This window comes from Anastrepha obliqua, chromosome 1 (assembly GCF_027943255.1).
Source record: "Anastrepha obliqua isolate idAnaObli1 chromosome 1, idAnaObli1_1.0, whole genome shotgun sequence".
NCBI lineage: Eukaryota > Metazoa > Arthropoda > Insecta > Diptera > Tephritidae > Anastrepha > Anastrepha obliqua.
The window spans coordinates 1,609,792-1,740,696 of record NC_072892.1 but is presented as its reverse complement, the minus strand read 5'-3'; the positions used below and the strand labels follow the sequence as shown (position 1 = coordinate 1,740,696).

The 130,905-nt window shown below is 38.3% G+C and overlaps 3 protein-coding genes and 1 pseudogene across 3 annotated transcripts; 2 read left to right on the top strand and 2 right to left on the bottom strand.

The window, feature by feature from the left end:
- Window positions 1-43,747: 43,747 nt before the first annotated feature.
- LOC129235391 (uncharacterized) lies at window positions 43,748-62,194 on the top strand (annotated as a pseudogene).
- A 1,242-nt stretch (window positions 62,195-63,436) lies between these two features.
- LOC129235384 (synaptotagmin-4-like) lies at window positions 63,437-69,318 on the top strand. The gene is given in 6 exon segments (XM_054869198.1): window positions 63,437-63,494; window positions 63,663-63,770; window positions 65,830-66,282; window positions 66,285-67,039; window positions 68,687-68,761; window positions 68,849-69,318. Coding segments are annotated over 6 exon segments (1,569 nt in total). The 3' UTR covers window positions 68,969-69,318.
- Window positions 69,319-74,157: 4,839 nt separating this feature from the next.
- Window positions 74,158-102,986, bottom strand: LOC129235381 (very low-density lipoprotein receptor-like). The gene is made up of 6 exons (XM_054869195.1): window positions 102,798-102,986; window positions 84,848-85,127; window positions 84,742-84,771; window positions 79,397-79,890; window positions 74,843-74,951; window positions 74,158-74,656 (listed from the first exon to the last, which is right to left on the bottom strand). Exons 1-6 carry the CDS (start codon window positions 102,856-102,858, stop codon window positions 74,158-74,160), a joined length of 1,473 nt encoding a protein of 490 aa, XP_054725170.1. The 5' UTR covers window positions 102,859-102,986.
- A 1,323-nt stretch (window positions 102,987-104,309) lies between these two features.
- On the bottom strand, window positions 104,310-128,747 carry LOC129253102 (modular serine protease-like). Its single transcript, XM_054891349.1, has 7 exons — window positions 128,517-128,747; window positions 116,215-116,473; window positions 115,667-116,151; window positions 113,205-113,355; window positions 111,321-111,514; window positions 106,812-106,944; window positions 104,310-105,223 (listed from the first exon to the last, which is right to left on the bottom strand). The coding sequence occupies exons 1-7, from the start codon at window positions 128,584-128,586 to the stop codon at window positions 104,782-104,784; spliced, it is 1,734 nt and encodes a 577-aa protein (XP_054747324.1). The 5' UTR covers window positions 128,587-128,747; the 3' UTR covers window positions 104,310-104,781.
- Between the last annotated feature and the right edge of the window lie 2,158 nt (window positions 128,748-130,905).

The window sequence follows — 130,905 nt, the reverse complement described above, 5'->3', positions numbered from 1 at the left end:
AGCTTATTGCAAACTAAACCATGAAAAGAAGAAAAATAGCAAACGTGCACGCAGACAAGTGAAACGGATAACGGGACTCAAAAAAAAAGAAGGAGAAACATGTGTATTCCTTTTCGAGATTGCTCTGTATTATAAAGTGGCGAGTACATTTAAAAATTTGTAAGCGTTGGCTTTTGACGTCGTTTCGAAAAAGACGCTTTTTCTGTACTCAAGCGAGTACAATGGGATCAAATGGGTTAAACAATTTTGGTTAAATAACAAATATATCAATTATTTTTTTGATGCAGAACGAAAGTAAATATTTCAAAGTTAAACTTCAAGAAAGTTTCATTTTAATTGGTTGATTCGTTTATGATTTATGGCCGTGAAAACAAAAAAATTATGTTTTTTTGCCACATTTTGACCGATTGCCACACCCTTTTTATATATTTCTTCACATTATATTGATACAAACCTTCCTATTCAATCAATCTATCTTTAAAAAAAAACCGCATCAAAATCCGTTGCGTAGTTTTAAAGATTTAAACATTCAAGGTGACATAGGGACAGAAAAAGCGACTTAGTTTTATAATATGTAGTGATGTACACATTTCTATAATAATGAAAAAAACAAAACCGGAACATTTTTTAGTACTAATTTCGGTCCGATAAACTCAATTATGAGTCGTTTATTTATCGTGTTAACCGGTGTCGGTTGGAAACACCAAATCCTTCTCTTACGTGGAAGCTCAAGTCTCTACTTACGCCTTGTATGAATGCAAGGATGCTATTAACAAACCTTTCGCCTAGAGTTGTATTTCATCTCTATATTACCATTATAAAGCCAATTTTGTTGCATGGTGTCATAGTTTGGTGGAACTCACTAAAGAGGACGACATTGGTGAAGAAGCTGGAGAGAGTTCAAAGGACTGCACTCATTGGAATCAGTGGGGCGCTCCGAACTACTCCTATTCTAGCGCTTAACGCAATGTTAAATGTAGGCGGTTCTTCATCAAGGTAGGAGTAGTAGCTACATTTGGATACAGGGCCTAGAGAATCTGTTCACGGATGGATCGAAGTTGGAAGGAAAGTTGGTAGAGGCATACTCTGCGCGACGCTCCCCATTATACTCCAATTTTGGTTACCGAACCACTGCATTGTGTTTTCCTTGACAGCCAGCGGTCTGCTCCTCCTTCGCACCGACTCAGCGAGCACTGGGCATGTACACAAACTTGTAAAACCGCAAAATCCTTCTGACCACGTGTGGATCGGAAGCGTTTGAGCGATATCCTGAGATTGACAAAATCTCAGCTTTCAAACTTCGTGGGTGTTTTCACAAAACACTATCCGCGAGGTGTACATGATGTGAAACTTGGAGATACCTCGAGTCCATCTCCTTAGCTGTCCTACTCTCACGGGGCTAAGATTTTGGCATCTCACCTCCTACTGATACTAAAAATCTGCTGAACTTCATCAGCACCATAAAACGGTTAACGCAAACGTAACACAATCATCGTTCATGATCCACATCTGCTATTCCCATCATAGTCCCCGTAAAGCTCAACCAGCTCATTGTTCCATCGTCTATGTTACTCGCCGTCACCAAAGCGCAAAAGTCCAAAAATCTTCCGAAGAATCATCGGATGTTTTCATCGTCGAAGTTTCTGCGCCATGCGTTGGAACGGACATGATGAGAGCCTCATAATGTGTTCGTTTTGTTCGCCCAGAGAGGACTTTAGTACTCAATTGCCTACTTAGTCCAAAGTATCACTTATTAGCAAGAGAGATTCTCCGTTAGATTTCAAAGCTGGCATTATTAGCGGTGTTAATGCTGGTTCCTAAATAAACGAAGTATTTTGCAGCCTCGAAATCATAAATCTTAACAGAGATGTGGGTGCCGATACGCGAGTGCGCCGATTTTTTGTTTAATGACTGGAGGTACTTCGTTTTGTCCTTTTTCACCATCCGACCTATTCGATTTGCTTCTTTAATCAGTTTGAAAAAGGCAGAACTAAAAGCGCAGTTGTTAAGTTGTTGAGGACTATGAAAATATTGTCGGCATACGCCAACAATTGTACGCAGTACAATTGACAGTATTAGGTTTGTGGGGATATCAAATTTGTAAAATTATCTACCAGACTATAATAAAACATTTCATTCCTACAATATTACTGTTTCGTGTTATGATTTCAAGTTCTCAGTCTCTTAAAAAACACCTGATATTTTTTATTAATGCCGTTAAAACCTACCATTTCTGGAAATTTATAAAAATTCATTTTTTGATGTGCCAAACTAATTTTGTTCCAAATTTATACTCTTGCAGTTCTCTAAATTTGTTTCTGTGTGAAAAATGTGACTGTTATATTTGCTAACTTTAGCGGTGTCCTGGTGGCACATATTTCCTTATAGTGAAACTTCGGATGATTTTTTTTTAATTGACAAATTTTACAAATTTTTACAACAATAACAAAGATTCACATTGCAGACAACATTTTTTCGAATTTTGCCCACTGAGGCTGTACTCTGCACGGGTTCGTTCCACTAATAAAACCCAGTGGGATTTTCTACTCATCAACGCGCCGCGGAATTCTCCTTTGAAAGCGCTGTAGTGGCGGATGTGTTAGATGCATTCCTAAAAACTTATTTTTATTTTGCCCCATATCGTTTCACAAAATATCTTTTTCTCTGCAATGCGTAAATGCGGAAGGTCGATGAGGGGCAGGCGTTTGCTTTCTCCAAGTAGTGGATTTGTATGGTTAAATCTGCATGCATGTCCTTTTTTCGCTATAAAATAAAATAAAAGTGTATAAATTTTGAAATTTGCATAGGCATCACGAATTCCACTTGATTATTTTGTAGCTGTATCGGGAAGAATTTAGCAGAACGAGAACTCAGTAAGACTGTAAATGCACAGGACTTAACTTTATGATTCATTACCCTTTCGAATTCCTTAACTCATTTAAAGCTTCGGGAATGACACACATAATTTTAAACTCTTACACCAACATTCTTTCTACATATACATATATATTATATATACATATAATTGGCGCGTGCACCCTTTTTGGGAGTTTGGCTTTTTGTGCTGTGCATCTTGATGTTTTCCACAAACACAGACCTGCAGTTTTAAACCGACTCCAACGGCAGATATTTTTTATGAGAAGCTTTTTCATGACAGAAATACACTCGGAGGTTTGGCATTGGCTGCCGAAGGGCGACCGCTATTTGAAAAAACCTTTTTCTATAATTTTGGTGTTTGAGGCAGGGATATTCGAACCTGTGAAGCTACTCAGCCATATTTTTGCCTAACGGTAACCTAAGTGGTTACTGAAAAATCGAAAATCACCGCAACAGTTTAATTAAAAAAAAACAGAGATTAGCAGTAATTCGCGGACAAAGTGCCAAATATTTGGCCAGGAAATGCATCGAATTCGGCGCGTTCAATCACACAAGACTCAATGATTTGCCAATAGATTTGAGTACGGGCTTTGAACGGTTTTAGTGACACTACAAAAAAGGTCCCAGTTACAGATAAATCTGTTGTCCTTCCGAAAATATGTTTTTTCACTGCTGCGATCCTGTTGGTATTTTATGGGCGGAGATTCAAACCTGTAGTCACTAACTAGCCCATTCGGGCGCGATGGTACTCAATACTTACGTTTTTATTGCTACGCAAAGTTAAAATTTGTATGTGCCATATACATACATATATACGTATACGAATAACAATATGATGTTTTGTTTTTGTTAGTTTTTTATTTTTTATTTACTCATTTATATTTATATGTATATGTATGTATGTGTGTAGTATTTGGATTAACCACCTATTACCCCTGGATTAATATCCATTTACTACTTCTCCTTTAATTTAAATTTTCATGCATTAAATGTGTATGCATGTATGTACGTTGCATAAATGCTATAGTATGTTGCATAAATGCTGCCACATACAATATATTCAGTTTTTAGTTTTATTTAGTTTTGTTTTGTTTGGAATGCATTTATGTTCTTATATTTTGATTTTGTTATTCATTTTTTATATATTTGGAGTTTACTCCTTAACCGTCCGTTGTGTGATGTGGCCTACGCAGGCCATTCCGAATTTTAGAGGGGTATATCTTTTTGTTTCGTTAAGTTTTCAAAAAACGGCGAAAATATACCATACAGGTCTGTTAGATGAATCTTCTGAAAATTTTATAACCATTTCCAGCGAAGTGATTATGAAAAAAAATACATTTTACACAAAAACTTCATATGTTAGAGTAAATGGCCTGCACAGGCCACCACTGCAATTTTAGTATAGTCATGCACCGTACTTGGTCTAATTAGAGTACAAGAAAGAGTGAATACGGTTCTCTCTCACTCAGACGTTGAAACTTAGTCGCTCTCTCGCTCTCACCGCATTTTCGACAGTTTTCCTAGTTTTAGTAAAAAACAAAACACGAGAACAGGCGCCAGATATATGCCGTTAGAATTGAATTTGTTTCCATTTATTACAGGTGCACATTTTATTGTGTATGATTGATTTTGCTTTTTGCAATCATTTTTGTTTGAGTGGAGAAAAGTAAGTATTTATTAACAATTGAAATAGTGATCTGTATTATTGTGTTTGTTTTGTGCAAATGTCATTTTCAAACGAAGTAGATAGGGCTCTATTAGCTATCGGTAGAAGAAGTAATCGTCTATCAAGTGAGCAAATGCGCCATCACGAGGAAGTGTTGAGCAAATTTATTGCAGCGGAGGATGAGGAAGATTATCTGTTTGTGACCGACGACGATAATGATATTGAGAATGAGTTTGAGGTTGAAGAAGAATTGCCTGAAAACGAAGAAATTTATGAAGTTGAATGGGATGAAGTAATCGAACCAGAGCCTAGTGTCTCAAATCTTGCCAGTGGAGTGAATCGATTACTAGGTGAAAAAGAGCAATGCTACGAGTGCAAGATTGACAATATGTTTTGGAAAAAGGAACCGCCAGCACCTAGAGCACGCCAGTGGAACCGATTTACCAGTACCAGCACCAGACCAGTGGGACCTGCTCATCGATTTCTGCCAAATCCAGTGTCTATTTTTCGTGACATAATGTCACCTGAAATAGTAGTCGATATAATTGTTCGTCAGACGAATCGGAAAGCAGGAGAAATGATCAAGGCCTGGAACGAGGCTGATCCAACATGTAAACCAAAAGAGTGGAAGCCCACAGACGAAATGGAAATGTATGCTTGGTTTGGATTGCTGTTATTTCCCGGTGTGTTCCACTGTAATAATATGCAAGCAAAGGATCTAAGGCATTCTCGGCATTTTGATATTTATAATGCAACAATGTAAGTATCCATACAAACATCCGAATTCGTACTGAAATATATAATTAATTTAAATAATGTATCTCTCACAGGATCCACCATCAACTTCGACGGCCCCAGCACAAAAAACTGCATCAAAGCGCGTAAGCTCACAGTACCGGCCATTGTGCAAGCTATGTACCAAACCGGATAAGTTTAAAAGAAAAACCCGATTTACTTGCCACATTTGCAGAGATGCAATGTGCTTAACTCACGGTTTAGAAACCAAAACCTACACTTGCAGCATATGTCTAGCTGCAGTAATTACGTCAACTTCATAAGCAACTTTTAAAATTTTATATTTTTATTTATTTATTTATAAATTGAATTTTTCAAATAATTAAAAAAAAAAGTAAGAAGGATGAACCTTGATAAATAAATTTCTTTTAACACTAATCAATCTGTTTTTTTATTAATCGGTATTACACTTAAATTGATTACAGACATAATTTTCGTACCAGCCTATAAATAAAGCACGTGTTCTCATAGGTGGCTTGGCCAGGCCATTTTAAACAACGAAAGAATATAAAACTTTCACACAACGGACGGTTAAGAAACGATATATGTATAAGGTCCATGGTATGAAAAAATATGGGTAGTAAAATCGTGTGAATCACCGGAAGTGTACACTGACGGAAGTGACGCGTTGCCCTTTCTCTATGCCCCTTTTCTCTTTTGGTTTGTGTTTTTAATGGTTTATTTAGTTGGTAAGTGTTTATTTTTAATTTTTCCAACGAAGACACAAACCACCACTTTAAATATTTGAATATTATCTGCGCAGCGCAATAGTGCAACAACAAACCATACAGCAGCTACTCAGTGTTTTTGCTACTACATTTCACCTCAAACTGTGCATGTGTAATTGTGCCTGCGAATGTTTTGTTACAATGGAGAAACTACTCAGAGTGTTTCGCTGCTACATTTGACATCAAACTGTGGCTCATCATCATAAATGTGTGGCTTACAAAGTATATTCACTAATTTTGCTAATAGCAAAATTGCATAGCTGGAAACATAAAACGCCTCTGTTAGCTATCCTACATAAAAGTAAATTTTGGTAACTGTGCATGTTAATTATTAATTGCGCAGTTACCGTGTAAAGCAAATTAAACTTTAGAACAGCCATTTTTCATACGCCGCCGGCTAAGGCATCCACACCAGAGCAGCAATAGAACCTTGGTTAAGAATTTGCGCTAGCTACGCTACGAACCATTTCTGGTACCATTTTGCAAGGACGCTACTACAGTGCACATCAAACAGTAGACGAGTAGGTAGCAGCACAACGTACCGGAAATTTTACCCAATGCACGTTTTAAATGAGTTGCTGCAGAGAATGTTAATTAACATGCAAGAGAATTCTGCGTTCTGTTGCATATAATTAACATTACCTGCTGCTACAGACCTTTCAAATCTCAATTTTACTAAAAATAGTTAACAGTAACATTTGCGTCTTCTCATCTCATTAAGGGGGAACACCACTGTGATTTTTCAAAAAAAAAGAGGTTGTCTGTAAAGTCGGTTTACTGACGATAGTTTAACGTGACAACGTCATAAGAAAATATTGATGGAATGGTTGCAATTTTCAAAACAAAATTTTAATTTTATTTGTTTGATAGATATTTTGTATGGATATAGAGGAGGAGGTAAATGGAATTGCAATGGAATAGGTCAAGTTACATTTACACAAACGTGAAAAATGACGAAACATTTATCAAATTCATGAAAGATATCTTCAATTTCGATTGTGCATCAGACGTTAATAAGTCAACAACACTAAGAGACACCATCATCGATTTGCCTTTTTCAAGACAATTTAAACTCGAAACACTCCCTTTCATTTCCTACTTTTTCTATCATCGTCCTATTCTCAACAGAGAAATGGTTCATTACCATGCACACAGGAAGAAGGCATATGCAAATAAAAGTATGTGAATTTATATACAAATGCGCATATACATATATATACATACATATATGTATATGCTCACTCAAGTAGGACAGAACCAGATGTCGAACGTTGCCGAACGCGGGGGCCGATTGTGCTCTTTGTCGTTCGTTCCGCGCTCTCGTTTGCAGTTCAAGCACATTAGCTTACATTTGCTTGCATACGGAATAGATTCGTATATTTGATATGTCCATATGATTTGTATGCATCTTTACATATAGATTTGTTCGTTTTGAAAATTGCGCGAAATTGTATATGTATATGCATGTTTATATACATATATTAGTATACAACATATCTTATAAGGTATATGGTAAATATTACCATACATTTTTTCCTTCATATATAATAAAAAAATTAATAATAATAACATTAAAACAACAGGTATTATTAACAAACTTGGTTTTATTTTAAATTCTTCAAGTAAATCAAATTAATAATAATCAATAAGAAGGCATATGCAAGTACAAATACGTGAATTTATATATGTGCATATGCGCATATACATACATATATACGCTCACTTAAGTAGGAGAGAGCAAGATGTCGTTCGTTTGCTTTGTTCGTTCCGCGCTTTCGCTTGCAGTTCATTCAAAGTATCGGCAATGAGCAAGGTAACGACAAATGAGCAAGGTAACACTAATGAGCAAGGTAACGACACATTTTTTCGTACGTGCAGCCGGCTAAATCGAATTATAAGACGTTATCACGTCAAAAAAGAGGTGTGTGTGTCAGCTCCGACACGCGACTGGAGTTTACTCCTTAAGAACGATTACCGTGATATTTAAAAATAAAGGTTCCAGAGAGCTTAAAATACGTTCACATATGCATTAATTACCAATAGATCAAGAAAATTAATATACCCGTTCACATATGGCAGATACCTGCAAAATTGACAATCAGCTATCAATACTGTTGTGAAAGTTTTTTCTTCATAGAAATTATTTTGGTGGAATATTTCGGTGTTTTTGCTTTGTTTAATTATTTTCATCTTAACGATATGATGAAAAGACAAGAAGAAGGATTAGCTAATTTAATTGCGCAATTCGCTGCTAATAAATCTTTATATATATATTTCTTATGTTCGTGTGTTTGTCACTGAACTCCTCCTAAACGACTGAACCGATTTTGATGAAATTTTTTGTGTGTGTTCAATGGGATTCGAGAATGGTTTAGATTCACAATTTGGTCTCCTGGAAAATGTCTAGGGTCTCGAGATAGAGACCAAAACGTGGAGCCTAGAATGTGTATGTACAATATGGGTATCAAATGGAAGCTGTTGGTGAATGCTTTAGTTCAGAGTATTTTTCACGCCGCTCCGTGACTAGGGTCTCGAGATAGAGACCAAAACGTGGAGCCTAGAATGTGTATGTACAATATGGGTATCAAATGGAAGCTGTTGATGAATGCTTTAGTTCAGAGTAGTTTTCATGCCGCTCCGTGACTAGGGTCTCGAGATAGAGACCAAAACGTGGAGCCTAGAATGTGTTTGTACAATATGGATATCAGATGGAAGCTGTTGGTGAATGCTTTAGTTCAGAGTATTTTTCATGCCGCTCCGTGACTAGGGTGTCGAGATAGAGACCAAAACGTGGAGCCTAGAATGTGTATGTACAATATGGGTATCAAATGGAAGATGTTGATGAATGCTTTAGTTCAGAGTATTTTTCATGCCGCTCCGTGACTAGGGTCTCGAGATAGAGACCAAAACGTGGAGCCTAGAATGTGTATGTACAATATGGATATCAGATGGAAGCTGTTGGTGAATGCTTTAGTTCAGAGTATTTTTCATGCCGCTCCGTGACTAGGGTCTCGAGATAGAGACCAAAACGTGGAGCCTAGAATGTGTATGTACAATATGGGTATCAAATGGAAGCTGTTGGTGAATGCTTTAGTTCTGAGTATTTTTCATGCCGCTCCGTGACTGGGATCTCGAGATATAGGTCAAAACGTGGACGCAGGTAACCTTTGGTTGTGTATGTACAATATGGGCATCAAATGAAGACGTTCTAATACCGAGAATTCCAATGATTCCACCTGAATTGCCATTTGAATTCAAGCGTTTGCAACTACCCATTCGCTTAACATTTGCAATAACTATCAATAAATCACAAGGGCGAACTTTAGAAACATGCGGGATGAATTTAGAAGAACCAGTATTCACCCATGGTCAACTATACGTTGGCTGTTCACGTGTTGGGAAGCCAACAGCATTATATATTTACTCAAAAACAAATAGAAAAACAAAAAATATTGTGTATGTCAAAGCGCTGGAATAAAGAATAAAGAAATAAATAATATGAAAACCATATCTTTTCTGTTCTAAACCATATCTATTCTATTTTAGTGTGCCCAGCGAAGCGGGCGGGGTTTGCTAGTAAATTTATATTTTTCCAGTAGGGGAGATCGGGGGGTTATGAGACGGGTTTTGTTTTTTGACCATAAACATAATATAACCTATCCATTTTTCTGCACATTAAAATTTTTTAATTGTGATTAAGTATAACAACACTTTGACAAAAGATTAATTTCTTAAAATTATAGAAAAATCTCTAAGTTTTGCCTGCCTGCTCAAAAATCATTTTTTTCGGATTTTCGCATGTTCGGGGGGTTGTGAGACACAAATTTCATCAGAAAGAAAACGGCCTGATTTTATAAAAATTTTTTATTTCAATCGTTAAAAAGGCATATATTGGCTTCTACAATATAATTGATATGAACAATATGAATAATATACCTAATCAATCAAGTCAATGAATATCCGAAAAAGAAAATATTAGATTAATCAGATTCACAATGGATGCAGGTGTAATAGCCGGCTGTTAAATTTGCACATTTCAAGTGAACAGGTCTATCGCAAGTATTACAGTGAATCGAATTGTTTCGGTTTAATTTTTTGGGCATTACACCTTTGCAGATAATACAAAAGTCTTCATCTTCAGAGTAGAATACTATTAAATGTTCCTAGATTACGGAAATAGCATGTCTCATGACCCCCCGAATACGCTGTCTCACGACCCCCCAATTGCTTTATTTTCAATGTGGCCACTGTTTTATGGATGCATTTAATATTTACGCAAAACTCTTGTTGTGGGTCAAAAGGCTACTCACCAAGGAAGGTTTTGATGCATGCACTTTTATAATTAGCTTGTTCAACAAAGTGTAAGAAACAACAAAAACGATTATCAGCAAAACTTTCAATCACACAAGTGGAGTCGCGGTATGAGGACACACAAATAACCTGCATGAACAAAATATTTGTCATGTAAATATTATGATTGAAAGCTAGCAAGAAGTTACGCAGATACCAGACAGATGCCGCGCTCTTCAGTTCAGGGCTGTGAGCGTGTCTCATGACCCCCCGTGTCTCACGACCCCCCGATCTCCCCTAATATAGAAAAGGTCTTCATTTGAATTTGAATTAGAAAAGGTCGAGCCAAGGAGCACCAGGAGATTTGGTGGCTCCTAAAACACTCAGACTAAAAAGCCCATTGTATTTAAAGCTCTGGAAAGGGGGTAGATAGTCAAGGAGGGAGGGAGAAAAGTATCATAGAAAGAGATAGGAAAGAATAGAGACAGAGATAGAGATAGTTAGTCCTGTGAGAATTTTCCAGATTCTTTGGCAAATCTGTAAATATCCTCCAGTTTTAGAGAACGAATATTACTCATTCTCATGACATCGGAAACTCGTAGTCGCGCTCTAGCAAAGGCAGGACACTCACAGAGAAAGTGCTCAGTGCTATCCGCCCCCTCCAAGTATGACAGGCATACCGGATCCTCGATGATTCCAATGGTGGTCATATTCTGACCCCATGGGTTGTGTCCTGTAATGATGCCGACCATCAACCGAATGTCTTTCCTTCTAAGTTTTAGTAGAAAGTTTGACAGTTTTCTGTTCGGACTTGTCACAAAACACTTTGCAGTTCTGCAGCGTTCTAGACCGGACCATCGCTCTTTATGTAGATTGCCTACATAATCGTTGATCCAGTTCTTGATTCCTGCGGGACTGATTCCGATTATTGGCTCTGGCCCTTGTGGGGGCACCGCTGATCCACGGTTGGCCAATTCGTCGGCAATTTCGTTTCCTTGAACACCGGAGTGTCCCAGAACCCATATAAGTACAAGCCTGTTTGGTCTTGCGACAGAATTAAGCTTCTTCTTACATTCTTGAACAATCTTTGAGGTTTGCTTAGCGTTCTCCAGGGCCATCAATGCAGCCTGACTGTCACTGAAGACTCCAATCTGTTTCCCGCTCCATCTCCTCTCGATTATCCATTCGGCTACTTTTAGGATGGCAAAAACTTCTGTTTGGAAAACAGTTGCCATTCCCCCCATAGCGTAGTGATACTTATTACTGTCGTTTAAGTACCATCCGGCTTCAGACTCTATTTCAGTCTTGGACCCATCGGTAAAGAAAATATCCGTCAAACCTCCCTGCATGCCTCCTGGATTGCTCCATTGCTCACGCAATGGAAATCTGACATCAAATTTCCTTCCGAATGAAACTGTGGGTATCAGGTCATCTTTACGTGCCAAAAACAGTGGATACTGCTCCGACAGCAACTTAAAGATTTCTCTGTGTCCCAAAGTTCCATCTTCGTGCCAGAAACCATATTTATGGAGTCTACACATTGCTTTTATTGCTTCCTGTGGTATCTTAAGATCCAGGGGGAGCAAATCAAGCATAGTATTTAGGGCATCTCCAGAGGTTGTACTCATGGCACCCGTGATGCATAAACATACACTTCTTTGCAGCCTGTATAGTTCCCGGATTGTGGACTTAACCATGCTCCGTCGCCACCAGGCCACAGAAGCGTAAGTGATGATTGGTCTGATAAGTGCCGTGTATATCCATAGGACCACAGCAGGTTTCAGACCCCAAGGCTCTACGGCATTGCTGAAAAATCTTCAATGCACGATTCACCTTCAGTGAAACGTGTGTCTCCCAAGTCAGCTTCTTATCCAAAATTACTCCTAGATATTTAACTTCGTTGGAAAGACCAAGTGTCACATCTTTCAGTGTTGGAAGACTGAGTCCATCCAATTTCCGTTTTCTTGTTAACAAGACTATAGTTGTTTTGTTCGGATTAACGGAAAGACCTTGTCTCATGCACCAATCATCGATTTTGTCAAGAATCCTCTGCACTTTCGTGCAAAACCTCATTAAGGATTTATCCGATGTTAGCGCACAGACGTCGTCCGCATATGCTTGGACGTGAAAGCCGAGTTCCTGCATCTCCACTAATAGGGAGTCAACGACGAAGCACCACAGCAGCGGAGAAAGAACACCCCCTTGCGGACATCCTTGCTTGGCCCTGACTGTGATTTGCTCGTCATCGCTCCCACCAGCGGTTAACAGCCTCTCAGAGAGCATGGAGTATATACATTTTATAATGGCTTTATTAACTCCGTGTCGTTCGGCAGAAGAACATATCGAGCCGAAAGTGGCATTATCAAATGCCCCCTCAATGTCCACGAACACGCCCATTGTGTATTCGTTAGCTTCCAGCCCAGCTTCAATCTTGCTAACAAGATCGTGTAAGGCTGATTCACATGATTTTCCACTCTGGTAAGCGTGTTGATTTCTACTAAGTGGACTTCTCGGCAATACCCCCACTCGAATATGTTTTTCCACCACTCGTTCCAGACTTTTCAACATGAACGATGGCAAACTGATTGGTCTAAAACTTTTTGCTAGGGAATAGTCATCTTTTCCTGGTTTCGGAATAAATACTACTCTTACGCGTCGCCATTGGAATGGTATATAACCAAATGCAAGACAGGCTGTGAAGATCCTTTTCAGGGCCTCAATCAGCCTGTCTCCTCCTTTTTTAAGCATTGCTGGATATATTCCGTCGGGTCCAGGGGGCTTAAAGTTCTCAAAGGAAGATAAGGAAAACCTTATCGATTCCCTTGTCACTATCCGACTAGCAATATACCAGCTGTACCTAGAGGTTCCACCGTTGCCACCGTTGTTGTTCATGCCACTCTCAACTTCAGAGAGAGTTCTACTACCTGGAAAGTGGGTTTCGAGTAGAGCATTAAACGTTTCCGATTTGGAAATGATGTATGAACCATCAGGTTTTCGAATGGAATCCAGCCCTACTGAGCGGTCTAAATGAAGGACCTTACAAAGTCTCGCTGTTTCCCTCATTTCTTCGACGTTACTACAGAAATTTCTATAGGATTCAAGTTTGGCTTGCCGTACTTTTTTCTTATATTCTCTCTGTGTAAGTCGATGATTGGCCCAGTCCTCTTCTGTTTTGGTCTTCAAGGCCTTATTAAGAAGTTTCCTGGACCGTACACGAAGCTTCGACAGTTCAGGGTTCCACCAAGGAACCGCTTTCCCCTGTCTGCTTTGCCTGAGTGAACACAGTTCCTCAAAGCAATTGATTAAAGTACCTTCTAATTTCTTAGTCGCATCTTCAATCATTTCTGCTGATTTGAGTTTTTTCAGGTTTGGTAATCGCTCTGTTACAAGCTCACCATACCTGTCCCAGTCCACATTTCGAGGATTCCTACCGGAAGGTATTGATATTGTGTCAATTCCCAGTCGGAATTCGATAAGACGATGATCAGAAAGAGAGTCCTCTTCCAAAACTCGCCATCGGTTGATTTGATTTCCAACTAACCTATTGGTAAGTGTTAAATCAATCACCTCTTGTCTCCTTCTGGTCACAAAAGTTGGTTTGTTACCAGTGTTTTGAATGACCAAATCGGATGACAGGATAAAATCCAGTAACTTGAGACCTCTGGGGTTGCATTTGCTGCTTCCCCACACAATGTTCTGTGAGTTTGCATCACAGCCCACTATTAGCCCCAGATTATTGGATTCTGCGTACTTGACCACTTCTCTTAGCTCCCTCGAAGGAGGTGGCTGTAAAGAGTCGTAGGGTAGGTAGGCCGAAACTATAATAGCTTCGACACTGTTCCCACTTTTCAAGTACTTTATTTTTGCAGCAACGATATCTCCGGAGCATAGCTCTTTTAACATCGTGTGTTCGATCAACCTCGGCATGATAATACATGCTCGCGGTCTCACATTCCCTTCACAATGAAGTATTTGTCCCCACGACATAGCACTTAGACCACAGATACGCTTGTGACATACCCATGGTTCTTGTATAAGTATTATGTGTGGGTTTGTTTGCAGTTTTGCATGCCTACGGCACAAGAGAGCCGTACGCTTTGCTATGCTGCAGATTTATCTGTGTAAATATTACTTCAGTCATGAGACTGAGTATATTTACGCTTTGTCCTCCACCTTATCCTGGACACGGAACTGGATCCGCCCCAGATGTAGGTGGGGACGGCACCCGTACTTCGACTTAAGAACCTTGAGGGACCCAAGATCGATACCCAGTACCAGATGGGAGCCCGCCTCCGAAGTGGTAGCGGATTTCTGCCTGGTGCACGAGTATACTCTCCAGAGAGTCGTGTCAAGATCCTTATTCTGAACACGGATGCGTTTGAGGAGTTCTGCTGAATTACAGGAAGGACCGGGAATCCAGACACTCGCTCGTACCAGTCTTTCTTTGCTACTCTCAACAAGAATAAACTTGCTGTTTTCGCAGGCTGGAATCTTTGCTATAGCTTTTTCTAGCCATTCTCGGGAAAAAGCATTGGAACAGTGCACCTTTACGATGCCGTCCACCACGCTTTTCCCCTCGAACGTCGGCGCGTCTTTCGACTCACCGATAGCTTTCCAAAGATAGCTGTCAAGATAGTCTTGTTGCCCTTTGGACAGTAGACCATCTTGTTTGTCGGTATGTATTTGCTGCAATTCTCGCGAATGATTCGCCAGACGTTGACGGAAGAGTGTCATTCGACATTTGAGGTCCCTTAGCCTCTGCCTTGTCAGGCAAAGGTTTTATTAATGTTAAATAGATCTTAATGTTAAGTAGAAAAGGATTTCGATAAAAGTCTATACCAAGAATACTTTCCACCAAAAGCGCAATTTATAAATGTACTCTTCATGACAAATGTCTTTTGGAAAAGTTTCATTAAATTGAAGAACTTAAGCATTACTTACTATTCAGCCATTCTTTGTTACCAACCCATGCATCTATGTAATCGTTGTAGAAAAAAAAGTACATTTCTAGGCGACAAAAGGCTGCATTTTCTGCTATCCTTACAGTGAGGCTGTCTCTTGCAGACTACCACCCAAACGTTGCTGGATGTAGAATAGAAAGAAACCTGATATGTTTTTGTTTTGTTAAGTTATGGTTTTTTAATTTTTTGGTAGTATACTGTATATAATTTCAAACATAATGAATACAAAATAATGTAAGTACACCTACATTCATATAACTATAAGTAAATTAATCACATATATGCCAACGCCTGCTGTTAACTAATTAGAAACGACTAGTATGTAACCCCCGAAAATCGGGTGGGCTTTTTTCCCACGGAAAGTAAACAGCATATGTGACACTTTTATATTATATACAATATAATATTAAATCAGTAATTTGTTTTTTTTTAAATTACTTCATTATAAACTACATTCAACGTCAAGTTTTCGTTATTGCCCATTTGAACTCGTATATTTTCCCAGGATCTAACCCGGATTAATGCAACATAAAGTTGGCCGTGAGCAAAGCAATCCTCCTTTAAATGAAGCCCCACCCTTGATAATATTTGCCCCTGGACCTTATTTATTGTTATGGCGAAGGCTATTTAATGGGAAAATGGCGGCGCTTCAACGTAAAAGGAAGTGTGGTTTCGCTCGGCTGCAAATTTATACGAGGCAATACAAATCGCCTTCCCTGAGCCTCTCCGCATAACACTTCCGCGTGCAAACATTCGGATGCATTTGTGTTATGATAAGTCGTGTGCCATTCACCAATCCTTCTGCTGGGCTTAAATTGCGAATCAACATTATCACTGTTCCAATTTTCAATTGAAGCTTATGCGGCGGAAGTCCACTAAAATTGAGGGAGTGTAAAAATTCCTCTGGGAATCTTACCTGATCTTGTGAAACAATCGTATCAACGCTGAGATATGTGCCCTCTTGACCAGGTAGCATATCGACTATACTCGAGTTTATGTTGGCACATTGATAATTTTTTGGACATAATATGGCTCGGTCTTTTAAATTATCGATTTCTATTATTCCATTATTTGGTTGGAAAACCCAGTCAATGAGGTTTCCGTTTTTTAAAAGAATTTGATCAGGAATTTTTACTGTTGCATTGATGCATTGTCTTGCCCTTCGCCGTGCCCTATTCGCAAAAGAAAATTACAATAGTCGGGTTCTTGACTACGCATATTGATTGTGGGCTTAAATGATTTAAAAAATTTCCACAAAAAGCAAAGCTTTAAACAATTACCAACTATGCCAGTTCGCGTGACGTTTCAAACATTTATCACTTACTTACCTGCTCTATTCCTCCACTTAAAGTAGGAACTCTTCTACGAATTCTATTTTGCGTCTGTCCAAAACTCTTTCTAATTTGCACTGTTACCGTTGTTTTAAGTGAATTGACAAATTTCAAGTCAATTGTCAATTCATACCAATTATTGCCATCACAACAAAATTTTGAAAAAAATTCGCAGCACCCGTTGGGACTATGTTCATGAAAACATATTTATTAGTAAAGAGAACAAAACAAAACAATTAATGAGAATCAAAGTGTATACAATGCTGTGCTCATTAGAAAGAGAGCTAAACAAAGCAAACGTACTCATATATGTACCAACATATATGCGTATATTTGTGTGTCATCCCGCTTTGTATAGACATCGCTGTTATCCATATGAAAATTTTGATAACTTTACACGCAAATATTTCATGAACAAATTAACCAATTTTAATTTTTATAATTTTCCGGAAATTTGCTCATCAAAACCTTTCTTTTGATATATATTTCATATCTGTACATATTGTAGTTTAGTCAGAATAAGCGCCATGTTTTAAAATAATACTATAGATGACAAAAGGAAAACCAAAAAATATAATTTTTTTGTTTGCAGTTGTGAACCACTCTTTCATTATTAGTTGGACAAAGTTACATCCAACATATAACCTATTTGACATGTTTAATGCAAAAAATAAAAAACCTGCTTAGTGTTTGAATTGCAGTTTATTGGTGTATGTTCAAGTCAACGCACTCTTGAAAATCACATTTTCTTATAACTAAATAAGTATACATGTACCTTGGAACTATTAAGTTTGCAGGCACCAGTCTTGAAAATCGTATTACCTTAAAATGTGCATTTTTGTTTTAAAGTACCTAATTTCTTTGAATGTTTCAAAAAAATATGTCAGCCTCCCAATTTGAGTTATACAATTATTCCACTCATATCCCCAAAACAAATTGTGCACCTCATCAGAATTTTGAGAATATTTGACCTTGCGTCAACAGGTATGAGTGAGAGAGTAAGCCAAACAGATCGAGACTGTTAATAAGTATACTCGTACAGTCTTTCACATACACACTTGTTTTCGAAGTAGTAGTTCATTAGCGCCTCATTTAATACGCTTGTGCAGCAAAATGGTAATTTGCATTTATGTAAGTTTACCGTTTTATGTTGGCAATTACTGTTAATTGCCGTACTGATGTAAAACATCACTGAACTTTTTTTTTATTCATTTGCATAAAATATAATAAATAATTTAATTATTAAAAAGCAGCAATTAGCAGCAAAAATTAGTATAGCGCTCGAATAAATTTTGAATAAGTAAATGTAATTGAAATGAATATTGGCGACGCAATTTTAGATATTCATAATTGACTGGGAAACCAAAGCGCATTCCTTAAAGGTGGTGGCACTAGACCAACAACAATGTTTTGTACATTTGATTGTCAAAGTATTGGCAAAGTAGAAAACAAAATTCGCCTTCATTCATTCGCCTTGTTTCATTCTGGGCTGACAGCCACATGGACATGGTGAAAGGAGAAAAAAAAACAAATCAGTTGATTTACGGATACCACCTTTAACAGATTAGTCTTGTGGGAAACGTAGCTGAAAAGCAGCGTTTTGTGACCAGCATTTTCTCTAAATCATGAGGCGGTTAGCACTTTTTCGAGACTGTATCTTGAATCGACATGTAGTCTCTTTTCTTCTAGTAATTTCTTCTCAATTTACATGGTGCCAAGTTTAAAAGTTACTCTTTGGTGGTAAAGACCAAGTATGATAGATTAGAAGGTACGAATCAAAATTGTTAGAACAACTTTGTATGGGACGTCAAAGAGAATTTAACAAAAAAAAAGAGTGTGGCAAATGAAATGTAAGCAAAATATGTAAAGTGACGTTATGAGTTGAATACAATTAGTCTTCCAATCAGTCGATCACACGCCATTAATTGGCTTGCGTATATTACCAACGCCATCTCAGTTTTTGCCGATCTCTGTTATAAGAAAGCCCCTTCTATGTACCCTGTTACGGCAGCAAATCAGCTGGTCCCTTCAAAATCGCTGAGAGCCGGTTAACGGTCTGATGTTGGCCACACTTACTGTATTCTCTCTACTGTGGTGGATCAATTGATCAAATCTGCTTTATGAGAAAATGTGACATTGGTTTTGCTTTGGGGAGTCATAGTAAGTTGAAAACTCCAAAGCCGGTTTCTGCGATATCTTTTTTACGTTCCTCCAACGAAAGTGCAATATGTAATAAAATTTTATCAAGTAGCCTACTAGTCTAAAATAACAATGTAATGAAAAAATCTATCAAAGTCGTCAGAGAGATAAACTCAATAGTCCAACTCGGGTGCTGCTTTAGTTAACTTCACTTTGCGTTGATTTCTATATCAGTAACGGTTAAATTTTCTCTTTTTCGAAATTTTTAAATTGGTATACAACTCTACAGATGCGTTCTAGTTCCGAACTAGTCGAAAATTCCACAAATTACTGGTATTTTAACCTTCTTAGTTAGCCGTCCATTGTGGCTATAATGTCTATGTGGCGCTACGATCTATCTATTGAAGCTCCGTTACAATGGTTTCCTGAATGCGTTGCTGATTTGAGCCTGAAAAGTAGCGTTGTAAGGAGTAAGGAGTGAATGATTATATGAAGATTTTTAAGGCCTTTAAGGCCTATGTGCAAATCTCTATTCATCGGTGTAATGTGCACTTATTAAAATAATTGAAACCTGCTGAAGAAAAATTTAGTAAACATATCAGTTGATCGTACACATCGTTTCTAATTAGCTGACTATAGCTGTACTTGTATACCAGCACAAGTAACTTTTCAGCTCTCTCAATCCAATAAAAGCTTCGCGCGTCATTTAAGGTTAAATTAGAGATGCCATACAGCAATGCCATAAACTTAGCGGCAGTCTTAACCACAGCCACGAGCAGCTGATATTTACGCTCATATTTTATCTTTTATATTATTTGTTCATTTCGAAAGTGCAGAAACTAAAGAAAAGGCAGCAACATGAGCAGTGACACGGAAGCAGTCATTTATTCACGAATCTCTTGCGCTGGAAAGACCTGCAACGCATGTCGACTTGTAATCTGCTCTAGACTAGATACGACGTGCAATGTACGCCTGCTGAATTAACTGTAAAAAAGCAAGTTGTTTATTTCGAAAAGCAAAGCAAATTCCAAATTCTAGGAAATATTCATTTTCAAAAATTCGGCTGGACATTGCAGTAGAAATTCTAGAAAATGTTAATATTCCTGAATTCCTAATACACGGAACGACTTAGATAACACACCATTGGGTTTGCAGGCAAAACAGTGGGGACATTTCCCAAGAAAAATTCCTTCTACACGCAGTAGGCGAAATCTCAACGAAGATGTCAGGTATGCGTGAAACGGAATAAGCACAGCGAAACTGTAAGGGAATGTGAGAAATATCTTGATACACTGCACATTCTCGGTAGATGGCTGTAGTGATCGATACGAGCTTTAAAGTACCCATCAAGCAATTTCAAGTTTATGCTCGTTGTCAAAGGTGACATTTTACGCTAAAAATATTATTTTACTGTTTTTTGTTTGTTGCATTCAGATGTGAATTAAAATAATTCTTTAATATACTATTAATTTAAATATTGTGCGTATACGCATTTTTAATAGAAATTATTCCAAGCAAGAGCTCGTTAAGGTTGCTCAGGAATGCCTGGGAACTCTAAATGATATTATCACCGTCTTCACGGTCAGCCTTCTATGGGTTCCGGGATATAGAGATATTGAAGGAAATTGCACAGCCGATGAGCTAGCCAGAAAGGGTACTAATCTTCCACTGCTTGAAAACAGAAGCAAATTAAGGATGCAAAATAATATTCTCCAGAAGGACAATAGGCCATAGAGAGACGAAAACAGGCTAGATAAGAAAATGTCAGGAGAATTGCTCAACCTCTCAAGAAAGAAGGTTGTTAGGAAAATACACTTTTGTCTCCATTACGGAACTATCCGATATTGGGGTAAAACCTATCCAAAGCTTCATAAGAGCATGTGAATAGTTCCATGATGAATATGTAAACATTGAAGTTTCCGTGTTACAGATTGGTACCACAACGGAGGTACATGGTCCAAGTTAGTTGGCTATTTATAAAACCGACTGACACGAAAATATATCCTAACCTAAGAGCTCGTTATAAGTCGACGGCTTTTGACAATTAATTTCCAGCGCAAGAGCTCGGCTTTATAATGCAGCAAATCGACAATCAGCTGTTTATGATAACGGCGAAATACCCAAATTCAAGTGGTCTGTACGATTACGCTTATGATTGTCCCAGGCTGATTATGTCATGTCACCGCTAATCGATTACAGTGTTGCGCATAGGTTGGTGCGATCATTGGTGATGACATTTCTAATTCAACCTTTAACGAACTTTTTCGCTCGATCTTTGCCCAGTACGCCGTTTGCTTTTAGTAAAATATGAAAGCTCTCTATGCCAGCGATTTTTAAATGGAAAAAAATCCGCAAATAAGCATACTATATGCTTGTACAAATACACACACAAATAAACGCATAAAAATAATTGTATTTAGAGAGAACTTTATTTAGAGCCTTAAAATTTAATTTAAAATAAAAAGAGAAACAATTCATGCTTGACGAAAAATGTGAGAAACTCTCTGTGATTCAGAGAGATAAAGAGCGGAGCTGCAAGAAATAAAGTTACTTCAAGGAAGGGTCTTAAACTAAGCATATGGAAAAAATAGGCGTTTGCTTCGAATAAAATAAAAAAAATTGATACATACAAATATATTTAGAAGCATACAATGGAGAATAAATAGCGAAAGATGTCACAAAAGGATTAGGCAAAAGACGACGCGTCATGGTCGTCGTTTGTTTCTATCTCAACTGTTAGATGTAAATAATGAAAAGCTATTTACGCGGCTGGCAGATGTGTGTTTGTATGTATGTAAACCTATCAAAGCATCCAAAAATGTGCTCATTGCTATATACAACCGCTTGTACTTAATAAGTATAGCCATTATGAGTAAATTAATTTAAACTTCATTTAAGCAAAATAACAAAAAAAAAAATATAAAAAATGAATAACAAAATCAAAAAATAAGAACATACCAGGTGTATAAGCTTAAATCCGCTGATTGCTCGTAGATGGCGTTAGTGAGCATATCAAGTTACCATAGAAATTCCATATTTTTTTTTGCATGGGTTTCGACACCTGTTTACATCAATCACTGCACATCATCAGTGATTTCATACAGCAACACACTTTTTTCCTTGCGTAATCATGTCTAATCTTGTGCCAAAAAAAGAGCATATGCGGGAAGCTCTACTTTTTTGCTTTAATTTGAAGAAATCGGCTGCCGAATCGCATCGAATGCTTGTGGAGGCCTATGGTGACAGTGCATTATCGGAAACAACTTGCAGAGACTGGTTTCGTCGGTTCAAAGACGGCCATTTTGACTTGAGTGACAAGAAGCGTGAAAATCGGCCCAGAAAAGTTGAGGACCATGAATTGCAGGCTCTTTTGGATGGGGACGATACCCAATCGCAAAAAATGCTTGCCGAGCAGTTAGGTCACTCAACCAGCCATTTCCATGCGTTTACGTGCCATGGGAAAGGTCCAAAAAGTCGGAAAATGGGTACCCCATGAATTGAACGATAGACAGATGGAGCGACGCCAAAACACATGCGAAATCTTGCTGGCTAGGCATAAAAGAAAGTCGTTCCTGCATCTTGTGGTGACTAGCGATGAAAAGTGGATATACTTTGAGAATCCTAAACGTACATACATGCATACACATTTAATGCATGAAAATTTAAATTAAAGGAGAAGTAGTAAATGGATATTAATCCAGGGGTAATAGGTGGTTTATCCAAATACTACACACATACATACATATACAAATAAATATAAATGAGTAAATAAAAAATAAAAAACTAACAAAAACAAAACATCATATTGTTATTTGTATACGTATATACATATGTATATGGTACATACAAATTTTAACTTTGCGTAGCAATAAAAACGTAAGTATTGAGTACCATCGTGGCCGAATGGGCTAGTTAGTGACTACAGGTTTGAATCTCCGCCCATAAAATACCAACAGGATCGCAGCAGTGAAAAAACATATTTTCGGAAGGACAACAGATTTATCTGTAACTGGGACCTTTTTTGTAGTGTCACTAAAACCGTTCAAAGCGCTTATCAAATCTCTTGGCAAATCATTGAGTCTTGTGTGATTGAACGCGCCGAATTCGATGCATTTCCTGGCTAAATATTTGGCACTTTGTCAGCGAATTACTGCTAATCTCTGTTTTTTTTAATTAAACTGTTGCGGTGATTTTCGATTTTTCAGTAACCACTTTAATTCCATTAGCAAAACTATGGCTGAGTAGCTTCACAGGTTCGAATATCCCTGCATCAAACACCAAAATTATAGAAAAAGTTTTTTCTAATAGCGGTCGCCCTCCGGCAGCCAATGCCAAACCTCCGAGTGTATTTCTGTCATGAAAAAGCTTCTCATAAAAAATATCTGCCGTTGGAGTCGGTTTAAAACTGCAGGTCTGTGTTTGTGGAAAACATCAAGATGCACAGCACAAAAAGCCAAACTCCCAAAAAGGGTGTACGCGCCAATTATATGTATATATATATGTATATGTAGAAAGAATGTTGGTGTAAGAGTTTAAAATTATGTGTGTCATTCCCGAAGCTTTAAATGAGTTAAGGAATTCGAAAGGGTAATGAATCATAAAGTTAAGTCCTGTGCATTTACAGTCTTACTGAGTTCTCGTTCTGCTAAATTCTTCCCGATACAGCTACAAAATAATCAAGTGGAATTCGTGATGCCTATGCAAATTGCAAAATTTATACACTTTTATTCTATTTTATAGCGAAAAAAGGACATGCATGCAGATTTAACCATACAAATCCACTGCTTGGAGAAATCAAACGCCTGCCCCTCATCGACCATTGCAGAGAAAAAGATATTTTGTGAAATGCTATGGGGCAAAGTAAAAATAAGTTTTTAGGAATGCATGTAACACCTCCGCCACTACAGCGCTTTCAAAGGAGAATTCCGCGGCGCGTTGATGAGTAGAAAATCCCACTGGGTTTTATTAGTGGAACGAACCCGTGCAGAGTACAGCCTCAGTGGGCAAAATTCGAAAAAATGTTGTCTGCAATGTGAATCTTTGTTATTGTTGTAAAAATTTGTAAAATTTGTCAATTAAAAAAAAATCATCCGAAGTTTCACTATAAGAAAATATGTGCCACCAGGACACCGCTAAAGTTAGCAAACGTAACAGTCACATTTTTCACACAGAAACAAATTTAGAGAACTGCAAGAATATAAATTTGGAACAAAATTAGTTTGGCACATCAAAAAATGAATTTTTATAAATTTCCAGAAATGGTAGGTTTTAACGACATTAATAAAAAATATCAGGTGTTTTTTAAGAGCTTGAGAACTTGAAATCATAACACAAAACAGTAATATTGTAGGAATGAATTGTTTTATTATAGTCTGGTAGATAACTTTACAAATTTGGTATCCCCACAAACCTAATACTGTCAATTGTACTGCGTACAATTGTTGGCGTATGCCGACAATATTTTCATAGTCCTTAACAACTTAACAACTGCGCTTTTAGTTCTGCCTTTTTCAAACTGATTAAAGAAGCAAATCGAATAGGTCGGATGGTGAAAAAGGACAAAACGAAGTACCTCCAGTCATTAAACAAAAAATCGGCGCACTCGCGTATCGGCACCCACATCTCTGTTAAGATTTATGATTTCGAGGCTGCAAAATACTTCGTTTATTTAGGAACCAGCATTAACACCGCTAATAATGCCAGCTTTGAAATCTCTCTCGGAGAATCTTTCTTGCTAATAAGTGATACTTTGGACTAAGTAGGCAATTGAGTACTAAAGTCCTCTCTGGACGAACAAAACGAACACATTGTGAAGCTCTCATCATGTCCGTTCCAAGGCATGGCGCAGAAGCTTCGACGATGAAAACATCCGATGAGGCGTCCCTTGGAGTGTTTGAGAGCAAGATTCTTCGGAAGATTTTTGGACTTTTGCACTTTGGTGACGGCGAGTAACGTAGACGATGGAACAATGAGCTGGATGAGCTTTACGGGGATTATGATGGGAATAGCAGATGTGGATCATGAACGATGATTGTGTTACGTTTGCGTTAACCGTTTTATGGTGCTGATGAAGTTCAGCAGATTTTTAGTATCAGTAGGAGGTGAGATGCCAAAATCTTAGCCCCGTGAGAGTAGGACAGCTAAGGAGATGGACTCGAGGTATTTCCAAGTTTCACATCATGTACACCTCGCGGATAGTGTTTTGTGAAAACACCCACGAAGTTTGAAAGCTGAGATTTCGTCAATCTCAGGATATCGCTCAAACGCTTCCGATCCACACGTGGTCAGAAGGATTTTGCGGCTTTACAAGTTTGTGTACATGCCCAGTGCTCGATGAGTCGGTGCGAAGTCCATCTTTCCAGGAGCAGACCGCTGGCTGTCAAGGAAAACACAATGCAGTGGTTCGGTAACCAAAATTGGAGTATAATGGGGAGCGTCTCGCAGAGTATGCCTCTACCAACTTTCCTTCCAACTTCGATCCATCCGTGAACAGATTCACTAGGTATCCAAATGTAGCTACTACTCCTACCTTGATGAAGAACCGCCTACATTTAACATTGCATTAAGCGCTAGAATAGGAGTAGTTCGGAGCGCTCCACTGATTCCAATGAGTGCAGTCCTTTGAACTCTCTCCAGCTTCTTCACCAATGTCGTCCTCTTTAGTGAGTTCCACCAAACTATGACACCATACAACAAAATTGGCTTTATAATGGTAATATAGAGCCGAAATGCAACTCTAGGCGAAAGGTTTGCTAATAGCGTCCTTGCATTCATACAAGGCGTAAGTAGAGACTTGAGCTTCCACGTAAGAGAAGGACTTGGTGTTTCCAACCGACACCGGTTAACACGATAAATAAACGACTCATAATTGAGTTTATCGGACCGAAATTAGTACTAAAAAATGTTCCGGTTTTTTATTCATTATTATAGAAATGTGTACATACCATATAAATTGTATGATCGCCTATATTCGGAATTGAATTGGCAAATAAAGAAGAAGAAGTACATACCATATGCGGCATAGCCACGAGTTCAGTGTTTTAATCGCGGGAGGAAATGTAACTCAGTTTATAAAGTCCCAAAGATTACGGCGGTAGAGACACGTTTTTATAATGAGCAGCGATAGAACGACCAAAAAAGTATTTGAAGCAAATCCTGAAGGAGCAAGAAGAAGACGCCGGCCAAGGAGACGATGGTTGCAAGGCGTAGACGACGATATACGAAAGGTGAGAATTTCACAAAATAGAGCTAAAGCGGGCTGTCGAGAAGAATGGAACCGTATTGTAGAGGAGGCAATGTCCATCCCGGACTATAATGCCAAGATGACAGAAATGTGTGTTAGGGGGTTAATGTATGCAGCAAAATTTGCGCAGCGCTGTCCATGAAATAGTTTATAATTCATCAAGCCAAACTAGTCTGAAAATGAGTTATACTCATATGGACCGATTAGCCTCCCGATCGAGATCGATCGAGATCGAGATGATCATGGGCAAGTGGTCTGATGTAAGCGATAACATAGGTCACCAGGTTCTGCTATTTATCAGACCTGCGCTAGCACTTGTTATGTCAGACGAGTGTCGAATCGTGCTGTAAGTGTCGAATCGTCTATCTGCTCTGCCAATTGATGTCCCCTACGATTGTTTGGTAGGCTTGAATGCCAAAGATCGTGATATGCATTGAAGTCACCTACTACCAATCGGTTTTCACCTCTGATGAGCGCACCTCTATCAGGGTGATATCTTGCTGGGCAGCAGGTGACAGGGTATATATACAAAAACTCGTAAAATGTACTGGCTGCTTGAGCATAAAATTCTTTTTTACAAGATTATGTTAAAACCGGTTTGGTCGTACGGTATTCAAATCGAGCGTAGCGGTGCTCCAAAGGTATCAGTCAAAAACACAACGACTAATAGCGAATGCTTCCTGGTATATTAAAAGAAGCACATACACAAAGACTTAAATATAGCAGTTATGATAGATGAAATAAAAAAATAAAGCACAAGATATATAAATAGATTACACTGTTATCCTAACGCTCTCGCCATCAACTTGCTAGACAACAGCGAAGAAACACGACGACTACAAAGATGACATCCCTTGGATTTGCCGTTTAGACCTTACGTCTAATTTAGCAATGTTAATACCTATTTTTAGAAATCTTTTGACAAATTCTTTAAAGGGCAAATTGCAAATGATGGACCAACTTTACTTATATGTATTATTACCATTTACCTATTGTCTTACGACAGATTGTAAATAAAGCTAACGAGAAATAAAAAATTTATTATGAACGGTTTTCCAATAACAGGTGTTATTGAAATTATTAAAATTCACTATAAAAATGGTAAAAATTTGGCAGAGACGGTTCGTACAACTCGAACGTTTTTGGGTCATCGTGAAGCACCATGTCGGACCGCAATACAGATCTCGGTGAACAAATTTGAGCTGTTGGGACAAGTTAGTGAACAGCCGAAAATCTTGCTGCTGTAGCCGAAAGTGTAGTCCAGGTTTGTCCATTCCTCGTCGTTATTTGAAATTAGGCATTTTACAAACGTCATTACATCGTATTTTGCATAAAAATTTGGGTCTTAATGCTTATAAAGTCCAGTTAACAATGTCGTGTCTTTGCTGATTGGGTCGTTGAAATGCATGAAAATGATCCGGCCAAGAGGTGTCAACATCAGTTTTTTGGAATGCGAAAGAAAGGAATTTTCTTTACTTGCAAACTGGTAAAACAAGAAATTCTGAATATTATTGAACCTTTTAGACAAACTGAAGGAGAAAATTGTGAAAAAATAGTCAGTTTGCGAAAGAAAAAAAAATGTTTCATCAGGACTATGTACCGTTTAACAAGAGCATTTTGACAATTGAAGCATCCACCGGTCTCACTAGATTTGGATTCTAGCGACTTCTATCTGTTTCCAGGCCTAAGAAATTTCATGCGTGGAAAGCTTTTATCATCAAATGATGAGGTCATAACAGCTGTGGAATCATATTCAGCACACTTCCAGATGCTCTCTTCGGGGATAGAATTCATAAATTGAAATCCTGTTGGTGCAAGTGTACTGATGCTTATGGCCTTAGACAGCCCTCCAACCACATCAGGGGTAGTCAAGTCCTGTAAATCCAGGCTGAACTATGTCGGTAGACATAATAGCCTGATGCTAACATGGGTCCCGGGACACGTGGGTATCGCGGATAGCGAGACCTCTGACTCCTTAGCTAAGATGGGCTATTAGCCCAACTTCTTTTGCCCAGAGCCCGTTTTGCCACTCCCTTCTGCGGCCATCACAGCCACGGTTAGCAAATGGGTAACTACGACCCACAAGCCAGCTTGGCAGGCTCAGAGAGACTGCATATGGACTAAACTGATGTTATCTGCCAAGTTCGATCGACTGTTGCAAACCCTTCTGCCATTAAGCAGAGGGGAGTGCAGACGGCTGGCTGAACTGGTGACGTGCCACTTTCTGTGGGCGAAGCACATGGACAGTGTACCCTGCCCAGCTTGTGAAGAAGAGGATGAGACGGCGGGGGGGGACTATACTGAATAATATAGTGCGTTTCAATACATAAAATTGTGTTTTTCTTATCGAACCCCAAAACTTATTGAACAACCTACTTCTTATCATTTCCCTATCAATTTTGGTGGGAAAAGTCTAAAAACATCACACTGTGCCTAACATTGAACAATAAAATTTGTAAACTTATACATACATACATGTTTCTTCCCGGTTAAACTGAAAATTCGAAAAAATCTGTACAAAGAAATATATACATACATATGTACCAATAAATGTATGCGATTTTATTTTGTAAGAGAATCTTAAAAATAATTTTTAGTGTTATCAAGAAAGTCGAGAGTGTATTTGTATACATATACATATAGACATCTATTATTGGCACGAGCACCATTTGTCGGTTATTTTTGGCCGAGCTCTACCTCCAATATGTGGTAGCCGTCTTGATGTTGTTCCTCAAATATAGAGATCTAGAGATTTACGCCGCCTCCAATGGCAGTTGATTTTTAATGAGCGAGGATTCGAACTGGATCCCTACTGAATGCTAGTCACGTACAACGGTCATGGCAGCCAAATGTCCAAGTATGTATGCATACACATTTACCCTTAAACGGCAATACAACATCGTCACGCAGCAACTAAAAAAAGAAAAATGTTGAAGAAACTATTTCAATAATGATTCTAAGTGTGATGTTCTACGGTATTCGATGTCAAGACTCGGGTAAAAAAAATGTTGTTAACAAAAATGTGGTCAAAGTAAAAACTACTATCTATAAAATATTAACTAAACTCATAAAAAGTTTGCCATAACCAATTAAGTAGAAGGTGATAATCAGTATCGTAGTCTTGCATTGCTTTTTGGGAATGTCCCAACTTTCCAGCTGCTTAACAAACATTACGATGGAGACTGCAGTAGTGCGGCATTCTATACTGTTTTATGTAAAAGCCATTCATTTTATTCTTAACTAATTGAGTGTTTTAATGCTTAGTGTCTTTTTTCTCATCGAGTTAATAAAGCTCAGGTTTGATAAATAAAAATTTGGTGGCTTCAAAACTATGGCAAGACTACAGTAAGAATGTACTTTTTGTTCAACTATTTTCAAGGCAGGTAATACCAGTGTGAGGAAAAGTTGCATACAACACTTAAATTTATGTACAAATCCTAACTACACCAACAAACCTTTAGGGAGGGAGATATAAATATATTTTCCGATAGTCAAGCTGCGATTAAGGGCCTGTCGTCGCCATGTTGCAGCTCTCTACTGGACCACTCCTGTAAGGTGAAGTTGTAACGTCTCAAACGTGAAGGAAACATTTCTGTTATTTTTGTTCTAGGACATGGTAGCATAGAGGGAAATAAATTTGCAGATGAGCTTGCCAGCAAGGCGCTGATAGAACCGGTTTCTGCTGTCCCGATCTCAGAGATTGGTGTCCTTGACCGTTGTTGAAGGGACTATTTAGGAAATAGTATTGAGCCACACAATAAAAAATCAGCAGATATCGGATTTCTATAGCAGCATGAATTTTTCATCTTTGCTTTGCTCAGAATTTGATAGCCTAATTATTATGCTTGCACGAAACACCAAAATGATGGAAAGGATTTTTTCTAATAGCGGTCGGTACCCCTCGGCAGGTAATGGCAAATCTCCGAAAGTATTTGGGCCATGAAAAAACTTCATGTAAAAACTCAACTGCCGTTTGGAGGTTGTATAAAAGTGTTGTGCACACCACAAATCGGAGGATTAGCTCCGCCAAATACCCAGCATGTAAGCACCAATTATATACATATAGGGTGTTTTTTAAGAGCTTGAGAACTTCAAATGACAATACAAAACATAAATATTGTTGAAATGCATGTTTTTATTATAATCAGGTAGGTAATTTCATGGCTTTATTTTTTGAAGATGATATCCGGCATATGGCCCCCGCGGCTACCAGTTATATGGTCCATTTAATCAGCCCAATTTTTGACTGCTTTTTCTAATAAATCTGGAGCAGATTTAAAAAACTTATCAGAAAAAAATATTTTCCCCTAATATTTCAAATTGACGAAAATTATCATACGTACATTCCCAAGCCATTTGAACAGTTCTTCAAATTCATGTTCATAAAGGAGATCTCCCATGTTTCGCAAAGTCAAGTGATGGTATGCGAAAAATGCACTACAAGACTTAGTACAATTTTTAATTAGGATGACATGGGAACCGCGAGCCACTACCGGTAGAATTTGGAGCAAATCACTGCACATTAAAATTGTCCAAATATTAATTTTTGTCTTGCACAGCACTCAGTATGAGCGAACAAATTTACTACTGCAATCTTATTAAAAAAATAAGTCGCTCATCAAATCAGCATCTCATCTAACATTTGATTTTCCGCGCATTTTTTGTGTTAGCGTCGAAAATGTAAAGTTGCGCTTAGTGCGTCAGAAATTTGATATGGTGGGTTTCACCTAAAACTGCCTCGCCCAATTTAGCTTCTGAACTCACCTTGGCTAAATATGAATGATATGGCCAGGTATTTTCAAAATAGTTTTTCGACCTGTTTTTAATTGAGGTATTTGAAGAGGAAAGACCACAAAAAGCTCTTTAAAAAAATTGTGTGTGTTAGTGGTGGCAAATTAACTTTGCCATTGTGGCAATAATACGGCAATATATGTCTGCAATTTCTCTGGTGAATATTTAAATAAATTATTTAAATCGTCACTTACATTATTCCATATATTTCTTATTTTATTTCTTGAAATTCTTTTCTGATTTTTATTTTGCAGTTTCTCAACCACACCAGTAATGGTGTCACGATACATTTCTATTTTTTTTATTTACCTAAAAAATTCACTAACAAAATCTACGTACAATTTGAATGCAGTTTTGATGAATAAAATTTTCCAAAAAGCGTTACTACCGTCAGCTGTGAAGATATTTAGAAGACTAGCCAACCATGAATTTTACAGGAGGACAACGATCCCAAGCATCGAAGCCAAATGGATCCCGAGTGGGCACAAGAAAATGGGATTAAAATATTGAATTCACTTCTACAGTCGTCCGATGTCTATCCAATTGAAAAAATTTTAAGTAAAAGTTAAGCAGAAACTCAAAGGAAAACAAATGTCGAAATGAGCCGTTAGAGAGATGGTAGAGGATTGGAATCTTGCTTATGAATCCATTTGAGATATTTTAGTAAATGATTTGGGCTTGCGACGTTTTGCTGCAAAGTTGGTTCCAAAGCACTCAATTTCACTTGACTGGACTTGGACTTGAATTTTATATCAAAAAAGGGCCCGCGTTATTAACGCCAAAGACATGATTTTCAAGGTTGAATCCGGCCCAACATTCATTAAACGCATCATTACTGGATACGAGCCTTGGGTTTATGAGTACAACACGCAATCGAGACATCAGGCGAGTGGGTGGAGAGCTCCGAATGAACTAAGACCAAAACAATCAAGTCGTTTTCAGTCAAAAAAGGAGGCGATGCTCAAGGATTTTATTGATTACAACGGCATTGTACACTACAATTTTCGCCAGAAGCTCCGACTGTTAACAAAGGCTATTATGAGACATTAACGTGAAGCAATTTGCCAACAAAAAAGGAATCGGTGGGAAAACAACTTGTGGATTTTGCACCACGATGACGCACCGTCGCAGAGTGCCATCATCATGAATTTAGTCAGTGGATTTTTGACCAGAAACGAAACGAATACCATCCAACAAGCATTGAATTCACCCGCTATGGCTTCATGCGATTATTTTCTCTTTGAACGAGTGAACAGATGTCAACAGCTGAAAGGAAATAATCGAAAAATCGAACGCGGCTCTGATGCTTACACCGAAAATAAAGTTACAGAAATGTTTCGAGAGCTGCATCAAAGGCTAACTTCAATGCGTTGTAGCTGATGAGGACTAGTTTGAAGGCGATAATATAACTTTTTAGGAATAAACTTGTGTCTTGAATTTTTTTAATATATTCCAGGAAGTTTTTGCTTAATGTGGCTACGTATTTATGATCAACTTAATGAGCTGAACGTCATATTCTCCAATCACGCTGCCAGTTGGAAATTTTATTTTATTTTTAGCAAATAATCAGGCACATTCTTTGACTGTTATCACTGCTATGCGCATTTCTGTATAAGTCACATTTCTCGTAAAATGCTGCAGATAACGCTTGAGCTTGAAAAGCCATTGTTAAGCTTCACGAGAAATCATTGGCAAATAAAAATAATAACAATTTAAATTTCATAGCGACAAATAAAATTAATATAATATAAAGGACTTTACAAAAAATGTTTTATGAAACTGTCGAAATGTTAGTCAACTTTGTTGTGCCGCCAAAAGAAAGTTACTTTGCTTCTTAGGGTTGCCCAATATTTTCTTTTACCCTCTTTTTGCCTCTGCTACACTAAGGTCATCTGTTTAATTTTCTCATATTTCTTAGTAGGACAAAATAAAATTAGAGAATAAACAAGTGGCCAAAGCAACAGTTACGTGCACCACGAGGCCATTCAGTGACTGTCAATTGTTTTATTCATTAAGTGTGTAGTTCGCGCCTTTTTTGAGATTTGAATTTGTGTGATAGGGCAGATAATTATATGAGGGTTACTATTTATATATCCGACCTTGGGCATTTTCTTAGTTTTTTCAGGCGCCATCTGACGTTCCTATTGAAGAGTTTGATATGTGTAACTATAAACACAACCAGAACGTTTTGTTGTGTGCCATTTTAGTGTTGATTACAGTGGCTCTTAAAATACCGATCCCAAGTCCGCTAGACATCGATAACGCGTTCTGGTAAGAGCACAACAGTGGTAGAAGAGGTTCAACGCTCTTCATCTCCTCCTCATTCCCGAATAAACTTAGCTGCAGCTGCAGCACTTCTGAGTGGATGCCGCTCCCGAACTAATTTCTTAGTTTTACGACATCAATCACTAAGTTTATTGATTTCCTTCAATTCTTTTTGCATAGTATGCTGAGAATTTCTTTCGTTTGCAAATAACAAACTTATTTTTTATATCTATTATTATTTAAAATAATCGCAAAATGACGTCACAAAGCAAATCGTATGTAATTTTTTACTATTGCAATAGAAGAAGTACTGCGTGTAATTTTTGAAGTGAAACTTCTTAGGCGTCGATGGGCGAGTGAGAATGGAGAGTAAAATTTTAAGGCCATGCAACGTTTTAGGAATTTTCGTTCCGCGAGAGAGAAAAAAGATATAACGTAGAGGAAAAGGAGAGAGAGAGAGCTATGCCTTATATATATAGGGTTTTTCAGTAAGAGCGGTTCAGCTTTTGAACTTTTTTGAATAAAACACAAACGGTTTGACTTTTTTAACTAATTTTTTTTTTTATTATCGAATTTGAACATATACATTTAAGTATAAAATTCGATTTCTTTTGCATGACCACCGCGTGCACGTTTTACGAAGTCCAATCGTTGAACCCAATTTTCGACCACTCTTTTGCATAAATCGGCCGAAATTCCAGCAATTTCGCGTTCAATATTGGCTCTGAGCTCACAAATCGTCGCCGGCTTGTTACTGTAGACCAATGACTTTACATAACCCCAAAACGGGACGGCTTGTTAAATGGACCGTAAAATGGCCGTAATGCTCTTAAAGTAACTAGAAGCAACAGAACGATTATTTTCATAAAAAATTTGCACGATTTGCAATCGTTGCTCAAGTGTGTACCGTTCCATGATGAAATGAATACTAATGAAATTTACAAATGACAAGCGAAAAATAAAAAATATTTGCGTCGTTCGCCCTCCCCATCGGAAAAAATTTGAAGCGCACCTATTGAATAACCCTATATTTTATGATGAGTTTTTGTTATAAAGTACAATAGTTCAAACTGTTCGGCGCCACCGCGACTATTTCAGACTGTTCAGCACTAGAATGATTCTTGTACTCGTTAAGCATAGAATTTTAGCTTTGGACGACATACGCATTTAGAGGAATAAAGTGAGTGCCCTGTGTGTGCGGTTATATGTACATGTGTAAAAGCGTCTCTCGGAATCTTACACAATCCAGTAGAAAATCTTTCAGAAGGCGAATGGCAGACACTGCCAGAAATAATAAAAATTCTGAAGCCATTCAAAGAACTCACTGAAGAAATGTCTTCAGAAAAAAAGGTGACTGTTTCAATGGTCCTGTCTTCGACGGAAAGTATGACCAGAATTTTGGTCAGTTTAACTACGAATATAATAACAGATACAGGAAAGAAACTGGCAAATAAAATATTAATGGAATATAAAAGTAGGTTTAAGAATTGTCACAGGCACCCTGTGTTATCTAAAGCAGCACTATTAGACCCGCGTTTTAAGAAGCTGGCATTTGGGTTTGATTTATCATCAAGTTATGAGTCTGCGAAAGATGCATTGAAAACTGAGCTGCAAAACGAGTTCAACTTTCATCGGCAATCTCTAGAACCTGAATCAACGTTAGCTATAACTACTAGCAACACTGACGCTGATAACGATTCAATTTGGAAAGATTTTGACGCTGTGGCGACGTCAGTGTCAGCTTCAAACTCTGTAGTTAGCAGCAGTATTATAACTATGAGGCAATATTTAGAGGAAAGATTTACATCTCGAAATGAGTGCCCTTTGAAATCGTGGCAAGCACGGACAATTCTATACCCGGAGCTCTCGAACTTGGCTGATAAATATTTATCAGTTATGGCTTCTTCTGTACCATCTGAAAGGACTTTTTCGAAATCGGGCCAAATATTAAGCGAGAAGCGCAGCTCTATTCAGCCATAGAGAATGGAAAAAATTTTATTTTTAAATATGAACCAAAGATTCTTGCAATAATTTTATTTAATATATTAATAATTTAGTTTATCAAAAATATTTTTAGTTTTCTCTGAAATATGTTTTTATTTAATGTTTAATTTCAGTTCAGGAATGAAAGATTTTTGTTGTTTAAATGTTATTGTCATTAAATAATTTTTGACACCTATTTGTTGCTTTTCAATTATAATTTAGGAGATTCTGCCAATTCTTCATTTGTGACATCGCAACGTCATACTGTACGCGTACCATACCGATACAACATATTCGATTCAATGCGTTATGGATAAGGTATCAAAAGTAACGAGTAACGTAACGATACGAAAATAACGGGTACTCATCGTTATAGTAACGAACATATGCGGGTTTGCTTTTTTTCGTTACTTTTACACCTCTAGTGTATATTAATAAGCATTGTTTTGCTGGAAATTCAGAATACAAGTATATGTATATATTACGTACATAGGCTAGGGCATCAAATGTGCATACGCACATACAAATATGTACATGCATATGCAAAAGATAATTGTTTTGGCATTTGTTAGGCAGGAATTTGATCATTAGGATATTTACTCCCTAGTTGCTGCATGAATTTCAAAGTTTTATACTACCTAGAAAATGCATACATATATAATTCCCTGTAGTAAAATGTAATTTGAAAAAAATGCAGGTCATAGTTGCTGCAGTGAGTATGCACATGCAATGAACTTTGGCGTACAAACATAACTAACATAATATACATATTTATCTATATATTGAGCAAGACTTACTTGTATGCTCTATGAATTCTCGTCTAAAATTATTTTTGTAAATTTTGTCTATTTGTATTCTCTGCAAATGAACGGTCCAATCACGCTGCCAGTCGGAAATTCATAACAAACAATGTAACTTTATCAATGCACGCGCCGTTAAAGAACCACTTCTGTAAACTCAGTTCAGAATTCGGCAATTTGTTGTATTGACATAGGCATTAGGTTAGCAGGCAAATCTCAATGAGAATCAATGAGTTTTGAAATTGCCTCCGGAAAACGCGTCTAGAAAATCCCAGACTTTCAGTGGAGGACTTAGGTTTTTCTTTGCTTGTGTGTTCTGTAAGAAATAGCTGGATAAAAGCTAGTTCGGGTGCTTAATGTTACTGATCAAGACGAAATATTTGCATGGGTAAATAAATAACTTCGCGAAGTTTTTTAACCTTTCACAAGAAAAATGAAACATTCTTAACATTTTTAGCAAATAATCAGGCACATTCTTTGACTGTTATCACTGCTATGCGCATTTCTGTATAAGTCACATTTCTCGTAAAATGCTGCAGATAACGCTTGAGCTTGAAAAGCCATTGTTAAGCTTCACGAGAAATCATTGGCAAATAAAAATAATAACAATTTAAATTTCATTGCGACAAATAAAATTAATATAAAGGACTTTACAAAAAATGTTTTATGAAACTGTCGAAATGTTAGTCAACTTTGTTGTGCCGCCAAAAGAAAGTTACTTTGCTTCTTAGGGTTGCCCAATATTTTCTTTTACCCTCTTTTTGCCTCTGCTACACTAAGGTCATCTGTTTAATTTTCTCATATTTCTTAGTAGGACAAAATAAAATTACAGAATAAACAAGTGGCAAAGCAAAAGTTACGTGCGTGCACCACGAGGCCATTCAGTGACTGTCAATTGTTTTATTCATTAAGTGTGTAGTTCGCGCCTTTTTTGAGATTTGAATTTGTGTGATAGGGCAGATAATTATATGAGGGTTACTATTTATATATCCGACCTTGGGCATTTTTTTAGTTTTTTCAGTCGCCATCTGACGTTCCTATTGAAGAGTTTGATATGTGTAACTATAAACACAACCAGAACGTTTTGTTGTGTGCCATTTTAGCGTTGATTACAGTGGCTCTTAAAATACCGATCCCAAGTCCGCTATACATCGATAACGCGTTCTGGTAAGAGCACAGCAGTGGTAGAAGAGGTTCAACGCTCTTCATCTCCTCCTCATTCCCGAATAAACTTAGCTGCAGCTGCAGCACTTCTGAGTGGATGCCGCTCCCGAACTAATTTCTTAGTTTTACGACATCAATCACTAAGTTTATTGATTTCCTTCAATTCTTTTTGCATAGTATGCTGAGAATTTCTTTCGTTTGCAAATAAAAAACTTATTTTTTATATCTATTATTATTTAAAATAATCGCAAAATGACGTCACAAATCAAATCGTATGTAATTTTTTACTATTGCAATAGAAGAAGTACTGCGTGTAATTTTTGAAGTGAAACTTCTTAGGCGTCGATGGGCGAGTGAGAATGGAGAGTAAAATTTTAAGGCCATGCAACGTTTTAGGAATTTTCGTTCCGCGAGAGAGAAAAAAGATATAACGTAGAGGAAAAGGAGAGAGAGAGAGCTATGCCTTATATATATAGGGTTTTTCAGTAAGAGCGGTTCAGCTTTTGAACTTTTTTGAATAAAACACAAACGGTTTGACTTTTTTAACTAATTTTTTTTTTATTATCGAATTTGAACATATACATTTAAGTATAAAATTCGATTTCTTTTGCATGACTACCGCGTGCACGTTTTACGAAGTCCAATCGTTGAACCCAATTTTCGACCACTCTTTTGCATAAATCGGCCGAAATTCCAGCAATTTCGCGTTCAATATTGGCTCTGAGCTCACAAATCGTCGCCGGCTTGTTACTGTAGACCAATGACTTTACATAACCCCAAAACGGGACGGCTTGTTAAATGGACCGTAAAATGGCCGTAATGCTCTTAAAGTAACGGGTGATCAATCATGAGGTGCTTTTTTCAATAGTTAAAAAAAAAAATGTAAATTATGTTCAAAACCTTTATTTATCATTTGAAAAGACATTCTTTGACATTTACTTTTTGAATATGACTTCATTCAAATGTTGGGCGCAACTACGCTTAAGGTGGTCCATTCTGAAGGTCCAATTTTCAATCACTCGTTCGAGCATTTCGACTGGTATGTCGTGAATAACACGCGTAATGTTGGCTTCCAGAGCTTCAATCGTAGCTGGTTTATCAGCATAGACCTTGGACTTCACGAATCCCCAAAGAAAAAAGTCCAAAGGTGTGATATCACAAGATCTTGGTGGCCAACTCACAGGTCCTAAACGTGAAATCAGCTGCTCTCCGAAATGACTTCTCAATAAAGTCATTGTTTCACGAGCTGTATGGCAAGTGGCTCCGTCTTGTTGAAACCAAATGTCGTAGAGATCATTAGATTCAATTTCAGGTAGCAAAAAGTCCGATATCATGGTACGGTAGCGAGCACCATTCACAGTTACGTTGCGGCCATCATCATTTTTGAAAAAATATGGACCGATGATTCCACCAGCCCATAAACCACACCAGACCGTTGTTTTCTCTGGGTGTAAAGGTAGCTCTTGAACCTGTTCTGGTTGCTCTTCATCCCAAATACGGCAATTTTGCTTATTGACGTAACCATTGAGCCAGAAATGCGCCTCATCGCTGAACAAAATTTTGCTCGAAAACAGCGGATCTTCTTCAATCTTTTCAAGAGCCCAATCAGCAAAACGGTGACGTACAGGAAGGTCATTTGGCTTTAGTTCTTATACGAGCTGTATTTTGTATGCTTTTAAATGAAGATCCTTCCATAAAATTGACCAAGTTGTTCCATACGACAGTCCAAGTTGCTGAGAACGGTGCCGAATCGATTCATCGCGGTTTTCACGTACACTCTCTGCTACTTCCGCTATATTCTCAATGCTTCTTGCTGGACGTGGTCTATTCGGTCGAGAATTATCCACCAATGAATATTCGGATTCAAATTTGTTGATGGTATGTCGAATAGTGTTTAAGGCAGGCCGATTATGTTGACCATAATGCGGTCTAAGCGCACGAAAAACATTTGTCACAGAACGCTGATTTTCATAATACAGTTGAACAATTTGTAGACGTTGTTGCGGTGTGAGTCTTTCCATGATGAAATGCCAAACGCTGTTCAACAAATCCACGATGACAGTTTGCCACAACTCGCGCGCGATCTGTAAAAAAAACACAAATGAAAAAACTCCTCTTAATTGATCACCCTTTAGAAGCAACAGAACGATTATTTTCATAAAAAATTTGCACGATTTGCAATCGTTGCTCAAGTGTGTAGCGTTCCATGATGAAATGAATACTTATGAAGTTTACAATGACAAGCGCCCTCCCCATCGGAAAAAAGTTGAAGCGCACCTATTGAATAACCCTATATTTTATGATGAGTTTCTGTTATAAAGTACAATAGTTCAAACTGTTCGGCGCCACCGCGACTATTTCAGACTGTTCAGCACTAGAATGATTCTTGTACTCGTTAAGCATAGAATTTTAGCTTTGGACGACATACGCATTTAGAGGAATAAAGTGAGTGCCCTGTGTGTGCGGTTATATGTACATGTGTATGTGTATATTAATAAGCATTGTTTTGCTGGAAATTCAGAATACAAGTATATACGTACATAGGCTAGGGCATCAAATGTGCATACGCACATACAAATATGTACATGCATATGCAAAAGATAATTGTTTTAGCATTTGTTAGGCAGGAATTTGATCATTAAGATATTTACTCCCTTCATGCAACAAGAATTTCAAAGTTTTATACTACCTAGAAAATGCATACATATTTAATTCCCTGTAGTAAAATGTAATTTGAAAAAAATGCAGGTCATGGTTGCTGCAGTGCGTATGCACATGCAATGAACTTTGGCATACAAACATGACTAACATAATATATGTACATATTTATCTATATATTGAGCAACACTTACTTGTATGCTCTATAAATTCTCGTCTAAAACTATTTTTGTAAATTTTGTCTATTTGTATTCTCTGCAAATGTTGTGAATTTATTTAGATATATATTATTTCTCTCTCTATCTCTCTCATTCTTTCTCGGGTCTCTCCCTCTCTCTTTGTCTGCCTTAAAAGTTTCACTTCTGTTATGTGTACTACGGTACATGCCCTTTTTTATATGTAAATCGGCTAGGCAGGTAGGGGAAATGGTTATAGCTCCATTCTGGCACTCGCGACGTAGCACCCAATCGTCGGTTTGATACCATTATGAAACCTCCAACAGATATCTACAGCCAGCCAAAGATGTTGATGTATGGAGAAGATTGATGGGATTTAGGTTGGCACACTGTCTCAGGCTGTCGAAGAAAGGAGCAGCCAGTGACCTTAGTTGTCTAGCTGGCAAACCCGGACATTTATAGATAGAGTGCTCAACAGTCTCCTTCTCCGAAAGGTCCCCACAGCTTCGGCAATATGTGTTAAATGGTAAACCTAGCTACGAGTTAGGAAATTGAGTGGCCTGGAGTTCTCAGAACTTTCTGCGTTCTACGTTCACTGTAGAGGGGCCAAAGGGTTTTCGAAATGGAGCTCTATTTCTTCTGCGCTTTCCTAAGAAATACCTTGTGCAATTATTTCTAACAACAGTCAGGGGGATGCCGATGGTTTGACAGAGAGCGGAAAAGATGGTAATCGGTCGGTGCAAGGTCCGAAGATCACGGTGGATGCTGAAGGACGTCTCATTCGAGACCTTGGAGTGCTGCTGTGACGGCTTGTGCAACTTTGGACCTTTTGTCTTGTTTTTTTTTTTTTTGTGGAGGAGGGAAAGCATCAAAAGCCTTTGGCCGAAGCCGTGGTGTGGGACTTTAACCCAACTAAACCCCCCCTCATGTCCTACGGTATGTCCTCCTGGAACTTCACCGTTAAGTAGTACGTCAGGAGGCTGTGGTGAGTATATTATTACTCAATCGTCTGTTATTGTCATTCTGTTCTCTACATTGTGTTAAGGAGCTCTTTCTAGGGACCTACGTGAATATTCCGCGTATTGAAGGTTCTTCATGATATTTGCGGTCACTACACATGTAATTTTCCAGTTTTCTTCGTTTTCGCACATGTGCGGGATAAGATTTGTCTTATTTATGTTTTCGCCAAACGCTCCCTCAAGTATATTTTGCTCATTAATAAATCGCGGGCATTGGAACAAGATATACCTCTCCGTTTCTTGTTCTTCGGGGCACTACTGGCAGTACGGGTCGTTCTCAAGATGGAACCTGTGGAGGTATGCTTTAAAGCAACCGTGTCCAGTCACCAACTGTGTGATATATTACAAAAATCAATTTCCCCGTGTTTTTACTCAATCCACCTCGCAATGTTTGGAATCAGTTCAAAGGTCCACCTATTTTTCTCGGATTGCTCCCATCGTATCTGCCATTCTTCAATTGTTCGCAGCCTTTCTTCTTTTTTAGCCACATTCGACGGTTTCTGCCCAATGGTATTATGTAACCTATACATCTCAACCGCGAGAAGGTCGATAGTCACCATTCCCGTTAGCACATGGATTGCGTCATCTGAGACAGTGCGAAAGGTACTGGCTACTCGCAGGGCGCCAAGCCTGTATGTGGCTCGTATGTGATGGAGGTACGATGGCTTTGTGTATGCCCAGATTGGTGCTGCGTACAGAATCACTGAGCTTGTGACTGTTAACAGTAGTCTCCGTATATTTGCGCGAGGGCTGCCAATATTACGCATTAGTCTAGTCAACGCGTTATTTATTCTTACGACATTTTCACTGACTGACTCTAAATGGTATTTGATATATGGCTGCGCCCTTATGTCATGGTCAGCTACCGTAATCACTAACTCTTCACGTACCCGTCGTGTTGTCAGTAATACGACTTCAGTTTTTTGAGCTGCAAGTTCTAACTTCACATTTTTAAGCCATCTTCTAATTCTTACAATTGCATCGTTGCATAACGCTTGTAACACGTCCAGATGCTTGGGGGCCAGCTTGCGGAGTTGAACGCATTTTTTATATATAAGATAACAACAGCGCAGTATTTCTTCGTCCCACCTTTCCGTTTCCTGCCGCTAGTGGCTTGACGAGCAATACTCATTACAGCTTGTATCGTCCACGGTTGAGCGGCCTTTTCTAAAGCCGTATTGGTTTGGGGAAAGCCCTGTTGGCTTCTCTAGAAACTCTTGCATTCTGTTTCATATGATGCGTTCTAGTATTTTGCCGAGTGTATCTAGCATACAGAGTGGACGGTATGACGATGGATGGTCCGGCGGCTTTCCTGGTTTGGGTAGCAGTACCAACCTCTGTTTTTTCCACACTTTTGGGAAAACGCCTTCGTTGAGACATGTGTTGCACAATTTAGCAAAAACCTCGGGTGTTGATTTAATTGCTGCTTTCACAGCTATATTTGGCAAGCCATCTAAGCCCGGAGCTTTGTTATCCGCAATGCGCTGTACTGTGGAAAGCACTTCTTGTGTGGTGACTTCTGGGATGTTAGCCGCCATCACCCATTGTGTCTGTCGTGGATTTGACTCCAGCTGATATGGAAATAATGTGGAAACCACTACTCGCAATAGGGCTGGGCACGTTGGCTGTGGTCCTCTTGGATTCTTGATAGTTCTCATTACAACCTTATATCCCATTCTCCAGGGGTCGACGTTCAGACTGTCGCAAAGCTCTTTAAACCAGCGATTTTTGCAAGCCTATATAGTTTTTTTAAGTGTAGCTTTACAGGTTTTATGTTGTGCTAATAATGCGTCGACGGCTGGTATACGGCTTCAGCTTTCTGCGCACTCGATTGCAGTCTCCTCTTATTTTTGCGATGTGACTATTCCACCAATATACTGCTTTTCTGTGTGGCCTTCCCGATAACCTAGGCATGGTCGCGTCGCAGGCCTTGCTGAGACAGTTACTTATGACCGCCGTCATGCCTACTGCTTTCATTTCCCCAGCGCTATCTAGAGTTAGGCAAGCGTTCCAGCTCATGTTGAAAACTTCGGGATCAAAAGATTGTCTCTTCCATCCTCTTTGCTGTGCTCTTTGAGGGCGAAAATCGCTATTTTCTACACTCATTAGTAGGTATATCGATGGTTATTGCCTTATGATCGCTGTACGTGTAGATGGAGCTTACAGTCCATGTTGCGTTGCGCGCTATAGTACTATGGGCGAAGGCGAGATCCACTATAGGCGAGATCCAATATTAAGCATCCTCTTTCGGTTTGAAAAGTGAATTTACCAGGCACATTAAGCAATTCCAAGTCAAATGGTGCCAGGCTTTCCAAAAGCACTCTGCCACGTCTGCTAGTACGCGTACTTCCCCAGGTAGTAGACCAGGCATTGAAATCGCCGGCTATAAGTACTGGATGCTTGCCTCGTGCCTCAAATGTTAAGGCTGCCAGCATTCGTTCATATTCTTCTGCGGTGAGGCTCGGTGGAGCATAACAACTGAAGAAACAGATGCCTTTCGTCTTAACCCATGGAAAGCCGTGTTTAGCAGTCATCGTTTTGCTCTGCGGCTTAATATTATATGTCCCATTGTCCAAATCGCCGACTTGCTTGAACCAACCGACGTCCAGGAATAACCATCGATGTTTTTGTATTGCTCGGATATAAGTGCAATATCTATTTTGTGCTCTTGCATGGTCTGCTCCAAGAGTTCTTGGGCAGTTTGACAGTGGATGAGATTAAGCTGTAAAACCCTCATTGGATGGCTTCTCGTCGCGCCTTTTTAGCTAAGAGAATCGACCTTTCGTACCCGGCATGAAACCCATCTAATTCGCACACTTTGAACCTCTAACACCTTCTTCGCATCTCCGGCTGGGAGGACAATGAAAGCCGTCTGTGTACCGTTGTACACCGTTCTTAGGCTTCTTACCGCCGCTGTATCTGGACGTTTAATATTGCTTGGGCATGAAGCGCGTCACACAATTCTTCTGCAGTGGTTACCTCATCCAGATCTCTACACTGTACTGTTACAGTGTGAGTTTTAACCGTCACTTTTGCTGCGGTTTTCAAAACATCTTCAATCGCTGTCTGATATTCTGATGTTTTTCCGTACGGTGCCCCTTTAAGCTCTATGATCAATTCCTGTTTAGCTGTTCTACGGATTGCTTTTACATCTTCTCCGAGAGTCTTAAGAGAGTCCGATGTTTTTACCTTACGCAGAATGTGAGCATACGTAGCATTTTCAGACTTGGATATGATTATAGCATCAGGCCTTGTCCTCACCGATTTAGGCGGCTTCTTTTCTTTTCTTGGTTTGACAACCATCCAACCGGCATTTTGGCCTTTAATTGGTGCCTGTACTAGTTTTGTCTGATGAATCGTTGCCGTTGCACACCTTTTTTTTGCCGCAGGCGATAGTGCGTTCACGACCGGGTTGCCAGTTCCTTGCGTGCTAGGACTGTTTCTTGTTCTCGTCCTTTTAACCGATTGTGTAATTATACCGGAACATTCTTTTCTAATATTGTTAACGTCTGAGGTTTTTGACGTATTCTTTTTTGGAGTTGTCTGCTGTTTCCCACACTCTTCCATCGCCATAATAGCTTCGGTGTGCCTTTTTTATTTCGTGATGCACATTGTGACGGCCTTTGTAGTACGCCAGGAGAGAGTCAATAGCTTCTTCTAGACTCATCATTTTTACCTGTAGTGCCTTCTTCTTTTCAGTTGCACATTTTTCTTCTCCAGTGGGTTTTCCGATGCAGCACCCACGCACTGGTGTTTCCATCTCTTTGTTTTTTGCTCCGTTTGAGCCTCTTATATGCCGTGTTGGTGGCGTTATCACGCTGCTTTGGGGCGTTACGTCTTCGGCCTTTATTAGTTCTCTGGCAATGCATTTTACTAACGGCGTGCTGCATAGCTCCGGTTGCACTTGGGGCATCCCTTTCATTTCCTCAGCAGTAACTATTAGAGGATTGCTACGTACCGATTGTGCCTCCTCCGAGGATCTCCGAATAACCGAGCTCCTCCTAAAGGCTTCGATGCCTTCTGTTTGTAGGTTTAAAATGTTTTTCCATGCTGTAAGGGTCCCAACTCACGACCGCTATCTCCGCTAGTATACGTAGCTTCCGTAAGTCCCATGGTTATCTATGAGTTCAGAGAGGCCATGCGAGGGTTGACACTGCCCTTTATGGGGTACAGTGTTCAGAGCCAGACTTCAGACCGGAACTAATGGGGAGTCATCTCAACCCAACCTACGTGTCCACTAAAGGTGGCGACAGGCATTGAACGTATCGTGAGACTTGCCAAGTTTTAGTAGGAAGGAGAGGCAGCGAACCCTTCTGTGAGCCGTTTCAGTTGGATTCGACTCCACTTACTAAGATCACAGAGATTCAATACCCCAGCCCAATCGCAATCTGCTTCAATTCCAGTATGCCATAATCAGGATCTTAATGGAGTCAATCCTGATGACTCGCAAGCCTCTCCACATCATTAAAAGGACAGCCGCTCCTAACATGGAGAACAGACGCTGACCAGGTAGCCGCCCACTGTGGGTCAGTCGCTCCTGGATTTTTCTATTATTCACCATGCGGTGATAGGGACACTTTTTTTTTTGGTTTTTTTCTTTCCTCTTTTCTTTTTTTTTATTGAGGGCGGTGTCGAATCTCCTTTAACACAGAGACTTTATCGAGATAGCATTTTATACACGCGTTCTCTTATGCCGCGCTCTCTGTTTTTGACGCTTAGTGTAGGAGCAGACTCTGAGGGGTTCTGTTCCTCGTGGTACTGAGATAAAGTCTTGGTCAGACCTTGCACCCGCGGACACTACCAGTTGAGCTCCCCTACTCAGGGACTGGTCACCCTGGATTTTAGTCGCCTTTTACGACAAGCATACCTTACTTTGGGCAAATTCTAACCCCTGACCCGCTGGGTTCGCAACTTTGGACTTGGCGTTGTCGTTAAGGAGTATGGTTTGACCATGTCGATCAGGTATTTTCAGTCCAATAGCCTCATTCACGCGGTGTAGCTGGGCAATGTAGAGCTCCTTGTTGACCGTGACTTTCTTTTCGAGCATTTCATAGTGCACCATACCCTCCCAGTCTCACCAAACACACAGCATGATCTTCTTTGGATGAAGATCCAACTTGACTCTCGACTTTGGCGTATTTCCTGGAGCCACCCATTCCTTTCTTTGCTTCATGTTGAAGTACGAGTATAGGCACCATTTCTTATCTTTCTTGACGATTCGGTACAAAAGCGCTGTTTATGACTGCGTGTTGTTCGATGGCGGGCGAGATGCTGAGAAACAATTTCTTTGTTTTTCCATTGAGCTCGTGAGGAACCCAGGTTCTCAATTTTTCCGTAAATCGCATTGAATGAAGGGGATTGAGAATTGACTAGTTTGACGACCGTTCTCCTTCAAAAGTGATTTATACATTCTTCATTGAATTCAGAAGGTCCTCCGTTGCGTGACGAGTCAAAGTTGCCATTTCCGTACTGTGAACTCGTCTATCACGCCTTCGCCATACACGTCACAATGTCCCAGACTGCTTCGACAGCTTTTTGACCTCGATGAAAAGCAACGAAAAGCAGGTGTCGAAAATCTTAATTTTTGCCTGTTGGGTATTCAATTTCTAAGCCTCAAAACTAACAAAAAAAATAAATAACGCAAAAATACAATTAACATAGTTTTGTAGAGCAGAAAGAGTTCCATCGAATGAATACTTACCCTTTGCCAAACAGCAAACAAATCGTTGTAAAATAAAAGAAAATAGAAAATTGCTACGAGCTTTTACTCGTAGTAAAGTCATCGCAGGTTTAATATCTGAGTAGAGGTTTAATTCCAAAATTTAAATAAATATTGTTTGTGCAAAAACGTCATAAACAGAGAATGTACATTAAACATTGCATTAATTAAAGACTTTAAGAGTTAGTCTTTAGGGGATTTTTTTCTTATAATTTTTATATTTATAATATAATTAATATTATACTATTTTTCTCTGATAATTTAAGGTGAGGGTTACTTCTCGTGCAATAATGGCGACGTAGTACGCGACTATCAGATTGTAGCGATGGTTCGGATGAGTTCATTGAAAATAATGTTATAGAGAGTCCATGTTTAAATGCAGAGTGCACAGATTCAGATGCCAAATGCCATTATGGTGCATGCATTCCGGCATCAAAATGATGTAATACAATAAAAGATTGTGCCGACAGTTCGGATGAATGGAAGCGGAATTGCAATAATAACGGGTGAAAACTTAATGTGCAACTAGCCGGAGGTTTATATAATAAATTAATTGATTCATTTGCAGAAATACCAATGACTTATCTTGTGAAAGTGATAAATTTATCGCACAGGAATTATTTTGTGATGGCAAAGCGGATTATGACGACGTCTCTGACGAAACTGAAGCGTATTGCTCGTTGAAAAAATGCAAACCCACACAATCCCCTTGCAGATATGGCGGGTGCATTGATACAAATAAATTTTGTAACGGAGAAATTGATTACATTGATAGGTCGGATGAAAATGAATTTTTCGCTAAATGCCCGCACCACAATTCATCATCAGAAGTCACGGATAAACCATCCACCAGCCCTTGCCACATTCTAGATGATCCAAATCTCGAAATATATAATGAAAACGAACAAGTTTATTCAAAACCCGGTTACTTTGACAGTGAAACTCGAATCATTTTAACATGCAAAAATAATTACACAATAGCAGCCAATACACCGAAAGTGGTGCGCATTTGCGGTCAACAGGGTTGGAATGATGTGATACCGAAGTGTTTTAGTGAGTATCGGCAAAGAATGTACAAGTAAGATAAGTATGCAACTGAAGTTAAAACAAAATTTAGAAGAAATTCGTGTTTTGCGCGGTGAAAAACAAAATTTTTTTCAGGCTAATGAACATTGACTGGAATTTTATAGATTAATCAAATTTTAAGTATCTATACGAGGTCTGTTACAAAAGTATCCGACTTTGTTTTTTATTTCTAACACCTGACAAATTTGAATTACGCGCGCTTGCATAAGCAGACCTGTAACGTTCCTGCACATGTGTGAATTTTTTCCCGTCTGTCGCTAGCGTCAGTTGCTGTCAAGCAGTGTGAACGGAGCATGGTATTTAGTGCTCCCCCTTTTGCCCCGATTTTAATCCGTTTTTCGCAGAAATTAGAAGATGCAACGCCTTTACAAGCCACTCCGCTGGATGGTGGCCACGCTGAACCCTTGGAACAACATTTTTTGAGTCTTTAGAAGTTTTTGCGTTTTTAGTCTTTTGATTATTAAAAACTTCTTCAACAGTGTCAACCAAGAATCTGCACGCATCTGTCGAGTCCAATTTTCTTTAAACGCTTTGACAAAATACCACCAGTTGAGCCACGGAAGGCTTTCATGTGGAAATCATCTCTAATTAGTCTTGACATGGACCTCGCTCGCGAAATATTTCTGGAAGTCTATCTTCGGTATAGCCATCAGAGCCGTGTTCAATTTTTCTATTACTTCCTTTCAGCTGTTAAAAGGTTTCCCTCGATTAAAGAGAAAATAACCGCAGGGAGCCATATAAGTAGAATTCGATGGCTGTTTAATGGTATTCGCTTCGTTTCTGGTGCAAAATCGATGAGTTGTATTCCCAAATCGGTTTTTTTTGATGGCGAATTGTTTCACGTAAACTCCCATAACGCCCTTAAATAGTCTTTATTAACTGTGTGAAGTTCTGGCAAAAATTTCCAGTGCCGCTTTACAGCAGACAAAGCAATTGCGACAAAAGCGGCGAGAACGACAGCTCTCGTGTGAGTTTTCAGCGATATTTTCGTATATCTTTGGCGATACCAGATAACAATTCATGGTATTACAGGTAGACTGAAAACTATTTAAAACAAAAATTACAGAATGTGGATTTTAATGAAATGCATTGTTTTTATTCAATATAATCTCCCTCAACTTGAATATAATATATTTATTCCATCCATTCTCCAATAATATTACATCATCTCTGTAATCAGTTTCCGGAAGATTTCGAAAATACTGCTCCCCTGATTTTGTTCGATTGAATGTGAAAACAACTGTTCGATACTCAATTCTTCATGAATAATATTTTTTCTCAAATTCAAGATGGGGTATTAAAATGGCGTCTAATTTTGGTTACTCTACCGATTAATAGGTGTCGCTTTCGATACTTTTCAAACAAACTGTAACCTCGAAATGAGGTAAAATTTGCGGCAAGTAAGTTGGCGCTACTTCTTTATTTAATCAAAAAATTATGGCAGGTTGCGAGCCTTATGTAAAAGCATATGTACGTATGGAAAGGGTCTTTCAAAAGTGACGTTTAGATGTCGGTAGTGAATAATTCCTATACGTTGCCTATTGTGTATGTCATCTTCGACACTTGGCGAGCGCACAGATATAGAATTTTGCACGATAGAACAATGCGAATTTTCATCTGTAAGTTGCGTGAAGAAAAACAGGTGCAAAAAAAAAAAAAAATAATAATAATAATTGGCGCATACACTTCTCTCAGAACAACACATCGCAAAATTTGTCGATGATTGAAAAAGGACTGGCAGACCATAAACTGTGTGTTCTGTAGAAAATATTATTATTATTATTATTAAACTTGTATAATAACAAGTTATACAAATATAAGAAGGCAGCAGCACTAGCAGCATGGGCCATCGGCTGTCAGATAACAAAAAATGTAAATGTACTTTAAATAAGGTCTAACGTTAAGTAATTATCATATTTAAATGCTTATAACTAAATAAAATAAACAAAGGTAAATGTTAGATCCGTCTTAGCAAGTCGTTGGCTTTTAGAAATTTGTAGACAGTCAGTATATTACTTGCAGATGGCTCTTTAAGAAAATCCAGTGCAGGAGAGGATTCAAAGAATTGTTGTCTGGAGGTGTGGAGATTTCGACAAGATTGTAGGATGTGATCTAAGGTTGCGGTTTCGTCACAAAAGGGGCAATCGGCTGGCAGCGTACGTTGGAGGAGGTGTGCATGTGTGAGAATAGTGTGGCCCAGGCGTAGGCGCGAGTACGGTTTGAGAACTTTTAATGGCAGGTCGGAAGGAAGTGATATCTTTGATCTAGATGGATTTAAGAAAGCGTAGTGGTGTTGGTAGTTTTTCCAGTTATCTAACAGATAAATGCGCCGTTGTTTTGTAATCTGTAGGAGGATGTCACTTTTAGAGTAGCATTTATGAAGCATTGACGGTAGATTAGATGTCCTGGAACCCACATTGGCTTAATTTTTTTTGGATAGCTTATGAGAATATTTCTAATGGTATTTATATGAGTTTGATCATGTGTTGGACAACCGATGGCATTGATGCATGATTGACTGTCTGTGCATATAATTATTTTGTTTTTAATTTGTTTGGCATAAATGGAGGCCTCTAACAATGCCGCTGTTTCTGCTGTAAAAGCAGAGCATATTGGGTGCAAAAAACCATGTTTTATCGTGTCCCCGCTTTCCTTTGAGACGGCAAAAGATGTTGAGGTTTGGGTTTTTGATCCATCTGTAAATATAAAATTCCATCCCTGTTTGGAGTACTTTTCTTTTTCGGATGTAAGCAGTGCTTTGTAAATTTCCTTCGCTGTATGTTCTTTTGGTCGCTGCAGAGTGTTAATAGCAAATGGAATATTGCGTATCGTCCATGGATGTTGCGTTTCAGCTGTGCGTTAGCGAATGGTACCCGGCAGTTCAAGTCTTCTTTGCAAGCTCAAACATTTGGCTACAACCGACGTAATTTTAGGATGCCTCTTTCTTAAAGATGCGTTTCTGAAATCTTTAATAAGATTGACATTGTAGGTGAAAAGTAGTTTTGGCAAAAGTTTATGAATACTATATTCGATCCGATCTGGAATCTTTGGCAAACCTGTTTCCGCAAACAAGTTTCGAAGTGGTGTAGTTGGGAACGCTCTAATGCTTCTGCGTATCGCAGAGTGATAAGGCGATGATATTTGGCTAATTAAACGTTTATCTGCGTTTCCGTATATAGGAAGGCCGTAATCGATTTTTGATAGGATGAGTGCTCTGCATGCATGAATAAGTGAAGACGGATGTACAAAAGATTTCTTAGAAGATAGGTATTTAATTATATTTAACCGTGTCATAATACAATCTTTTATGTATTTACAATGTTTTTTAAACTTATACTTAGAGTCTATAATTACACCTAGAATTTTTATTTCTTTTACTGGCATTATGGAATGGCCAAAAAATTGTGTAGGCAACCCAGAGCAACTAGATTTTTTGCAAATGTGCAAAGTTTTAGATTTTTCATTATGTCTCGGAGAATGCTTTCGAAAATACGCGAGACTGAAAGAAGATTAGCACTTTTCGTGAAAAAGAAAACATCGTCGGCGTAGAGCTTACATTCTATACTGGGATAGTTCGCTGACAGCTTGGCAATTTCATCGAACGCTATTATAAAAAGAAGCGCGGAGAGTGGAGACCCTTGTGGCGTTCCATTCTCTAGATTTACAATAGTTGAGGCAAAACCAATTATTATCACTCTGCATTTTCTGTTAGTGAGAAAGCTTTTAACAAAGTTTATAATTTTGGAACCAACGTTCAACTTAGTTAATTGTTTCAAAATGATATGCAATCCAATTCGGTCGAAAGCCTTCTCCAAATCGATTGCGAGAAGTGAAACATGGTTTCTTGACGAGAGTGCGTTTGTGGCGACATAGTCAAGGTGCAAAAGAGCATCAATTGTGCCACTGCCTTTTTGAAGTGAAAACTTCTTTAGAATCGTTGGGAGTGATTTGAGAAAAAGTGAAACGAATAAAGCGACACTCTTGGCTATGAATATTACATATACACGTAGCGATGAACTAAATAACTTTTAGGCCAGCGCTGACAGCATGGCGCGATAGCCGAGCGGCTAGCAATGTGAGCTTCCGATCCAAAATTCTTGGTTCGAATCACAAGAAAAAAAATTTTTTATACAGTTATTTTATTTTATTTTATGATATGTTTATGAGGAGCTTTTTGAAGTGAACACTTCTTTAGAATCGTTGGGAGTGATTTGAGAAAAAGTGAAACGAAAAAAGCGACACTCTTGGCTACGAAGCGTTATATTATATGTTGATATAAACGTAGCGACGAACTAAATAACTTTTAGGCCAGCGCCGACAGCATGGCGCGGTAGCCGAGCAACTAGCAATGTGAGATTCCGATCCAAAATCCTTGGTTCGAATCACAAGAAAAAATTTTTTTTTATACAGTTATTTTATATTATTTTATGATATGTTTATGAGGAGCTTTTTTTCATGGCAGAAATACACTCGGTGTTTTGCCATTGCCTGCTGAGGGGTGAGCGCTATTAGAAAAATAGTTTTCCTTAATTTTGGTGTTTTCACCGAGATTCGAACTGACGTTCTCTCTGTGAATTCTGAATAGTAGTCACGCACCAACCCATTCGGCTACGGCGTTTGTTTAATTTTACTGATGCAAAAATGAGGGAAAATATTTGAATAAAGCTTGCTTACTGTTTACACATTTTCCAAAGGTGACGGAGAACCAAAAAAAAAGTCGATTTTCAAACAAATACGAGTGCATATGTGTAATAGTGTTAGAGTTTCGGTCACGCCCCAGCAAAACCTGCGTGCATATGTGTTTGTAACATTCAAAAAAATGTAATTGTGTTAGAGTTTCGCTCACGCAGGTTTTGCTGGGGACGCTCATAATAGCAACCGCGTGTGTATTTTTATATTCGTAAATATTTTCATTTTTAAATATTTACCGCAATTATGCCAAAAAATAATGCAGAAAAGTGTCGTGAATATCGACAGAAAAAAAATCAATAAATAGCATCACGGAATTCATTCACGAAAATTTAATAAAGTATACACCAGAAGTATCGCGGATACTTAGAAAAGATTACGATAAAGTTCCAATGATTTTAAGTGGCGATTTTAACGTAAATTTCGCATTGGACACAGCGGTTCCTTCAATTGACTTTCTCAATACAACATTCAATTTAAAAATGTGTAACAATCGCACTGAGGCGGCCGCCGTGGCCGAATGGGTTGGTGCGTGATTACCATTCGGAATTCACAGAGAGGTCGTTGGTTCGAATCTCGGTGAACGCAAAAATTAATAAAAACATTTTTCTAATAGCGGTCGCCCCTCGGCAGGCAATGGCAAACCTCCGAGTGTATTTCTGCCGTGAAAAAGCTCCTCATAAAAATATCTGCCGTTCGGAGTCGGCTTGAAACTGTAGGTCCCTCCATTTGTGGAACAACATCAACACGCACACCACAAATAGGAGGAGGAGCAATATTATAATGAACCTATAATTATCCCGCCCCTAATGCTGCTTTCGTCTCATTCTCTCTCAGTTTGCTTTACGGAAGGTTTCACTTCTATCGCGTCTAACCGTTAGACTGGTATTTTTTTATATGTTACCTGGTTAGAACTAATAACTTTGTTGTTCTTAATATACCACATCAACCTATTTGCAACCAGTTTTTCCATTAGTTTACCCAGGCATGATAACAGAGAGATGGGCCTATAGCTTTCAATAGAAGTTCGAGATTTATTGGTTTATTCAAAATTGGTACGATATAGGAAGTTTTCCACGCTTGAGGGTAAAAGCCGTAATTTAGGATTTGGTTATACAAATTAGTTAGTCTGCATTTCATGCAACTCGGTAAATTTTGAATCATAGGATAAGAAATTCGATCAAGCCCAGGAGTTTTACGTTTCACGGTAGAGAGCGCGAACTCCAATTCTTTAATAGTGATTTTCGATTCGATTGTCCTGGCAGCAGGTGATAAATTGTTTATAATGTTTGCTTGGTCGTTTAGACAGTTGTATTTTGCCGAGCAAAAGTTGATTGAAAAGCTGGCGTCGTTTGAGTTAGAAGCGTAGAAGGAGGCAAAATAATTGGCTATTTCGAGTGGAGAACTGATAACGCCATTTGTGGAGTTAATGTGGGCGAAAGTAGTTTGCTTATCTGAACCAGTGAGCATTTTAATATCATGCCATATTTTTCGAGGCTTAGTGTTAGGATTTATGCTAGCCGTTAACTCTTCGAACTTCTTACGCTTGGCATTTTCGGCGACGCGTTTAAAAAGAGCATTTGCCTTTTTGTAGCTTACCAAGTTTGAAATAGTGCGAAAGCGTTTGTATTCGTGCCATTTATTCTGTTTATTTTCACGAAGTTGGGATAATTGAGAGTTACACCAAGGAATCCTTTTCTTACTACTTTTTGGTGAAGTTTGTGGTATAGCGTGATGTGCTGCTGTTCGAATAATTTTTGAAATATTGGCTGCCTCTTGGTTGACGTTGCTGGAAGCACGTAAAGTTTCACACAAATTAATACATTTAGTGCTAAATTTCGCCCAATCGGCTGATTCTAGAATAAACTTAGCGTTTGGCTTAAATGTGGGTTGGGTTTGGGCATTTAGTTGGATGGTGATCGGATAATGATCGCTACCGTGAAGAGAGTTAGAGACTTGCCATGAGCATAGTGGTGCAATCGAAGCAGAACACAAAGTTAGATCGACAGTAGTAAAGGAATCCCGGGTGGAGAAGTGTGTTGCAGACCCGTCATTTAGACATATAAGGTTTGAGGACATTAAAACATCTTCGATACATTCGCCTCTTGAGTTGGTATACGCGGAACCCCAATCAGAAGGAAGTTGTTTTATGATTCCTAAGATATCACTCGAAACAATGCGTTGTGTAGGGTGGATATATATGCCGACAATACCAATTTTTTTAGGCAAGTCAACTTCTAGCGTGTGTGTGGAATATTGCGTCTTATTAGTATCGCCGTGCCTTGTTTATTTGTATTAATACTGGGCAAATTGTGAAAGTAACCAATATATTTCCTTGGTGTATGTGGTGCGTAATTGTGAGGAAGGTGAGTTTCGCTTAAGAGAATAATTGCAGGTGAGTAAGAATTGATGAGGATTTCAAGGTGAATATAGTTGTTGAAATAGCCATTGATATTACATTGTATAATTGAGAACATAAGGATGGAAAGAAAGGAAAGTGATCTAAGTAGAGAGAGAGAGATTAAGCTAGACTTGACTACGTATCAAAGTTCTGCGAGGCAGAGCTGAGCGTGTCGTCTGAGAAGGTTAATCGGAGCTGACGCGTGGTGAAATGTCATTTGTCTTAGTGAGAACTGAGACAGTAGACATTTCGTCATCACAATCTGAGGTGAGCTGTGTCTGAGAAACGGAATCATAGTTGTTAGTATAAATTGGTTTAGTACTCGTATTAAGAATGTTGAAAACTGTTGAATTTATATTGTTCGAATTTGGAAATGAATACAAAGAGGGATTATCGCTCTTTGTACTTGTTTTTGGGATAGAGTCAGCTGAGAAGTTGGTTTTTAGAGGAGGGTGTGTTAAGGGAATGAAAGAGGTAGTAGAAACTATAGAAGTAGAAGAATGGGATGATATTGAATTTTGTGTTGCTATCGATTCTTTAGGTGTTTGTATAATTGAATTTTTGGTTGAGGGAGCTGTGATTGCGGTTATTTGAGAATATGTGGGATAGGAGGAATTAGTGGAGGCGGTGGCAAAGCGAAGACTGGGTTGTTGTCGAATTATTGGTAGTTGTCAATTCTTTGCTCTGTATGATTGTGCTTTTTGCAGAAGAAGAAGTGTTAGCGATGATTTGAGAGAATGTTGAGGCGGAGGGTTTAGAGGTGGTGGAGGCATTATATTTTTTTGCTGCTTCGCGCATACTGCATTTATTTATTGTTTTAATTTTTAGTATTTCTTTAGCTTGTAGAGCTTTGGGCAGTTGCTTGCGAATGATGGGTGGTCGCCAGCGCAGTTTGCGCACATTGTTCTAGAACATTCGGACCCTACGTGTGGTGGTAGGCAGGTGGAAAAATTTTTGGAGTATTTTAAAGTATGACCAAGTAATTGGCATGACTTACATCGCATTGGGTTTGGATAATATGGACGAACAGAAACTTTTCTCCAGGCGACGTCGATTTTTTCTGGCAGAGAGTAGCTGTCGAATGATAGAAGTATTGCGCCAGTTGGAATTAGAGTGTCTTGTGACTTCTTTTGGAATTTGTATGCAGCGATTACGCCATGCATTTTTAAGCCATCAACGATTTCTGAATCGGTTAGGTTGTTTAAGAAAGGGGCAAATATGGTGCCTTTCACACAGTTTAAATTTGTTTGATAAGTTACATGAATTAAACATATACCGGGAAGAAGTTTTGAAGACATGAATTTCTCTGCGATTTTTTTATTCTTAGTAAGCACTAAGAGGCTTCCATCACGCAACTCAGAAATGGAAATTATGTCCTTGCTGATAGCTAATATAGCTTTGTGAACTGCAAAGCAGGACTAATTGGATATTGGTTTTGTTTCTTCACTTGATTTTATCACAATAAATTTAGGATCTAACAGTCATCGACTGATACTCGACGTGTACGGTTGTGTCTAAAGTGCTCTGAGTGATTTTCTTGCGTTCGCCTTGTGTTATTTTCGTGCAATTAGCAGTGTGCAAAAACCCTTTCTCTTCTAAGGTACTAGTCAAATACTCCGTATAGAGAACAAACGATTGCTTAAGATATGCCCCCTGGGGGACCGCCTCTTGGGGATAACAGGTTCGCCCTGTTATCCACAAGTCCTAAAGCGAAAAGAAAAAAACCTAGTTTAGTTAATAACTTTCCAACCCTCCCCTCAATTAAAAAAGAAAACCCGAAATATTTAGTCGCCAGTGTAGTTAATTCAGAAAAGCCATTAAGTAAGTATTCATGTTTCGCTGTGCATAAAGCTCTCAAAAACATAAGTTCTGAAATTATAAATATTTCTGAATTAAGAGATGGAAAACTATTGCTTTTTGTTAAAAATGACCACATTGCCCAAAAGTTTTTAGCTACCAACACCTTGTTCGGAATTTGCGACGTAAAAATTGAGCTTCATAACAACCTGAACTACACAAAAGGTACAATTTTCGCACCGTGTCTCAATGATATTCCAGACAACGAAATTGTTTAAAATTTAAGTGAACAGGGTGTCGTCTCAATTTTCTAATTCCCCAAATTTATTAACAACCAAGCAGTCCCAAGCGGAGTTGTGCTTCTTACGTTTGATTGTTATCATTTGCCAGAGAAAATCGATGTTTCGTGGTACGCCACCAAGGTAAGACCATATTACCCAAATCCGATGAGATGCAAAAGTTGTCAACTTCTCGGTCATACGACACAATATGATTTCTTCTCTTCTCTCCCACCTTACATCTCCAGCATTAACCTCTTCCCTTTTCCCATCAGCTCCCATAATTGATCCCTCTCAAATGATAGAATAAGTGATGCAGATTTTGCAATGGAATATGAACGGTCTTCTCAACAATTACCCAGACTTAAATATGAATATTCTCCCGAAATTATTTGCATACAGGAAACACATCTTCCACACAATAAAAAGCTCCATGCACCTAACAAATATGATAGTTACTTCCACAATAATTCTCAAAATACATATTGTGAACAAGGAATTTCTGTTTTCATAAAAAAGTCACGTAATCACAAGCAAGTTCCGATTAGTTCACAATTATCTGCAATAGCAATCGAAATGGATGTTGGATACAAAATCACTATAATTAACTTTTATATTCCACCTCACCAAGCCTTTAGCGTTAGTGATCTTTCAAAGATAATTAGCTGCTTTACTACCCCAATTATCATTGTAGGCGATTTTAATGCATGGAGTCCGATTTGGGGCTCCAATTCTGCGAATAAAAGAGGCGAAATAATCGAAGATCTCATATTAACACACGACCTTGTTGTCCTTAATGATGGTCAACCCACTCACTTCTCTACACACGGAACATTCACCCATCCCGACATTGTCCTCGCTTCCACGACAATAGCTCCTAAACTCTCCTCCCATACAATTGACGACCTACACAATAGCGATCACTTCCCCATCATTACATCCCTTTCCTTCCCCAAATTTTATAGCATAAAGCCTAGCGTAAAGTTTCTGACAGAAAAGGCAGACTGGCCAAAGCTCTGCACCATCATTGTGTGATAGTAAACCAGCTCGCCAAAATATAAATGCCGAAACATCTACAATAAAAACAATTATCCGTTCTGCTGCACACCGCTCTATCCCTCAAACTAACCCAAAAGTATTCTCAGCCAAACTGCCTTATTGGTCGAACCTACTCACCATCCTTAGAAATAGCAAGAAGCGCTTATGGACAAAATTTAAACACAACAGGTCCAACACTAATCTAGTAGACTATAAAAAAGCCAACGCCGCATTTAGAAAGGAATCGAAGTCTGCCAAAAGACACTCATTGGAAAAGATAACGGAGAGTATTAATCCATCCTCGAATCCCAAAAAAATATGGTCGGAGATTAAAATCCTAACGGGTTATACTCGACGCTCCGATATCTCTCACATTCACACAGACCAAGGACCTACATCGAAACCACACATCCGTACTGAGCTTGGACTTCGAAAAAGCATTTGATAGAATAGGAGTACATATAGTTCTTGATGAGCTAAAATGTTGGAAGATTGGTACCAAAATATACAACATTGTTAAATCTTTTTTAACAAATCGGAAGTTTGCTGTTTACACAAATAAGCACAAATCTCAAATATACAACCTTGATAATGGTATACCTCAAGGCTCACCCCTTTCTGTAACTCTCTTCACAATAGCCTTCAACAAAGTGAGCTCCATAATCTCTTCTAATCCACTTGTTGACCACTTCATATACGCAGATGATGTTTTAGTTTTCACTAAAATAAAAGACCTGAATAAAGTCAAAAATGTATTCGTAAAAATTTTAAGTGATATCAACGTATGGTCTGAAAGTTCTGGTGCCAATATTTCAGCAAATAAATGCTCCACATTCCATATATGTCGTAAACATAATTGCTCCTTTCCCTACATATCCTTTTCTAACATTCAAATTCCCCATTGTAACACTTTAAAAATATTAGGTCTTATATTTGATAAAAATCTAACATACAAAGAACACTGTAAATCGGTCAGATTAAGCTTATTCTCTAGATTAAATATTATAAAATTTTTATCTTCTAAACATTGTTTGTGTCATACGAATTCACTTGTAAATATTACAAAAGCCCTTTTGTTATCAAAAATCGATTATGGACTGCCGATATATGGACACTGCGGCAAGACCCACATCAAACTACTCCATTCTCCGTACCACATCGCAGCTAAAAGAAGTATTCGAGCTTTCCCAACCTCGCCAACAAAAGTAGTACTTGCAGAGGCCGGATTGCCTGATATTTCCTCCAGAATTGCACGTAATACTATGATGTTAATTCCTAAGTTGTTTCACGCCCGAAACGACTTATTGCTTACACAAGTTAAGACCGTCATTGAGAAACCAATCACAACGAACAAACCTTCCACCATAATGCGTTGCTTAATCCTATCGAAACGGCTCCATATCATATCAACTCCGTCATTGGTTGAAACAGCAATATTTCCGACTTGCTGCTCGCTTACACCATCACTTATTAATGTTTCACAAAAACAAACCAAAGATTCTACCAGCAATAGTGAATACCAACAGTTACACAATGCAGCCCTTGAGCCTTACAAACGTGATTGGGACATAATATATACGGACGGATCGAAATCCGGCACCAGTACTACGTTTGCCGTGACAAATAAGTTTGGTGCCACCATTGCTGTATACTCCTTGCCCTCGTACTGCTCGGTATTTACAGCCGAAGCCGCTGCTTTACTTGAAGCAGTACTTTTTGCCTCTCGCTATGGAAGGAAAACTGTAATTTGTACCGATAGTAAATCCGCCATCGAAGCTGTTTTCAACCAATTAAACGATACACCAATGATCATGAAAATTCGCAACGTTCTATTTCAGTACACCAATCAAATTAAGATAATGTGGGTGCCCGCCCACGTAGGTATGCATGGTAATGAAATGGCGGATAAAAGAGCAAAAGAAGCCAATAGAGAACCTCTGCATATGGCTGACTATCTTACCGAAAAAGATATACGCAAACTTGTAAATAAGCATCTAAGAGAAACGTTTTCAAGTGATTGGCGCAGTTTTAGCCAGTACTACAAAGACCATAATCCCACTGGCGAAAAACCTACCTACCCCACAAGCTCAACAAGTAGGAAGATAACCGTATTCGCGCGTCTCAGGATTGGTCATACACTCGTAACTCACGTTCATCTCTTGAATGGCATCTCCCGACTAAACTGCGTTCACTGTGGATCTCCTGATTTCAACGTGACTCACCTCCTCGTTTACTGCCCAAATTTACAACCAATCAGATCATCGATATTTGATAACAACAAACCATCGGATTATCTTGCACAAACAGTAGACCGTCATATAGAGCTGATTGCAAAATTTGTTACACTTTGTAAACTTAATATAGTATAACTCCATAATTTTTTTTTCTAACAATAAAAAACAAATGTATACTTAACAAAACTTAGTTTTAAGAGCCTGGACTTAATATGCCCAGCAGTTATAATGTCCGTATCTAAATATTTTTATTTGCCAGAAATGTTAATATTTTCTTCTTTAATTATAAATTCTCTTAACTCATATTAAACGATCACTACATAGTCATAATAAATATAAATTAATTTTTACTTAGCCGAAGGCCCTGGCAGCCAGTGCTTTAGTACTTAAGTGGAACAATTATTTATAATTGTTTTTCTTTTAAATAAATAAATAAATAAAAAAAAAATTTAGGATCGTCTGTTTTCGCAAAAACAATTGGAGGTAGTTCGGGGTATGATTCTCGCGTTTTGTGGGGTTTTTTAGGCTTGCTATGAACACCAGGGGAAAGTAGGGCGAACCTATTTTCCCTATGTGGGGATGCCCCAAGGGGCATTGTTTCACACCTATATAATAACACTAAACCCTCGGAGATCACTCGCGTAAGCAACTGTACACGGGCAATTTAAGTTAATTTATTAATGTGTTTACGTAGGTAAACGAACATGAATGCAAAGAGAGTACAACTATTACACTGCTGTACAAAATATTGCTGCTGTACCGCTGAACAAATTTCAACTACCTGCGACATCTCAAGGTTCTCAACCCTCGATGTCTTGAAGTTCGACGGTTTGGCAGATTTTACCTGGAGGCGTGCGCTTGCTGGACATTAATATTATGTACTTTTTCACATAGGTATAATTAAGAGGCACTTTCTGAATAAAAATATTGCAGTAAAACTTAAAAGAATCTAAATTCAATCGAAATCACAAAATCGAAATTTTTTTCTTCACTCATCTTATAGTAAATCATTTCAAGAATGTTGTGTCAAAATTTTAAGTGGATCGGAGCAGAACTCTCAAAGTTATAGCCTTTGTAGGCACTCTACCTCGAATGCGGAGCATCGATAATTTTTCAGAGTCATCTTTTCAAACGCGTTTTTCCCGAAACGACTTCTTAAAAGTCGGTGCCAATCACAACTCCGAAACTATTCAACCGATTCTTTTCAAATTTGGCACACGTTTTCTAAATCAAAAATACCTATAAAAATATAACATGCAACTGATTTTATTAAAGTATCTTAAGCCATATTTCTGTAAAAAATTAAAAAAAAAGTGTTTTTTTTTTTAGCGCTAAACCCTACCACCCCCTTAAATAAAAATCTTGGGTAAAAACGCTACAAATTTATTCCTCAACCTAATAATTTTTCACATTTCATTGTTAAGTGCCTTTTTTTTGCATACCAAACTAAATTGTTTGATATTTTATTTTAAAATAACATCTAGACACGTCTTTTGAACGACACTTTATAAGGCAAGGAGGCTTTCCTAACTGGTTAAGAAGATGATGAGATCTACAGTTTTTCTCAAGTCTTACCTTCTTATAACACCCTTAAATAAATTTAAATTTTTATATACAAACACATAAACATATAAATATATTTTATAACTCACTCCTTTTCTCCCTCTCTCTCTTCTTCTCTCTTTCTGCTTAAATTAGCCAAACCATTTACTTTGAGTAAAAACATCAGACCAATATGTGTTCCGTGGGATTTTGCTTATAGTAGAGGTTTTGTGAATAAGTGGCCAGTAATAAGAGAAGATGTTGGTGTTATAAAATTTAGCGAAACCAGGGTAAACATTCTCTCCCAATGCAATGCCACTTTGACAGACGACCAATTTTGTGTACGCCCAACCCTTAGGCGGGGGCAGCTTTGTCAAGGTGACAGTGGTGCCTGAGTAATTACTAAATATAGGGGTAAACACTATTTAGTTGGCGTTATCAGTTTTAAGCCCAATCTTTCTTTCACCTGCACAATAGAATCCGTGGTTGCCGTTAGTTTCACGAAGATAAAAAAAAATGTTTGAATGGGTGATTGATAGCGAAAAGGGGGAAAAAGTCTATGTATATTAATACTTTTCAAAATATAAGAATTTCTAATGAGAGTAATTGAAAATCATGATGTTAAGTAATTATTATACTATAGATTGTAACTGGAAAATGTTACTACATGTGTGTTTATTAGACTGGCCGCAGCTTGTATGAAGAAAAATAAAAATTGCAAATCCAAAAGTTTTCGGGTCGTAAAACATGAGGTTAGATGCAATAAAGAACGGTATATTTTTTCAGCCCGATCCGATGATGTCTAACCGTGCCCATTTGATCCCAAAGTATGGAAAATTTGAAAAAATCACAATTTTTACTAATTTTTTTTCGTTTCTAATTTTTTTGTTCGAATCTTATATTTATTGATGTGATGCGATTTTAATTAATGATCTTGATTACTTTATTGCGGTATGGCCCAATTTATATCCCGAAAGCCACCTGACAAAAGACGCTTTCAGCACACATAACTGATTAGTGATACGTGGAAAATATGTCACCGTCAGTTGAGTAATAGAAATTGTGTTTTATGAACGGTGTGTTGAGCCAGCTGCTAAATGAAATAATTATTTTTAAATTTTATGCAAAGGTACTTTTTAAATAATTTTTCACACTTCACTATAATAATAAAAATAAAAATTTGTTTCATAATCAACACTTTAGTGATCACTTAACAATTCATCAACTGTTGTGTACGCTGAATGCGCTAAAAGTTTTGATTTTTTACTCGACATTTGAGTTAGTAGGCTTTGACATTGCATTTTTATTCAGTTTCAGTTGTCTTATGCGTTTAATAGTACAAAAGTAATTAGTTAGTAAAAAAATTAGTTCGAAATCATTATCAGGCATTCCGAAAAAAGATTACGTTCTGAGCAAAAAATATTTCTTGTGGGTGAATGTGAAAGTGTTATTTTGGGGGCCAAGTTGCCATCAATGTAACAGGTGCTCCAATTATTGTTTTACAAAATGAGGCACGAAAACTTGACTTTCGAAAGCAGTATGAAATACACGATTGGTGCCACGATTGAATTTTGGGAAAAAGCTAAAATTCCCACGGCGCAAGAAAAAAATTGTATTAAAAACTTAAAAATCTTTACGAGGAATGGAGAAATTTACAAAAACATTCCAAGACTCCTAACGAGAAGTATCGTAAAAATGAAGCAGAGTTTAAGGATAAAATTGAAAACTTCATATTTGACATTGCAGCCATGGATGCCCTAGGCATAATGAAAATGCACGAAGATAAAGACTTTATTTTGCTCCAAAGAAATAGAGGACGTCCAGGTAGTATGTATAGTATGGTGCCGATACTGTACTCACAAGAAAAGAAAAACGCAAAGAGCAACGATTGATAGAAGAAAGAAAGCGCGTTGAAAAGCATTTAGTTCATAGTAAGTTTATTAAAGTTAAGCTTTACTGGTTCTTTTTTTTAATATTTGATCCCATTTGAAGCTAATTATGCTCTTGAAGTCTCTGATACCGAGGACGCTGAAAAGGATATTGCAGTTGGCGAAGAAAATGCAGCAAAAGATATGAATGAAGGCGAAGATACAGACGGAAGTAACATTAATTTACTACCGAAAAAGGCAAATCGAGGAAAATTTAATTTTATTGATGATAGAATGCTTGCATGCATGGACAAATGTAACCTCTCTACAAGAGATGCCATGCATTTGGTGAGTACAACGGTTGCTGCCTTCATAAATACCATGCAAAGTGTTAATGGAACGCCGTCAATAAAAATGGAAGATTTAATTCTTATTCGAACAACACTACATTCGATGAGGGGAGATTATCGTCGCATATAAGCTCAAGAGATTATTAATGGATTCAATGTAAGGGTTTTACTGAATATGTTTATAAGATTTTGGATTCTTGAACTTTCTTTTTACTTGTTTGTAGATTCCCGACGTTTTTGTCCTTCACTGGGATGGCAAGCTGCTTACAGAAATCCGAGGCACAGAAAAGAAAGATAGATTGTCTCTCGTTGTCACAGGAGAAAATATGGAAAAACTGCTGGGGATACCAAAAATTTAAAGTTCAACGGGAGATGCAATAGCTGCAATAATACATAATTTTTTGTGCAAGTGGAAGCTCGATGATTTAGTGGAAATTGTATCATTTGATACAACAGCTGGTAATACGGGAGTTAATAATGGAACAGCGTTCTTGCTTGAAAAAAGGTTGGGCCGAAATCTACTTTTCTTTCCCTGTCGTCACCATGTTAGTGAGTTGCTAGTCAAAGCAGTGTTCGAACTAAATTTTGGCAAATCATCAGCACCGGAAGTTCCCTTAACCGGAAGTTATTAACTTATTTAATCGTTTCTTTAACAGCTGGAAAAACATTAATTCTAAGTTATTCAAAAGTGGAATATCGGAAAATGAAGTTCGGAAAGTCTTTACAATAGCTGAAGTGGAAATTTTTAAGAATTTTTGTCTAACTGCATTAAATAGTCACCCCACTCGTGCCGATTATAAAGAATTACTACAACTCGTTGCTCTTTGTTGGGGAAGACGTACCAAATTTTTCACAAGTACGGTCACCTGGTGCAACATCACACGCAAGGTTTATGTCGAAGTGCCTATATTGCTACAAAATGTTTCTGTTTCGCGAGCAATTCGTGTTAACGACTTCAGAGATAAAGAGTCTAAGAAGCGTTTGTATTTTTTTAACCTGCATCTACGTTCCATATTGGATTCGTTGTGTGGATCCAATAGCTGCTCCACAAAATGACCTTAAGCTCATTCAAGATGTGATTGTATATTTCGATAAGAATATGTATATCCAATGCCTTGTTACATAAAATTAAAAATCATTTATGGTATTTGTCGGAAGAGGCGGTTGGCCCTTCATTTTTTGATGATCAAATTCCTTCTCATGTTAAGCGAAAAATGGTGGAAGCAATTACTAACGATAACCAGAAGGAAGATGCTGTTCCAAAGAGAGTTGTTGCAACAATGTCAGAAATAACGCTATACGGCAGCAAGAATATAAATGATTTTATTTCATCAAGAAGTAAAACATTCTTTACCCGCTTAGCAATTAAAACAAGTTTTTTGGAATCAGATCCTTCAACATGGAAGAACATTAAATACCGAAAATAAAATAAAACTTCATTAAAACAAAACAAGACTAGAAATGTATTAACAACGAAGAAACTATGTTTGTATATAAAATTTGTATCAAAAAACAAATAAATTAAAAAATAAATATTACAAAATTATTTGTGCTGTCTATATGTCAGCGAGTATTTCTCTTAAAAAAATTGTCATAATTTGCTGAGAAACTTTATTTTTCATTGTAAGCAAGACAAAGCTGGGCCATACGTCGTGTGACCAAAAGGCAGCACAACCGTCTGAACAATAATGCACCGCTTGCTTTCACCAGCTACGAAATTTAGGTGGCCATAAGAAGGGCTGAAGTCTCTAAAGCCACTGACTTTCTAGGTCATTTTAAGTTAACTGTGAATGGCCATACTTTTGAAGGCGTTAAAACTCTTTCTCAGAAAATATTTTATATATTTAAAATTTATTTTAATGATTGCAGTTTAGTTGAAAAAATGTTGGGAATGTGATAATGGTAATTAATGGTATCAAGTCTCGTCCACATTTCATCCAGCTATTTTGGGTTTTGCCACCGCCGCTGTTCTCTCCGCAGTCGCGTGCGTTTGTGCCAAGCAAATACGTCAACGCAACCGCAAACAGAATCAGCATGACTCCTCTTTCCCATTCCAACCGACTCGCCGACCAACAGCTGTGCGCTCACCAAGTGAACAACCACCACACTATCTCAAAAAATCACCCTCACCGACAGGCACCAAGCAGTTGGGCATTTTGCAGCCAATGCAGGATCAAACCACGTCACTCATTGCACAGCAAACTATGAAATATGTTGAGGAAGATGAGATACAACCACGCCACAATCGTCAACTGATGAACGGCGAACAAAAGCATTCACCCACTATCGAGACACAGGCGACCATTGTGGCCCACACCCAGGGCAACAATGGTAATAATAATAGTCACAACCACTACCATCACCATCATATAAGTGCAATGGAAGATACTGGCAAGGAGGCAAATTGGGCACCATCTACTTCAAGCTACGCTATTTGGCCGAACGCAATGCACTAATGGTCTCGATTATACGTTGCCGCGGCTTGCCTTCTACGAACGGTGATTGTGGTGGTGGTGGTGGTAGCAGCAACATCGGCAATAGCAACAAAAATTTCTCAAATGGCTCCAATGATATACCGACTGCTTTGAATGGTCGTACACAAACCGCCACCGATCCGTATGTGAAACTACAACTGTTGCCCGACAAACACCATAAGGTGAAGACTCGGGTTGTACGCAACACACGCAATCCAGTCTATGATGAGGATTTCACATTTTATGGCTTGAATATTAGCGATCTACAGAACATGTCCTTGCACTTTGTCATACTCAGCTTCGATCGTTATTCTCGTGATGATGTCATAGGCGAGGTTGTCTGCCCATTATCGTCCATTAAATTTGGCGACATATCTAAAGAAGCTCTCTCCATCAGCAAGGAAACGCAGCCACTTAGTTTGAAGATACGGGCTCAAGGACGTGGCGAGCTATTGATTTTACTATGCTGGCAGCCAGCCTCTGGTCGTTTGACTGTTGTGCTGTTAAGGTCGCGTAATTTGCCGCGCATGGACGTTACCGGTTTAGCTGATCCGTACGTAAAGATCTATTTACTATACAATGGGCAACGCATTGCGAAGAAGAAGACGCATGTCAAGAAGCGCACACTGAGTCCAGTATTTAATGAAAGTTTCGCGTTCGATATACCAGCAGCAGAGGTGAGTTAGATTTTAGATATTTTACACTTTTCCAACGAAGGTATGCAAAAATGTTAAAGTAAGCAGACACCCCCTTCTTCTCTTGTCCGATAGCCGGTTTGAACGGACTACTTTAGAAGCTTAATTTACTCTAGCCCTTTCCATCTCACATACCTTCTAGCCGGTCCTCGGTATCTCCTTGAAGAGGATACCCCCTGTTGTTGAAGAGGAATTGCACAACTTATTTCCCAGGAAAGCGAGGAAAGGAGGAGCTCCATTTATTCATGTGCTATTTCGAAAATCCTGTGGCCCCAGTACAATAGACGGAGGACTTAGAAAGTCCTGGGGACTACACGCCATTCAATTTCCTAACTCGTTGCATGATCGGCACACACGCAGAAAATCTAGGTTTGCCATTTAATCCCGATCGCAAGTAGCCAGCAGTAGGGACCTCTGAGGGAAGGAGACAGTTGAACCCTTTGTCTGTAAATGTCCGGGCTTGGAAGCTACACGATTAAGGTCACTGGATGCTCCTTTCTTCGACAACCCAAATTCCATCAATCTTCTCCATTACATCAACAGCTCTGGTTGGCTGTAGATATCTGCATGTTGGAGGTCTCATAATGGTATAAAAATGGCGCTTTAGTGTTACGTGGAGAGTACCGCAGAGTTCATCAATCTTGTCAAGTAAATACCTGACTTAGCGAGCTCATCGGCTCTCTCATTTCCTTCTATTCCTTTGTGTCTTGGTATCCAGTAAATAGTGACTTCCTCATTTCCGCAGAGTTCATCCATTTCGTATCTGCACTGTTGAACATATTCCGAGTTAGTCCAAGGAGCCAAAATGGCTTTAATAGCAGCTTGGCTATCAATGAAAATGTTTGTCCGAGTATTAAAAGAAGTTAATGTGAGAGCCAATTCAGCTTCTTTTGATGCGGCATAGATTTCAGCTTGAAATATACTACAGTAATTAGACAGTCTGCGGCCGTCGAGCCGAATGGGTTGGTGTGTGACTACAATTCGGAACTCAGAGAGAACAAAGCTGCAAATCTCGGTGAAAGACCAAAAAGAAGAAAACGTTTTTTCTAATATCGGTCGCTTCTCGGCAGGCAATGGCAAATCTCGGAGTGTATTTCTGCCGTGAAAAAGCTCCTCATAAAACTGTAGGCCCCTCCATTTGTGAAACAACATCAAGACGCACGTCACAAATAAGAGGACGAGCTCGGCCAAACACCCTAAAAGATTGTACGTTCGAATTAGGAAGTTGGATATCAAATTGCCGACAAAAGACAGCCGCTCCTACTCCTTCCGCCATTTCGGTATCATCTGCAAAGAAATTGTATGAATGGTGTGTGGACTATAAACCTTTCTGCTATTCATTTTGATCTAATTTAACTCGAGCAATTACGTAGTCTGAGCTTCCGTTTGAACCCAGAATGTGACTGTGAACAGAAAGTCTTTACGAGAATTGCCCTTACATCTTCACTCTAAGAGCAGATCCTTTAGCTGAGTTTCTTATTACTCGTTTGGTTGGATGCCAGTTGAGAATCCAGTGGGAGTTGTGCTCTTAGCGCCGGTTATACATATTCCTGCAATCCTTGCAGTTTCCATACTAGCGAACTATAGAGCATTATTGGTCTTGAATAGTAAACACTCGTACATTTTCAGGGTACCGGGGCAACGCTCGATGGTGTCTCACTGGAGTTAATGCTTTTAGATTGGGATCGGGTTACCAAAAACGAGGTAAGTTCCTATGACTGTTTTTTTTTTCACAAATATCAAAATATATAAAATTTTAAATTATTTCATAATTTCTTTTACTACTAACAGGTAATTGGCAGATTGGAACTGGGTGGTCCAAACTCTGGTGGCACTGCATTGAACCATTGGAATGAAGTATGCAATTCACCACGAAGACAAATTGCCGAATGGCATAAACTTAACGAGTAAAGGAACAAAAATAAAAAATCACAAAAAGTAAAGCAGAAATGATAGTTGAATGTAGAGAGGCGCTTTTCTGCAGGGGAGACAGATTTTGTACTGAAAATATAAAACCTGCACATTTATCTGAAAATACAAATCGACCCACAACTAATACAAGTGTAGCATTGGCACAAAAGCCAACGAACGCACCAAATCCAACACAAGTGAAAAATAGTATTGACAAAAAATATAACGGAAACTGCAAAGAAAAAAGTATTTATTGCGTAAAATGCAATGTTGCAAATAATTTGAGAAATAGTTTATAAAGCAAAAAAATGTACTCAACTATAATTTTATTATAACTAAGACCAGTTATGCATAAATGAAAAGCAACAACAAAAATTGAAATGAAACAACCAGCAAGGCATACAAAAAAAGTACATTTAGAAAAGTGTGTATAAGTGCACACACACCGGTGTAGAAAAAACCAACGCGCACTTTCATAAACATAGAAAGAAATCATACACACACCCAAGTATAAAAAAAATTGAAAATGTTATTGTATTTAATGTGGGGGAAATGAATTTTAAATAAAAAGCATCTATATTTATAGAGAAGAAGGCAGACGGGGGGTAGAGTTATAAGAGAACTATTTCAATTATGTATTTGAGAAATTTTATGTAAACTAATATACCACCACACAAACATGTACCATATGTGTAGAATGAACGCCCTAAACGCCTATCTCAAGTAAAGCGCAAACTACGTATAAAGCAGGCTCAAACATTTTCTTATGCAATAATGACACTCAAACGAGTTATTTAAATGAAATTCCATACATATTTTAAGGTTTTGTAGTAAAATGCCCCTTCTTATATTTTTGCAAAGTAATTTTGTTAGTAAAAAAAGCAGCAAACAAAAAATGGAAAAAATGTTAGCGAATTTAGTTGACCACTACTATTTCATCTTCAAGAAGGGCGAAATATTTTTCTGGGGCTTTATCTATTTTTTTTTGCTTGCCTTTATGTTATTTCTTTTTATTTTATTTTACTGGATATTTATATTTAATTATGTAGCTTTTTTCACGCTGTGTTATGTTTTACTATATTACTTTGTTTGTTATTATGTTACTTTGTGTTATGTTATGTTATGCTAAACTGTATTTATGGTATTATTTTATTTCGTGTTATGTGGTTATTATTACGTTTTGTTTCGTATTTTGTGATATGCCATTCTTTGTGATGCCACGTTAGAATATCTTATTTTTTCTTATATACATAGGTACATTAGGACATATTCCTGTAGTTCCTCGTTCGAACACAGGACCTCAATAAGGGCCGCAATAAAGGCCTCTCACACTGTTATTATTTTTTTTATATTTCAATACTTTGTTTTAGCTGTTTTAGGTTTCTCATTTACTCACAATAAAAATTACTCTGTAAATAAGGGATATTAGTTTAAATTTGAAGAAATTCAATAATCTACACACGTATAATATGTATACATATATAACTTGAGATACTCATTGGGAAAAATATTCAAACCGACATTCATTATACACACTACATTCAAAATATTATAATATATATGTATGTACACATAAGTACTTAAGTAATGTAACCAAGTGTTTAAGTCAATATTTTAAAATTTGTGTTATTTACCACTGATTTATGTGCAATTGTTTGTGTGACACTGAAAAATAAATTGATTGCATCAAATCAATTACCTTAGCTGAAAGCTTTTCGAAACTTTGTTTATATATAAATACAAAATATGAAAACACCAAATGAACTTATAAAATTGTATAGATTATTTGTATATGTATTTGTGTAAAATATTAAATTATATCATACTATTGAATTATATAGTAAAAACAAAAACAAAACTAAGGAAAACTTCATAAATAACATTATGCGCATGAAACAGTATACAGGAGACAAATAGAATTGGGAGGGCAGAATTAACGTTGCCTCGAGTAAAATGTATGGACTGAGTTTATACGTAATATACCTGTATATGTGCATTCATTGCAATTTATTTTTGTATAAAGAACAACAAATTCAGCAGGTAGAGCTTTATGACATCTGCACAGTTCAAAATTTCCCTAAATACTTCCGCATATACGATTCGCCGTCAATCTTTGTAATTCAATCAATGCAAATCTTTCGTATACAGGTGAAAAAGATATATTGCCCGCTAACGTCAAGCGAATACTTTTGCTAATTATGAGAGTTCTGTTTTACGTCTGAAAGATATTTGTGTTACGCTCAAGAGACATATGAAAATAATTATAATAACACACAAACAGTGTTGCCAATTTAGCGACTTTGTCGCTAGAATTGACGACTTTTGCTTGAGTCTTGGCGACAAAAAAAAAGTTTTGACGACAAATATGATTTAGCGACTTATCTGGCGACTTTTGGAGAGCAAATCAAACCCGTTTTAGGCAATAGATACTTTTCTGTCAAGTTGATTACCCGTGAATGCCTTTTACCTTCCATACTCTAGAGTAACAATTTACTGACTATAGGTAAAATAACGCACTACCTATTGGTGTGTTATCGTTGATAAATTATCGATCTATAATTGAAATTTTAAATTTGTTTTTACCTTAAATTTTTTTATGAAATTAACAACAATCATACGTTGTATTAAGAAATAATAAAATATATCTAATTCAATTACACCTTGTTTCACACAATTGTAATGAGTAACCAAATTATTTTTACCACTGATCACATAAGAGCAATGCGGTCGGGGAATCCCCGGATTTTACTATGTTCTGTACGTGAAACAATTGAATTGATATAGGCTCAGTTGTTTGTTTACTATCTTCTAGCTTACTTACTTTTTAATTAATTTTAAGTAAATATAAAATATTTAAATCTATCTCTCAGAATGAATGACTTTTGATATTGGCCCTAGCGACTCAGAGTTATTGGCGTTGGCAATACTGCACATAAATGTGTGTGCAGAGAGACTAATTCCCTTTGTTGATTCCCAATGCTGATGCAGATGTGAAATAGAAACACTTTGGCATCTTAAAATTTGCTTCCGTCTTGAACGGAATACCTTTTTATGTGAGAGCAGAGCTTTTCTATAAGTTTTTCAAAGTGTTCTCAACTTATTAGCCGGTGCTTATATACACATATACACATTCTTATACACATATACACATGCATTTCGATTTATTCAAATGCAACTCACACATAGAACATGAAAAGTGTATGCATACTTAACATTTCTCAATATACGAGAGAGAACCACATACTATATGCAAAAAAGTTTTTTGTTGTTTAATACACATGCACCAAAGATTAAAAGGCAGAGTTGTATCCTTCAACTGTGCAGAATAAAATCATAAAGAAAACTTATGTAAGCTTAAAATGTAGCCATAACAGCTGCGAGTGTGCAAAGCCGAAACAGATACCGAACCGTAAGCAGTACAATAAAGTGAAAGTAGAGTAAATAAAAGAAAATGAAAAAATATAAATATAGCAGATGTGCATAGATTATTTGTAAAGATAAAATATGTATGTATGTAGTCTAATAGTTATGTTAAGATTTGGAAATAATGTTACACCATTCGAAAAGGAGTTTGGGGATCACAATAAATAAACGAAATGAAGTAAAATAAAGTAATATAAAAAGATAAACTAAAATAAAATAAATTAAAGCAAACAGTTTAATAAAATAAAAATAAAAAATCAATTGAAAAAAGGAAAATAGAAAACAATAAAATAGTAATAATAAAAAATAAGTAAATAAAATAAAATAATGAAAATCAAATAAAATAAATTAAAGAAAATATTTCATAAAATAGATGTAATATAAAGCATAAAAAAAGTAAAACTAATAAAATAAAATAAAAAATTAAATAAACTGAAATGAAACGAATCAAAGAAAATAATTTAATAAAAGGGATGCCATTGGAATACCCATGGCCACGAGTAAACTAATAATAAAAACCACATTATCCAAGAGGCCCATAGGTCATGGAGAAATGAAGTTACGTGACTAGGCTACTATGGCCGCAAATAAACAAGAAAAGAACAAAGGAATTGCTTAGTCTCTCAAGAGACAATATCTCGAAGGTTGTGGCTTGTTTAACCGGCCACTTTCTATTTGGCTGGCATTCCTCGAGACTAGGAGTTTTCTCCCATGAATATTGCAGAAGTTACAGAGATGAGGAAGAGGAAGAAACAGTCGAGCACTGTCTGGCGTGGGGTTGGCATCAATACTACGTTTCATAAGAGCCACAAAATTTTCCCACGACGGAAGATAAATGAGGTTCCCACTGTGCTACACGGGTATCACAACGGACCTGTAAGGTCTAAGTGAGTTGGTCGTGCAGACCGACTACCACCATAACCTAACCTAACCTAAGGGATGTTGAAAGAAGAAATGAAAAGCAATATATTTATAAATCACAATAAAATAATAAACTAAAAACATAAAAACAGTAAAATAAAAAATTTAATAAAATTCAATATAATAAAATAAAATAATAGAAATGAAATAAAAATATTGGAGGAAAGTATTTCATAAATATAATAAAAAAATTAGATAAGCTAAAATTAAATGAATTAAAGGAACAAATTTTATAAAATGGAAGTAAAAAACAATTGAATAAATTGAATTGAATAAATATAATATATTTCAAAAAGAAAACGCAAAATAATAAAAATAGGAAAGTAAAAAAAGAGGTGCGTGTGTCAGCTCCGACACGCGTCTGGAGTTTACTCCTTAAGAACGATTACCGTGATATTTAAAAATATACTTAATATGCAAAAGGAGTAAATGAAGACCTTTTCTATATTACTGGAAAAATATAAATTTATTTATTAGCAGCGAATTGCGCAATTAAATTAGCTAATCCTTCTCCTTGTCTTTTCATCATATCGTTAAGATGAAAATAATTAAACAAAGCAAATACACCGAAATATTCCACCAAAATAATTTCTATGAAGAAAAACCTTTCACAACAGTATTGATAGCTGATTGTCAATTTTGCAGGTATCTGCCATATGTGAACGGGTATATTAATTTTGTTGATTTATTGGTAATTAATGCATATGTGAACGTATTTTAAGCTCTCTTAATGCATTAACATTCTCTGCTATAAATTCGGTGTGCTAAATTCCCTTGCTTCAAATCTTTCAAATCTCAATTGTACTAAAAAAAGCTCACAGTAACATTTGGACCTTCTCATTGCATTAACATTCTCTGCTAAAACACTTCGGTATCACATCATTCCAACCCTGTTGACCGCAAATGCGCACCACTTTCGGTGTATTGGCTGCTATTGTGTAATTATTTTTGTATGTTAAAATGATTCGAGTTTCATTGTCAAAGTAACCGGGTTTTGAATAAACTTGTTCGTTTTCATTATATATTTCGAGATTTGGATCATCTAGAATGTTGCAAGGGCTGGTGGATGGTTTATACTCGACTTCTGATGATGAATTGTGGTGCGGGCACTTAGCGAAAAATTCATTCTCATCCGACCTATCAATGCAATCAATTTCTTCGTTACAAAATTTATTTGTATCAATGCACCCGCCATATCTGCAAGGGGATTGGGTGGGTTTGCATTTTTTCAACGAGCAATACGCTTCAGTTTCGTCAGAGACGTCGTCACCATCCGCTTTGCCATCACAAAATAATTCCTGTGCGATAAATTTACCACTTTCACAAGATAAGTCATTGGGATTTCTGCAAAATGAATTAATTAATTTATTATGTAAACCTCCGGCTAGTTGCACATTAAGTTTTCACCCGTTATTATTGCAATTCCGCTTCCATTCATCCGAACTGTCGGCACAATCTTTTATTGTATTACATCATTTTGATGCCGGAATGCATGCACCATAATGGCATTTGGCATCTGAATCTGTGCACTCTGCATTTAAACATGGACTCTCTATGACATTATTTTCAATGAACTCATCCGAACCGTCGCTACAATCGCGTACTACGTCGCCATTATTGCACGAGAAGTAACCCTCATCTTAAATTATTAGAGGAAAATAGTATTAATCTTATATATAAAATAAAGTCAACTTTTTGTGTGTGTTCGCTAACGGGCCGTGTCTTTGCACCGAATTAAACCAAACTTACATACATTGTTAAGTAGGTATTGAAGATGATTTACGTATAGTTTGGATGCCTATTGGTGGATAGGGCTCGAGATATAGGTCAAAACGTGGACCCGGGTAACCTTCGGATGTGTATGTACAATATGGGTATCAAATGGAAGCTGTTGGTGAATGCTTTAGTACAGAGTATTTTTCATGCCGCTCCGTGACTAGGGTCTTGAGATAGAGACCAAAACGTGGAGCCTAGAATGTGTTTGTACAATATGGATATCAAATTGAAGCTGTTAGTGAATTCTTTAGTTCAGAGTATTTTCCATGCCGCTCCGTGACGGGGGTCTCGAGATATAGGTCAAAACGTGGACCCGGGTAACCTTTGGTTGTGGATGTACAATATGGGTATCAAATGGAAGCTGTTGATAAATGCTGTAGTTCAGAGTATTTTTCATGCCGCTCTGTGACTTAGGTCTCGAGATAGAGACCAAAACGTGGACCCTAGAATGTGTTCGTACAATATGGATATCAAATTGAAGCTGTTGGTGAATTCTTTAGTTCAGAGTATTTTCCATGCCGCTCCGTGACGGGGGTCTCGAGATATAGGTCAAAACGTGGACCCGGGTAACCTTTGGTTGTGGATGTACAATATGGGCATCAAATAAAAGCTGTCGATAAGTGCTTTAATACGGGGTAATTTTCATACCTATTGATGACTAGGATATCGAAATATATGCCAAAACGTGGACCCGCCGTGTCTTTGCGCCGAATTAAACCAAACTTACACATATTGTTAACACTTGATGATCATGAAAAAAGAAGATTTTTTTTTTAATTTCAAATCAACGCAACTGAATAACTAAGAAACAATCGTCAAAAAGAAAAAAAAATTATTATTTTTTCAATTAACAATTTAGAAGAACCAGTATTCACCCATGGACAACTATACGTTGGCTGTTCACGTGTTGGGAAGCCAACAGCATTATATATTTACTCAAAAACAAATAGAAAAACAAAAAATATTGTTTATGCCAAAGCGCTTGAATAAAGAATAAAGAAATAAATAATATGAAAACCATATCTTTTCTGTTCTACACCATATCTATTCTATTTAAGTGTGCCCAGCGAAGCGGGCAGGGTTTGCTAGTTATGTTATAAATATAAAAATTATAAGGAAAAAATCCCCTAAAGACTAACTCTTAAAGTCTTTAATTAATGCAATGTTTAATGTACATTCTCTGTGTATGACGTTTTTGCACAAACAATATTTATTTAAATTTTGGAATTAAACCTCTATTCAGATATTAAACTTGCGATGACAAAATTTGTGCAAATATATGTACGATAGTACGAGTATAAGCTCGTAGCAATTTTCTATTTTTTTACAATATTATTTTCTATTATTTCAGTTTTCTTAACACATCCCAAGGTGCGCTGACTGCGCTTTTTGAAATATGTTTTGAAACCGTTGAATTTTTCCAATATGTGTTTGTTTAGCACAGCCCGACAGATGTATACCATAAGCCCACACAGGCTTAAATACTTGGTTATAAAAGTTTGTTTTGAATAGAAGTAGGTAAACTTCTTCCAAAAGGACAATTAATTTTTTTTTTAATTCAGCATATTTTATTTTAATGCGCTCTTTCCAGCAGCGTTTTGCATCAAGTGTCATTCCGAAGTACTTGCAGTGGGGAATTCGCGGGCCTGATATGTTTATAAGATGATATTGAATTTTTTGTTGGTAAATTTTTCATGAATTTGTTTAGTTTTATAAGCTACTTCATAGTCCATTCAATGAATTTGTTAACGTCATGCTGGAGTTTACGAGTGGACTGAGTCTCATCATCACCGATTGCTAAAATGCACGTATCGTCCGCGATGGTAGCCGCTATTTTATTTTTAGAGACCAAAATTCAGATGTGAAAAGCATATACGGTATAGTTCCAAGGGTACTTCCTTGTGGAACCGCGGCATTTATTGGCTTCAATCTTCAATAAATGCCATCGCACTTTATTTTGAAGTATCTATTGTTTCGAAATATCCGAAAATTCTTTTGGAAGCTTATGGAGTAGTCTGTCATGCCATTACCTTATCGAAGGCCTGAGCATCAATCGGGATATGGAAGAGCATACTTTCTGTTTTGGGTTGCTTCTTCTATTACGCTTGTGATTCTATGCACTTGCTCAATCGTTGAATGTTTTGATCGAAATCCGAACTGGTTATTAGGAATACGCCGTTTGCTTTAAATAAAAGGCTGCAATCGTTGCAGAATGATGACACTTCGTAAGGACTTTTGCCAGGTTTTCCTATCATTATTACTTCTGAAGCTTTCTAGTATGCTAATTAAAGTTTCTTGCGGAATGTTTTTAAGGTTTCTGCAGTGATCAGACGAAGCCAGGAGTTTCTTCTGGATTTAAGGAGACTTCTTTCATGCTTAATCTCTGACAGTGAAGCAAAAGGAAACTGATTTTCAACGGAATGTGTGGTAGTTAACAATGGTTGATGGTTTGATTCACAAGGCTTACAGGTTTTTTCCAAATGATCAGCAAACACTTTCGCCTTTTCAATGTTATTTTTGGCCCAGAATTCCTTGGGTTTTTTAAAATGAGGCCTGGTGTTGGCGTGATGGAGTATCGTTTGACCATGTCGATAAGGTATTTTCAGGCCAATAGCCTCACTCACACGGTGCGGCTGGGCAATGTAAAGCTCATTGTTGACCGTGGCATTTTTTGTCGAGCATTTCCCAGTGCACCATACCCTCCCAGTCCCACCAAACACATATAAAGATCCGACTTGACTCTCGGCTTTGGTGTATCTCCTGGAGCCACCCACTCCTTTCTTTGCTTCATATTGAAGTACGAGTATAGGCACCACTTCTCATCTCCCGTGGCGATTCGAAACAAAAAGCGCTGTTTGTTTCGTTGAGCTCGTGAGGCACCCAGGCTCCCAAATTTTCTGTAAATCCCATTGAATGAAGGTTGATGAAGATTGAGAATCGTTTTATGATCGCAGTTCATTTTGTCCGCTAATTCACGACTGGTTTGACGACCGTTCTGCTTCAAAAGTGGTTTAGACGTTCTTCATCGAATTCAGAAGGTCTTCCGTTGCAGGACGTGTCAACGAGTCAAAGTCGCCATTTTTGAACTTCGAAAACCATTTCCGTACTGTGGACTCGCCTATCACGCCTTCTCCATACACGTCGCAAATGTCCAGGACTGCTTCAGCAGCCTTTTCATCTCGATGAAAAACAACGAAGAGCAGGTGTCAAAAATGTTGATTTTTGGCTGGATTTCGGATTCCTTTTCCAAGCCTCCAAACTAATAAGAAATTAAAAAACTCAAAAATACAATCAACATAATTTTGTAGAGCAGAAAGAGTTCTATCGAAAGAATACTTACCCTTTGCCAGGCAGCAAACAAATCGTTGTAAAATAAAGGAAAATATGAAAACGCTATAAACTTTTGTAATAAATAAAATTAAGTAAAAACAAAACAAATTAGATATTTTAGACAGATTCAAAGCTAGTTTCATACCAATTTAGAGTCGTAACTTTGGCTGTTTTGTAAATCTGTTTTTTACACAATCTATGTGATTGCTTGAAAAATTTGCGTACAAAATAAAATAGTACGAATTTATAACCCTCTGTTGGACACCCGGTTAGGCATCTGGGTCTGGCCGTTTTTCGTCCTGTGCGAGGATCCTTTTTAAAGGTTATATCCATAAATCGATAGGAAATCAAATTTTAGGAAGCTGTCTGGATGCTCAAGTCGTTATAGCTATAATTAGAATATGTTAAATTCACTTCCAAGGTCGAAAAGCTTAGCTAGACCCGGGTGCCCGACAGAGGATTCAAAAAGTTCGCGATAAGCAATAATTTTTCACCAAGTGAAGTGAACTATTTGCCGGAATTAATGAAATAAATACATTTATGTTAGAATGCAAAACACAGACCGAATGCCGAATGTATTCAATAAAATTTTAGCGCTCAAAACTAACGTTCCCACTACAGTCGGTTCTACGTTGTCAGAATGACCCAGATTTATATCCGGCCAAGGACTGTCACTACAGCAACACTCCCCTTGCATGTATGAGTACGGTGCCACTCTTTTTCTTTCTTAAATGGTAAACCATGTAATGGATAGCTGATTGTCAATTTTGCAGGTATCTGCCATATGTGAACGGGTATATTAATTTTGTTGATTTATTGGTAATTAATGCATATGTGAACGTATTTTAAGCTCTCTTAATGCATTAACATTCTCTGCTATAAATTCGGTGTGCTAAATTCCCTTGCTTCAAATCTTTCAAATCTCAATTGTACTAAAAAAAGCTCACAGTAACATTTGGACCTTCTCATTGCATTAACATTCTCTGCTAAAACACTTCGGTATCACATCATTCCAACCCTGTTGACCGCAAATGCGCACCACTTTCGGTGTATTGGCTGCTATTGTGTAATTATTTTTGTATGTTAAAATGATTCGAGTTTCATTGTCAAAGTAACCGGGTTTTGAATAAACTTGTTCGTTTTCATTATATATTTCGAGATTTGGATCATCTAGAATGTTGCAAGGGCTGGTGGATGGTTTATACTCGACTTCTGATGATGAATTGTGGTGCGGGCACTTAGCGAAAAATTCATTCTCATCCGACCTATCAATGCAATCAATTTCTTCGTTACAAAATTTATTTGTATCAATGCACCCGCCATATCTGCAAGGGGATTGGGTGGGTTTGCATTTTTTCAACGAGCAATACGCTTCAGTTTCGTCAGAGACGTCGTCACCATCCGCTTTGCCTTCACAAAATAATTCCTGTGCGATAAATTTACCACTTTCACAAGATAAGTCATTGGGATTTCTGCAAAATGAATTAATTAATTTATTATGTAAACCTCCGGCTAGTTGCACATTAAGTTTTCACCCGTTATTATTGCAATTCCGCTTCCATTCATCCGAACTGTCGGCACAATCTTTTATTGTATTACATCATTTTGATGCCGGAATGCATGCACCATAATGGCATTTGGCATCTGAATCTGTGCACTCTGCATTTAAACATGGACTCTCTATGACATTATTTTCAATGAACTCATCCGAACCGTCGCTACAATCGCGTACTACGTCGCCATTATTGCACGAGAAGTAACCCTCATCTTAAATTATTAGAGGAAAATAGTATTAATCTTATATATAAAATAAAGTCAACTTTTTGTGTGTGTTCGCTAACGGGCCGTGTCTTTGCACCGAATTAAACCAAACTTACATACATTGTTAAGTAGGTATTGAAGATGATTTACGTATAGTTTGGATGCCTATTGGTGGATAGGGCTCGAGATATAGGTCAAAACGTGGACCCGGGTAACCTTCGGATGTGTATGTACAATATGGGTATCAAATGGAAGCTGTTGGTGAATGCTTTAGTACAGAGTATTTTTCATGCCGCTCCGTGACTAGGGTCTTGAGATAGAGACCAAAACGTGGAGCCTAGAATGTGTTTGTACAATATGGATATCAAATTGAAGCTGTTAGTGAATTCTTTAGTTCAGAGTATTTTCCATGCCGCTCCGTGACGGGGGTCTCGAGATATAGGTCAAAACGTGGACCCGGGTAACCTTTGGTTGTGGATGTACAATATGGGTATCAAATGGAAGCTGTTGGTAAATGCTGTAGTTCAGAGTATTTTTCATGCCGCTCTGTGACTTAGGTCTCGAGATAGAGACCAAAACGTGGACCCTAGAATGTGTTCGTACAATATGGATATCAAATTGAAGCTGTTGGTGAATTCTTTAGTTCAGAGTATTTTCCATGCCGCTCCGTGACGGGGGTCTCGAGATATAGGTCAAAACGTGGACCCGGGTAACCTTTGGTTGTGGATGTACAATATGGGCATCAAATAAAAGCTGTCGATAAGTGCTTTAATACGGGGTAATTTTCATACCTATTGATGACTAGGATATCGAAATATATGCCAAAACGTGGACCCGCCGTGTCTTTGCGCCGAATTAAACCAAACTTACACATATTGTTAACACTTGATGATCATGAAAAAAGAAGATTTTTTTTTAATTTCAAATCAACGCAACTGAATAACTAAGAAACAATCGTCAAAAAGAAAAAAAAATTATTATTTTTTCAATTAACAATTTAGAAGAACCAGTATTCACCCATGGACAACTATACGTTGGCTGTTCACGTGTTGGGAAGCCAACAGCATTATATATTTACTCAAAAACAAATAGAAAAACAAAAAATATTGTTTATGCCAAAGCGCTTGAATAAAGAATAAAGAAATAAATAATATGAAAACCATATCTTTTCTGTTCTACACCATATCTATTCTATTTAAGTGTGCCCAGCGAAGCGGGCAGGGTTTGCTAGTTATGTTATAAATATAAAAATTATAAGGAAAAAATCCCCTAAAGACTAACTCTTAAAGTCTTTAATTAATGCAATGTTTAATGTACATTCTCTGTGTATGACGTTTTTGCACAAACAATATTTATTTAAATTTTGGAATTAAACCTCTATTCAGATATTAAACTTGCGATGACAAAATTTGTGCAAATATATGTACGATAGTACGAGTATAAGCTCGTAGCAATTTTCTATTTTTTTACAATATTATTTTCTATTATTTCAGTTTTCTTAACACATCCCAAGGTGCGCTGACTGCGCTTTTTGAAATATGTTTTGAAACCGTTGAATTTTTCCAATATGTGTTTGTTTAGCACAGCCCGACAGATGTATACCATAAGCCCACACAGGCTTAAATACTTGGTTATAAAAGTTTGTTTTGAATAGAAGTAGGTAAACTTCTTCCAAAAGGACAATTAATTTTTTTTTTAATTCAGCATATTTTATTTTAATGCGCTCTTTCCAGCAGCGTTTTGCATCAAGTGTCATTCCGAAGTACTTGCAGTGGGGAATTCGCGGGCCTGATATGTTTATAAGATGATATTGAATTTTTTGTTGGTAAATTTTTCATGAATTTGTTTAGTTTTATAAGCTACTTCATAGTCCATTCAATGAATTTGTTAACGTCATGCTGGAGTTTACGAGTGGACTGAGTCTCATCATCACCGATTGCTAAAATGCACGTATCGTCCGCGATGGTAGCCGCTATTTTATTTTTAGAGACCAAAATTCAGATGTGAAAAGCATATACGGTATAGTTCCAAGGGTACTTCCTTGTGGAACCGCGGCATTTATTGGCTTCAATCTTCAATAAATGCCATCGCACTTTATTTTGAAGTATCTATTGTTTCGAAATATCCGAAAATTCTTTTGGAAGCTTATGGAGTAGTCTGTCATGCCATTACCTTATCGAAGGCCTGAGCATCAATCGGGATATGGAAGAGCATACTTTCTGTTTTGGGTTGCTTCTTCTATTACGCTTGTGATTCTATGCACTTGCTCAATCGTTGAATGTTTTGATCGAAATCCGAACTGGTTATTAGGAATACGCCGTTTGCTTTAAATAAAAGGCTGCAATCGTTGCAGAATGATGACACTTCGTAAGGACTTTTGCCAGGTTTTCCTATCATTATTACTTCTGAAGCTTTCTAGTATGCTAATTAAAGTTTCTTGCGGAATGTTTTTAAGGTTTCTGCAGTGATCAGACGAAGCCAGGAGTTTCTTCTGGATTTAAGGAGACTTCTTTCATGCTTAATCTCTGACAGTGAAGCAAAAGGAAACTGATTTTCAACGGAATGTGTGGTAGTTAACAATGGTTGATGGTTTGATTCACAAGGCTTACAGGTTTTTTCCAAATGATCAGCAAACACTTTCGCCTTTTCAATGTTATTTTTGGCCCAGAATTCCTTGGGTTTTTTAAAATGAGGCCTGGTGTTGGCGTGATGGAGTATCGTTTGACCATGTCGATAAGGTATTTTCAGGCCAATAGCCTCACTCACACGGTGCGGCTGGGCAATGTAAAGCTCATTGTTGACCGTGGCATTTTTTGTCGAGCATTTCCCAGTGCACCATACCCTCCCAGTCCCACCAAACACATATAAAGATCCGACTTGACTCTCGGCTTTGGTGTATCTCCTGGAGCCACCCACTCCTTTCTTTGCTTCATATTGAAGTACGAGTATAGGCACCACTTCTCATCTCCCGTGGCGATTCGAAACAAAAAGCGCTGTTTGTTTCGTTGAGCTCGTGAGGCACCCAGGCTCCCAAATTTTCTGTAAATCCCATTGAATGAAGGTTGATGAAGATTGAGAATCGTTTTATGATCGCAGTTCATTTTGTCCGCTAATTCACGACTGGTTTGACGACCGTTCTGCTTCAAAAGTGGTTTAGACGTTCTTCATCGAATTCAGAAGGTCTTCCGTTGCAGGACGTGTCAACGAGTCAAAGTCGCCATTTTTGAACTTCGAAAACCATTTCCGTACTGTGGACTCGCCTATCACGCCTTCTCCATACACGTCGCAAATGTCCAGGACTGCTTCAGCAGCCTTTTCATCTCGATGAAAAACAACGAAGAGCAGGTGTCAAAAATGTTGATTTTTGGCTGGATTTCGGATTCCTTTTCCAAGCCTCCAAACTAATAAGAAATTAAAAAACTCAAAAATACAATCAACATAATTTTGTAGAGCAGAAAGAGTTCTATCGAAAGAATACTTACCCTTTGCCAGGCAGCAAACAAATCGTTGTAAAATAAAGGAAAATATGAAAACGCTATAAACTTTTGTAATAAATAAAATTAAGTAAAAACAAAACAAATTAGATATTTTAGACAGATTCAAAGCTAGTTTCATACCAATTTAGAGTCGTAACTTTGGCTGTTTTGTAAATCTGTTTTTTACACAATCTATGTGATTGCTTGAAAAATTTGCGTACAAAATAAAATAGTACGAATTTATAACCCTCTGTTGGACACCCGGTTAGGCATCTGGGTCTGGCCGTTTTTCGTCCTGTGCGAGGATCCTTTTTAAAGGTTATATCCATAAATCGATAGGAAATCAAATTTTAGGAAGCTGTCTGGATGCTCAAGTCGTTATAGCTATAATTAGAATATGTTAAATTCACTTCCAAGGTCGAAAAGCTTAGCTAGACCCGGGTGCCCGACAGAGGATTCAAAAAGTTCGCGATAAGCAATAATTTTTCACCAAGTGAAGTGAACTATTTGCCGGAATTAATGAAATAAATACATTTATGTTAGAATGCAAAACACAGACCGAATGCCGAATGTATTCAATAAAATTTTAGCGCTCAAAACTAACGTTCCCACTACAGTCGGTTCTACGTTGTCAGAATGACCCAGATTTATATCCGGCCAAGGACTGTCACTACAGCAACACTCCCCTTGCATGTATGAGTACGGTGCCACTCTTTTTCTTTCTTAAATGGTAAACCTAGCTTTTCTGCTTGTGTGCCGATCATCCATCCAGTTTCACGCTCACAGCTTTGAGTTTGGGGATTGAATGGCGCGGAGTCTCCCTCTTCGTCCTGCATCTATTGTACTGGAGCCAAAGGGCTTTCGAAATAGCACACAAATAAAATGAAGCTCCATCTTTTCTGCGCTTTTCTGAGAAATAAAATGTGCAACTCCGCTTTAACAACAGCCAGGAGGTTGCCCATGGCCGGATACGAGGTCTCTGAGACCAATATTCCCCGAAATTGTTCTGGCGTAATTAATTTTGAGCTGAAAAGCGCTTTTAGTACTAAAATATCTAAACAGAACCAATAGCATACAAAACAAAACCTGGTATACGGATTATCCTGTTTTATCCACCTTTAATAGTAATTTAAAGATATACAGTAACGAAGGTTTTGGTTTAAATAGCATTTAGTAATCCATTACAACTCACCAATTTCCTTGTAGCTTTGCCCATATTTCATTATCGGAGGCACACAAAAGTTCCATTTCATCAGACCGGTCGAAACAATCGATTTGATTATTACATTTCAATTCGGCTCGTATGCACGCCCCATAGGCGCAACGGAATTCATCATCCTTACAAGCATTGGACAGACATACCTTTACAGATTCATCGCGTCCATTGCTGCAATCGGCATAGCCATCGCAGAGCTTGTTCCGAGGAATGATTTCCTTATTAGTGCAGGCCCAAGTACTATTTGTTGCCAATGCTGTTGGAAATTGAAGGCCATAATATGAGAGATAATCTGATGTTATCGGGATGGGATGTGAATTGAATGACATGAATATAAATTAAAAATACTGGAAACGTCGTGACGTTATCCACTTTAAATAAAAGTTTATATCCTGCTCGACCCTTTGCGTATTTTTTTGCAATTTTGTCTTTGGGGTTTGGACTGATGTCTCCACTTAGCAAAAAGCTACATTGTGATAATATGAGCATTATGTTTTGTATCGTTTTTTCGGTCGAGATTTCTTATCGACAATTTTATTACATTATTTTTCAAGTGGTACTGCAGGATATTCAAATATTGCCATGCATCCACTTGTATATGCATCACCGCACCATGACTGAAGTTTGTCAAATTTAACGCTCGGTATAATATTCCGCCTTTCCAGTGTGTTGAGCTTCCAATATTTTTCGGTAGTCATGTTCAATGTCGCGAAAGAAAAAAACTAGTTTAACACTTTATAATTTATATTTTACAATTTGTATTTAATTTTCGAATGCGTGGCCGTGTTTAAAAAAGTTGAACTGCTAATGTCAATTCGCGAACATATGCACGTATATATATATATATATATGCATATGTAACTGCATTAGACTAGCGAAAAGAGAAGCAATGTTATGTATACATATGTTATGCTAAGCAAATGCCTGCGTATACTTTGTATGTTTGTATGTCGTTAAGCGAAAGAGAATATAGTAAGGAATGTATAAAAATAATAAATAATATAACATAACATTTTAAGGTGACCAGCTTATGGCAGAAATTATAAATATTAGTTATAATTAAGAAATTAGTGTCTAGATTGTGGAACGGGATTAGCTGCTGCTCCGAACATCCTCCCCCCCGTTGAAAGGTCAGGGCTTTCAACAGAAGCATTTACAGGAACGACGCACAGCTTATTAATAGCTCTACGTGTAATGCCAGTAGGTGTGCGCAAGACGGCTACTCGTACAACATCGTCAGTTCCAGTGATGAGTTCGACTACCCGTGCCAAAGGCCATTTTAGTGGAGCCGTGTTTTCCTCTTTGATGCACACAATGTCGTTGACCTGGATGCTAGGCTGAGGCGTCCGCCATTTAACTCGCTGCTGTAGAATAGTCAGATATTCTTGACTCCAACGCTTCCAGAAAATTTGTTGAATGTAGGATACGCGTTGCCATTGATTGAGCCGGTTATAATTCAGTGACGTAAGATTAGGTTCAGGAAAAGCGGTTGGTGGGCCACCAATCAAAAAGTGACCTGGCGTAAGCACATGAAGATCTTCTAGATTCTCTGAAAGTGGAACAAGAGGTCGCGAATTTATTATTGCTGTTATTTGACATACCAAAGTACACAATTCGTCAAATCCTAGAATTGAGGACCCAACTGAACGATATAGATGCTGCTTGGCTGTTTTAACCGCTGCCTCCCATAGGCCTCCAAAATGCGGCGGACGAGGCGGTATGAAGCGCCAATCAAATCCATTGCTAATGCAGTAGTTATTAACTGCGCTACGATGATTTTCATTGAGGACTAAATTTCGTAAATCGTTTAATTCGTTTCTAGCGCCCACAAAGTTTGTGGCGTTGTCTGACCAGATGCAGCTAGGTATGCCGCGCGTAGCGACGAAGCGCCTAAAAAGGCGTCAGTAGAAAGATCTTTTACTAGTTCTATCCAAATTGCCTTTGTTGAAAAGCAGATGAAGACACTCAGGTAACATTTTTGTGGAGATTTGTTGCGAATTTCAGACTTATAATAAAATGGGCCACAATAATCTACCCCAGTTATCATAAAAGCGCGTGTAGTCTGAATGCGCTCTTTAGGTAAGTCAGCCATGATATGCTCGAGAAGACGCGGTCTTGATCTACAACATATGATACACCTTCGTATGGCTCGCGCGGTAGTTTTCCTTCCTCCTATGGGCCAAAACTGCATGCGAAGAGAAGCAAGCAAAGATTGCGGACCTGCATGTTGGTACTAACGTGATAATATGTTATTATGGCGAATGTCAGTGGGTGATCCCTTCGAAGGATGCATGTATGACGAGCTTCAAAACTGAGCGTTGAATGTCTTAGTCTGCCACCTACACGAATAAGGCCATAATCATCTAAAAATGGCGACAGCGAAGCGATGGGGCTTGAGGCGTGAACCAACTTATTGTTTTTCAAAGCCACATACTCGGACCACAACTGTACCCTTTGAACCATGCGAATCAACAATTGGGTACCGCGATGAATATCCTCAAACGTGAGCTGCGAAGTTCTTGGTGAGATTCTGCTTGTTATAAACTTGTTTACATATCCAAAAATACGTTGCATCTTGCCAAACGAATTTATGTACTTAAAGGATAGTGTTAAGTCGGTTCGATCATTTGACAAGAGCAACACCCTTTGTCGAAGTTCTATAATTTTAGTTTTAGGTGCGCAAAATTGGGGCCAATTGTTGTCAACCTCTCGCAAGAACGAAGGCCCGTGCATCCAAAGTGGAGATTGTGAAAGTGTCGTTGGTGAGGCTCCCTTCGACAAAATGTCAGCAGGGTTTAATTCTGTAGGAATGTAATGCCATTGCATACCCTCTGTAAGTTGCTGTATCGCGCTTACCCGGTTAGCAACAAACACATTAAATCTAGATGGCTCTTCACGCAGCCATGAAAGCACAATCGATGAATTCGACCAACAGTGAAAGCGGCCGGTGATAAGTTCCATTTTGAAAATCCCATTTACTAATTCCGCAAGCAAGGCAGCAGCGCAGAGTTCCAGTTTGGGTACCGTAAGTATCTTCAATGGAGCGACGCGAGCTTTGGAACACAGTAGATGCACTTGCGCGCGTTCATCCATTATCGAACGAATGTAGATACAGGCACCGTACGCTTCGATACTTGCATCACAAAATGCATGAATTTCGACGGTGGCTCCAGGCTGCAGTACATACCGAGGGAATGATAAATGCTGCACTTCGACGAACTCGTTGCGAAATGTAGACCAAGCAGTATTCAGTGAGTGCGGTAAGCTTTCATCCCACTCCAGCTTATCCCTCCACATGCGCTGTAAAAGAATTTTTCCTCTGGTCAAAGTGGGGCCAATGAGTCCAAGCGGATCATAACAACGAGCTAACGTAGATAACGCCGATCGCTTGGAGTTCTTGCAAAGTTCAGGTTGCGACGTAAACGAAAATAGCAGATTGTCATCAAACGGCTTCCAGATCAAACATAATGCCTTGGTGATATCGCTGCCGTCATTAAACTTAAGCAAGTCTTGTTTATCAGTATCAGGAATATTACGAATAACATCTGGACTATTGGAACACCATTTCCTTAGCTGGAAGTTACCTCGAGCGAGGATATTCGTTGTTTGTCGTTTGATTTCTTCTACTTCTTCCAAAGTATCGCCACCACTTATCAAGTCGTCCACGTAAAAGTCTCGAATGATGGTTTGCGAACCAAGTGGATAAACTGAGGATTCATCCGACGCAAGTTGGTGCATTGAACGAATCGCTAGAAACGCTGCAGATTTAGTTCCATATGTTACGTTGTATAATTTATATATATTTAAGTCATCTTCAGGAGAATCACACCACAATATACACTGAAGCATGCTATCCGGTGGGTAGATCCGGACGCATCTATACATTTTGCAGATGTCTCCAGTGAGTGCAATCGGAAACGTACGAAAACGGATTAGAATATTGAAAAGTTTGGGCTAAATTGTTGGTCCAGTCATGAGCAAATCATTAAGTGATAAGCCTGAGGTTGTAGCTGCAGAACCGTCAAAAACAACTCTTAATTTTGTTGTAGTACTTTCGTCTTTAATGACGCAATGATGCGGCAGAAAATATTTGCACTCATGGATAGCAGAGTTTGGAACTAACGACATGTGATTGAGGTCACGATACTCTTTTATGAATGCACAATATTTTGCCTTGAGCTCAGGATTACGTACGAGTTTTCTTTCTAGGTTTTGAAATCGGCGTCGAGCTTGTGAGTATGACTCACCTAACGAATCTAGACTTAGCTTTGTTGGCAGGCGAACCGAATATGCGCCTGAAGCTAAACGAATGAAATTTTGCTTGAAATGCAACTCACAGTCAATCTCCTCTTTAGAATTTTTAGAAATCGGTTCAACGACATGATCGATCTCCCAAAACTGCCGGACTAAGTCATCCAACCGATCATCAATACTGATATCTGTAGTTGAGCTGCGACTTGCTACGAATGTTGAAAGTTTGAGGGCCTGTTGCTTACCGCCAGACAGAACCCAGCCAATGCGAGTTTTTTGAAGTAATGGTATTTCAGGTGCTAATTGAATCTGTCCTACGCAAAGTAGCTCATAGAAAAGTCCTGCTCCGATGAGCAGATCAATACGCTGGGGCACGTTAAAACCAGGATCAGCTAGTTGAATGTTTGAGCGTATGTTCCAATTAGCGATGTTTATTGAAGCGACTGGTTGACTATCGGTAATTGTTTTCACCACAACAGCAGTGACATTTATACAAAAATCTGAAGCCCGCGATTTCAGAACTATATCAACGGAGCACCCATCAGTCGAAAAGCTTGCATCTCCAATGCCGGAGACTGCGACCAATGATTTCGTTCTAGTAAGTTGTAGCTGGTTAGTGAAACGAGTTGTAACGAAGTGAAGCTGCGAGCCCGAATCTAGGAGGGCACGGCAAGGTACAAAGGTTCCAGCACGATTTTTAATTAGAACAATTGCAGTGGCGAGGGGCACAACATCAGGAGAAGGAGTATGAACATGGGACGTGACAGATAATGATGCAGTCCTAGCATTCGATTCAGAAGTAGTGCAAGGTGCTTGGCACTGAGTAGTTGGTGAAATGGATAACCGATCAAAATGTAAGTGTATGATGCTTCGCTTGACAGCTGCGACAGGGTCCCGATTTGCAGTCACGAATCTGATGACCTTTCTTCAAGCAGTTAAGACATAGATTGAGCCTTTTAGCTTCTTTCTGGCGTAGATTTGGGGACAAATTGACGTAGCGTTGACAACGGTAAATTAGATATTCGGGGGATTCGCAAAATACGCAACTACCTACTGAGCTATTCGAAGCAACAAAAGATTTTCTTGGATTTGTACTCACGCTTTTGATGACTTTTACTGGAATGCTCGCTTGTGTCTGCAATGCATATTCGACGTTTTCGAGTGTACGACAGCGTTTTTCTAAAAATCCAGCTAGTTGGTTCCAAGAAGGTAGGTCGTTGCTTGTCGAATTCTCCTCCCATTTAGCTTGAGTCACCTTGTCTAACCTTTGCACTATCAACTGAATGAGGATGCTATCGGATATTTGTTCTTTTGAGCCGATAGATTGTAGAGCGCGCATGTGCGCGATTGCCTTGTCTGTCAATGCCCGCAACGTGTGTACGGACGAATCCACCTTGTCCAACTCAAATATTCCCCTAATGTGTACCTGAAAGATAAGACGTTTATTATCAAATCGTTTTTGTAAAAGTTCTAATGCAATTTTGTAGTTAGTGTCGTTTATCTCGAGTGATCCCACGGTGTCCAGGGCAGCACCACTAAGGCAAGACCGCAAATGTTGAAGCTTGTCCACTTGTGTCAGTTCACTGTCTTTGTCGATTACGGATGTGAACATTGCGTAAAAATTTGTCACGGAGTGGGCAACGTTAGTAGTGGCACACGCGAACGATTTGCGTTTACAATTATAGACTGTGTGTCCGCGGTGTTCATCCGAAGAGTTGAGCAATATTATGAAGTACTGCGCTTCCCGATCTCTCGTTGCAGAGTGGCTCTGAGATTGACTAGCGTGGTATCGAATTTGGCAGGTAGGTCACTGGTAATCGACTCGAAGTCCAATTCCTCCAAACTTGTGTGGGTGACCGAAAAACTGGATTTCAGCTCCACCAATAATTCCAGTATTGCGTTGAGAGCATATTCATCCTTACTGTGCAGATCATCAGGATCCAAGTCGGTGGCTATACTTTCAAGGCGATTAAGTATAGCTTTCGATTTCATCTTCAGAAATATCACTCGGCCCATAGGCGGACCCATAGTCGGCCCATTGGTTGGACCAACATCACACATATCTTCTCTTGCTGGTGTACCAGTAGCCGGGCTGAATGGCATGGTGAACAAATTGGTTAACTATAACGCTCCGCGACATGTATAAAAAAAGTAGGTGCGTTATACTCGACGACAATGAAACAACTGTTTTACAAAATCTCTGTACCGGTTAATAAGTTCATTGCACTATTTTACGGGCCCTATTTACTGTCTTATGTACTCCGCACTAAGTACACAACAAAAAAAAATGCTCGAAATCGCAACGGGAATATATGCAACTTTAAATTATTTAATTTAAATTATTAAACTAACACGAAAAAACACGGTAGTTATGTTCAATATCGCGAAAGAAAAAACTAGTTTAACACTTTATAATTTATATTTTACAATTTCTATTTAATTTTCGAATGCGTGGCCGTGTTTAAAAAAGTTGAACTGCTAATGTCAATTCGCGAACATATGCACGTATATATATATATATATATGCATATGTAACTGCATTAGACTAGCGAAAAGAGAAGCAATGTTATGTATACATCCCTTATGCTAAGCAAAAGCCTGCGTATACTTTGTATGTTTGTATGTCGTTAAGCGAAAGAGAATATAGTAAGAAATGTATAAAAATAATAAATAATATAACATAACATTTTAAGGTGACCAGCTTATTGCAGATATTATAAATATTGGTTATAATTAAGAAATTAGTGTCTAGATTGTGAAACGGGATTAGCTGCTGCTCCGAACACAGTGCTTTTAATGGCTGCCTTCATACTCTATTAGGTCCATCGACCTTGAATAGCACATCATCCCACTCACTGAGAGCTGGTTGAGCCAGATACATTGTAGCCAAATATAGCTGCTTTTCGTTATGCTGTGCAGAGAGCAAAGGCTTCTTCCGAGCAACTCGTGAAGTAGATAAAATTGAGCATTTGCAAAATTTGGCGGACTGTTTCATGTGAAACTTCGACCCCACACTCAGTTCTAAGCTCACTAACAAGATTTCTTGACAAATGTGGAGTTTGCGGCTATTTTTCTCAAGAAATCACTTTCGGCGCCCAGTTATTTTCTGTGGTCTTCCACTTGCAGATTTTTGCTGCAACCTATTTGCAATCCACAAGCGCCTTTTTTGGCTAATTTTCAAATTATGCCGTGTCCAACGCGATCAAATCTGTTTGATGCTGAAATGTTTTGATGGTTGAATGTATGCAAATGGAAGTAATTGCCCATAACACTGCGTTACAAAAACGAACTTTTTTTTTGTCCTATGAACCAAATATACTTTTTCGGAAAGGGGAGAAAAAATAAAAATAAGTGTATCGGCGATTTTCATGTACACGTCAGAATTTTTTTTTATGTATAAAATAATAGAGCTCGTAGTCCGCCTGTGTGAAAAACTTTGGATCAATTTTTAACCCTTTTTCCGTGATCCAATCGCGCTGATTTCTGCAGGCAAACTCGTGGAAATGTTTTTATTATGTAAAATTAAAACAAAAAAAAATTTATCAATTCTCAGATTTTCTTGAATTTTTTTTTTCTAAAAAAAAAAATTTTTTCTAAATTTTCGGCATAACTTGAAGGGACTCCAAATTTTTAAACAACTTATTCACCTTTAGTTTATTGTTTCATACAACACACTCTGTGCCGTTTGTGTGTTTGTTACAGTTCCGGAAGTTCCGATCATCTGACAGTTGCGCTACTAGGAGACCTATACTTTGACAATTGTTTTAAGTTCTGTTGCGCGAAAACGTCTTTCTGTATATTTCATCTTACGAAAAATGCAGTACCCGACTCGAAATAACTTTTGTTACGTTTGTGGCATATTCGCACCAAGTAAACATTTTAAAAATATTACGAAAACAGTGGTTAATTCGTTTCAGAAAATATTCAAGACTGCTTATGTTCCTTACTTGTGGTATACTCCGGAAGTCGTGTGCGACTATTGCTATAGAAATTTATGCAAGTTTACTGATGGAAGGTCAACAATAAAGTACTCTGTACCAACAATTTGGCTACCACGTACGGAGCACTGCAGTGAACTGTGCTACTTTTACTCAAACTAAAGGGTACCAATACTTTCGCCGCAACAAAATTCGCTACGCTAATGTAGAATCGGTTATTCCAGCGGTTCTGTACTCACCGGAAGAACGTATAGCGGCTTCAATGGAGATTTTTGATGATCTTCCCGAATTAAGGGATAGAGAATTAATTAAGGTTCCATCAAGACATTGCGGCTATTGAAAAGCGCTTTAAAGGACAAGACATTACGCATATGCTTGACGAATACTGTTGGCCTACTTGTCGCGATACTGACACAAATGCTTACAAACGCAAAAATAAAAGGCCTAAGTTTCCTTAAAAGCATTAACATTTTTAATGTAACAATCATATATCCAATACATATCAAAGAGTTTTGGGTTTTTGGCTAAGCAGTTGTCGAATGAGATGTATTGTGACAGCTGTCAAGACAAAGTACTGCTTAAAAATACAGACGTATTGTATTTGAAAAAAAATATTCTTTATATTTTTAAAGGACCCAAATATGTATATAGGAAATATAGGAAAGTAAAGATTCATTTGTATAATTTCAATTTGTATTTGGAGAAAAATTGATGAAAGGTAAAAAATTCTAGCTTTTGTTTTTTATGTGAAAATAGAAGGTGGCGCAAAATTAATCACCCTATCGGAAGATTTAGAATTGTATTGTGACCACTGTCAAAATAAGGTACTACTTAAAAGGAGACACGTATTTTTAAGACCCCGTATAACTTAAAAATATTCTTAAAGGACCGAAATTCTTTTTTCGGAGTGCAATGACTAATTTGTATAAGAGGAAATTATTAAAATTTTTAAATTTTTAAATGTTTTTTTTTTTGTATTTGTTTTTTTTTTTGTTTTTTCTTTTGGTTTCGTTTTAGTATTTTTTATTTGTTTTTTTTTTTTTATAATCATAGAAACTCTTATGTATTCACATGAAATCATGAACAATGTTTCGTTTTAGTATGTGAAAATACAAGGAGCGCAAAATTAATCACCCTAACGGAAGATTTATAATTTTTGCAAATGGTGCCGTATTCCATCACTCAAAATACTTTTTTATTTAGTTGAGTTTTTTTTTTTAATTTAAAAAGCTATTCAAAAACATAATTTATTGATGCTTAATTTTGCGCCACCTTGTAAATGAAAAAATAAAGTAAACAAGAAATTTCGAGACATTATACATTTAACAATCTCGATAGATACGTGTGTGCGTGTGTACATATATACATACATATATACATGCAAGTATATACTTATACATAGGTATTTAAGAATTTGGCAATAGGCAATAGGGAGGGGAGCGTCCGTGAAGTAATCATTTACGGTTGACCCGCGGTAGGGGGAAAACGGAGCTGGGGTGGGTTTTTAGTGGGTGAGCCAAAAGGCAAGTCTCACACTTTGCGGCCTTCAAAACAACAACAAAAAAAAACATATATGCAAGTTAACACGCTGCAGTCGCATTTATTGCGACGCTCCCACGGCTGCTCGCTACACGTGCCGCAGTGTCAGCATATTTCAATTTCACAATGCAACGCAACAGGAGACGTTACCTGTTGCACAATTACATTCAATAATGCACCCGTGGGAAGTCAAGGCCAAGTCCGGTCTCAGACAAATTACACAACGACTGCGCCGCAGCTGGGGAATGAAGGTGTAAAGTAAGCGACCGTCACCGCGTCCAGTTAGTGGAGTTTGAGACGGGTTCCGGGATAGCTGTATTAGATTAAGTAATTTGTGTAGAATAAAAATAATTGTGAACTATTATATTAAAAGAATTATAAGTGTTTCTTTCCTGGGCAGCTGGCCCTTAATTTTTTTTAGTGTAACGGACCAAAAATCCGTAACTGGTGCCCGAGCAGGGACCCAGGAGTGTTAAAAGTGAGAGTGGATGAAATAAAAGAAAGTGTATTAAATAATAACAAAATATAAAAAAAAAATCGATTGGCAAAATTAAAAAAGTGAAAAAGGGTTTTTGATAAACCTGCTCAGCAAAGAATTAAAGGATCATAGGGCGTAAGGCCAAGGAGAGCCACAGTACGCTGAACATACAATAAAGGCGCTAATGAAACTAGAGTGTATCCTTGCGTAAGTTGACTAAAGAATTTCCTTTATATTTTCTTTTAAAGATGGAAGATTTGAGGGCCACGGTAACAAATTTAACGGGGGCAGTTAACGCCCTGCTTGATAAAATGAACACCATCGAAAGACGGGTATCCCGCCTGGACTCAATAAGCTCCAGGATGTTTACACCAACCGCCAATGACCAGACGGAACCCAGTGAAGAGATGGTAGCACAAGCCCCTAAAACGGAAGCCGACATAAGGGACATCAGTCGACTCCCTGACTGTGTCAAGGAGCTGCAGATTTTTGATGGGAATCCTGTCCACTACGTGTCCTGGGTGCACTCGGTAGAAGTCATCCTTTCGGACTTCGAGGTCGTGAGGGGTAAGCCCCTATATCGGGCAATTTTACAGCACATTAGACAAAAGGTGAGGGGTGCTGCTGATTCCGCACTAATTTCGTATAACATTTTCGATAGCAACTGGTCGAAAATCAAAGAGTGCCTTTCTCTGCACTATGCAGATAAAAGGGATATTCGCACCCTTGAGCACCAGTTGCATCAACTTCAGCAAAAGGGAATGAGAATTGATGAATTCTACGCGAAGATAAATCATCAATTCTCTCTCATTATCAACAAAATAAAAACCGAGTCCTACACGGACGAAACAGTAAGAGTTTTAGTTGAAACTTAGCGCAACCGTGCGCTAGACGTATTCATACACGGGTTGAATGGGGAAATGTCGAGAATGATGCTTATACAGCGTCCTAAAACATTGCCGGAAGCTTACTCGGCATGCTTAGAGATCCAAAACGTCGACTTTAGAAATTTTGCAATTCATTCTTCCACGGCTAGCAATCGTGTGGTGGTGCCCATAAACAACTTACCGAGCACCCCTTACTCCCCAAATAGGTTCAAACCTCCACAATTGCCACCAAAACCTACATGGCACGCTCAAGAGCAGCGTGCACAATACCCAAAAAATTATCGTCCTTTTTCAAGAGATGACATCCAAAGTTCCACGTCGCGTCCGCCAGTTGAGAGGATGGAGGTTGATCTTTCAGTGCAGACACGCAAAGTAAACTATATCAATCGACCCAATCCTTTTAAACGTAGTGCGAGGTCTGAAAATCTCCCACGGAAGCAACAAAGGCTGTATCACACTGTGCAAGAGGAACGCGAGGAGCAGGACGTCAAACAGCAAAGTCACATAGCTCAAGGGGTGAGCGAAGAGCAGGATGCCAATCAAGAACCTAGCAATGACAAAAAATCTGAGGATTTTCTGTCCTCCGGCCATCTAGCGTACCATACCTAGAATATACGATGCCGGATGGCCGCGTTTTAGATTTTTTAGTAGACACCGGTGCCAACAAAAACTTCATTAGACAAACCATCTCGAAAAAAACAACTCCGGTGCAGAAAATTTTTAGTGTGGCATCTGTGGGGGGTACTGTGCCAATAAAAGATAAGGTACAAGTAAAATTATTTGAAAGCATTGGGAACTCCACTGAATTTGATTTCTTTGTATTACCTACTCTAAGTGGATTCTGCGGGATCATTGGGGACGACACCTTGAGAGAATTAGGTGCGGTAATTGATAGGAAAAATAACTTACTAAAAATAGGGGATTACAAAATTCCACTCAAGGCACGCACGTCTTGCCATGTCAATTTTACAATAGGCAATGATTTGCCTCTGGGAATTCATGGGAAGGTCGAAACCTTATTAAAAAAATATTCGGAGCTCTTTAAACCTTTAAATGGCAATGAGCTCGTAGAGACAAATATCCGTGCTGAAATAAAAACATCAACTTCCGAACCAATATACAGTAAAAGCTACCGGTATCCAGCGTGTATGAGGGACGAAGTTGAAAAACAAGTGAATGAGCTGCTTGAGGAAGGTGTCATCCGGCCTTCAAAGAGCCCTTATAATTCACCAATATGGGTAGTGCCTAAAAAACCAAAGGCGAACGGGGAAAAACAGTACCGAATGGTGATCGACTACAAACGACTAAATACAGTGACGATCGCTGACACTTACCCAATTCCTGACATAAACGCGACCCTTTGCAGCCTTGGACAGGCGAATTACTACACGACAATAGACTTAACGTCTGGATTCCACCAAATACCAATGAAAGACTCGGACATCTCTAAAACGGCTTTTTCTACGATGAACGGGAAATATGAATTCCTCCGTTTACCGTTTGGTCTAAAAAATGCGCCCGCTATTTTCCAGCGAATGATAGACGATGTGTTGAAGAAATACATTGGCAAAATATGCTATGTCTACATCGATGACATCATCGTATTTGGCAAAGACCCAAACGAACACCTGGATAACGTTGAGAAGGTTTTTTCAAGACTCCTAGAAGCAAACTTGAAAGTTAATCTTGAAAAAACATGTTTTTTTGAAAAAGAAGTCGAATTTCTTGGCTATATAATTACTCCCGAAGGAGTACGCGCTGACCCTAAAAAAGTTGAAGCAATTAAAATGATTTCACCTCCAGAAAACCTGAAGGATTTAAAGAGTTTCCTAGGTATGACCTCATACTATAGGAAGTTTATTAGGGACTATGCCAAGGTCGCTAAACCCTTGACCAACCTCACATGAGGGGTAAATGCACAGGTAAAAGCCAACGCCTCTAAAAAAGTAAAAATTGAGCTTGACGAGAAGGCTCTGGAAGCTTTCCACGATTTGAAACAACTTTTAGTGCCTGCTGATCTCTTAGCCTTCCCAGATTTCGCCAAACCATTCAACCTGACGACAGACGCATCGAACTACGCTATTGGTGCGGTTCTATCACAAGGGGTGATAGGCGAAGATAAACCTATAGCGTATATTTCGCGATCCCTGAATAAGTCAGAAGAGAACTACGCCACGAATGAAAAAGAGCTCCTCGCTATTGTTTGGGCACTTGACAATCTACGTTCCTATGTGTATGGTGCAAAGAAAATTAAGATTTACACAGACTACCAGCCGCTGACCTTTTCAGTGAGTAATCGCAACTACAACGCAAAGCTAAAGCGATGGAAAGCTCGAATAGAGGAGTATAATTGTGAGATAATTTATAAACCAGGAAAGACGAATGTGGTCGCCGATGCACTCTCCCGTCTTAAGACGGAAGTGAACGCACTCACAGACTCAATCGTTGCTCTGCCATCGGGTACTGTAGCTGACGCACCATCTGATACAGATACTGCATCGGAAGGTACTATGCATTCTGCCGAACAGGATAGCTCAGACCTCATACCACACGTAGAAGCACCCATAAACGTGTTTAGGAACCAAATAATACTTAGGCAGGGGGCGAGTTGCGAATGTAGCGAAGAACCGCATAGGGGCTATAAAAGATACTTTATTACGATGCCCATACTAAATTGTGAAAACCTGGTGCCTCTTCTCAAAAAGAATCTTAACCCAAACGTAATAAACGGAATTAAAATACCTGAAGGTTCAATTCATAATTTGCAAAATGCGTATGTTAATAACTTCAGTAAATACAAAATCAGGATCACGCAACGCATAGTAGAGGATGTAACGATTGCTGATAGGGTATTCAACATAATCGAGCAAGAACACAAACGTGCTCATCGAAATGCTCGCGAAAACAGGGAACAAATCCTTGAAAAATTCTATTTTCCAGCAATGTCCAAGCAAATCAGAGAGTATGTTAGTCAATGCGAAACATGTAAATTAAATAAGTATGATAGGCACCCTTCAAAACCGTACCTTCAGCCAACCCCAATTCCTAGTTATCCGTGTGAGATCCTACACATCGATATTTTCGAAATAGAGCGACAAAAATATTTGAGTTGCATCGATAAGTTTACAAAATTTGCCAAACTATTTCCAATAAAAAACAAATCTTCCACCCATTTGCGAATAAAACTAACAGTTGCGCTGCACTACTTCACAGTGCCACGGGCTTTAGTTATGGACAATGAGCGCGGATTTTTGACACCACTTGTATTAAACTATATTATATCCTTAGGAATAGAGGTTTACCAAACGCCAACGCAGCGAAGTGAGGCCAATGGTCAAGTCGAGAGATTACATTCCACTCTGATTGAAATATATCGCTGCCTTTGCGTTGAGTTTCCTAGATTAACACCCGAAGAGCGCGTTGCCATAACGGTAGACAGGTACAATAATACAATACATTCGGTAACAAAACGGAAGCCCGCTGATATTTTCCTTAACAGAACTGCGAGAATAAATTACCAAGAATTGACAAACTTTAGGGAACATACTAATGATGACGTAAAAGCCCTTCTATTACACGAACAAGAAAGTAGAAATACAAGACATAATAAAACTCGCTCGCCCCCTCGCAATTTTCATAGTGGTGATGAATTATTTATCGCCAACAAACAAATTAAAAGCAAAAAGAAACCGCTTTATAAAAAAGAAGCTGTCGCTGAAAACAGAAATGCGACTATTATCACGCAAAGTGGGAAAAAATTCCACAAATCAGACATAAGAAATGTCTAGTAATATAAAAAATACTAACGTTATCCAAAGTGGGAAATCCCACACACAAATGAGACAAAAAAATGTCAAGAATATTCCAACCAACATTGGTCAAGAGACAAAAAACTCATGCATAGATCCTTAAGTCCCAGGCGTTTGGGTACAAATTTTGTTTGTATTCGATCAAGTCATATTGGTTCAATTCCAGTTTACTCGATGGTTCGAGTGACGACAATCGAAGTGGTTCAACTCCACCAAAAGGCTATGGCTTTAATTGACGTGAAGTCACTCGTGCCATGAGTAGGCCATTTGCAATCATTAACGCTTATGGCTAAAAGGGATAACCGCGAGCCTTCCAATGTCATCTGAGTTTACGTCTGTATTCCTATGGTTAAAAAAAAAAAAAACACAAAAAAACGACAAATAAAATTGTGCCATGGCAAACAAAAGCGATGGAAATATGAAAGGTTTAAGACCATAGAAATAAAACTGCATGAATTGCACACGAATAAACGCTAAAAAGCGCAAAACAAAAAAAAAAAAAAAAAAAAACGGGAAAGCATTCCTTAAGAAAAAAATAAAGAATCACTAACTCGCTAACTAAAACTAATAAACGAAACTAACTTATTAATCTACAGAAACTACTACAATAAAATTAGTCTAACTTACTAACGTTTACTAATGAAACTAACCATAGTAATAAAATACTAAAAAATAATTGTCAAAGAAAGTTCCACTCTTAACATCACTTCCTGAGTCCTCACGAACTTCCGATAACCCTTAGCCTCCCAGACTCCACTCACTAGTAATAGTATTAGAAATTTAAGGCCTTATTACTAAGTTTGACTGCCAATGAATGGAGAAATGTTTTCGAAGGTTGTAACTACAATAAATTTCAAGTAGCTATAATTTAGTTCAAAATCAATTGCATTCTATTTAATTGGTATTTACGTTTAAATTTCCCTCTGTCGTAATTTCCAACCAAATATGTAAACATTACTTTGTCTAAATTCAATTTATAAAATGGTAAACTGTGTGGAAAATAAAGTAGGATTAAGTTAACATTTTGTAATTTAATTTGTAGAATCTGCCTCTGTGGAAACGCACAAGCATATGTTGTATTCAACCTAGATTCCCCTGTTCTAACTGTTCGTGATGGGTACGGCTGGATAATCAACGGACACTTCAAACTGGTCCACATCATCGACTTAATGCGCTACGAGAGGGTTGTAAACCGCCTAGAATATGAAACTGCCAGGATGAACGAGACCGATCCAATCACAGATGTCACCATTTATCAGTTACAAAAAATTCGAACTCAACTTGAAGAGCTGAAGGGTCCTACAGCCAAAAGACCAAAGCGTTCAATCAACTGGATCGGGTCAGCTTGGAAGTGGATTGCTAGCTCACCTGATGCTTTAGATTGGGATGAAATCCTGCGGAGCCAAAATGAAATAATAGACAACAATAACTTACAGTATAAGGTAAACTCTGAAATTTTCAAGAAAACTGAAGAGTTATTACAGGTTGTGAACGGGATTGCAACGGCCACGAACGACGTCCTGGGACGTACTCACCAAGCCAAATTTTCACAGGAGATTCAGCACAAATTGATGATTCTCAAGGATGACGTTAGGGGATTAATACGGGCATGTCAAATGGCCAAAGCAGGCGTAGCAAACAGCAATCTTTTGAATAAAGAGGAAATAAATAGCCTAATAAGCGAAATCGAAGTCCTTCCGTACAGTAACGTCGTCGAAGCCATTGAATATAGTGAACCATCAATCTACACGAACGGCACTCTTCTACTTTACGTGCTGTCCATGCCAAAGGTGGCTCAAACAAGGTTTAATCACTTGATCACGCGCTCTATTTTGAAGGATGGTCATAGAGTTGATCTGAAGTACAAGACAATCTTAATTAATAAACAGCTGACATATGGTATTAAAAATAGCTGTCTCCACCTCGCCACCGCCATGGTCTGCAAGCAGGAAGCCCTAGATTTATTGTCCGAAGATGAATGTCTACCACGTCTACTCAAGGGTGGGCAAACAAGTTGCCGCTACGTAATTGGCACGGAAACAACGGTTGAGGTGCTCAAGGAGGACACAATATTCTTGGATAATTTCAACAGCAGCATATGGTCAGGTAAAACACCTAAACACTTATCTGGCTCTTATATCCTGCAGATGGAGAACGAGACTATTACAATAAATAACCAAACCTACTGGAGTACTAGCAGTTCAGGCGTGCAGGTGCTCCCACCCGTGTTGCCCACCATAACGAATAGAAGCCTGGCAGTGGATCTCAATCTCGTCCACGAGATGACCTCCGGAAACATACGACTCTTGGGTTACCTGAAAGATAAAACCAACTGGTTTGCAACATCCGAAGCCCTAGGACTTATTTTGCTAATGGTCTTCATTTTGCTAATTTGGAGAAAGCTAACAACTGGAGCAAAACTTCCTGAGCTGAATATGTCGATACTGCAATCAAGTTCTCGGAACCGACCAAAAAACGTCACCTCTCCAAATCATGATCTGCGGGACGTAGATCTTTAGAGGGGGAAGAGTTAACACGCTGCAGTCGCATTTATTGCGACGCTCCCACGGCTGCTCGCTACACGTGCCGCAGTGTCAGCATATTTCAATTTCACAATGCAACGCAACAGGAGACGTTACCTGTTGCACAATTACATTCAATAATGCACCCGTGGGAAGTCAAGGCCAAGTCCGGTCTCAGACAAATTACACAACGACTGCGCCGCAGCTGGGGAATGAAGGTGTAAAGTAAGCGACCGTCACCGCGTCCAGTTAGTGGAGTTTGAGACGGGTTCCGGGATAGCTGTATTAGATTAAGTAATTTGTGTAGAATAAAAATAATTGTGAACTATTATATTAAAAGAATTATAAGTGTTTCTTTCCTGGGCAGCTGGCCCTTAATTTTTTTTAGTGTAACGGACCCAAAATCCGTAACTTGCATGCATACAATTTGTTATTAATTTTAAAGACCTGACCGCATCTCAATATCACTTCGAAAATATGTTATCTTGTTCTATGTACTTACCAGCAGACACATGAAAAATTGCCAATAGCGCACATAGCAAATATTTAAAGTGTTCAATCATTGCAAATTCTAAGCAGTATATCGGCTCAAATGTAAACTTTCCCAATTTCAATTTCACTTCAACTTTTTATAATATATAAACATATATCAATACTTCTCTCGGGCGAAAAATGAAGATGCACACCTAAGTCGCATTTGATAAAGACTGAACTGAGCATCTGCTTCAAACCTAACGAACGAATAGACGCACTGAGAAGAGAGCCAATGCTAATAATTGTGATCTTTTATGAAATATAGATATGTATGCATATGTATGTATGTGTCATATGTATGTACATATGTGTGTGCCATCATAAATATATATATTATGGCCGCCAATCAATCAGTACGAAATTTTTGCAATTGCCAAGTGATTTTACCGGAGATTGATTGGCAAGCAAACACACAAGTGTTACCGTATTTCTTGCGCCACTTTTGGATCTTAGTTATGTATGTATTTTTTTGGCTTATGAGCTTTAACCGCTACGGAATAGTTCGCGGAATTTGTTATCTTGAACAGTGATTAGACCTGATTTATTGAAAGGATATCGCATATGAAGAATACTAAAAACTATGTTACAGATTGGTTGAAAAGTTATGAGAGCAGCATCTTTTAATTAGCTAGATAAGGTTAGGTAATATGGGTAGTCATGCAAAGACCCACTTGAACGAAAAATACTAATTTCATTCTAATGAAATTCGAATTCTCTTCTAATTCTAATTCTAATCTGTTCTAATGAAATTCATCTAAACCTGCTTTATCCGCAAATGTAGTCAAAAGTCAGAGCCAAATGTCCGAATCTCAGCCTGATGAGAGAGACACCAGCGATGCCAGCTATTTGCTTAAAATTATACTCCACACAAAGGGTGGTTAAATTTCAAGGGCCGATGTTGAATGTGAACCACACCTAAACGTCACACAGCTAACGAAACAATGGCTCTTTTGCGCGAAAGATTTGATGGCCGAGTAATCTAACGGCGCGGCGATGTCAATTGGCCGCCAAGATCTTGTGATTTGACACCGTTGGACTTCTTTCTTTGAGGTTATTTGAAAGAAAAGGTGTACGTCGCTAAGCCAGCAACAATTCAAGAGCTAAAGGATGAGATAATTCGGCACATTAACGGCATAGAACCTCAATTATGCCTCAGCGTCATCGGAAACTTGGACCATCGGATGGAGGTGTGCCGCCGAGGCCGAGGCGGCCATTTGGCCAATATTTTGTTCCATAAGTAATTCAACCATATTAGTATTATCACAATGAAGAGAAGTGATAATAATTTCCTAGAAAAATTGTATTTTATTCAAAATCAGCCCCGGCCCTTGAAACTTAACCACCCTTTATATGCAGATATTTCATTATCATCACCATCACCATCATCATTTTATTCATAATTTTATTAAATTCCAATTAGAACTAAGTTAAAGCTAACACATAATTCTTAACTTAAACTTTCCGGCACGTGCCTTAGCAGGTTTCTCACGGCCAGTACATTTGGCAATATGATACCCAAAGTTGATGGACATAACCTTGGCAGAATGTCTGTTGAACGTATGGCCGTCGCTGTTAATACTCGTAGGATTAACTTTTAGTTTTTAGCTTTAGTGATTTTTATTTGAATCTGCGAGAGTTGTTTTTGAATACGTTTGTTTTTGAATACTTTTCTATTAAAAGAAATGATTTTGTGTGATAAGAATCTTTATTTTAGCATTTACGCCCCCAATAGCTTGTGTGTTGGTATACAGAACCCGTTAGTTCACAAGTGTCATATATATGCAAGTGAGTTACGACACCTTTTACAAAAGTTATAAATGTTCTAAGAGGGCGATTACTTTGCACCACCTTGCAATTGCATAAACACACATGTAAATGTACATTAGTAACATTTTCCAGTTACAATCTATAGTATAATAATTACTTAACATCATGATTTTCAATTACTCACATTAAAAATACTTATATTTCTTTTCCTTTTCGCTATCAATCTCCCTTTCAAAAAATTTTTTTATCTTCGTGAAACTAACGGCAACCACGGATTCTCTTGTGCAGGTGAAAGAAAGATTGGGCTTAAAACTGATAACGCCAACTAAATAGTGTTTACCCCTGTATTTAGTAATTACTCCGGTACCACTGTCACCTTGACAAAGCTGCCCCCGCCTAAAGGTTGGGCGTACACAAAATTGGTCGTCTGTCAAAGTGGCATTGCATTGGGAGACAATGTTTACTCTGGTTTCGCTAAATTTTATAACACCAACATCTTCTCTTATTACTGGCCACTTATTCACAAAACCTCTACTATAAGCAAAATCCCACGGAACACATATTGGTCTGATGTTTTTACTCAAAGTAAATGGTTTGGCTAATTTAAGCAAGGCAACATCGCTAGATCTACATAAAGAGAGAGAGAGAGAGAGAGAAAGAGAGAGAGGGAGAAAAGGAGTGAGTTATAAAATATATTTATGTGTTTATGTGTTTGTATATAAAAATTTAAATTTATTTAAGGGTGTTATAAGAAAAACTGTAGATCTCATCATCTTTTTAACCAGTTAGGAAAGCCTTCAGTGCCTTATAAAGTGTCGTTCAAAAAACGTGTCTAGATGTTATTTTAAAATAAAATATCAAACAATTTAGATTATTTCTATTTGGTATGCAAAATACGGCACTTAACAATGAAATGTGAAACATTATTAGGTTGAGGAATAAATTTGTAGCGTTTTCACCCAAGATTTTTATTTAAACAAAAAACAATAATTGAATCAATAAGTTACTCAATTATAGATTCGCCGTTGCTGTTTATAACCTCTTGACACTTCTCGACCAATTTGTTGATGCCGTTCCGCCAAAACTTACCTCATCTGATGTCGAGGAAATTGTAGAGCCAGTTTTTAAGGACCTCTTTGATATCGAAGGTAACGCCCTGCATATGTTTGGCAGGGAGCGGGAAAGATGGTAATTGGTCGGTGCAAGGTCCGAAGATTAAGGCGGAAGCTGAAGGACCTCCCATTCGAAATCTTAGGGACTTGTGCAACATTGGGCCTGGCATTGCCATGAAGGAGTATGGTTTGACCATGTCGATCAGGTATTTTCAGTCCAATAGCCTCATTCACGCGGTGTAGCTGGACAATGTAGAGCTCTTTGTTGACCGTGACTTTCTTTTCGAACATTTCTCAGTGCACCATACCCTCCCAGTCGCACCATACACATATCATTATCTTCTTTGGATGAAGATCCGACTTGACTCTCGGCTTTGGCGTATTTCCTGGAGCCACCCATTCCTTTCTTTGCTTCATATTGAAGTACGAGTATAGGCACCATTTCTCATCTTCCATGACGTGTCGGTACAAAAGCGCTGTTTATGACCGCGTGTTGTTCGATGGCGGGCGAGATGCTGAGAAACAATTTGTTTTTTCGTTGAGCTCGTGAGGAACCCAGGCTCCCAATTTTTGAGTAAGTCCCATTGGATGAAGGGGATTGAGAATCGTTTTACGATCACAGTTCTTTTTTTCCGCCAAATTACGACTGGTTTGGCGACCGTTCTCCTCTAAATGTGATTTAGACGTTCTTCGTCGCATTCAGAAAGCTTTCCTCGGATATTCCAATTCCAGGCTTCAAAACTAGTAAACAATTAAATAACTCAACAATACAATTAAAATAGTTTTGTAGAGCAGAAAGAGTTTTATTGCATGAATACTTTGCCAAACACCAAACAAATCGTTGTAAGAAAATTAACGTATAAAAACGCTACAAACTTATTCCCCACCCCAATACTGAAATGTGGAAAACATAGGGAAACACAAGCAAAGAATGAATGGATAATTAACGGTTTTGATTTCTAAATCTGCTGATTTGTTATTGCGTGGTTCACCTACACTTTTTTACTTTGTTTGTTAGTTTTATTATGAACTATTTTACAGGCTTGATACGAGAAGGTGTGATGCATTTGTAACAGCTGGATTTTTATAAATTTTATTCATACCTATTAGCATATATTCGATCCACCTTTATAGTAATTGTATGAATGCTGTTGTTTGCAAACTCTTTAGCGGCCATTACTTCAGTAGAATTAGGTTCAAGAGCTTCCCTATTTTCATCAAGAAGGCAATGGTATGCTGTAATAGGATCAAAAACAAATATTTCAATGCAGTTCATAATTCATAAATACATTTTATGTTAAAAATGTTTATGTTTATTTAAAATATAGATACAAACACGAGATTTAGCTACAGAGAAAACAAGACTGACGCTTCGATACATTTTATTTTCATTTCACGCATACATATTTTCTTAATTCATCACCTTCGAGATCCTTTTCCGGAATGATTGAATTGCCTTTGTGCGCGACAGTCAGGCGGCACTCAAAACTCTGCCATCCTGTGAGATAAAGTCCTCACTGATCCGTGAGTGTAATAAGAAACCGAATCTGTTTGGAACGCACATTCGCATCCGACGCCTTTGTGTCCTAGAACACAGGGGTATAGCTGGGAACAAAGTAGCGGACGCAAGAGCAAGAGAGGATGCAGCCTCGTTATTAATAGGGCCCGCACCCTTCCTTGCTATGGGTCAACACCCTATCAAGGAGAAGCTCAGGAGTGAATAGTTAAGGCTAAGAGCTGTTAACTGGCGCCAAACTATAGGACTACGCCAGGCGAAGTCCTTACTGGTGGGGTACTACCAAAACAAGTTTAACTCTTCCCAGTCGTATGTCTACTCTCAGCCACCACAGTGAGGATGCATACTAATATTGTACTCTATTTATATAAAGAATTAATAAATCTTGTTTATCCTACACAGTCTTACATCTAATGTATCACTGCTCTTTCAACGGAAATTAATTCTTTTCAGTACGACACCCACGTCGAAATCTAATACGACCACAAAGGTTTAAAAAACTTATAACCCTCCCCAAGGTTAAGCTGAAAATGCTCACGGGCATTCCTAAAGGTTATTGCAGATTGCGGGATATGGTCCACTGATTCATGTCGTTTCTGCGACCAATATCAGGATACGCGAATGCACCTTCTCCTTTGAGACATCTCGGACATTGCAGCCAGAAAAAAGGCACTTGCGCTTAGTGCAATCCAGCTCCATTTTGAGTTTAATAAGGGAGCTGGATCTGGATGAGGTACTGCAATGTCTCTATTAAGTTAGAGTGGCCACATGGACCCAACATTTAGAAAGCAAAGAAGAAACTGCAGAATTTTGTGAAAATTAATATTTTGATTCGAATATTTTTAATGTATACCGGAAAGACCGAGATTCCCAGAAAACAGGATTGTCAAGGAGATGTGGCATTTGATGACGGTATCCATCATCGTTGGAGCATTTAAACAACGAGAACATACTTCTGGATCAGACTGACGTCTTGGTACATGGGAGCTCCAGTATTCACGTCTAAACTACCTACATAAATTCCACCGGCCAGTCCAGATAGTTTGTACAAGGCGGTCGATGACAATGAAATCAAAACGAATCCAAAACCATTCTAGCGTTATGTCAAATCCAGAAAGTCCTGCTCTAATGAAACTCTCTCGAAAGAGAGTTGGCAGCATTGGAAATAGTGAGTTATACCAGTTTTATGAAGTATAAACATATTCGCTATTGGCGAAACCTGCTCGATAACTTTGTTGAAACCAAGTTGTTGAAGTTTAAGTCAAGTGAGCACAATCCAGAGAGCAGAGATGTGGCGAATCGAAGGCGCCTAATATCAAGGCAGCCGCCGAAAGAGGTTTATGTGCACTGCTACCATCTGAAAGTGCTGGGGTTCGAGTCTTCGTACATGAAACAGAAAAATGATAGAAACTGTTTTTTCTACTAGTGGTCGCCCCTCAGCAGACAATGGCAAACCTGCGAGTGTATTTCTGCTATGAAAAAGCTCCTCATAAAAACCATTTGCATTCCATTTCGTCGGCTTAAAACTGTAGGCCTCTCCATTTATGATAATAATTTAAATTGGTTCATATAATTCATTCAGTCATTGACAAGTTAAAATTTCATTTAGAATATGGAAAAATCAAAAGTCATACAATTTGAAATTTTATTAAATTCATTCAATATTCTATATAACGGAGCATAAAAGGCATAAACAGCTCCAAAAATCATAAGTCATTAGTCCGCAAAATTTTCGTGGAATGTAAAAATAAATGCGCTCTAAAAGAAGATGACACTCAATTACAATACTGATGATATCAAAGATAAAGCTGAGTGAAAGAATACTTCTTCTATTTTGTAACAACTTCATATTTGTTAAGGCACATCTTGCAACATACGAAGGAATCGGATGAACAAAACTAAGTGATCTGAGAGCGAAATGTAGAAAAATCTTTTGAATTTCTTGAAACCTGTTAATATGGCAAAGGTGATGCGGCCGTCATATATGTAAATGCCATCTTTAGATCATGTAAGTGAGGGGCGTATATAGAACAGTAAAGCCTGAACCAAAGCATCGAATAAGGACAAGTGTAAAATATGACTTAGAAATTATATAATTTAAATGACTCTGATTATATATGACACCCAGATCGGAACCTTCATTAATAACGGTGAGACTCGATTCTTTAATTAAATATGAGGTATCAAATAACTAAGAAACGATATCAGAAGACATTTCTTTTACATTTCTATTCCATTTAGGTGATGACGATTTTTAAAACATTAAGCCGCGACGTTATTCAGATCTGGCTGGCGCTTACAAGAGTTGGAATGACTTGAAATTGATTTAAAACCTTTTAAATCGTCTGCATATAATCTGCATTAATAAAGATGATGAAGATCAAAGGGCCCAGAATACTGTCGTAAGGGACACAAGAAGAGACAACGAAACAAAGAGAAGGAGCATTATCAACAACAACTACAAACTTACAGTAAGAAAATTGCGACTTTACTTATTTCCCAAAAAACAAAAAAAAAGTGGAAAGAGGGGCTGCAAAGAGAAGACTGGGCTTTTACTGCAGGCGTATATAAATATGTCTTCTATGCCAGTTCTCAGAAAGCAGATTGGCGGCATCGCGCCGTGGAACATAATCAGCAAAATACTCGAAAGCGAGGACAACTGGAACGCGGCAAAGCGATACACCGAGGACGCACTACGAAAACAAAAGATAGACCTCCACACAACAAAGCAAAGCCTCACAGACAGAGACCTAAGAAGAAGCTGACTACAAATAAAGTGGACCCAAACGTGAGTGAATAGAATAGGTCCTTTATGGATGCCGTTCGGGGCCTTGCCGAAGTAATGCAGAAACTAGTCCCGGGAAGGGTGCCGCCCCAGAAGGAGAGGAGGGACTGGTTTAGTGGTCACACCACTCAGAGCACACCACACGGTCGCATGTAAGTGCGAAGGCGCTTTGAACCCTTCCTAATGCACCAAAAATAAAAAAATGGCAGTGCCAGTCTCGTTATTTAAGGGGTTAGGGGTAGTCAGAATTTTCAAAAAATTTTTTTTTTTTTTGCATTTTCTTAAAGTATAATGTTTTAAAAATATTGTGTAAAAATTTGAAGTGAATCCGGCAAATACTTTTCAAGTTATTCAACAATTAACAAAGGGCGCTCGGCCGCTCCGGAGCCGATAGCAAAACTTTAAATGCGTTTTTCTCAAAACTATGTTTTTCAAACTGGTGAACACTGTAACTTAAAAACCGCTACGTAGATTTCAATAAAATTTATACTGCTTTTGAAAAACATAAAAAACTTGTGCCTGATCGAAGGATTTTTTTTTTTTCAAAAATTTCGATTTTTTTTTAACAATTAACTGTTGGTTTTTTGCTCTAAAATCTGGAAAAAATTTTCTGAGGCCGCCATTTTGTTCATTTTGAAAAAAAAAAAAAGCTTCGATCAGGCACAAGATTATCTATTAATAAAACTATTTTTTCTTGTCCGATTGGTTTTAGATGAATCTGCAAGGACTTGTGATGTTCACCGCAAGGGACTTCTGGAGAAACGGGCTTCACACAAACAGCGATAACTTTTGCAATTATTAATTTTTTTTTTGAAATTTTGGTGAAGTCAAGTTAAAACATGATGTTTTTATGCTATGTTTTTATTTTTGTTAAATAAATTAATTAAGTAGCAAAAACAAATTCGTGAAAATCGTCATTTTTTCGGGCCTCTGACTACCCCTAACCCCTTAACAGTCACGACTCGAGATTGTAACTTTTATGTTACTTCGTTGCCGTCTGAGCAACAGCTGATCGGATGAGCATAAAATACGCGCAAAATGAGCGGGCAGAATTCTGTTGCCGAATCTTCGTTGACGTGGCAGCGGAAGTGGCATTCACAATTTTTGTTCGGATCCCCAAACCCTGTAATCTATCTTCACTGGTATGATCCGATATGTTATAAGTGAATGTATGTATACTCGTATACCGTGTGATATGTAAGTATCACTATAAACAACTAACGGAAACAACACAGAATTTTTACTTCGCCTTATTAGTATCGGCAGTTCATCTGCTTAAGAGCAGATTAAAAAATAAAACAGTTCACTTACCCGTTATCACAAGATTTGGTGAAATTATGGTGCCTCCACATACATCGTACGATTGAGCTATGATACGAACAAACCATGGAGCATTGGAGGCTGTAGGCCCAATATCACTTTCCCCACAAATAGGCTCACAATTGATCTTTGGCCTGTCCCATGTAGAGTCGTTTGAACACCCCATATAATAGACGCCTTTTCGACTATGAAAAAAACAAAAGCATGCACAAATACAGATAAAAGCACTTGCTCAATAAACATCTACATCTACGGGTTTTATCCAACAGAATATGAAGAAAAAACATGACAAGTAAAGGATATTTCACACGATGCGCCTAGGTGTTGTTTTAAAATAAAATATAAAAAAATTTAGATTCTTTCAAGTTTTACTGCAATATTTTTATTCAGAAAGTGGCTCTTGAGATGTCGCAGGTAGTTGAACACTTTGCGCTACAGCAGCAATATTCTCTACAGAACACACAGTTTATGGTCTGCCAGTCCTTTTTCAATCATCGACAAAACCAGTTTCTTGAAATTTGTTCACCAACCTCACTACCGACATCTAAACGTCACTTTTGAAAGACCCTTTCTATACGTACATATGCTTTTACATAAGGCTCGCAACCTGCCATAATTTTGATTAAATAAAGAAGTAGCGCCAACTTACTTGCCGCAAATTTTGCCTCATTTCGAGGTTACAGGTTGTTTGAAAAGTATCGAAAGCGACACCTATTAATCGGTAGAGTAACCAAAATTAGACGCCGTTTTAATACCTCATCTTGAATTTGAGAAAAAATATTATTCATGAAGAATTGAGTATCGAACAATGGTTTTCATGTTCAATCGAACAAAATCAGGGGAGCAGTATTTTCGAAATCTTCCGCAAACTGATTACAGAGATGATGTAATATTATTGGAGAATGGTTGGAATAAATATATTATATTCAAGTTGAGGAGATTATATTGAATAAAAACAATGCATTCCATTAAAATCCACATTCTGTAATTTTTGTTTTAAATACTTTTCAGTCAACCTGTAATACCATGAATTGTTATCTGGTTCATTGAATATCTACTCTATTCTCTGTATCCACCGATTTTTCTGTTCTTGGCGCTGCGTTTGCTCACTGTTGATGATTCTAAGCGAATCAAAACAATGGCAAAACTACATAAATTGAACTTCGAATTGCTGCCACATCCAACGTATGCGCCAGATTTGGCTTCCAGCGACAACTGGCTGTTCGCAGATTTAACAAAAATGCTCACCGCAGCATCATTCTCTGCCCGTGTATGCAGCAACAACAACGTATATGACTCATATAGAAAATTTTAAAGTAGAATTGAAGTCGAAATTGCGAATACTTTGAAACGAGTAATAAAAAATAAATTTAGTCCAAGTAACCACGAATGCAAGCCGCAAGGAGTTGGCTCTGCAGAATACTAATTTCCTTCTTTTTTTGCATGATTAAATTTGCGCGATATTTTATTAAAGTGTCTACTCAATTTTGTGATATGAACTTGTAATTATTTTAGTTGTCAATAAAGCCTTTTTGCATCTAATTTGAAAAAATTGTTTTTCATTTTCTTCCTATAAGTTCATTAAATTTTCACCAAAAAAAAATCAAAATAATAATAATTACAATAACATTTGCCCACTCCATACTCAGACACGTGTGAAGTTTTATTTCCAATCAGCTTGAATTTTGTAAGTAACTGTACATATGCTCGTAATTGCACCCAGCCATAGAGATATGTACATATACAGCAAAAGTGGCCGATTAATTTTCGAATTTCCTGAGGAAAGACGTTCGATCTCATTACTCGCCTTGTTATCTCATTTAAAACTCGCTGCGGCATTTAAAAGTAGAATAATAACAAAAGTATCACCCGAACCTTAAGCTGTCAGGCATTTGGTAACTATCGGCACACGTGACTATCACTTCCGTACGAGGTTTTATATCCTTGCAATCTACGTTCATATTCCCATAAAGGCAACCGACAGTCGTTGAATTACTTCTATGTAGTAATTCTTCATTACAAAATTCTGAAAGAGAGAGTAAATTTAATGTTTCAGTACATGTACACATGTGTAATTAATTTACGGTTTTAAAATGGCAATAACTTATCCTAGCCGTATTAATCAAAATATTTATTTAAATAGCAAAATAATTAGTTAAAGAGCAAATAAATAATAGACAGTGGAATAACACCACAGCGAAGAAAAGTAAAAACTGAAATGATCGTGTAACTTCTAATCTCCATTGCAAGGTGGTTCACAAAACACTAAGTAAGAAATCCGCGATTGCTTGGCGAAGTAAAGTAGTATTTGAACAATAGTTAATTCTTATAAAATTTGATGTTTTGTAGGTCCAAATCTTTGCTTCTTTTGAGGTTATGAAGAATATTGAATACACATATTCTTCTTCCAACGCTTCTTAACATTTAAAATCTTTCTATAAATTTTAAAAAGCCTTTGAATTTACAGAATACGAATTAAGCTTGCCACAAATATTTTCTTTTTATAGGCATTTGTGTCGTCTGTTTTTTAACTGCATGAGGTTTGGCAAGGAATTTACTTTGAAAAAAGAAAAAATAAAAAATCTGTACGCGAAGTTCATAGAGCACTGGCAGCATTAACGCTCCTTATTTCGAAATGAGGAAGGAACAGCAGTTACGAATAATGGCGGGCGCTATTGAGCCATGCTGACTAAACTTTCGTTTCCAAAAATTAATCAGCTAAACATCAACCATTGTGAGGGTTCCAACTTGCCATTCAGTTGGCATAACAATCGATTTATTACAATATTCAAGCCACAATTGACGCCATACGGCTTACAGAAAAACCTAGTTATGTAAAATGTTGAAGGGAATATCAACCGACCTTTAAATGTATCGGGCCGAGAGTTTAATAAGCGATTGAGAAAATAAAAATGCGCTTACGAATGCGATAAAGTGTCTTGTAAAGTTAGGGGTGAATTGAAAAAACAGCCCTTAGACCGACAATAATTTGGCTTAAAATGGCAATCGAAAAAACACAACACACCAAAATATCAAAAATTTTGAAACAGTATAACATGATAGCCCTTCAATATTTCCTCTTTATGCATCCTTAGTAGAGCATCTTTACCAAATTTCAGCGTTTGACACCAGACGTGTTTTGCCAGCAGGAGTATTCGAAATAAGCTGAATTTTAAAACTTCGCGTGCAACGTACTTTGGATTTTCGATTATTTATTTCTTTATTTGCGCCCAGATGGAACAAAAAATAATATATTTAGATTACGAAAATATCGCTGAAAACTCACACGAGAGCTGTCGTTCTCGCCGCTTTTGTCGCAATTGCTTTGTCTGCTGTAAAGCGGCACTGGAAATTTTTGCCAGAACTTCACACAGTTAATAAAGACTATTTAAGGGCGTTATGGGACGTTTACGTGAAACAATTCGCCAACAAAAAAAACCGATTTGTGGGAATACAACTCATGGATTTTGCACCAGAAACGAAGCGAATACCATCCAACAGCCATCGAATTCTACTTATATGGCTCCCTGCGGTTATTTTCTCTTTAATCGGGGGAAACATTTTAACAGCTGAAAGGAAGTAATAGAAAAATTGAACACAGCTCTGATGGCTATACCGAAGATAGACTTCCAGAAATATTTCGCGAGCGAGGTCCATGTCAAGACTAATTAGAGATGATTTCCACATGAAAGCCTTCCGTGGCTCAACTGGTGGTATTTTGTCAAAACATTTAAAGAAAATTGGACTCGACAGATGCGTGCAGCTTCTTGGGTGACACGCATCAACGGCCATGAAATGAGAAAATAGTCACTGTTGAAGAAGTTTTTAATAATCAAAAGACTAAAAACGCAAAAACTTCTAAAGACTCAAAAAATGTTGTTCCAAGGGTTCAGCGTGGCCACCATCCAGCCTCCGTAATGGTGTGGTGCGGAGTGGCTTGTAAAGGCGTTGCATCTTGTAATTTCTACGAAAAACGGATTAAAATCGGGGCAAAAGAGGGAGCACTAAATACCATGCTCCGTTCACACTGCTTGACAGCAACTGACGCTAGGGACGGGAAAAAATTCACACATGTGCAGGAACGTTACAGGTCTGCTTATGCAAGCGCGCGTAATTCAAATTTGTCAGATGTTAGAAATAAAAAACAAAGTCGGATACTTTTGTAACAGACCTCGTATAGATAATTAAAATTTGATCAATCTATAAAATTCCAGTCAATGTTCATTAGCCTGAAAAAACTTTTGTTTTTCACCGCGCAAAACACGAATTTCTTCTAAATTTTGTTTTAACTTCAGTTGCATACTTATCTTACTTGTACATTCTTTGCCGATACTCACTAAAACACTTCGGTATCACATCATTCCAACCCTGTTGACCGCAAATGCGCCTCACTTCCGGTGTATTGGCTGCCATTGTGTAATTATTTTTGCATGTTAAAATGATTCGAGTCTCACTGTCAAAGTAACCGGGTTTTGAATAAACTTGTTCGTTTTCATTATATATTTCGAGATTTGGATCATCTAGAATGTTGCAAGGGCTGGTGGGTGGTTCATCCGTGACTTCTGATGATGAATTGTGGTGCGGGCACTTAGCGAAAAATTCATTCTCATCCGACTTATCAATGCAATCAATTTTTCCGTTACAAAATTTATTTGTATCAATGCACGCGCCATATCTGCAAGGGGATTGTGTGGGTTTGCATTTTTTCAACGAGCAATACGCTTCAGTTTCATCAGAGTCGTCGGCACAATGCGCTTTGCCATCACAAAATAATTCCTGTGCGATAAATTCACCACTTTCACAAGATAATTCATTGGGATTTCTGCAAAATAAATCAATTAATTTATTATATAAACCTCCGGCTAGTTGCAAATTAAGTTTTCACCTGTTAGTATTGCAATTCCGCTTCCATTCATCCGAACTGTCGGCACAATCTTTTATTGTATCACACCATTTTGATGCCGGAATGCATGCACCATAATGGCATTTGGCATCTGAATCTGTGCACTCTGCATTTAAACATGGACTCTCTATGACATTATTTTCAATAAACTCATCCGAACCATCGCTACAATCTTTCTTGCCATCGCATAGCTGATAGTCGCGTATTTGGTCGCCATTCTTACACGTGAAGTAATCCTCATCTTAAATTATAAGAGAAAAATAGTATTAATTATATTATAAATATAAAAATTATAAGAAAAAAATCCCCTAAAGACTAACTCTTAAAGTCTTTAATTAATGCAATGTTTAATGTACATTCTCTGTTTATGACGTTTTTGCACAAACAATATTTATTTAAATTTTGGAATTAAACCTCTATTCAGATATTAAACCTGCGATGACAAAATTTGTGCAAATATATATTAGGTATGTACGATAGTACGAGTATAAGCTCGTAGCAATTTTCTATTTTCTTTTATTTTACAACGATTTGTTTGCTGTTGGCAAAGGGTAAGTATTCATTCGATGGAACTCTTTCTGCTCTACAAAACTATGTTAATTATATTTTTGAGTTATTTTTTTTTTTTTTGTTAGTTTTGAGGCTTAGAAATTGAATACCCAACAGGCAAAAATTAAGATTTTCGACACCTGCTTTTCGTTGCTTTTCATCGCTTTTCATCGAGGTCAAAAAGCTGTCGAAGCAGTCTGGGACATTGCGACGTGTATGGCGAAGGAGTGATAGACGAGTTCACAGTACGGAAATGGCAACTTTGACTCGTCCCGCAACGGAGGACCTTCTGAATTCAATGAAGAATGTATAAATCACTTTTGAAGGAGAACGGTCGTCAAACTAGTCAATTCTCAATCCCCTTCATTCAATGCGATTTACGGAAAAATTGAGAACCTGGGTTCCTCACGAGCTCAATGAAAAAACAAAGAAATTGTTTCTCAGCATCTCGCCCGCCATCGAACAACACGCAGTCATAAACAGCGCTTTTGTACCGAATCGTCAAGAAAGATAAGAAATGGTGCCTATACTCGTACTTCAATATGAAGCAAAGAAAGGAATGGGTGGCTCCAGGAAATATGCCAAAGTCGAGAGTCAAGTTGGATCTTCATCCAAAGAAGATCATGCTGTGTGTTTGGTGAGACTGGGAGGGTATGGTGCACTGAGAAATGCTCGAAAAGAAAGTCACGGTCAACAAAGAGCTCTACATTGCCCAGCTACACCGCGTGAATGAGGCTATTGGACTGAAAATACCTGATCGACATGGTCAAACCATACTCCTTCACGACAACGCCAGGTCCAAAGTTGCGACCCCAGCGGGTCAGGGGTTAGAATTTGCCCAAGGTAAGGTATGCCTGTCGTAAAAGGCGACTAAAATCCAGGGTGACCAGTCCCTGAGTAGGGGAGCTCAACTGGTAGTGTCCGCGGGTGCGAGGTCTGACCAAGACTTAATCTCAGTACCACGAGGAACAGAACCCCTCAGAGTCTGCTCCTACACTAAGCGTCAAAAACGGAGAGCGCGGCATAAGAGAACGCGTGTATAAAATGCTATCTCGATAAGGTCTCTGTGTTAAAGGAGATTCGACACCGCCCTCAATAAAAAAAAGAAAAGAGGAAAGAAGAAAACAAAAAAAAAAGTGTCCCTATCACCGCATGGTGAACAATAGAAAAATCCAGGAGCGACTGACTCACAGTGGGCGGCTACCTGGTCAGCGTCTGTTCTCCATGTTAGGAGCGGCTGTCCTTTTAATGATGTGGAGTGGCTTGCGAGCCATCAGGATTGACTTCAGTAAGATCCTGATTATGGCATACTGGAATTGAAGCAGATTGCGATTGGGCTGGGGTATTGAATCTCTGTGATCTTAGTAAGTGGAGTCGAATCCAACTGAAACGGCCCACAGAAGGGTTCGCTGCCTCTCCGTCCTATTAAAACTTGGCAAGTCTCACGATACGTTCAATGCCTGTCGCCACCTTTAGTGGCCACGTAGGTTGGGTTGAGATGACTCCCCATTAGTTCCGGTCTGAAGTCTGGCTCTGAACACTGTACTCCATAAAGGGCAATGACAACCCTCGCATGGCCTCCCTGAACTCATAGATAACCATGGGACTTACGGAAGCTACGTGTACTAGCGGAGATAGCGGTCGTGAGTTGGGACCCTTACAGCATGGAAAAACATTTTAAACCTACAAATAAAAACGAAGAAATAAAAACAGAAGGTGACATCGAAGCCTTTAGGAGGAGCTCGGTTATTCGGAGATCCTCGCAGGAGGCGCAATCGGTACGTAGCAATCCTCTAATAGTTACTGCTGAGGAAATGAAAGGGATGCCCCAAGTGCAACCGGAGCTATGCAGCACGCCGTTAGTAAAATGCATTGCCAGAGAACTAATAAAGGCCGAAGACGTAACGCCCCAAAGCAGCGTGATAACGCCAACAACACGGCATATAAGAGGCTCAGACGGAGCAAAAAACAAAGAGATGGAAACACCAGTGGGTGGGTGCTGCATCGGAAAACTCACTGGAGAAGAAAAATGTGCAACTAAAAAGAAGAAGGCACTACAGGTAAAAATGATGAGTCTAGAAGAAGCTATTGACTCTCTCCTGGCGTACTACAAAGGCCGTCACAATGTGCATCACGAAATAAAAAAGGCACACCGAAGCTATTATGACGATGGAAGAGTGTGGGAAACAGCAGACAACTCCAAAAAAGAATACGTCAAAAACCTCAGACGTTAACAATATTAGAAAAGAATGTTCCGGTATAATTACACAATCGGTTAAAAGGACGAGAACAAGAAACAGTCCTAGCACGCAAGGAACTGGCAACCCGGTCGTGAACGCACTATCGCCTGCGGCAAAAAAAAAGGTGTGCAACGGCAGCGATTCATCAGACAAAAGCAGTACAGGCACCAATTAAAGGCCAAAATGCCGGTTGGATGGTTGTCAAACCAAGAAAAGAAAAGAAGCCGCCTAAATCGGTGAGGACAAGGCCTGATGCTATAATCATATCCAAGTCTGAAAATGCTACGTATGCTCACATTCTGCGTAAGGTAAAAACATCGGACTCTCTCAAGACTCTCGGAGAAGATGTAAAAGCAATCCGTAGAACAGCTAAACAGGAATTGATCATAGAGCTTAAAGGGGCACCGTACGGAAAAACATCAGAATATCAGACAGCGATTGAAGATGTTTTAAAAACCGCAGCAAAAGTGACGGTTAAAACTCACACTGTAACAGTACAGTGCAGAGATCTGGATGAGGTAACCACTGCAGAAGAATTGTGTGACGCCCTTCATGCCCAATGCAATATTAAACGTCCAGATACAGCGGCTGTAAGAAGCCTAAGAACGGTGTACAACGGTACACAGACGGCTTTCATTGTCCTCCCAGCCGGAGATGCGAAGAAGGTGTTAGAGGTTCAAAGTGTGCGAATTAGATGGGTTTCATGCCGGGTACGAAAGGTCGATTCTCCTAGCTAAAAAGGCGCGACGAGAAGCCATCCAATGAGGGTTTTACAGCTTAATCTCATCCACTGTCAAACTGCCCAAGAACTCTTGGAGCAGACCATGCAAGAGCACAAAATAGATATTGCACTTATATCCGAGCAATACAAAAACATCGATGGTTATTCCTGGACGTCGGATGGTTCAAACAAGTCGGCGATTTGGACAATGGGACATATAAAGCCGCAGAGCAAAATGATGACTGCTAAACACGGCTTTACATGGGTTAAGACGAAAGCCATCTATTTCTTCAGTTGTTATGCTCCACCGAGCCTCACCGCAGAAGAATATGAACGAATGCTGGCGGCCTTGGCATTTGAGGCACGTGGCAAGCATCCAGTACTTATAGCCGGCGATTTCAATGCCTGGTCCACTACCTGGGGAAGTACGCGTACTAGCAGACGTGGCAGAGTGCTTTTGGAAAGCCTGGCACCATTTGACCTGGAATTGCTTAATGCGCCTGGTAAATTCACTTTTCAAACGAAAGAGGATGCTCAATAGTGGATCTCGCCTTCGCCCATAGTACTATAGCGCGCAACGCAACATGGACTGTAAGTTCCATCTACACGTACAGCGATCATAAGGCAATAACCATCGATATACTAATGAGTGTAGAAAATAGCGATTTTCGCCCTCAAAGAGCACAGCAAAGAGGATGGAAGAGACAATATTTTGATCCCGAAGTTTTCAACATGAGCTGGAACGCTTGCCTAACTCTAGATAGCGCTGGGGAAATGAAAGCAGTAGGCATAACGGCGGTCATAAGCAACTGTCTCAGCAAGGCCTGCGACGCGACCATGCCTAGGTTATCGGGAAGGCCACACAGAAAAGCAGTATATTGGTGGAATAGTGACATCGCAAAAATAAGAGGAGACTGCAATCGAGTGCGCAGAAAACTGAAGCCGTATACCAGCCGTCGACGCATTATTAGCACAACATAAAACCTGTAAAGCTACACTTAAAAAACTATATAGGCTTGCAAAAATCGCTGGTTTAAAGAGCTTTGCGACAGTGTGAACGTCGACCCCTGGAGAATGGGATATAAGGTTGTAATGAGAACTATCAAGAATCCAAGAGGACAACGTGCCCAGCCCTATTGCGAGTAGTGGTTTCCACATTATTTCCATATCAGCTGGAGTCAAATCCACGACAGACACAAAGGGTGATACCGGCTAACATCCCAGAAGTCACCACACAAGAAGTGCTTTCCACAGTACAGCGCATTGCGGATAACAAAGCTCCTGGCTTAGATGGCTTGCCAAATATAGCTGTGAAAGCAGCAATTAAATCAACACCCGAGGTTTTTGCTAAATTGTACAACACATGTCTCAACGAAGGCGTTTTCCCAAAAGTGTGGAAAAAACAGAGATTGGTACTGCTACCCAAACCAGGAAAGCCGCAGGACCATCCATCGTCATACCGTCCACTCTGTATGCCAGACACACTCGGCAAAATACTAGAACCCATCATATGTAACAGAATGCAAGAGTTTCTAGAGAAGCCAACAGGGCTCTCCCCAAACCAATACGGCTTTAGAAAAGGCCGCTCAACCGTGGACGATACAGGCTGTAATGAGTATTGCTCGTCAAGCCACTAGCGGCAGGAAACGGAAAGGTGGGACGAAGAAATACTGCGCTGTTGTTACCTTATATATAAAAAATGCGTTCAACTCCGCAAGCTGGCCCCCAAGCATCTGGACGTGTTGCAAGCGTTATGCAACGATGCAATTGTAAGAATTAGAAGATGGCTTAAAAATTTTAAGTTAGAACTTGCAGCTCAAAAAACTGAAGTCGTATTACTGACAACACGACGGGTACGTGAAGAGTTAGTGATTACGGTAGCTGACCATGACATAAGGCCGCAGCCATATATCAAATACCATTTAGAGTCAGTCAGTGAAAATGTCGTAAGAATAAATAACGCGTTGACTAGACTAATGCGTAATATTGGCAGCCCTCGCGCAAGTATACGGAGACTCCTGTTAACAGTCACAAGCTCAGTGATTCTGTACGCAGCTCCAATCTATCGACCTTCTCGCGGTTGAGATGTATAGGTTACATAATACCATTGGGCAGAAACCGTCGAACGTGGCTAAAAAAGAAGAAAGGCTGCGAACAATTGAAGAATGGCAGATACGATGGGAGCAATCCCAGAAAGGTAGGTGGACCTTTGAACTGATTCCAAACATTGCGAGGTGGATTGAGCAAAAACACGAGGAAATTGATTTTTGTATCACAAAGTTGCTGACTGGACACGGTTGCTTTAAAGCATACCTACACAGGTTCCATCTTGAGAACGACCCGTACTGCCAGCAGTGCCCCGAAGAACAAGAAACGGAGAGGTATATCTTGTTCCAATGTCCGCGATTTATTAATGAGCGAAATATACTTGAGGGAGCGTTTGGCGAAAACATAAATAAGACAAATCTTATCCCGCACATGTGCGAAAACGAAGAAAACTGGAAAATTACATGTGTAGTGGCCGCAAATATCATGAAGAACCTTCAATGCGCGGAATATTCGCGTAGGTCCCTAGAAAGAGCTCCTTAACACAATGTACAGAACAGAATGACAATAACAGACGATTGAGTAATAATATACTCACAACAGCCTCCTGACGTACTACTTAACGTTGAAGTTCCAGGAGGACATACCGTAGGACATGAGGGGGGGTTTAGTTGGGTTAAAGTCCCACACCACGGCTTCGGCCAAAGGCTTTTGATGCTTTCCCTCCTCCACAAAAAAAAAAAAAACAAGACAAAAGGTCCAAAGTTGCACAAGCCGTCACAGCAGCACTCCAAGGTCTCGAATGAGACGTCCTTCAGCATCCACCGTGATCTTCGGACCTTGCACCGACCGATTACCATCTTTTCCGCTCTCTGTCAAACCATCGGCATCCCCCTGACTGTTTTTAGAAATAATTGCACAACTTATTTCTCAGGAAAGCACAGAAGAAATAGAGCTCCATTTCGAAAACCCTTTGGCCCCTCTACAGTGAACATAGAACGCAGAAAGTTCTGAGAACTCCACGCCACTCAATTTCCTAACTCGTAGCCATGTTTACCGGTCATTGGTGATCGGCACATACGCAAAAAAGCTAGGTTTACCATTTAACACACATTGCCGAAGCTGTGGGGACCTTTCGGAGAAGGAGACTGTTGAGCACTCTATCTATAAATGTCCGGGTTTGCCAGCTAGACAATTAAGGTCACTGGCTGCTCCTTTCTTCGACAGCCTGAGACAGTGTGCCAACCTAAATCCCATCAATCTTCTCCATACATCAACATCTTTGGCTGGCTGTAGATATCTGTTGGAGGTCTCATAATGGTATCAAACCGACGAGAGTGCCAGAGTGGAGCTATAACCATTTCCCCTACCTGCCTAGCCGATTTACATATAAAAAAGTGTATGTAGCGTAGTACACATAACAGAAGTGAAACTTTCAAGGCAGACAAAGAGAGAGGGAGAGACCCGAGAAAGAATGAGAGAGATAGAGAGAGAAATAATATATATCTAAATAAATTCACAACATTTGCAGAGAATACAAATGGACAAAATTTACAAAAATAATTTTAGACGAGAATTTATAGAGCATACAAGTAAGTGTTGCTCAATATATAGATAAATATGTATATTATGTTAGTTATGTTTGTATGCCAAAGTTCATTGCATGTGCATACGCACTGCAGCAACCATGACCTGCATTTTTTTTCAAATTATATTTGATGCCCTAGCCTATGTACGTATATATTTGTATTCTGAACTTCCAGCAAAACAATGCTTATTAATATACACATACGCATGTACATATAACCGCACACACAGGACACTCACTTTATTCCTCTAAATGCGTATGTCGTCCAAAGCTAAAATTCTATGCCTAACGAGTACAAGAATCATTCTAGTGCTGAACAGTCTGAAATAGTCGCAGTGGCGCCGAACAGTTTGAACTATTGTACTTTATAACAAAAACTCATCATAAAATATAGGGTTATTCAATAGGTGCGCTTCAACTTTTTTCCGATAGGGAGGGCGAGCGACGCAATATTTTTTATTTTTCGCTTGTCATTTGTAAACTTCATTAGTATACATTTCATCATGGAACGCTACACACTTGAGCAACGATTGCAAGTCGTGCAAATTTTTTATGAAAATAATCGTTCTGTTGCTTCTACTTTAAGAGCATTACGGCCATTTTACGGTCCATTTAACAAGCCGTCCCGTTTTGGGGTTATGTAAAGTCATTGGTCTATAGTAACAAGCCGGCGACGATTTGTGAGGTCAGAGCCAATATTGAACGCGAAATTGCTGGAATTTCGGCCGATTTATGCAAAAGAATGGTCGAAAATTGGGTTCAACGATTGGACTTCGTAAAACGTACACGCGGTGGTCATGCAAAAGAAATCGAATTTCATACTTAAATGTATATGTTCAAATTCGATAATAAAAAAAAATTAGTTAAAAAAGTCAAACCGTTTGTGTTTTATTCAAAAAAGTTCAAAAGCTGAAGCGCTCTTACTGAAAAACCCTATATATATAAGGCATAGCTCTCTCTCTCCTTTTCTTCTACGTTATATCTTATCTCTCTCGCGGAACGAAAATTCCTAAAACGTTGCATGGCCTTAAAATTTTACTCTCCATTCTCACTCGCCCATCGACGCCTAAGAAGTTTCACTTCAAAAATTACACGCAGTACTTCTCCTATTGCAATAGTAAAAAATTACATACGATTTGCTTTGTGACGTCATTTTGCGATTATTTTAAATAACAATAGATATAAAAAATAAGTTTTTTATTTGCAAACGAAAGAAATTCTCAGCATACTATGCAAAAAGAATTAAAGGAAATCAATAAACTCAGTGATTGATGTCGTAAAACTAAAAAATTTGTTCGGGAGCGCCATCCACTCAGAAGTGCTGCAGCTGTAGCTAAGTTTATTCGGAAATGAGGAGGAGATGAAGAGCGTTGAACCTCTTCTACCACTGTTGTGCTCTTACCAGAACGCGTTATCGATGTCTAGCAGACTTGGGATCGGTATTTTAAGAGCCACTGTAATCAACACTAAAATGGCGCACAACAAAACGTTCTGGTGGTGTTTATAGTTACACATATCAAACTCTTCAATAGGAACGTCAGATGGCGCCTGAAAAAACTAGAAATGCCCAAGGTCGGATATATAAATAGTAACCCTCATATAATTATCTGCCCTATCACACAAACTCAAATCTCAAAAAAGGCGCGAACTACATACTTAATGAATAAAACAATTGACAGTCACTGAATGGCCTCGTGGTGCACGCACGTAACTGTTGCTTTGGCCACTTGTTTATTCTCTAATTTTATTTTGTCCTACTAAGAAATATGAGAAAATTAAACAGATGACCTTAGTGTAGCAGAGGCAAGAAGAGGGTAAAAGATAATATTGGGCAATCCCAAGAAGCAAAATAACTTTCTTTTGGCGGCACAACAAAGTTGACTAACATTTCGACAGTTTCATAAAACATTTTTTGTAAAGTCCTTTATATTAATTTTATTTGTCGCAATGAAATTTAAATTGTTATTATTTTTAATTGCCAATGATTTCTCGAGAAGCTTAACAATGGCTTTTCAAGCTCAAGCGTTATCTGCAGCATTTTACGAGAAATGTGACTTATACAGAAATGCGCATAGCAGTGATACCAGTCAAAGAATGTGCCTGATAATTTGCTAAAAATATTAAGAATGTTTCATTTTTCTTGTGAAAGGTTAAAAAACTTCGCGAAGTTATTTATTTACACATGCAAATATTTCGTCTTGACCAGTAACATTAAACACCCGAACTAGCTTTTATCCAGCTATTTCTTACAGAACACACAAGCAAAGAAAAACCTAAGTCCTCCACTGAAAGTCTGGGATTTTCTAGACGCGTTTTCCGGAGGCAATTTCAAAACTCATTGATTCTCATTGAGATTTGCCTGCTAACCTAATGCCTATGTCAATACAACAAATTGCCGAATTCTGAACTGAGTTTACAGACTTTGACCTTTTTTAACTGAAAACGACTTGATTGTTTTGGTCTTAGTTCATTCGGAGCTCTCCACCCACTCGCCTGATGTCTCGATTGCGTGTTGTACTCATAAACCCAAGGCTCGTATCCAGTAATGATGCGTTTAATGAATGTTGGGCCGGATTCAACCTTGAAAATCATGTCTTTGGCGTTAATAACGCGGGCCCTTTTTTGATATAAAATTCAAGTCCAAGTCCAGTCAAGTGAAATTGAGTGCTTTGGAACCAACTTTGCAGCAAAACGTCGCAAGCCCAAATCATTTACTAAAATATCTCAAATGGATTCATAAGCAAGATTCCAATCCTCTACCATCTCTCTAACGGCTCATTTCGACATTTGTTTTCCTTTGAGTTTCTGCTTAACTTTTACTTAAAATTTTTTCAATTGGATAGACATCGGACGACTGTAGAAGTGAATTCAATATTTTAATCCCATTTTCTTGTGCCCACTCGGGATCCATTTGGCTTCGATGCTTGGGATCGTTGTCCTCCTGTAAAATTCATGGTTGGCTAGTCTTCTAAATATCTTCACAGCTGACGGTAGTAACGCTTTTTGGAAAATTTTATTCATCAAAACTGCATTCAAATTGTACGTAGATTTTGTTAGTGAATTTTTTAGGTAAATAAAAAAAATAGAAATGTATCGTGACACCATTACTGGTGTGGTTGAGAAACTGCAAAATAAAAATCAGAAAAGAATTTCAAGAAATAAAATAAGAAATATATGGAATAATGTAAGTGACGATTTAAATAATTTATTTAAATATTCACCAGAGAAATTGCAGACATATATTGCCGTATTATTGCCACAATGGCAAAGTTAATTTGCCACCACTAACACACACAATTTTTTTAAAGAGCTTTTTGTGGTCTTTCCTCTTCAAATACCTCAATTAAAAACAGGTCGAAAAACTATTTTGAAAATACCTGGCCATATCATTCATATTTAGCCAAGGTGAGTTCAGAAGCTAAATTGGGCGAGGCAGTTTTAGGTGAAACCCACCATATCAAATTTCTGACGCACTAAGCGCAACTTTACATTTTCGACGCTAACACAAAAAATGCGCGGAAAATCAAATGTTAGATGAGATGCTGATTTGATGAGCGACTTATTTTTTTAATAAGATTGCAGTAGTAAATTTGTTCGCTCATACTGAGTGCTGTGCAAGACAAAAATTAATATTTGGACAATTTTAATGTGCAGTGATTTGCTCCAAATTCTACCGGTAGTGGCTCGCGGTTCCCATGTCATCCTAATTAAAAATTGTACTAAGTCTTGTAGTGCATTTTTCGCATACCATCACTTGACTTTGCGAAACATGGGAGATCTCCTTTATGAACATGAATTTGAAGAACTGTTCAAATGGCTTGGGAATGTACGTATGATAATTTTCGTCAATTTGAAATATTAGGGGAAAATATTTTTTCTGATAAGTTTTTTAAATCTGCTCCAGATTTATTAGAAAAAGCAGTCAAAAATTGGGCTGATTAAATGGACCATATAACTGGTAGCCGCGGCGGCCATATGCCGGATATCATCTTCAAAAAATAAAGCCATGAAATTACCTACCTGATTATAATAAAAACATGCATTTCAACAATATTTATGTTTTGTATTGTCATTTGAAGTTCTCAAGCTCTTAAAAAACACCCTATATGTATATAATTGGTGCTTACATGCTGGATATTTGGCGGAGCTAATCCTCCGATTTGTGGTGTGCACAACACTTTTATACAACCTCCAAACGGCAGTTGAGTTTTTACATGAAGTTTTTTCATGGCCCAAATACTTTCGGAGATTTGCCATTACCTGCCGAGGGGTACCGACCGCTATTAGAAAAAATCCTTTCCATCATTTTGGTGTTTCGTGCAAGCATAATTAGTCCATCAAATTCTGAGCAAAGCAAAGATGAAAAATTCATGCTGCTATAGAAATCCGATATCTGCTGATTTTTTATTGTGTGGCTCAATACTATTTCCTAAATAGTCCCTTCAACAACGGTCAAGGACACCAATCTCTGAGATCGGGACAGCAGAAACCGGTTCTATCAGCGCCTTGCTGGCAAGCTCATCTGCAAATTTATTTCCCTCTATGCTACCATGTCCTAGAACAAAAATAACAGAAATGTTTCCTTCACGTTTGAGACGTTACAACTTCACCTTACAGGAGTGGTCCAGTAGAGAGCTGCAACATGGCGACGACAGGCCCTTAATCGCAGCTTGACTATCGGAAAATATATTTATATCTCCCTCCCTAAGGGTTTGTTGGTGTAGTTAGGATTTGTACATAAATTTAAGTGTTGTATGCAACTTTTCCTCACACTGGTATTACCTGCCTTGAAAATAGTTGAACAAAAAGTACATTCTTACTGTAGTCTTGCCATAGTTTTGAAGCCACCAAATTTTTATTCATCAAACCTGAGCATTATTAACTCGATGAGAAAAAAGACACTAAGCATTAAAACACTCAATTAGTTAAGAATAAAATTAATGGCTTTTACATAAAACAGTATAGAATGCCGCACTACTGCAGTCTCCATCGTAATGTTTGTTAAGCAGCTGGAAAGTTGGGACATTCCCAAAAAGCAATGCATTAATTGGTTATGGCAAACTTTTTATGAGTTTAGTTAATATTTTATAGATAGTAGTTTTTACTTTGACCACATTTTTATTAACAACATTTTTTTTACCCGAGTCTTGACATCGAATACCGTAGAACATCACACTTAGAATCATTATTGAAATAGTTTCCTTTAACATTTTTCTTTTTTTAGTTGCTGCGTTGAAAAACTTAAAACTGGACACTTTTAGTTCTACAAACGTCTTTGTTTGTATTAAATTTGTATATGCACTTTTTGGATTACTTTCGGCCTGTATAAATAGCGTTCATCCGTTACCGAACAAAGCTTTGCCTTCTTTAAGCTCGCAGCATGCAACTGAAACTTCGATTGCTCGGCATGACGATGTTGTATTGCCGTTTAAGGGTAAATGTGTATGCATACATACTTGGACATTTGGCTGCCATGACCGCATAACGTTGTGCGTGTCTAGCATTCGGTAGGGCTCCAGTTCGAATCCTCGCTCATTAAAAACCAACTGCCATTGGAGGCGGCGTAAATCTCTAGATCTCTATATTTGAGGAACAACATCAAGACGGCCACCACATATTGGAGGAAGAGCTCGGCCAAAAATAACCGACAAATGGTGCTCGGGCCAATAATATATGTCTATATGTATATGTATACAAATACACTCTCGACTTTCTTGATAACACTAAAAATTATTTTTAAGATTCTCTTACAAAATAAAATCGCATACATTTATTGGTACATATGTATGTATATCTTTCTTTGTACAGATTTTTTTCGAATTTTCAGTTTAACCGGGAAGAAACATATATGTATGTATAAGTTTACAAATTTTATTGTTCAATGTTAGGCACAGTGTAATGTTTTTAGGCTTTTCCTACCAAAATTGTTAGGGAAATGATAAGAAGTAGGTTGTTCAATAAGTTTTGGGGTTCGATAAGAAAAACACAATTTTATGTATTGAAACGCACTATATTATTCAGTATAGTCCCCCCATAATCAATACGTTTTTGTTTTTTTTTTTTTTGTCGTTGCAACTAGCAAGTGCAGCACTCAGACATTAATTAAGTCCATTGTACTACACTTGAATTCCCTTTTAATTTTCTTTAAATCTACCCGATCTCCGAAGAAATCTTAACACATCCGTGGCAAAGACCTCAAACCTGATTCGAGCGAAGGCGGGGCAGACGCACAGGAAGGGGCCCGCCGTCTCATCCTCTCACAAGCTGGGCAGAGTACACTGTCTTAGATGCCCAACCTTTCCATGTGCTTTGCCCACAGAAAGTGGCCCGTCATCAGTCCAACCAGCCGTCTGCACTCCCCTCTGCTTAATGGCAGAAGGGTTTGCAACAGTCGATCGAACATGGCAGGTAACATCAGTTTAGTCCATCTGCAGCCTCTCTCAGCCTGCCAAGCTGGCTTGTGGGTGGTAGTTACCCATTTGCTAACCGTGGCTGTGATGGCCGCAGAAGGGAGTGGCAAACCGGGCTCTGGGCCAAAGAAGTTGGGCTAAGAGCCCATCTTAGCTGAGGAGTCAGAGGTCTAGTTACCCGCGATACCCACGTGTCCCGGGACCCATGTTAGCATCAGGCTATTATGTCTACCGACATAGTTCAGCCTAGATTTACAGGACTTGACTACCCCTGAAGTGGTTGGAGGGCTGTCTAAGGCCATAAGCATCAGTACACTTGCACCAACAGGATTTCAATTTATGAATTCTATCCCTGAAGAGAGCATCTGGAAGGGCTGCAGAATATGCTTCCACAGCTGTTATGACCTCATCATTTGATGATAAAAGCTTTCCACGCATGAAATTTCTTAGGCCCAGCAACAGATGGAAGTCGCTAGAATCCAAATCTAGTGAGACCGGTGGATGCTTCAATTGTCAAAATGCTCTTGTTATACGGTACATAGTCCTGATGAAACATTTTTTTTCTTTCGCAAACTGACTATTTTTTCACAATTTTCTCCTTCAGTTTATCTAAAAGGTTCAATAATATTCAGAATTTCTTGTTTTACCAGTTTGCAAGTAAAGAAAATTCCTTTCTTTCGCATTCCAAAAAACTGATGTTAACACCTCTTGGCCGGATCATTTTCATGCACTTCAACGACCCAATCAGCAAAGACACGACATTGTTAACTGGACTTTATAAGCCTTGTAAAATGCCTAATTTTAAATAACGACGAGGAATGGACAAACCTGGACTACACTTTCGGCTACAGCAGCAAGATTTTCGGCTGTTCACTAACTTGTCCCAACAGCTCAAATTTTTTCACCGAGATCTGTATTGCGGTCCGACAAGGTGCTTCACGATGACCCAAAAACGTTCAAGTTGTACGAACCGTCTCTGCCAAATTTTTACCATTTTTATAGTGAATTTTAATAATTTCAATAACACCTGTTATTGGAAAACCGTTCATAATAATTTTTTTATTTCTCATTAGCTTTATTTACAATCTGTCGTAAGACAATAGGTAAATGGTAATAATA

What these genes read in the sequence shown, in the direction of transcription:
- LOC129235381 (XM_054869195.1), bottom strand. Translation starts at nt 102,858, where the DNA reads ATGATTGAACACTTTAAATATTTGCTATGTGCGCTATTGGCAATTTTT. An exon ending in CAGGATAATCCGTATACCAG is followed by an intron (nt 79,891 to 84,741) that starts GTTTTGTTTTGT and finishes TTCATTTTGCAG; the next exon opens with AAATCCCAATGACTTATCTT. An exon ending in AGTCCATGTTTAAATGCAGA is followed by an intron (nt 74,657 to 74,842) that starts GTGCACAGATTC and finishes TTCATTTTGCAG; the next exon opens with AAATCCCAATGACTTATCTT.
- LOC129253102 (XM_054891349.1), bottom strand. Translation starts at nt 128,586, where the DNA reads ATGTTAAAGGAAACTATTTCAATAATGATTCTAAGTGTGATGTTCTAC. An exon ending in CGGAATTGCAATACTAACAG is followed by an intron (nt 116,152 to 116,214) that starts GTGAAAACTTAA and finishes TTTATTTTGCAG; the next exon opens with AAATCCCAATGAATTATCTT. An exon ending in GATCGAATATATGCTAATAG is followed by an intron (nt 105,224 to 106,811) that starts GTATGAATAAAA and finishes CTCTTTATGTAG; the next exon opens with ATCTAGCGATGTTGCCTTGC.